The 122,774-nt window shown below is 42.7% G+C and overlaps 16 protein-coding genes and 1 long non-coding RNA gene across 23 annotated transcripts in view; 12 read left to right on the top strand and 5 right to left on the bottom strand.

Moving 5' to 3' along the window:
* Nucleotides 1-10,732: 10,732 nt before the first annotated feature.
* Nucleotides 10,733-11,209, top strand: LOC102718057 (FCS-Like Zinc finger 3-like). The gene is made up of 2 exons (XM_006647640.2): nucleotides 10,733-10,875; nucleotides 11,035-11,209. Exons 1-2 carry the CDS (start codon nucleotides 10,733-10,735, stop codon nucleotides 11,207-11,209), a joined length of 318 nt encoding a protein of 105 aa, XP_006647703.1.
* Nucleotides 11,210-15,261: 4,052 nt separating this feature from the next.
* Nucleotides 15,262-16,230, top strand: LOC107303546 (FCS-Like Zinc finger 1-like). The gene is made up of 2 exons (XM_040520846.1): nucleotides 15,262-15,517; nucleotides 15,626-16,230. The coding sequence occupies exons 1-2, from the start codon at nucleotides 15,318-15,320 to the stop codon at nucleotides 15,792-15,794; spliced, it is 369 nt and encodes a 122-aa protein (XP_040376780.1). The 5' UTR covers nucleotides 15,262-15,317; the 3' UTR covers nucleotides 15,795-16,230.
* Nucleotides 16,231-20,641: 4,411 nt separating this feature from the next.
* LOC102717771 lies at nucleotides 20,642-21,743 on the top strand. The gene is made up of 2 exons (XM_006647639.3): nucleotides 20,642-21,063; nucleotides 21,156-21,743. Exons 1-2 carry the CDS (start codon nucleotides 20,804-20,806, stop codon nucleotides 21,319-21,321), a joined length of 426 nt encoding a protein of 141 aa, XP_006647702.1. The 5' UTR covers nucleotides 20,642-20,803; the 3' UTR covers nucleotides 21,322-21,743.
* A 2,320-nt stretch (nucleotides 21,744-24,063) lies between these two features.
* LOC102717495 (FCS-Like Zinc finger 2-like) lies at nucleotides 24,064-24,993 on the top strand. The gene is made up of 2 exons (XM_006647638.3): nucleotides 24,064-24,356; nucleotides 24,468-24,993. Exons 1-2 carry the CDS (start codon nucleotides 24,268-24,270, stop codon nucleotides 24,646-24,648), a joined length of 270 nt encoding a protein of 89 aa, XP_006647701.1. The 5' UTR covers nucleotides 24,064-24,267; the 3' UTR covers nucleotides 24,649-24,993.
* Nucleotides 24,994-29,027: 4,034 nt separating this feature from the next.
* Nucleotides 29,028-32,716, top strand: LOC102717216 (MYG1 protein C694.04c). Its single transcript, XM_006647637.3, has 7 exons — nucleotides 29,028-29,344; nucleotides 30,053-30,199; nucleotides 30,491-30,589; nucleotides 31,369-31,560; nucleotides 31,653-31,772; nucleotides 31,862-31,933; nucleotides 32,267-32,716. Exons 1-7 carry the CDS (start codon nucleotides 29,045-29,047, stop codon nucleotides 32,489-32,491), a joined length of 1,155 nt encoding a protein of 384 aa, XP_006647700.2. The 5' UTR covers nucleotides 29,028-29,044; the 3' UTR covers nucleotides 32,492-32,716.
* A 102-nt stretch (nucleotides 32,717-32,818) lies between these two features.
* On the bottom strand, nucleotides 32,819-34,081 carry LOC102720683. Its single transcript, XM_006648882.2, has 3 exons — nucleotides 33,829-34,081; nucleotides 33,438-33,603; nucleotides 32,819-33,259 (listed from the first exon to the last, which is right to left on the bottom strand). The coding sequence occupies exons 1-3, from the start codon at nucleotides 33,905-33,907 to the stop codon at nucleotides 33,034-33,036; spliced, it is 471 nt and encodes a 156-aa protein (XP_006648945.1). The 5' UTR covers nucleotides 33,908-34,081; the 3' UTR covers nucleotides 32,819-33,033.
* A 405-nt stretch (nucleotides 34,082-34,486) lies between these two features.
* LOC102716934 (uncharacterized protein At4g15970-like) lies at nucleotides 34,487-37,731 on the top strand. 3 transcript variants are annotated; one of them, XR_001549554.2, is made up of 6 exons: nucleotides 34,487-34,839; nucleotides 35,672-36,037; nucleotides 36,200-36,681; nucleotides 36,821-36,924; nucleotides 37,212-37,311; nucleotides 37,400-37,731. XR_001549554.2 is itself a non-coding variant. In XM_015833578.2 (4 exons), the coding sequence occupies exons 1-4, from the start codon at nucleotides 34,528-34,530 to the stop codon at nucleotides 36,840-36,842; spliced, it is 1,182 nt and encodes a 393-aa protein (XP_015689064.1). In that variant the 5' UTR covers nucleotides 34,487-34,527; the 3' UTR covers nucleotides 36,843-36,925. The 3 variants fall into 3 exon arrangements, 1 of the variants encoding a protein (XP_015689064.1); XR_001549555.2 differs by having other exon boundaries at nucleotides 34,658-34,839; nucleotides 35,677-36,037; XM_015833578.2 differs by lacking the exons at nucleotides 37,212-37,311; nucleotides 37,400-37,731 and having other exon boundaries at nucleotides 36,821-36,925.
* Nucleotides 37,732-47,736: 10,005 nt separating this feature from the next.
* On the top strand, nucleotides 47,737-48,720 carry LOC121053582 (RING-H2 finger protein ATL80-like). The gene has a single exon (XM_040521139.1). The coding sequence runs from the start codon at nucleotides 47,880-47,882 to the stop codon at nucleotides 48,426-48,428; it is 549 nt and encodes a 182-aa protein (XP_040377073.1). The 5' UTR covers nucleotides 47,737-47,879; the 3' UTR covers nucleotides 48,429-48,720.
* A 5,792-nt stretch (nucleotides 48,721-54,512) lies between these two features.
* LOC102716656 (calcium-dependent protein kinase 5) lies at nucleotides 54,513-59,917 on the bottom strand. The gene is made up of 7 exons (XM_006647635.3): nucleotides 58,929-59,917; nucleotides 57,921-58,064; nucleotides 57,671-57,823; nucleotides 57,351-57,466; nucleotides 56,902-57,069; nucleotides 56,052-56,276; nucleotides 54,513-54,997 (listed from the first exon to the last, which is right to left on the bottom strand). Exons 1-7 carry the CDS (start codon nucleotides 59,650-59,652, stop codon nucleotides 54,893-54,895), a joined length of 1,635 nt encoding a protein of 544 aa, XP_006647698.2. The 5' UTR covers nucleotides 59,653-59,917; the 3' UTR covers nucleotides 54,513-54,892.
* A 15,108-nt stretch (nucleotides 59,918-75,025) lies between these two features.
* On the top strand, nucleotides 75,026-78,368 carry LOC102716379 (protein CCA1-like). The gene is made up of 6 exons (XM_040520985.1): nucleotides 75,026-75,602; nucleotides 75,755-75,883; nucleotides 76,022-76,133; nucleotides 76,246-76,307; nucleotides 76,526-76,969; nucleotides 77,197-78,368. The coding sequence occupies exons 1-6, from the start codon at nucleotides 75,582-75,584 to the stop codon at nucleotides 77,917-77,919; spliced, it is 1,491 nt and encodes a 496-aa protein (XP_040376919.1). The 5' UTR covers nucleotides 75,026-75,581; the 3' UTR covers nucleotides 77,920-78,368.
* Nucleotides 78,369-87,224: 8,856 nt separating this feature from the next.
* Nucleotides 87,225-95,822, top strand: LOC107303715. 5 transcript variants are annotated; one of them, XR_001549730.2, is made up of 6 exons: nucleotides 87,225-87,370; nucleotides 92,470-92,662; nucleotides 93,037-93,111; nucleotides 93,312-93,876; nucleotides 94,809-94,888; nucleotides 95,429-95,822. It is a non-coding gene; the product is annotated as an uncharacterized LOC107303715 (long non-coding RNA). The 5 variants fall into 5 exon arrangements; XR_001549729.1 differs by lacking the exon at nucleotides 95,429-95,822 and having other exon boundaries at nucleotides 93,312-93,453; nucleotides 93,534-93,876; nucleotides 94,809-95,277; XR_005811160.1 differs by lacking the exon at nucleotides 95,429-95,822 and adding an exon at nucleotides 95,045-95,277.
* LOC102716098 (PH, RCC1 and FYVE domains-containing protein 1-like) lies at nucleotides 87,494-93,528 on the bottom strand. Its single transcript, XM_040521222.1, has 9 exons — nucleotides 93,478-93,528; nucleotides 92,983-93,069; nucleotides 91,688-91,777; nucleotides 91,503-91,589; nucleotides 91,210-91,404; nucleotides 88,759-90,798; nucleotides 88,487-88,633; nucleotides 87,981-88,393; nucleotides 87,494-87,878 (listed from the first exon to the last, which is right to left on the bottom strand). The coding sequence occupies exons 1-9, from the start codon at nucleotides 93,526-93,528 to the stop codon at nucleotides 87,779-87,781; spliced, it is 3,210 nt and encodes a 1,069-aa protein (XP_040377156.1). The 3' UTR covers nucleotides 87,494-87,778.
* A 3,333-nt stretch (nucleotides 95,823-99,155) lies between the features above and the next one.
* LOC102719840 lies at nucleotides 99,156-102,441 on the bottom strand. The gene is made up of 7 exons (XM_006648880.3): nucleotides 102,187-102,441; nucleotides 101,591-101,689; nucleotides 100,871-101,234; nucleotides 100,413-100,547; nucleotides 99,679-99,761; nucleotides 99,486-99,591; nucleotides 99,156-99,397 (listed from the first exon to the last, which is right to left on the bottom strand). Exons 1-7 carry the CDS (start codon nucleotides 102,339-102,341, stop codon nucleotides 99,293-99,295), a joined length of 1,047 nt encoding a protein of 348 aa, XP_006648943.1. The 5' UTR covers nucleotides 102,342-102,441; the 3' UTR covers nucleotides 99,156-99,292.
* Nucleotides 102,442-102,879: 438 nt separating this feature from the next.
* Nucleotides 102,880-103,446, top strand: LOC102719561 (histone H4). Its single transcript, XM_040520831.1, has one exon. The coding sequence runs from the start codon at nucleotides 102,923-102,925 to the stop codon at nucleotides 103,232-103,234; it is 312 nt and encodes a 103-aa protein (XP_040376765.1). The 5' UTR covers nucleotides 102,880-102,922; the 3' UTR covers nucleotides 103,235-103,446.
* A 6,341-nt stretch (nucleotides 103,447-109,787) lies between these two features.
* On the top strand, nucleotides 109,788-111,050 carry LOC102719275. The gene is made up of 2 exons (XM_040521061.1): nucleotides 109,788-110,340; nucleotides 110,454-111,050. The coding sequence occupies exons 1-2, from the start codon at nucleotides 110,129-110,131 to the stop codon at nucleotides 110,776-110,778; spliced, it is 537 nt and encodes a 178-aa protein (XP_040376995.1). The 5' UTR covers nucleotides 109,788-110,128; the 3' UTR covers nucleotides 110,779-111,050.
* A 445-nt stretch (nucleotides 111,051-111,495) lies between these two features.
* Nucleotides 111,496-115,978, bottom strand: LOC102715823. The gene is made up of 4 exons (XM_006647632.3): nucleotides 115,387-115,978; nucleotides 114,420-114,644; nucleotides 113,926-114,279; nucleotides 111,496-112,076 (listed from the first exon to the last, which is right to left on the bottom strand). Exons 1-4 carry the CDS (start codon nucleotides 115,849-115,851, stop codon nucleotides 111,603-111,605), a joined length of 1,518 nt encoding a protein of 505 aa, XP_006647695.3. The 5' UTR covers nucleotides 115,852-115,978; the 3' UTR covers nucleotides 111,496-111,602.
* A 6,163-nt stretch (nucleotides 115,979-122,141) lies between these two features.
* The window catches only part of LOC102718993 (helicase SEN1-like), a 3,482-nt gene continuing 2,849 nt past the window's right edge, over nucleotides 122,142-122,774 (top strand). The window contains 2 exon segments of the mRNA XM_040520638.1: nucleotides 122,142-122,315; nucleotides 122,528-122,774. The exon segment at nucleotides 122,528-122,774 is cut by the window's right edge and continues 287 nt beyond it. Of these exon segments, the coding sequence (XP_040376572.1) occupies nucleotides 122,142-122,315; nucleotides 122,528-122,774 (421 nt within the window).

Raw genomic sequence — 122,774 nt, 5'->3', positions numbered from 1 at the left:
GGGCTCCAGGCCGTAGACGATGCACAAATTCGTGCATACAGCCTAACCCCATGAAATAAGTTACTCCAGTCCGTCCAATGCACTAGTACCGTAGTAGTAGTACACCAGTAGCGCACCCCATCCCCATGCATGCTGCCAGGGAGTACGCATGCTTTCATAAAAGGTTGGTCCTTTTGGACTGCACCGCCCTCATGGAAGAGCAGCATTCAGTTATACTAGTGCCATTAAACAGCCGTGGTTGAGGCACGCGAAATCGCAGCGAACACGCAGTTCTCGTCGCGCTATACCTGCTACCACCGCCGTCACCAATGACCAACGCGATCGGGCCTGTCTCTGCGGCGTGACTGACCCATGCATCACGCATGCATGCGTAACCCGGCTATTAACCCGCCGTTCGGTAGCGTCATGTGCGACGCCAGTGGCATCACCCGCTGGGTTGGTTGCACGGCAGCGCGCGTCTGCAAAGTCTGCAGCTGCAAGCTACGGACGGCCTCCCCGGTCTCTTCTCCCCTCCGGTCACAGGGCGGCTAACTATCCATCCGGGAATCGGTCGTAGCTCTAGCAGTCACCCCCGAAGTCTGATCCGTTTCTTCACGGGCGTTTCTTCACGGTCGCTGTTGCAAGTTTCAGCTCGTTCTCATCTTAATTTCTTCCTTGTGTTTTTGGGATACCATCGTTCTCTTCCAGTGGGATGTTTAGGTTGGAGTCTGGTCTCATTCTTCACGGGGGTTGATAGGTATCGGCTGTGCGACCTATCCAGTTATTACCTAATTGAATTGATCGAATGGACGATTGATGCGGCGTGGTGCATGCGTGAATGCGTGATCGGCAAGTCTTATCGGGTGATTTGAAACTACCAAGGAAAAGCGTGCTTCCGGTAAATGGGATTTGGATTCGCGTATCCAGAATTAGCTTATGCACAGCCGATACTGATAGATCGCCGATATAATTTTTTGAATCCAATGCGTTTTGTCAACCCCACGCGCATCATCTGGCCAATCGAATCAATGATCTATTATATGGGGGCAGAAGAGCTTACGCTGCCATGCTTGTTGACCATCGAGATAAGCACTACATCATTTGCAACTAGAAGTCTAGAAGTAGAACATGCGGAATCAGTCGAAATGCAGCAACACGAGGAGCAACCCGCACTGTATTTATCGGTATGGTTTAGCAACAGATGGTCGTATGTTATCCCTACAAAATGTCGTAATGTTTCCATCTTGTCTGACAAAGTGGAACTTACATAGAGGAATCACCAAATGGACCGACTCTGGTAATATTGAACACATGAATTGAAGCGGAGGAAAGTGATTAGCACAAGCAAACTTAGAGCATCTACAAAAGAATGCTAATATTTTACTTTATAAAAACTTGCATGGGATTCATCTAAAAAATATTGAACATAAACATTACACGCTCTTCCAACAGAAATCTAAAAATGAATAACTTGTATTAGGAATACACATTTTTACCCCAAATTTAATATACAAGTGAGCTAATTTTAGTCATGTGTAAATATTAAAGATGTATTTGGTAACATGTTGAAGATATATTTTCTAGCTCAATTCCTAAAATTCAGTTTTAAGGATCAATTTTAAATGTCTACTGGAGATGCCCTTAAGGCCTAAATTTCATAGAAATAGAAAAGTCTGAGGAACATGAATGCAGGCATATATCAATCCACTTCAAGTGGTCTGAGTGGATGGATATTTTCCTATTTTTCTCTCTACGACTTATAGAAAAGAAAATCTTTCCTTAGTTTTCTTATACTATGTTCCTGCAAATCAAATAACTTTCATAAGAAATAATCCTTATAAATTCAAATTCTTTGTCTTTTACTCCCGTGTCCTAACTGAACAGGCCCTTTCCCAGGAATATGAAAGGCTGAGCCCATACGTGGAACGGCCCGTCTACCTGTGGACCCGCGGAACCTCTCTCCATTCCGACCCATGAATGTCACCTTGATTAGTGATTGGGCCTTGTCCTCTGTACGTCAAAACTACGGGCATTCAGAACTCAAATATTTCACATACGGTTCTCTTTCAGAAAAAGAAGCTACGTACTACCAAGCAACAAGAACGATCTCCGCCAAAAAGGACTACTCAAGATGAAGTCTTGGCAAAATGAAATTTCTGCACGCATGCCTTGTACATACACCCAGCCGGCTATTGTTCTGATGAACTGAACTGCAGCACCCAACGCATGTTCAGACTTCAGACCAGGTCATCAGCCACAAAACTCGTAGATCCACTCCCATGCACTGTGGAGTCGTGGACTATCTAACACGCAAACGTGCCCTGCACGTCCATGAATTTACTGACATACTTGAATTGAACCAGACGAATCTGTCTGTCTCTGAAGTCTTTTCCTCCGTTCAGGAAATGATGACAATGGGTCGTACGTCGTCTCGGACGGACACAGATGTACTATACACTTACAGTAGTCACCGTCAGCCTGGCATCCAACACGGTCAACACGGGTCAAGGGGACTTCCATTTCGGTGCCCAGAACCAATCGAACTAGACACGTTACTACTGTTGGACCCGGTCAAGGTCGTAGGCAGCAGCTAGCAAGTTTACAGCTCGTTGTCTTCCGATGAACAACAACTCCAGATTTATCAAGGCACGCCGACGACGCTGTCAAGGAGATTCACGCCCTCGCCGAGGTGCACGAGATGTACGGCGGCTCTCCTCCAAGATACAATGATCTCGTATCCTCGACCGTGCACTCGACCAAGGATGAACCAACGGGCTTGTGTGGAATGTAACTCTCTCTATGTAAAACTATCTTACTGAAAAGGAGATGGAAAACTCATGTGTTTCACTGCAGCACGGCAAGTCGCTTAAATAGCTTGGTATCTCAACAAGAAAATCCTATCTCCAAGCCAGTGAACAACTAATCAATTAGTTTCCGTTCGCCTGAAGACTCGCAACGATAAGAAACTTAGCTTCCACGTATAGATAACTATGCACAGCCAAAACTGAAAAACAAAAATAGAGGATAGACCAAAAGTTCAGAAAAGAACGTTCTGAACAAACTGAAGACTCGCAGCAAACAACAGAACGAGAAATAGAATCTGCACAAACTCTAACATCGTTTGTAACTTTCATTTAGTAGGAAGCAACAGAAAAATATCTAAACTCTAACAATCCCCCACAAAGTTACAAATGATGTTTTAGCTATAGAGAGTTTAATATATTGTGTCTTCGACACAGGTGCCTTTCAGGCTTGAACCTTATGTCTAGCTAGTACTAGACTCAATTTACACAGGAGAGTAGTGGAGATAACCTTGAACTTTACTCCTTGGTGTACAAATATCATCAAGTACGCCCACAATACATGGCTACAGCCACAACAGCCCTTCAGTTTTGTGCTTTTCGGTCATGCACAGGTATCTTGGATCTGAAGAGTGCTTTAGGAAGCGACCAGCAAGACTTCCATGGATTGCGACCAAACAATCACGCTCAAGTAGGTGGATTCTCCAAGGATATTCTGCAAGGAAAATATCCCATCACTTAGATTTGAATCCATTAAGAGACATATCTCAACCTCTTCCTTGCAAATTTAAAGTACTGATCAACGTCAAGGGGTATAATTCAGTTTAGTCAGTACTCACCACTACATATCAGCTTGTTTTTCCCATTGAACCTATATCATGGGATTTCTAATCAAATAGGTTGGGTTGCTGCTGTCTATAATTCATTAGCAGGCCTTAGTCCCATCCCTTTTGACAGCTCTAGTATTGGCTTTCTCGCTAAACCTTTTGTGAATGGATCAGCCAAATTCTTTTCAGTCTTGATGTAGTCAAAAGTGACTACACCAATATTTCTCAAGTCTCTTATAGACTTTAGCCTTCTCTTCACATGTCTTGAAGATTTCATATTTTTTCAGTACAAGAGCACTGCAGGAACATGTTTTTCTACTATTGGAATATCCATCAATAGTTCTCTTAGCCACTCAGCTTCACAGCAAGCTGATTCCAATGCTACTAGTTCAGCTTCCATGGTGGACCTCGTTAATATAGTCTGTTTTGCAGACTTCCAAGAGATGGCAGCTCCACCAAGGGTAAAAACAAAACCACTCGTTGACTTCATTTCATCAGAGTCAGTAATCCAATTTGCATCGCTATATCCCTCCAATACAACTGGGAAACCAGAATAAAATAAACCCTGATGCATGGTTCCTTTCAAATACCTTAGCACACGCTCTAGAGCATGCCAATGATTTGAATCTGGTCTGCTTGAGTACCTGCTTAATCTACTAACTGCATAGGAGATGTCAGGACGAGTGGTATTTGCAAGATACATTAAAGAGCCAATAATCTGAGCAAACCTAACCTAATCAAGGCCCTGACCTTGATTCTTACGCAATTTTAAACAGGGATCATAGGGAGTAGCTGCAGGTTTGCTATTAAAATGACCAAAACGGTGTAATAGCTTCTCTACATAGTGTGATTGATTTAGTTCAAAACCATTGTCCCTTTTCTGAATTTTAATATTCAGAATTACCTTGGCTTCACCTAAGTCTTTCATGTCAAATTTATTTGATAAAAAACTTTTAGTTTCATAGATGACTTCAAGAGTTGTACCAAGAATTAAAATGTCATCAACATAAAGACAAAGAATGACACCTGCACCTCTATCAAACCTGAAATATACACATTTGTCAGCATCATTAACGATGAAAGCATTAGAGATCAGTGTTTTGTCGAATTTTTCATGCCACTGCATCGGGGCCTGTTTCAGTCCATACAAGGACTTCTCAAGTTTACACACTTTGTCTTCTTGCCCAGAAATCACAAAACCATCTGGTTGCTGCATTAAATCTCTTCTTCTAACTCTCCATTGAGGAATGCCGTTTTAACATCTATTTGATGGACTTTGTAGCCATATGCAGCAGCAAGTGCTACTAGAGCACGAATTGTTGGCATACGAGCTACTGGAGAAAATGTATCAAAATAATCTTCTCCTTGTCTTTGTGTGTACCCCTTTGCAACTAACCTGGCTTTGAACTTGTCAATAGTTCCATCATCTTTTAGTTTCTTTTTAAAAATCCACTTGCAGCCTATAGCTTTGCTACCTTGAGGCAAATGAGTAATTTCCCAAGTGCCATTTGAAAGGATAGAATCCATTTCACTCTGCACTGCCTCCTTCCAGTATGCAGCTTCAGAGGATTCAAAAGCCTCTGATAGAGTACTGGGCACATCGTCAACAAGGTAAATGATAAAGTCATCACCAAATGTTTTCTCCGTTCGCAATCTCTTTCTCCTCCTCAAATCAAGGGAATTATCTGACGAAATGCTAATTCCAGATTCAATAGAAGTAGGTTCAGAAATGGCAGAGGTTACCTTTAGTGGAAACATATCTTCAAAAAAAGTTGCATCACGAGATTCCATCACTGTATTTTCACGTACCTCTGTAGTTTCAGATTTAACTACAAGGAAGCGATAAGCTGGACTATTTTGAGCATATCCTATGAACACACAATCAACAATTTTAGGTCCGAGCTTTCTCTTCTTGACTACAGGTATATTTACCTTAGCAAGGCACCCCCACACTTTCAGAAAATTCAGATTTGGTTTTCTGCCTTTCCATAACTCATATGGAGTAATCTCTGTTCCCTTTGCAGGAACACGGTTTAGCATAAAGCATGCTGTGTACAGAGCTTCACCCCACATATTATTTGGAAGATCAGAATTGCTCAGCATAGCATTCACTAAATCTGTGAGTGTACGATTCTTCCGTTCAGCTACCCCGTTTGATTGGGGTGAATATGGAGGGGTGGTCTCATGAATAACTCCATGCTCACGATGAAACTTAGAGAATTCATTTGACAGATATTCTCCTCTATCAGACCTCAAAATTTTAATTTTCAAATCAAGCTGATTCTCAGCTTCTACTTTGAAAATCTTAAAATGCTCAAAAGCCTCATCTTTTGTTTTTGAGAGATAAACATAGCAGTACTTAGAGCAATCATCAATGAAAGTAATAAAGTACCGTCTACCTCCCTTAGTCAAAATTCCATTCATCTCACATATATCAGAATGCACTAATTCAAGTATAGAACTGTCTCTATTAACAGATTTAAAAGGCTTACGAGGTTGTTTAGCTTGCACACATATTTCACATTTCACACCCCGTGTCATGCCTAGGAATTAAATCTAGTGACATCATGCGAGACATGGACTTGAAATTAACATGACAGAGACGATTATGCCACAAGAAATTATCACAAACAGTAGACGAAGCTGAAACAGTGAAAGCTTTATTATTATTGCTAAAAACTGAACTAGGAAGTGACAAAGACAATCTAACCAGGCCATTATCTAGATAGCCTTTCCCAACAAAAGAACCTCTAATGGTTATTACAACTTTATTACTCTCGAAGACAAGCTTATGGCCTGACTTCATTAGCAAACTTCCACTAATCAAATTTGCTTTCGCTGCTGGTACGAAGAGCACATTGTGTAGGGTCAAAATATTTCTTGAAGAAAGCTTCAGATCCACTCGACCACTACCCAGCACCCTGGACTTGTTTTCAAGACCAGTCACAGAACGGCATCCTCGCTGTTCCTCAAAAGTGGAGAACAAAGGTCGATCAGAACACACATGAACAGTTGCTCCAGTGTCAACCCACCAATCTGCAGATTGACAATTATCAGATTTTTGAGCCATGTTCGAAACACACCTTACAACTTCAGCTTCATCAATCACCATATTGACTTTGGCATCAGTCTGATCTTCAGGTTTGTCCTTCTGGACCTTCTCATTTCTTTTCTTGTAACGACAGTTCCTAGCGAAATGGGCAGGCTTGCCGCACTCGAAGCAACTCATCAGACCTTTGCTGTTTTTCTTGCCGTTGCCTTTGTCGATCTTTCCTTTTGGCCTCATGCCACTGTTGTGTTCTTTTGGGTTCCTTTTGTTCCTTCTCTGGTGAGTATCAGTGAGATTCACTCTAGAGTTATCATCATCATGAACCAATGGAGCATCTTTAGCACGTGCTTTCTCTTCAACATCGAGCGAAGCGACAAGATCATCCATTGTCATTTCCTCCCTCCGATGTTTGAGAGAAGTTGCAAAATCCCTCCACGAGGGTGGGAGTTTTGCAATCACCATTCCCACCTGATATTTGTCAGGGAGAGCAATCTTACTGTGGTTGAGCTCCCCCACTAGAAGTTGGAGTTCATGTGTTTGCTCCACCACATACTTCCCATTGGTCATCTTGAAGTCATGGTATTTTTCAACCAAGCACAGGTCCTTCCCAGCATCTGGAACACTGTACTTCTTCTCTAAAGTTTCCCACAGTACACGTGCAGAGGTAGGGATGGCAATGGGTAAATACCCATCGGGTATTGCCCTATACCTACACCCACCATTGAAATTTAGATCCACCAAAATTCCCATACCCGTCACGGGTATAAAAAATTCCCCATACCCGTACCCTCCTAGGTAAGCCTCACCCGCGGGTCACCCATTTACCCGCCAAATTTGACATGACAATAAAAATAACACAAAATGTTTTGATCCAATTATAGCAACGACAAGGCATCCGCATCAGTCACACAATACCATAAATCCCATCAAGTAGTACTTAAGTAGTAGTAGACAATACATAAATCCACGTAATTTCATATATGGATTAAAGATTAAATACCTAGGGTTTCATATTGAGCTAACCTAATTTCATATATAGGCCAGAATGTTCATTTGGGCTTTCAGATATTTATTACCCCGCGGGTAAACGGGTATGGATATCATAGGAACGTTCTCATACCCACGTACCCGTTGGGTGAAGGTATTTACCCATTTACTTACCCACGGGTAATGCATTTAGCCCATACCCGTACCCTAATAGAGTAAATACCCATCGGGTCTCGGGTCACGGGTCCCATTGCCATCTCTATGCAGAGGTATGATGCATGTATATATCATAAAATTTATCGGAAAACATGCTCAAAAGTCTACCAACATAATTAAAGTTCCTGGCCTGATAATCTTCAGCATGTGGCATAGCCCCAGGAAAATACTCGCCTTCTTGCGGCTCCTGGCCAGTAATGACCGAAAACAGGCCCAAAGTTGTGAGCCAATATTTCATCCGGGTTTGCCAGCGCTTGAAGTGATTGCCATTGAACTTCTCAGGCTTCATAGCATCATCGTAAGAGTTGGATGGTGCCATGGAAATTGTTACCTACGAGTCGACGGTGACGTTGAATCTCCTTGAAATTGTTGGACCCGGTCGAGGTCGTAGGCAGTAGCTAGCAAGTTTACAGCTCGTTGTCTTCCGATGAACAGTAACTCCAGATTGATCAAGGCACGCCGACGGCGCTGTCTTCAAGGAGATTCACGCCCTCGCCGAGGTGCACGAGATGAACGGCGGCTCTCCTCCAAGATACAATGATCTCGTATCCTCGGCCGTGCACTCGACCAAGGATGAACCAACGGGCTTGTGTGGAATGTAACTCTCTCTATGTAAAACTATCTTACTGAAAAGGAGATGGAAAACTCATGTGTTTCACTGCAACACGGCAAGTCGCTTAAATAGCTTGGTATCTCAACAAGAAAATCCTATCTCCAAGCTAGTGAACAACTAATCAACTAGTTTTATGTTCGCCTGAAGACTCACAACGATAAGAAACTTAGCTTCCACGTATAGATAACTATGCACAGCCAAAACTGAAAAACGAAAATGGAGGATAGACCAAAAGTTCAAAAAAGAACGTTCTGAACAAACTGAAGACTCACAGCAAACAACAGAACGAGAAATGGAATCTACACAAACTCAAACATCATTTGTAACTTTCATTTAGTAGGAAGCACCAGAAAAATATCTGAACTCTAACAACTCCTAGATCCTTGCAATCTGTTCCAGGATCCACCGATCCACCGTAGTTTGTCCGTCTTCACACCCACCGGTGACGTTTCCAAAGTTTTACACGGTGCTTTACAGAACTGGAGACGCGTGCGTCGCTATCGTACTACGGCCTCACTCCCCCTCCTGCAGCTTACTTGTCTTTCCTCCTCCATTTCGTTGCCAACTTCTAAAAAAAGGAGTGAGAAAAACATAAAGCCAGCAACATGCTTCACGTACAAACATGTCCCTTGACATTATTTCACTTTCTTGGTCCTAATAAATGACTTTTTATCAATAATTTTATCCCAAAGTAAATGACTATTTCATGACTTGGAAGAAAACACGCACAATTATTGCACTTCAGAAAATAATGTAGCTAAAGGGGTGTTAACGGATCGGATAATATCTGATCCAATCCGAATCCGTTTGAGTTGAGGATATCGTCAGTGTTTGCAACTATCCGGTGGATATGGAGTCAGGATTCAAATAGTGAATTACGGATCGGATACAAACGTGGTATCTTTAATACCTGGTGGATGCAGATTATCTGATTTTCTTACGGAACTATCCAATAGTCATTTTAGCGTATAATCCAAATTTTTTAGCCCATAAAGCACTCTATCAAAAGCTCATCAATAGCATAATTATTTTTCATCCAATATTGAATGGTGATGTATTGATTGCATATGCATATCACATCCGATCATAATAATCCGTTTCTGAGCCGACTCCACCCCATTTCCATCATCCGCAACAATCCGCGTCCGCATCTGCTCCACATCCGTTTAAAAATTATGGTTTAGGATATGGTATAATCATTATCCGTCCGAATCTGCTCCGTTAACACCCCTATGTAGGTACACCTTTCCATCATTAAAATGGTAAGGGAATAGTGACATAGAAGTCATTTATCTAAAATTAACCTAAGTAATAGTAATTTATTTTAGGATGGAAGGAGTAAGGCCAATTTTAATGGGGTTTCGTGGATGTGTCATGTACATTAATTAATTGACACATCAGCATAAAACAAAATATTTACATGAAACTATGAGGAGAGAGAGAGAGTGAATTTGTTTCATAGACATAAAACGTTTGGGCACCATTACCAAGTCCTCAGTAATGCAGTGAAATTCGTATTGAGGGGCTTGAGACGTTTAATGTGATCAAACAATGTCTACATTCAATCAAAATTTCAACAGTAATTTAATGTTTTATTTAGCTTTAAAAATGGTACGGTGAAACGTTGCCCTTTGAGTAGTTTTATGCATTGTTTTATAGTTAGCTGTCTTGAAAACTGTATAGTAAAACTAGGCAGTCAGACCGGCCTAATAAAATAAGAAAATGACTAAACTTTTCTCAATTCTGCATTAATTGTGTTGTTTAATGTGTGTTAGTCATGTGCACTCCTCAACACGTGGCGAGACCGGCGCAGTAAACAGCTAGCAAAAGCCCAACAAAGAGGCCCCCACAGAATCGAATTTGCGAATAAAGAAATGAGTCCCGGTTGTTGTTACAGATCTTCCGGTGGATTTTGCAGCATTGCAGTTCACAACACCGGCGCCACCAAGGCAGCCAGGGGAGACTAATCGCGAGTAACCAAACAAAACCGGTACAGGAGAAGGCTTCTCGTGTTGGCCCTTGCAGCGCCGGTACGGCCAATTTTAGCCGTGTGCAACAGATTCCGGGAAATCTAGCCGCGGTTTCTCGCGCATCCTGCACCAAACTCTATCAACCACTAGCCTTTCTCCTTTATAAGAGGAGAGCCTCACGAGCCTCCGTCTGTGAGTATAAGACTTGCGACTTGCTCAGTTCATCAGTCTGCTGCTCTCATCGAACCTTAGCTCGAAAGGTTAGCGAAGATTTGTGAGCTGTAATCAAGATGTCTTCAGCGTCATCGTCCACGTCGTTCTTTGACATTGAGCCCCTCGACGGCGGCGAGACCTGCCTCTCCGGCCACACCATGGATGCCTGCTCCCTCTGTCGGAAGCCGCTCACCAGGAACTGCGACATCTTCATGTACAGGTATGTCCCATGTTCAATTTTGCTCCTTTCAGATGATTCTCTCAGACAATTACTCAAGAGAATACAAAACGATCACAAGCGACCCGCTTCTCCGATCTCTGATTCTGTGAAAGATATTCTGGTCTCTAACTGAATTTTGTGTCTGTCGTGAACAAACAGAGGGAACACGCCATTCTGCAGCGAGGAGTGCCGGGATCACCAGATGGAGATGGACGAAGCGGCAGTGAGGATTGGCGCCACGAACGTGAGGGAGCGTGCCGCCAGAAACGAGCAGCGCCTCAGGCTCGACGCCGGCAATGTCGTAGTCGCGGCGAATGTGCCCGTCCTGAGCTAAGCCGTAGGCGCAAGGAAGCATCATGGTCCCCTCGAGAAAAAGTAAAGGGAACCGCACGATCGAGATGATGAACGGACAAGGAATCTGATGAGTCAGGCAGGCAAGCAGCAAACTCCGGAGTCGATCTAGCTTTCCGTCGATCACTCTTGGAGTTTTGACCTGTGCGTGTACCGGAGCAGGAGAACAGCGCGCTAGAGAAATGTGTGTAGACGACGGCGTTTTTCCCTTCTTTTGTGAGGATTTTTCATTTCGATATGTGCGAGAGAATTTTGATGTTGTGTAATTGTAACCAGTTCTTTCACCCTACGGCGCCCTAGATCCGACTTGGCAAATGTGTGCCTCAATTCTGAAAGTATTAGAGCTGTAGCTGCTCCCTTTGTGTAGGAAAGTACCAAACAGTGCAAGAAGGCGTCATACTGATCGGTTTGTACTACTGCCTTAATTCGTTTGTCCGTTCGTTAGGAAGCCGGCGGCACCCCCCTTCAGTTGTTCGTTTCTGCATTTTGGGGCCAAGGCCAACGGACCAGCATCATGTTGCCGGTTAGGATGGCCAAGATCATTACACAAAGGAGCTGTTTTAAGGTTCTCCAACTTACCACTGTAGAGGTAAGAGGGCAACTTTTGATCTTGCCAGTTGAATATTCGTGATTAATTATATTGAATAAAAAACCATGGGTTTTTTTTCCATCTATACATCATAGCCGAAAAGGAAAATACTGTTGGATATAATTATCTCACCGAAATTTAGTTTGCATGCGACTAACCTACCAAAGAGTAAACATCCATTAGAAAATGGGTCCTACATGTCAATGGAATAAATGAATATGTTGGTTTCAAATATTTGATTCAAAAATTGATTTTTTAATGGAATATATTCAAATTAAATAAAAGTAAACAAACAGTTTCTATACTTATGATGAAAAACACATGCATTTTTCAACCTCGAAATATCGTTATGATAAACACAAGTTCAAATATCAGTAAAAAATTCAAAATTATTTAAAAAAATTCCACTACATATAATTAAATGACTTTCAATTTCAGTGCTTGGCTGCAATAATTCAAAAGGAATAAAACCTTACCTGAATAAATTTTATTATGTATGAATTATCACTATTAAAAGATAAGAAATTATTGTTACATTCCTCATTACAATTGACTAATTATCATTAAATGAATTAAATGACAATTAATAATTGACTCTTGCCACCTATGAGGTAAGAGGGGACAGTGACCCTTAGATCAAATCACAATGGATGGTTCCCATAAATTTTGGTGCACCTTAAAATTTTCCTTGGTATTAAACAATATAAAAAATTGGGGAAAACTAATATCGCAACAGATTACATCGCACTGCAAATTACATTATCACCGTTTCATCACAATACGTTCATGAGGCTTATGACGTCCTTAAGCTCAAAATCGATCACTGTTTGCACGGCGTAACCTATGGCTAGTCACGCTCCGACCACTGAAACCGAACCGAAAAGGCAGCAGGCTTCTCTCTCGCAAAGCAGAATCATGGGCGTCCTTCCGCGAAAACAATCAAACGAATCCAGCTTGTGCGCGTGTCTTAAGCCCAGTACCTTGTCCGCGTCGTCATTCGGACGATTGACTTGACCGGCCACCCACTCGATCAACCGCACACATGCAAGCGTGGGACGCTAGCGGCAGCAAAATTCTTCGCGAGGACAGTTCAGATCGGTCGTAGCATGCATTCTCTATGCACGGTAAAGTGCCACATAGCTAGCGTCTGATAACTTCTTTTTTTCATTAAAAAAAGATAGTAATACTCACTCATTCAAAAAAAAAGATAGTAGTACTCGACTACTACCTCTCAATTGGCACACCTCCCCAGTTGTTTTAAAATATAAAACTATTCCTACTATTTGAATATTATTCGATAATATAATTATCTATGTTACTATTCAAAATGACTCTTCTTTTGTTCTTTTTTATTAGGTTCTTCCCTCCGTTCCATTTCTTATTTACTAAAAAAAGATGTTATATTATATTTGTCGTACTACAATTGGATGAGGACGACTTTCATCATATCCACGTGCACATGCATCGTGCGCTCCGCCCCATCCATTTAGTTGTATGAGTATAGTACAAAAATGTTCATACGCGTAGCTATTTCCTTTATTAAAGGATGTCATAATTTTTCTCTCAATCTTAATCTCTTTAAACAATCTGAAAATGTTTATATATTGTGATGGAGCTCGTTAAAGAAAGATTCGGGTGAAAAAAAAATTTTTACTTTAAAAGGTCAAAAGGAAAATAAGAGCATTGCTGTAAACTAGTGATGGTTGTGGTGGTGGTACTAGGGGATAGAATGGGACGATCAGTGTTGTGTGTCACTATTGTTTTCGCGACTAATCGTGCGATGTGGCATCCTCTCATGAGCGAGCAAAGACTGAAAGGCATGTACTTAAGGCTTGATAAAAACAGGCCCCTTAATCGATCATTTTATTAGAGGTGTGGTCTAAAGTCAAACTGTGTAGATGCTGTAGCTGTAGACGCCGACACATGGTTTGAACAAATCCAGAGACAGATGGCAAGCAAAAGAGCATTCAAGATATAACTAGTGATAGGAATAGGCAGGGGAGTAGGAGTATTACTCCTTTTTTTTGCTGGACAAAGCAGAGGCATGCAAAATAGAATAAGTTTCATGTGCATCACTGTCTCATTGAAACATTTTAGATGTCTCAAAAATCACTGACTCATTTCAATTCCATAAATAAATACAGTCACGGTCTCATTTTAAAGACTCAAGGAATTTTTGACCCCTAGAGCATTACGCCAAGGCTGACTATCTATCTGCTTTGACTAAACTATCTTAACTTAATTGTATCGCTTCAACAAAAGTTAAAACATGCAGTTTGCACACTAGCTGTGTACTGCTTAACACGAAACCACCCAAAAACCAGGAAGAAGTGACTTCCAGAAACAAAACTATTCTATCCATCAAATTGGACAGGGCCGTGTGTTATTGTAAAGCCTAAACTGGGGAGCTAGAAATGGAGAGGAGGAAACGCATAGAATATTAGGGATTCGTGAGCCCACGAGGTGTAGTTGCTCCTTAAAATATCGGAAGACGACCACGCCAATTGCCACCCTGTGCCCTGGTTTTGCTCTTGCCCGGCCACCTGATTCGCCACATAGCACTCAAAGGAGCCAGCTTTAGATTTGTTGCAACTTGGCCAGCTACACACCTATAACCTGGTTAATAACACAACAATTTTCTTCTCTTGCTTTCTTTGGAGGATCCCCTCATTGGAGGATATATGTATTGTTACCTTTTTACTCCGCGTGCTTCTAACAATGACTTCAATTGGGGCTATGATGGGCTTGTCGTTTCCTGCAACATATCTAATTCTCAGCTTTAGGGAGGGAAGATCATAACACCACATGCATACGAACGTGGTTGTTTTTAATATGGTAATAAAAGTTTGAGCTATGCTTTAGGCATGATTTTACTATTTCTGTAGTGATGCAAAGTCCAGACGGCTGCAATATTTTTTTATGACTCTCATATAAGGCCAGTCTCATGTTTTATAGGAGTATCATGCAGTTGACTTTTGGATCTACATTTGATATTCGTCTTATTAAAAAAATTAAATAACTATAAATTATTTTGTTATGATTTGATTTATTACTAAATTAACTTTAAGCATGATGTATAATCTTGCATATTTGCACAAAAATTTTGAATAAGACGAATGGTCAAACATAAATTTAAAAGTCAATAGTGTCAATTAAAAAACCCGATGGGGTATTCCCTATGTTTAACATGATAACACTTTCAGATTTATTTCTGTGCTAATAAATCTATACACATGTAAAATACATACATATCGATAATTGATTAATCTAGAAAATTTTAAAAAGTTTTATAATATAAAACAAATAGAGTGGTATGTACTGTAAAAATTGCTGGAGAGGTGAAAGCAGAGGGTCCAGACTGAAAAAACCATCCTTCCCCTCGGCCACTTCCCTTCCCTATATAACCACTGCCCTCCTCAGCCCGGAGACCTCAGCCGTCTCGGTCTCCTCCCTCGCAGCCACGAAGCAGCTGCAAGTTAAGAAGAACCCACGGATCCGAGACATGGAGGATTACTTCTACTTCCCTGCTGCCCTGGAGACAGTTTGCAACCTCGAGTCAGGCTCGCCGTCGGTGATTCTCCGACCCACAGTGTCCGGCCGTGACGTCGGCGGCGGCGGCGAGCTCCGGCGCCACCACTACCTCGACGCCTGCTTCCGTTGCAGGCGGATGCTTGCCGGGAACGAGGACATCTTCATGTACAGGTGAGCACCACCACCACACGCTGAAACGCATGCACCACAAAGCTAGCTAAAGCCGCGCCGCGCGTTCTGGTGTGTGACCGGGTTCCTGCTTTGTGCATGCTCATGCAGGGGCGACACCCCGTTCTGCAGCGAGGACTGCAGGCAGCGGCAGATCGATGCCGACGATGCGTCGGAGATGAAGAAGAAGAAGAGACCGAAGCAGCCGCCCGCCGCGAGGGGGGAGCAGCCCCGGCGGCAGCGGCGGAGCCCGCGCGGCGTCCCGGTATGGGCCCGGTAGATGATGCCTGGCACGGATTCATGGCAAAAAAAAGTGTAAAACAGTATAATCTTGATCAGAAGTTATACATGGAATTATGGAAACTCGTGCGATGCGCGACGCCAAAACTTTGAGGCATGTGTCGTCGAGGAGCTTTGGCAGCTGCTCTTACGTATTCTAACCGTGATCAACTCGACGACGGTGAAGAGTCCTGGCCGGAACGGGCGCGTCGTCCCCTGCCGGGTATCTGAGAGAATTTAAGATCGTTCGATCGAGTAGTAGCTTAGCTAGCTCGTGCCGTCGTGCGTGTTGAGTCATGCCTGTGAATTACAATAGCACTTTTGCTATTAATTAAACGTTTGATCTTTTGTTTTTCTGTTAAACACATGTGCAATGCATGGGCTTGAAGGAGAATATGTATGTGTCTTTTGACTTGCATGCACGTGTTCAAATTATCATTACGACTAGATTTAATTAATAAAATTAAATTTTTTAAACGTTTGATCACTGGCTGGACTTACTACAGGCTTCGTTTTTTCCGTTGCCCACCGCGGCAGCGCGTGTGTGCAACTGGTGTGTGTTGTATTGATCTTGTGTGCTGTACGTGTATATACGGCCTTGCCCAACTTTCTGATTCGGATGAAATAAGAGAAGTTGTTGTAATATTCGACGTAAAGAATTTGCATTTGCAATTGAGCTGTAGTACGGTAACGTATTTAACCAGTGGTGCTCGATCTAATTGTGCCTCGAAGCTTTCCGCTCCCTGAAAGATCGTGTTACCCGTGTACCCGTACTGCGCACCTTTATTTCCACTATAATATTATTACCCATTGACGAAATTCGTATCATCTTATATATCCTCCATGTATTCTACAAGACATTTGGTAAACATAACATTTATATATATAGGTGGCTAGCAACCCATTTCCAATATAATAGGGAAAATTCATTTATATAGTATTGAGTGCTAAACCTTCATAGCCTTAGATTCTATATGTGAATGAAAGTGAACACATTTCGCTCAAAATATCACAAATAGTAACAACTGCAACCGTTGGCACGTCGAACAAATTCGATCCCATGTTCCATTTGTACGGAGGGAACACCGTTGGAATCCTGACATTTAGCAAGGGATCATTCTTTTCTTTACTGCTGGGTTTTAGTAGAGCAAAAGGTCGTAAGAAAGCCAAAAGCAATGCGCTAAAGCGGACTTTGATGTTAGTTAAGAAAGCCAAAAGGCTTGCCAATGAAACTCTTCTCGGCCAGGGCGTGCACGCAAGTTGCGACCTCCGTATGCATGTGCCCACATTGCACGCTCCAAGAGAGAAAAAAGAATCGTTTTTAGGCGACCTAGGCCCCCTTCAATAACTAGGGCGCACTCGGCCGAGAGCCGCTCCCGGGCTCTCCCCGTGCGAGATTCTCGAGTCTTGACACGTTACGACATCTGAGCACACCAAATTATTTGCCGCCTTGTGCCAACAGCCCAGCAAGGATCCACTTGGCCAAAGGCAAATACACTATGCTATGCATTGTGCAGGCTGCGGCTGCTGGTTGTTCAGGGCGCACACGTGAGATCGAGCGATCGCCACGAGCACGCGCGTGTTCCCACGTGTCGCGCCGCACGGTTGGCACCAACTCAGAGTAGTGTCAGTGTAAGTGACGAGGCAAGTTCCTTTGCCCTTTCACTACCGTATAGAGATATAATTCTTATAGTTTTTAATAAGGCTCGCATTTTTTTATTTGAGAGATTTTACCGTGTTTACGAGGTACGAGGTGGGGCGCCATGAGCCATTGATATGCGAGGGGTAAGGTACGAAAAGAAATTATAATAGGTGGCATTAACGTAAATACGAGGGTATTAGAAGGGTATAAGTGTCTTCCATAAAAATGAAAATGTATGAGATGTATTTTCTTGTTACGTTGTATTATTTTAAAATTATTTTAGAGAGTTACGTTTAGTTCGTTCTGTTCATAGGTAGGGTTACGTATTAGTTTGTTCTATTCTTAGGTGGGTTTATGGGATCTTGGTTCGCATACGAGAGAGGTGGAGAGAAACAAGGGCTATCACGATGAGTGGCGAGAGTTAAGGGCACCGGAGGAAGAGCCGTTGGTGGAAGTGGTCCAGGATTGCCGTCGTTCGCCGGTGGAGGTAGTCCTATATTACATGTGTTCGCCGGTGTACATAAATCTACTCATATATTTTTTTCTTTTGATCAGTGATTTACCGATGATGTCTCGTGTGACTAGAGGCTTGACGGGAGGGGTGGGCCAGCGGAGGGAGGGGCGGCAGAGGACCCAGAGAAAGTGGTCCGGGACTGCCTTTGTTTGCTGAAGCGAGAGGCGGCCCTATGGTAGATCGATCTAGTTATATTTCGCAAATATGTACCACGTTGGTCCAAAATTTGGAAACTGAACCAGAACAGCCAAAGATTTGTAACAAAATAGAAGAGAATATAATTTTTGTGCCCACCATGTAAGTCATAAATAATCAGATGAAAAAATAGATGGTGGCGATTAAAACCATCCTGAAGGTTTATTTCTCCCTTTTTTTTAACTGACAAGATTAAACAATAGAGCCGTAGAATATGGTTTTAATCGTAGGTAAATATTACCTTTTTTAGCCGACAAAAAGGTAAATAAACTAGCAACAAGGATAAATGGATGATTACCTTTTTTTCAAGAAAAAATTAATGTTTTTGTTAGAGCCAGTGACGTTAGGAAAAAATGTAATGATTTTGTTATGTACCATGTTGGGCCAAAATTTGACAACAGATTGACACGGAATGATCGAAGATTTCTAATAGAATAGAAGATAATGTAATTTTTATCCCCAGTACGTAAATCATATTTTATTTTACCTTTTCATAATACTGACGTGGTATCTCTCGGTATCTTTGATTCCACTTATGTCGTACCTACCGATACCTTCATTATTTGTTAGACATAATTGCCCCTGTGGTCAATTAACTTTTAACACTTAACACTTTTGTACCTCTAGTACCTTTTATTAGGTACCTTTCATCGTGAGCTGTCAAATCTTTTGCCATTTTAGAAATGCAACCACTGTAAAAGATCTCCTCCTTTTATTATGGTTCTTAGATTTCTCTTCTTCATATACTCTGTAAGTTGCACGGGAAGGATACGGTGACCAGTTGTATTTTCCTACGTCGTAATCATTTTCTTAGAGTATTTATTGTTGGTTGACGCACGTGGTTTTTTAAAATGATCTTCACGTAAAATTCTATCTATTTTCCGCACCGTACTTAATCTTTTAAAAAATAGATTAAAATCTATAAAGTTTTAGTTCATCTTGTTTTGAATCATACAATTTAGGGCCCCTTTGAATAGTAGGAATGAAAAAAATTGAGAAATAGAAAATACATAGGATTCTGACAGAAATGTAGGTGTAAAACAGAGGATTACAAAATACAGGAAAAACGTAGGAATGACCGTTTGATTGGACCACAGGAAAACCACAGGAATTTAAGGAGAGATATAGACTCAAATGATTTTTTTTCCATGTGCTTCAACCTCTTATTAAATTTCCTGTAAAACTTGTATAGGAAGATACATTCTATAGGAATTTCATAGGATTCATTCCTTTGATTCAAAGGGCTTTGTAGGAAAAAATACTATAGAAATGAAATTTTCTAAAATTCCTTTGAATCAAAGAGGGCCTTAAATTTTATTATGAAAAAAAACTTAAACCCATTTCCACACCTTACCTGCGGTGCACTGCTATCTGCCCCGCGGGCCATGTTACGGCTGCTGCTGTCCCCCTCTCTGCTCGCGACAACGAAGTCCACGTCCAAACTCCAAACCAAACCATGTGAGAACCCCTCGGGTGTACACGCTGATCTGAGCGTGCGTGCATCTCCTGTAGAACGCAAGGGCATTGCGTTGTTGGTGTACGTTGATCTCGAGAAGCTGCGTGCACGGAACCATCAGGTGCGCGGTTCCGTTGGTTTTTAGTGCCCGGAGAGTGCCCATTTTTCCTGTCCTCACTTGTCATCATGTGGCTACAAAAATTGGTTTTGGTTCCAGCTGATCTCACGCGCGTACCTCGTCACAACGAAACGACGCACGACGGACCGCGGTTCTGTGTTGTCTTGGCTCGCTGGTCGACGTGACGGGAATGCCTTCTTTGTTATACTACCTCCCTCAGTCGCTAAACGTTTGACGCAGTTGATTTCATGACACAGGTTTAACTGTTCATTTTATTTAAATTATTTTATAAAATATGTAAAGTTATATGTATACATAAAAGTATATTTAACAATAAATAAAATGATATAAAATATATAAATTTTTTAAATAAGACAAATAGTTAAACATATATTAAAAAGTCAATGACGTCAAACATTTAAGGTATATATATATATATATATATATATATATATATATATATATATATATATATGTATGTATGTATGTATATATGTATGTATGTATGTATGTATGTATATGTGTGGAACCTTAGTATCACGAATGTTTGTGGTGTCGAACCTTGATTGGCCGGAATTAACCTCGACTTGCAACAAAGATCGACCGGCCAAACCATGATGCAATCTCGTAATGTACATCATAGATCAACGCTGCTACTACCTGTCACGCAGATTACTCATGCATCGCTGGCAAATCCAGGCAGTAAAAAATAGGTGCTACACGGTAGTGGTAACAATCTATCTTTAGGTGCATGCAACTGAATCAACACAATGCACCTTTTTGCTGTGTTTTGCAACCTATTTCCGTTCCCAAATTAGACATCACGTATTTATCGAGTGGTTCCCCTGAAAACGAAGAAAATTAAGCTAGAGATTAGCTGGTTAAGCAGTTACTCTCTTTGCCCTGCAGGGTATTAAGCCTGCCTTGGTACGGCCTCTCACCTCTGCCCGACCTCTGCCCCTCCCCCGAGGTCGACCGCCGTCGCTCGCTCGTTCGCTCGCCTGCCACACCGGTCCAGCCACCTCTTCGTCGACCCGGCCGGCCGGATTGCGCAGGTGCCAGCGGACGCACGGCGGCACCGACCGATGGACTTCACCTCGTCCTACTTCCACGCCTTCGGCAACCCCGACTTCGCAGCGGTTTTCTCCGGCGGCAGCGCGCAGGCCGTCCGGCCGGGCACCAGCGGCGTGAAGGCGGTGAATGTTAGCAAGGGCTCGGCGACGGCGAGGCAGGCCGCCCCGTCGGTGTTCTCCGTCCAGGACGCGGAGGTGGAGGAGGCGCACCACTTCCTCGACGAATGCACCCTATGTCGCAAGGTCCTCGCCGGCGACATCTTCATGTACAGGTCCGTCAGCTCAGCTGTATTATCTATACGCGTCGCACGTCCCCCTGGCTGCATACACCATGAAACTGAGCTAAAACCGTGTGCGCGAGCAGAGGGGACACGCCGTTCTGCAGCGAGGAGTGCAGGAGGGAGCAGATCGAGATGGACAGGACCAGGCACCGGAGGAAGAAGCAGCAGCACTCCCCCACGGCGCAGGCGCAGGCGGCGGCGCACCGATCAGAGCGCGCGCCCCAGCGTCAGCTGCAGCCACAGAGGTAGAGCTCTCCACCAAGCTGCCTTGCCGCCTTGCCGGAGTGGATGGAGAACCCACAGCGTGCATGCTACTACATATACATGTACCTAGACATTTCGAAGAGTCCACGAGAGTATCCACGACCCGTGTTACCACATTCCTTTTTAGGGGAAACGATGGAGTAATTAGCGAAACCGCATGCATTATGCTTGCTGAGCATACGGGTTAGAAGCCGCGCATGCTCGTCGTAGCGTCCTGCTCTCCTTGCTGGGCTATTTTACTTCTAATTCCTGGTTCAGATCACGGCCGTCAAAAGAAGCATACGAGCTCTTTTGTAATGTATACTGTACGCCTCTATTCCATCTCATCTTCGTTTTCCTTTGTCGATATCTTGCTCTATGGAGTACTTGAAACATTCGCGTTTGGTTTACACAATACTCCCCAAAACTACCGCGGAGTATATTGGCTTCGGACCCTGGTTAAGACCTTGTTTAGTTTCCAATTTTTTTAAAAAACATCACATCAAATTTTAGGACACCTAAATAAAGCATTAAACATAGATAGACAAAAAAACTAATTACACAGTTATATAAAAATCTTAAGACGAATCTTTTGAGCCTAATTAATACATGATTAACCATAAGTGCTACAGTAAACAACATGTGCTAATGACGGATTAATTATGCTCAAAAGATTCGTCTCGCGGTTTCTAGGCTAGCCGTGAAATTCGTTTTTTCATTCGTGTCCGAAATCCCCTTCCGACATCCGGTCAAACATTTAATGTGACACTTCCCCCAAAATTTTTTCAATCTAAACACCACCTAAATCTGAAGCGACTGAAAGACTTGTACTGTTATTAAAAAAAATCAGGTGACATACTCGCCCATAAAATTAATCTGTTAATAAAAAAATTATGAGTAACTTTTACAATACTATACTATAGATAGTTTGATCAAACTATCACAAAACTACATACCGAAGGACATATATAATAAGACTATAGATTTATCATCATTTTTTTCACAAAACTATAGATTTAAGACATTGTATCGCAAAACTACATATCTAAAATTAATTTTATCCCAAACTTACAACTTGCTTAACTTAAAAAAGATAATTGTAGAACTCTAAAACGGGTAGCTCTTTGGTAATTTCACAACTAATTTTGTAGTTTTGGGATATAAGATTTTAAATATGTAGTTTTATTAGAAATTTGCTGCTAAATCTGTAATTTCGTGATACATACCTTTAAATTTGTAATTTTGTGATAATTTGATCAAAGTACATGTAGTTTTATGAAATTTACTCAAAATTTATATACGTCCCTTATATGATTTAAAAGAAAACTTAAAAATACATTACGATAAGAAACCATAAAATTAACTTTAAATTTAAGATTGAAAATTTTAAGTTTTGATTTATAAACATAAACATAAGTGAAAAGATGGTGTCTACAGTGATTTATGTAATCAAACCATACAATTCTGTTCATTACGAGAAGCATGGTTTGAGCTCGACGGAATCCAGGAGGCCGGCATTCGGAGTCAATCTTTGTCCTGTTACGCTTTCTTTTTTGACTGCCACCTGCAACTCTGCGACCTCAGCCCGAGTGCCCGACGACCACATTTTGATGGATTCCTTTGGGACGAAGTTTAAGCGGCTGATGCAGTTGATACCTTCAGCCACTGAAACTGGTACATGTATGATTAAATAATCGAGCATTCGAAGGCCGTCACATAGGAATGGCACCAAAACTTCAGAAAATTGCCATAGAAGAAACACCCATGAGATGGACCGATGGTCCAGTATGAGGGACTCGGCTCTTCTGTCACGCCACGAGGCAGCCTTGCAGGTCGTTGATGTGAGTAGCCCAACTACTTAGGGGTGATTCATTCTCTAATTGTTTCAAAAAAAACAAACGATATATTCGTAAACAAGAAATAATTTATAAATAAAAAATTTATATACGTAATTTTAGTGATTAAAAAACAATGCTGAAAAACAAACATCATTGATAAATTTAAAATCAACTTCGAATTTAATATTAAAAATTTAAATTTTAACTTTAATATAAACATGAGAGAAAAAAAAAGGTGTAAGTGCATGTCTCGCCTCGCCTAGGTTAGTACTTAAACTTACGGACCACTGTGGTCACCGGCGAAACTAGTAAGCTACAGCTAGCCTCTCTTCTTGTTCAAAGAATCAAAGGTACCGTGTGGCTATCTTGAATACTTGACCAGGGCTAATAATTCCCAACCCTATTAGTAGAATCATCAAAAATAAATGGAGAAACTTTAGTTCGTAAAATCTTTTGTGTTTATTAGCATGTGCATGGGCTGTAAAGAGCGGCATTCTTTATTTCTTTAGACTGAAAGCTGTGCAGGGCTGTTCTGATCCGGCGGTGATCTCCCAGAAGATCCCCCTGTTCCAGAAGCCCAATCGCCCAAAGTTCCCAACCCTACGCTACGTAACGCCACGCTGACTTGTGGGACCACAAACCCAAGATGGCCCACTTCCCAGTGTAAAACTAGTATCACTGCCCGGAAAGCTGGAAGGCATCAAGTGGACGAACGGGCGGGCGACTCGTGGGGTCCGCCACCGAGGCCGCAACCGGCGCGTCGGTCTCCACGCGGAATCCTACTATCGCCTACAGACAGGTGGGACCCGCGCGATCTCCACCCCGGTCCCACCCCCTGACACCTCTCTACCGCTGCCACTATATAATAGCCCGCGCATCCTCCGCTTGCCTCCCCGCTAAGCATCGCGGCAATTGAGCCACGAATTGGACAGGGACGCGCCGATACGCAAACACAGAATCCAGGAGGACACGGGTGATCTCGCCGGAGTCAGCCGGCACGGGGTGTTCTACGGCGCCGGATCTCGCCGGAGTAAAGGTCGCACTTGGCACGGGCTTGTTCTACGGCGTGTCGAGGGCGGCGGCGAGCTCGTTTTGCCTGCGGTGACCCGAGGAGATGGGGAGAGGAGGACACGCCCATTTCCTGGACGCGTGCTTCCTCTGCCGGAAGCGCCTCGCCGGCAACCGCGACATCTTCATGTACAGGTGCCGCCCGCCCCGCTCTCTCGCGACTCTCTCCTTCCTTATTCTTTTTTCCTCCCCTCTGCCTTCCTTCGCCAAGCGCCATGGAATCTCACTCGTGTGCGGATCGAGCAGAGGGGACACGCCGTTCTGCAGCGAGGAGTGCAGGCAGGAGCAGATGGAGGCGGACGCGGCGGCGGAGAGGAGGGAGAAAGCCGGCGCCGGGAAGCTGACACGTGGGGCCTCCTCACGCAGGGAGGTGGAGGGCCCGCAGGAGCGGAGCAACGTCCGGGCCGGGTCTATTCTAGCCCTATGATGCCTCTACCGTAGTGCTAAATTTGTCTCGAATATCATCATTTTTCTTTTTCTTTTTTCATAAAACTCCACCAAAGAAAGATCGCTTTTTACGTAAAAAAACGGGTTTGTATTTTTTTGGTTAAACCCCTTGGGTAGTTTGGTGGTGTATTAGCGTGTTTCCCGCTGTATCAATCCCGTGTGTGTATAGATGTCTGCATTAGTCTAAATTTAGAGATGATAATAAAAAGCTCTAAAGGGTTGTTTTTGCCCCTGTAAACAAATTGTTCAGAAATGCATGCTGATGAGCTGATCTATCGATGGATTTTGAAAATCAAGTATATTACTAGTGTCCGTTCAGTTAACCGGTTGCTTTTCTCTGTTTGTGTAGTACTCCATCCGTTCCAAAATAAACTAATTTTTCACTTTTTATCTTTAATTTTTGACTTTTCGTCTTATTTAATTTTTTTACGATTGATATTTTTGTTTTTATTAGATGCGTTTTATTTTAATTTTCTAAAAAACTTTTAAATAAAACGAATGATCAAACGATGGACATAGGAACCGGAGAATTTGTTTTTTTTACGAAGCGAGTATGAGAGGTTGCAATCTGTTGTACCGTGGTGAACTGGTGAGCTACGTGGTGATGCGCGCGATCGGTGTCCTAACGCCATTTGATGGCGCGGGACAGGTGGCCGAGCATACGTCCCCAGAATTGACCAGTCCCGTCGCTGATGTACCCAAGCGTTTGGCCGGACGACATGTTAATTCTGACCATGTGCGTTGTGTATATATGCCTCTCTCACGAGTCACAACTACACGAAATTAATTCTTGTTGTCGGATGCCTCCGAAGAGAGACTGCTACTGCACACTTAAATTTTTTTTTCCCAGAGCTATTGGGGTGATTCTTCGGTTTTTCTATGAAAAATGACCAAACAAAGTATTTCAAACGAAAAATAAATTATAAATAGAACTTATATGCACATGTCTTTAGCGATCGATCTAAAAGTCAAGACTGGAAAATAAGCTAGAATAAAAATCATCAAATTAACTCTAAATTTAAAGTTAAAAGTTTAAATTTCGACTTATAACCATAAGCAAAAACGAAAATACGAGTGACTTGCTGCACAACAATTTGGAACCGTATAATTATTTTCTGTCAACTGTAGATTGATGAACTGCTTCACATAGTATCGTGTATACCTCCTACCACTACCCAAAATTCCAATAACTATATTACTCCCTCCGATTTCAAATAATTGACACCATTACTATTCATTTGGTAACTTTGATCATTCCGTTTTTTTGAAAAATTATTGTGTATATAGAAAAATATGCTATATTAGTAATGTATGATGTATAAATGTAGAACCGTACCACTTTCACTAATCATCAACTGATTATTTAAATGTTATTAATGGTCGAAGTTAAAATAGTAATAATCAACGGCGACAAGTAAATAAAGACGAAGAGAGTATTTTTAATCATACTTATCCTAATGATTTGGGTACGGATATATGAATGGTTAATCAATAATCAGTAGCATCTCTGCATCGTAACATATGCACGAATATATGAATGAGTAATGGGTGACCAGCTATACGTGGGTGTGGTGAAGTTACCTATGACTATGAGGCCACTGCCTGGGTTCCATGCTCTTTTGGTACGTCACGCTCACGCGCAAATCAAGCACAAAAGACGAAACTTTGACATGGATGAAATCTGCCAAGACCAAGAGCTAACCCTGATGACGAGACCATTCAGGCCGGTGATATATGGAGCTAGTTAGCTCGGTACAGCGCACTAGCTCCGGAGCTACTCCACTAAAGAAAAAAAAGGAGGTGATGGATGGTAGCAACCAAAATCACAGTGGTCGGTCACGCTGGGTCACCCATCATTGATCACGTTGGTTGTGCTTGGCATGGTCGGCAATGTCGGAGCAATAGACAAATCTCCGTGATGTGCACGTCCAAATGAAAAAGAACTGAACGTTTCGGGGCCTACGGATCTCGGGCTATAGAGTCATACACAAGGCTCACTTGACTTTTTTTCAACAGGCCCGTTTACATGGAGGCAAGTCATGCGATGTTTGGGCCACACAATACTGGCCCGTTATTACAGTGTTTCTTCTCATGAAAGGGTGAGTAATCTACCACTAATCTATCACTGATTGTGCAAAGCTTGGAGGTAGTTTACTAGTTTATGTTTTGTTTGGTTAGATCCACTCATTTCTTATTCTAGATCTGGTGTTATCCGAAGTTCCGAAAGTCTGATCGGAACTTTCAAAAGTTTCAGTTTCCACTTTTTAGATTTATTTGTTAATCGTCTATTCATCCCCTCTAAGCCTTGATCTACTCTTTCAATTAGCCTGCACGAGAGAAAATATGGAGGAGGGAAAGAGAGAGTTGTGCAAAACATGCGTGGTACACTGATAGTCATGAGGCTTTTGCGAGAGATGAGCAATCGAGCTTTCTGCTACTGCAGCGGCGAGGAAGGCGAGAGAATGCTTGGCGAGCCGTCGCGGCGTCGGTGTGCGAGAAGATGTGGTAGAGGTGGGGATGTTTTTAATGATCCATCAGACGGAATGTCATACGCTCTATTTTCACTTAATTTAAGGGAGTATATATTTCTGTTCTGGAGTTATGAGAATGCGAGGGCGTGTATGCAGGTAGCTGTTTAGTTGTGGAAACGGTAAGTATTAGGGCAACAACAATGTATATGGTAAAAGTAGTCCATATTAATGAGGTCCACATATATAAACTTTAACTATTGTAACCTTCCCAATGTATATGGATAACAAATAGTATTAGGAGGAGAGAAGAGATAGAAACATATTATATATTTTATTCTCTATAGGCAGCCCATAAGATTATGGGTAGCTTTTATTATTTTTTTTTTGCGATGGACTAGTTCCACAGTGTTACTAGATGGTTTGAATCATATATTTTATTGCTTATGGACACTTTTGAACCATATTGTGGATGCAAGTAATAACAAACGGTTCCATCACGCATATGTGGTGTGAAAATTGGACCATCAGAGCATCTCCAATAGGAGGTTAAAAATTAGCTCCTAAAAATCTTGGATTGAGGGCTGGCCAATAAATTTTGAGGTAAAAAAAACATCCCCATCTCCAAGAGGTGCCTAAAAATATAGTCCCAAAAATTTTAAATATGCCAACTCATGATTATGGCCCTTTGCGACAACCATTTTAGCATATGCATGAGTCAAACATAACAATACTAACAACTCATTCTGAATTCAACAATATATATTACATCTAAGGATAATTTGAGAAGATAAATTGGTATATGACATGAGATACCAGAAGGAAATGTTGGACACTTTTGGACAGTAAATAATTTAATGTATAAATGGACAAAAGTGATTGGCAAATGCTCTTTTCATGAACTTCTGCAACTTCCCATGCACTGCGTGTGCATTGGAGCATCTCAACTCAACTCACAAGGACCTGAAAATCCAGAAACTAAATCAATTTAAGATAATGAGCCTACAATCTATTTATGCATATTGCAAATACTAAAGCTAACAGATCACCCAATTAGCACTGCATAGCAATTGTCACAAGGATTTGTTTAGATCAATTAGACAAGTCTGTTTCTAACTATAGTTATTATATTGTGTAGACTCATAGTAATTGAAATTTTCTAAGCCAAAGATTCAAATTTGTAGAATGGATAACATTTGTAGCTAAGTTCTCATTCTTTACTAATTTTGGTTGCATAATGTTTCTGGGATTGATTTTTTGGTATTAGCATATTTATATTGTAGTCAAGGACATTGGATTATGCAACTAATAAACAAACTTTACTTTTATATGCAAAAATAGAGAGAGAAAGACTTACTACTGCAACGGTGGCTGGAGCTGGCCTGAGGGTGACGACGCCGTGGAACAGCCCAGCTGAAAATGTTGGATTGGCAACCCCAATAGAAGACCAAAATTTGGGTCAAAATAGGTTGGTGTTTGGGGCTACTAAAAATTTGAGAGTTAATTTGAGAAGCTGTTGGAGCAACATTTTTAGCCTCTAATACTAATATTTATTTTTGAGACTTATATTAGGCATCTCTTGGATATGCTCTCACGCGTTTGCGCCAATACTGCGATCATGCGGCCCGGTCCTTAACTATCGTGGCCCGTACGTCGGTGGCAGTACTGTTACAGCCCATCTACTTTTCGTTGCCCTCGTACAAAAGGACCCAGCTAACTTTTACGGCCTTTTGTACGCGGCCCAACGATTAGGCCCGGTTGCCATTTGCGACCGGAGGCGGCTCACATCTCCGAAGTCCACACCCAGGTGAAAAACCCACGGACCTAGCCGCAACCATTGACGGCAAATACTCTCTTTGAGCCACCGTCCCATCCCTTCGGCCATCGCCCGCACGCGACGCGACTAGTATGCTTGCCGCCTGGAGGCTGTCGCAGCGAGCCGTCAACTTCGTTCCCCCCCGCGTGCGATCCCAAACCCTAAACCCTCTCCCCATGGCCGCCGCCGCCGCCGCCGCGTCGCCCAAGCGCTTGAGGGTCTACTCGTCCGTCGCCGGCGATGGTGTCGACTCCGCCAACGGCGCGGGGAGCGGCAGGCGCGTGGGGACGCACAACGGCAGCTTCCACTGCGACGAGGCGCTCGGCTGCTACCTCATCCGCCTCACCTCTCAGTTCGCCGGCGCCGACGTCGTCCGCACCCGCGACCCTCAGGTCTCTCGTCTCGGTCACTGGCTCGAGCTTGTCGTCTGCTCGCAAATTTTTTGGGCAAATCTTGTGGAGTTCCGTAAAATGATTATGGTTCGATGAATTTCCCCGGTCTGCAGGGAGCCAGTGATTTCGTTGCGGTTTTGCCTCTTATAGTCCGTAAAATATGTAGCTATGCTCGATTTCAATACTTACTAGTTACTAATGCAACTCGCTGCTAAATATAATTATTTTAGCTGAATTGGGTTTTCCCAGGAATTTCGTAAGTTTAATGGATACAGGATTCAGCGGTTGTTTTTAACATATCATCGTTCCTTTGTGCGGTTGTTTTAGCAGCATGTCAAACTGTGGACAGAAACCGTAGATATTTGACGGGTTTGTGATCTACAATATTGCAATGTTTATCATCTGGTACCATGAGTTCTACCTTCTTGCATCCGTGCTGGATATGCTCATAGTTTAAGGTGCTGATATTTATTCTTATCCATGACAGAAGTCACAGAACGATTTTGTGTCATAGTGTCTGTGTGATAATTAATATAGCTGCCTTACTTCCTTTGGTAGATATTATAGTGTGGACGTGTGGTATATGTAAGAAATGCTACTTGTAGTGGTATACCATATGACAAACATACACCTTTTCATTTGCTGTAATGTGCTCTTTAATATTTAACTTATCTGGGTTTCCATTTTTCATGTTGAACATCACTGTAGATCCTTGATACTCTGGATGCTGTGCTTGATGTTGGTGGTGTCTATGATCCCAGCCGACATCACTATGATCATCACCAAAAGGGCTTTAATGAGGTCTTTGGTCATGGCTTTAACACAAAACTTAGCAGTGCTGGGCTTGTTTACAAGGTACTTCCCATGGATAATTCAGATTCTGAATCCAGAATTCTTTTCCAGATAACTCCTGAGCAAGGTCCTCTACGTTATTAACCTTTGTAAGCTTTGGTGAATCTGCTACATAAGGGCCTCCAACTGCATTAGTGGATGTTCATGACTGCTGAGTCTGTTTGTAATGTATTAGTCCATTGAAATACCAGTTGCTTTTTGAGGACCATGACTGGCACTCAGTTGTTTTAAACTGTATTTAAATTTGGCAAAAGGGCAGCTTACTTATCATTTAATGTTGACTTGGTATTACAGCACTTTGGAAAAGAGATAATTGCAAAGGAGCTTGAAGTTAGTGAAGACCATGAAGATGTTCACCGGCTGTATCTTGCAATATATAAAAGCTTCGTTGAGGTGTGAATCTGTACAAATTATCAACCTTTGAATGTTTATTGTCTTGCTTTTGATAAAGTAAATGGCTATGTTGAACCTTGTTTTAACTTTTTTTGTTTAATTTCTGTACGTTTTTTTCCATTTTGTTCAATTCCACTTCTTTGTTTTGCTTATCAAAATTGGCTGGGGTTTAGTTAAATACATGCTTACAATGAAATATCCTTTCGATACCTGTCTCATTCATTCTCTTTTGTCCATAAGAAGTGTCAATATTACTGTTTACTATGTATGCTGCGCTAGTGTCTCAGTAATAAAGTTGTGTATTGGCAATATTTGAGTACCAATAGTGAACACTCTTCAAGGGGGAAGATAAGATCTGACAAATTACACCTCAGTTGTACAGAGATCCTTTGTTTTTATTTTTGGAACATGGAACCAACTAACAAATCTAAGAGTTTAGTGTCTAGTAAACATGGTTAGTACTTCAATTTTTCAAGTATTGCCAGCTATTGTCCTTATAATGTTGTAAGTTGCTTACATGGCATAAGTGGGTCTGGTATAGGAGCATGCATTTTATGTGGTAAAATGTGATAATTATCCAGTCTACTGCTTAGCAGAGGTACCAGATATACTTGAATGCATGGCATACTTTTACTTTAAGGTTCACAATTCACCAGTTACTAAGGAGTGCAAAGCTTCAACCCCCTAAAACATCATTTTACATCGTTCTTTGAGACTATTTTTTATGTTCTGTTATTCATTGATGTTTCAGAGAAGCAATAATTGTTGCCATGTAACAGGCACTTGATGCAATCGACAATGGAATCAATCAATATGACACAGACCAACCCCCAAAGTATGTGAACAATACACACTTGTCCTCACGTGTTGGGCGTCTTAATCCAGATTGGACCGATCCAGACCAGTCACCTGAGAAGGAGAATGCAGCGTTTCAACAGGCAATGATGCTTGCTGGAAGTGAATTTATGGAGGTATAAGTTATTCTCTGTACAGTATCCATGTTAGATTATGTGTTGCGATCCATCTTTTTGTATGTGATAATATATTTCACCTTCACTTCCAGAGTGTTCGCTTTCATGTTAAGTCATGGTTACCTGCAAGATCTATTGTCTTGGAGTGTTTGTTGTCAAGAGGAAAGGTTGATCCAAGTGAAGAAATCATGGTTTTGGATAGATTCTGCCCTGTAAGATCTTTTTTCAGTAATGTTCTGCTGAATTGACTAATCAAACCATTACAAGCATGTAACTTGAGAATCTCTTAATATCATGGCAGTGGAAACTCCATCTGTTTGAGCTTGAAGAGGAGATGAAGATTGATCCCCTCACGAAGTATGTACTGTATCAGGTAAGAACTGTTGCCTTTCTCAGCCTATGGTATGGATTTCCTGATGCAGTCCTAGTTACATAAGCTCAAATTGATAGGTAACATGTCGCTTGAAGCTCAGCTTTCTTCTGAATTGTTGTTTCACAGCCTTGAAAGTAAAATTTACTTATACTATGATGCACTTTTCACCATGTTTTTAGAACTTATAGAGTGGTCTTGCTGATTTTCACCCTATTTTATTGTACTCTTATCAAAAATCATTATATTCAATCTAAGCAAAGAAGGAAAATGACCCTTGTTTATGTGCTTAAAGTCGAAGTTCTGAGCATGCTGATTTGTGTGACGTAATTGCAGGATGAGAGGAGCAAAGGTTGGAGAGTACAAGCTGTTTCCGTTGCTCCGGATAGATTCGAGAGCCGAAAGCCTCTGCCAGAAAAATGGAGGGGCTTGAGAGATGATGAGCTGTCGAACGATATTGGCATTCCTGGATGTGTTTTTGTTCATATGAGCGGCTTCATTGGTGGCAACAAGACGTATGAGGGAGCGTTGGAAATGGCAAGAGCTGCTCTCAAATGTTGACTCGGCGCTCGGCGGAGGCTTCAAGCAGCAACACACTGTCACCCAATTTATCATTGAGTTGTAGTAACACAGTTAACCAGCTGAATTTCATGTTACCGGCTCGTAATTGGCATTTGAGTACGCATGCTCCTTGCGTAAAACATCCTTAGCTGACACGAGAGAGGTCTGTTACCATTTATTTAATATTTATTTAATCTCGAATGACGAGTTTATGATTGCATTTACAAAAGATGATGGAACATATTGATTTGTCGTAGTAAGTACAATATACGCATTTGCAGCTGAATCACAGTACTGCATTTGCGTACGGCGGAAAAAAAATAGCACTTGATGTCAATTTTGCTTTATTAAAAGCCTAAAAAAGGCGCAAGGGTGATTTGGGAACTTACTCTTGAAGTGAAGAAATACATGCGACGAATGTGAATCGCTATGGATAATGGATTGAAGATTTTACTTACAACCCTATGTGCACGAGATATGTGCAAAAATAACTAGAATTGCAACGGAATACAACGCTGTTCCTGTCCTGGATATCGCAGTCATCACACCTTCACACGTTTGGCATCTGCGCACGCAGCCTCCAAGTCTCCAACGAAGAACAAGATCCGATCGGATATCTGCCGCTGCTCGTCCTCGGCACTCTGCGCACGAGCATCCGCGTCCTTCTTGCTATCGCAGCTTACATGCTGCCTGGACCCCAGGTACCTCTGAATCTCGCCCTGGTATATCAGGTAATAGTCGCTTCCTTCTCTGACGATCTTGACACCCCTGAAAAGAACATAGAGCCGTAACTTTCAGAGTTCACTGCTTCAGAAATGACGCATTCTCTGCAATATACAGTATGCATGCCACGTCGGTCTGTATATGAGATATCGAGATGACGGTGCCAAGGTAAGAAGAGGGTATATAGATCAACAGCGATGGGTCACTGAATATGGCAACTTACAGTCCATATCGGTCGCATCGGTTCTGCACAATGAAGACGTCCTTCCATGTCTTGGAGCCCTCCGGCTCCGGACCGTAGAACGCTGCAGCATCCGCTCCCCATCTGTCCTTGAACAGCCTGCGCCACAGCTCGTCATCGGAGGCCAACGTGTTCCACTTCCTGCAAACTGAATTTTTGCAACAGCACCGGCGTCGTCAAGGCCATCATATATTCATTGCACCGAACAACTCAAAAGTTATTCAGACCCGATCAATCAACCGTTCAGTTCAGAGATGTGTAGCTTGTGACAATTCAAGCCGCCGCGAGTGCAGCAATTGTGACTTGCTGCTCTGGACAAGAACCGCAAAAGGATGCAACACGAATTGCGAAAAAGAAGGGCAGGAAGCAGCACCTCGGGGAGCAGAGGCGAGAGACCGGTGATCCAGAAGGTGGAAGATCTTGAGGCACAGCTCCGCAGGCAGACCATCCATCTCGCCTCCCAATTCTCCGACCGAAACCCCGAAATCCTCTGGAGCTCAGCAAGAACCAGCGCCAGGAAAGTCTTCAGGATCCGAGGCTCCTCAGATCCGGAGCCGCGGGGTGCTCAGCGGAGGGCACGATGATGAGCGGAGGAGGAGAGGATGATGCGGGAAGGAGAGGCAAAGCGAAGTTCGTTGGCCCCCCGCGGTGGTTAGAACCGAAACGGTTTGCGGTCCTGTCCCTGCCTTGCGATGCGTACCACGAGTGGATGACATGTGGGGCCATCCTCACCGGCCGTGCGTGGGCCCGTTCAGTCATGGGGACTTGGCGCTCGAGCCGTAGAGCGGTGGTGGTGCCGTGGTGTGGTGTGCACCGTGCGCGCGATTCGCCAAGTGACACCTCGCATGCGGTGGCGCATCTGGCAGTGGGTGTTCCGCTTCACGTGAGATGTGTCCGCCTCTCTTCTCCATAAGCGGTATCTGCCTTTGCGGTTTAGTCTCCGCTTTAAGGGCGGGATTACGGAAAGATGAATTTACGCCTTCACCGACCGTTACACTAAGGCTTGCCCTCCTTTCCCCGTGTGTCCGCCGCCTCGGTGTGGTGGTCATCTGCCGCCGCCGCCGCTCTCGCGATGGCGAGGCCGTTGCCGAACCAAGCACGGGGACAGCCGTCCGCCACCTCCCTCCGTCACCTCCCCGGGCACTCGAAGCCGTCGCCGAGGCTGTCCGCGCCGGCTCTCCGGAAGGCCGCGGCGGTGCTCCTCCTCGCTGCGGCCGTGGCGCTGCCCTGTGCCATGCTGTACCGCGCCGCGGTGTTGAATGCGGTTCAGACGGTGCAGGTGGGCTGGGATCGCAGTCCGTGGTGGGAGCGGGACCAGCCGCCCCCTGCCGTTATGGTTCCCGAGGAGGACGGCGACGGCGATCCCGTTGCTGCCGACGATCTGGTGCGCTTTACTTCCATTTCCTCCTCTTCGTTCCTGCTGTTTAATCATGTGCCCTTTGTAGTTTTCTGTAGCAGTTCAAGTTATCTGATGTGGGAACTGTCCTGTGCTTAGCATATAGATTTCCTATGTGTCGTTATTACTGAATCGCGTGCTTATACTCTCGCTATTTACTCATTTTGATTTTAGGTTATTTTTAGTCATCGATCCTGTTTGGTTATTACTGTTGTTATGGATCATGATATTCCATTAATCAATTCGATCGCCTATTAGTTACATATACGTTAAGTTCAGCAGGCATTGCAGCAATAAACAATAACCAAATTCCTACCACCATGGGCATCTTCACTTTGTCGTCACTTTCAACCCTACCAATTTTTTGGTGCATTTTGGTGTTACCAAATTTTGGTAGCATTGGATGCATTTGGTGTAAAGTTTATCAAATTTTGGTAGAGTCTTAAGAGCGTAAACTTCTGAAATTACCAAAATCTGGTAGGTAGCAATGGTAATAATGTGTTTGGTCTGTTGCCTTATCAAGATTTTGGTAATCCAAAATTTAGTAGGCTGAAAGTAGCAACAAAGGGAACATGCACTATGATTTATAGTGGAACCTGTGAAAAATCCTTGTATTCTTATTCCATGCAACAAAGGGAACATGCACTATTTTCTTTCCCATTAAAATCTGAAAACTAATATAGTTGTGAAAATAAGCTTGATTAGTTTCTTACTACTTTCCTGAGTGGATGCATTTTCACTGCTGTCTTATATGTCATTAATTCGAGACATCAAGCATCGCTAATAGATCTGCATTTTTGTTATTGCATTTATTCTTTAGGACAGTGGCGACCTCAAACTTGAGCAAGTTCTGCAGGAGGCCTCTATGGATAATAAGACCATTATATTGACCACGCTTAATGCTGCATGGGCTTATCCAGGCTCAGTCATTGATCTTTTTATCAACAGTTTTCGCCGTGGTGTTAGGACTAGTTCACTTTTGAGACATCTTGTGATAATAACATTTGATGGGAAGGCTTACAAAAGATGTATGAAGATCCACACATACTGCTTCGCTCTTCCAACTGAGGATGTGGATTTTTCTCAGGAGAAGAGGTTTCAGACTTCTGGGTATCTGGAGATGATGTGGAAAAGGTTGGATTTCTTGCGGCTAGTTCTCGAAAAAGGTTACAGCTTCATTTTCTCGGTAAAGTTACTTGCATGTTCATTCATTCTGTCTATATTGAATAAGTACTCAGCTTTTATATCCACATAGAGATGTACTGTTTTCCAAAGAAAAAGCAGATGTGAAACTGAAATAGACTTGCTTATCTGTCTCACCTGATATACCTTTTTATCTGCATTTCAGGATGCAGACGTCATGTGGTTCCGCAATCCTTTTCCACATTTCTACCCTGATGGAGATTTTCAGATTGCATGTGATCACTATGTAGGCAATGCAACTGACTTGGGAAACATAGCTAACGGAGGATTTAACTATGTGAGGTCGAACAATCAAAGCATAGAGTTCTACAAGTTTTGGTATTCTTCACGACTGAGATATCCTGGCTATCATGATCAGGATGTGTTTAACTTTATAAAGCACGATCCTTATATTACAGATATTGGACTGAAAATTAAGTTCCTAAGCACTACATACTTTGGTGGCATTTGTGAACCTAGCAGAGATTTAAACAACGTTTGCACTATGCATGTAAACTGTTGTATTGGGTTACAGAGCAAACTTCATGATCTAAGAATCATGATGGAAGACTGGAGCAATTATATGTCTATGCCACCAAGCTTAAAAAGATTTGCGGCATTCTCATGGAGGGTACCACAAAATTGCAGGTGCAATGCTACCTTGGAATTTAATTTGGCATGCGTCTTTTCCCCCCCAAAATTTTGTGTGATAAGTACAGCTGGTATTCATGTCCTGAGTTTTCTCTCTCCTGATGATGTGTCTGATAATTTTGTCTCCTCTTTGCAGTCTTTCATTACTTAACCAGTGAGACATACTTTTGGGGTTGCTAACTGTTGGACATGCCAATTTTCTGAGCACATAACTGCCGGAAAGAAAAAAATACTTTGAAGGTTGGTTTCTTGCATTTTTTGTGTTATCTGTTTTACCAACTTCAGCTATTGTAATATTATGTTGTCAGTTTGTTACTAGTAGCTAGATGGAGCTTGTGCCTGACACCAGTGTGAATGAAGTCATACTCAGGGGGTTTCTCTCTCTTAAAAAAAAGTCTTACACAGGAGCTCTGTTAAAAGTAGCAAACTAAATTAGATATCTAGTCTGAATTGATGGGGAGACACAGCCACCCACTGGAATAATGCCATTGGATAGTGAACTCACATTCAATTCTGTCATGTTTCAGGAGAAAAGGACTGCTGCATCATGAACTTTGCCAAAATTTGATGCCTTCAGTAATGTTGTGCATCTATCTTTGGGAACATAGTGTCAGCAAAGCTGCAAAGGTGCTTTCTGATCTCCCTTTGATTATGCATGGTTCTCTTTTTTCATTTCTTTTTTAGTTATAACATGTTTGTTGATCTGGAACTGTAGCCATGCAAATATGCAATTTTAAATTGCGTAAAACTGGTAGAAGTTTCATCTATGTGAAAAGTACCGCAAAATACACAGCTGCATGACCTTGGCAAGGGCTTTTGGGACCCGGACATTGGTACGTAAATACCAGCTTTTGCAAGTTTTTTAGAAAACACAGTGCAGCACAATGTTTAGGCATCCATTTTTTTCTCTCATTTTAGCAGATTGAAATTAATTTGTTAATAGATACGGGGAATTCCCCCAATGCTCTAATGCAAAGGATTGCCTGAATCTGTCCCATATGTATAGGGCCAGTCTACTTCTCTGTCTTTCTTACGTACTCCTTCCGTCCCAAAATAAATTAATCTTTCACTTTTTACCTACATTGTTTGACTCTTCGTCTTATTTGAAAAAAATTATGATTAATATTTTTGTTTTTTAGATGATAAATCATGAATAGTACTTTAAATGTGACTAATTTTTTTAAAATTTCTTGAAATTTTTTTTTAAAACGCTGGACACGAAGACCAAAGAATTGGTTTTTTGTGGGATAGAGGGAGTAGTATCTACCTTCTTCTCTCGCTCTGTCATTCACATTATTAAAATCAAGTGCAATGAGCCGTCTTATTTGTTGGTTGGCGCTGTACACATTACATCCCCTGTCTATAGTCTCTTCCCATTCTCTTGTAGAAATTCGGCCATTATTATAGGTTTCACATTTTTCTTCACACTGAAGCTATGCCCGCCGCCGTTATTATAGGTAGCTGTGCACGATATCCGCCCAACAGGATGGATACATGGTGAAGTAGCGAATGCATTTTCTCTTTGGTCTTTACCCACCATCCACTAGATCCATTCCATTTTCTTTGCTGCTTCCCATCGCCTTCTTTGATGCATCTAGGAAGAACTGCTCGTCCCTCCTAAAGTCGACACTGGCAAGCCCCATCATTCCTTCTCCCAGCGGAAAATGTCAGTGAGCTTAGGGTCCATAATTTCCCATTGTTGCTTTTCTTCCTCATCCCAGGCTCATTTTAGCCCTTCTCCTACTTGCTTTCCTCTTCCCAATGAGGAACCGGCAAGCCGATAACCTTCGTCGTCCTCAACAAGGCATCGGCGTCCTCTTCATCGTCATCACCAACGAGCCCCGTGTCTCATTACTAGGACGCTAATGATGCACCACGCCCTCTACTTCATCAGATTATATGGGTGAGCTCCATGCATATTATGGGTAGAAAGATTTTGAAAATTTTCAGTTGGAGAACTCTGAAGTCAAGGATGCTTATAGAGTTGTCTAGTTTTGAGTTGAAAGATTTAGATTTTGAATCAAAAGTTTTGCTAACTTTCATTTGAAATCACATGGGTTCTGGTGCAAAGGTACAACGTTTTTGAGTTTGTAATTGAATGTTTCTGATTTTGAATCAAAAGGTTTCCATTTTACAGATTTTTTTTTCATATTTTCCTCTCCCATTTCTTTATTTTCCCTTTTCGGTTGGGCTGGGCCACGGGCCATTTTCGTGCCTAGGATAGCCCCGCCCCCTGCATGGCATGCCTCAGCCATGGGCTGTGGTTGGGCTCCTGCACAGCATGTGGGTTGACACGGTACGGCCCGGTTGTATCTACTCTAGCTATGATGAGGGACACAAGCGCTTTATCGGCTGTACGGCAGACCGAGAGTTGGAAACTGGTCATGGAATTGGCGTGCAAAGCCACAATAGACCGAGAGTTGGAAACTGGTTAGTTCGGTTGGACGGCTCTGCTAGCGGACTGGTTGATTAGTTCAAAAGAAAACTGGAAATCCATGCTCGAACACGAGTCCTGATCGCCCTTGGTGCGATTACATAGGCTGGGTTTTCGTCGATGCCTTAGTCCTTAGACTCAGGTCAGGCCCATTCTGTCCTGTCCGCTGTGGACTTTCTATTTTCTTAAATATAGTTAAGGGTTCTTTTGGAATGCATGAAGCCTGAGGTCCTTATGCAATGGTTCAGTGACTTTTATCCCCGATTATTGTTGTAAGAATAAATTTCACCAAACTACATATTTTGCTCATTATATCACAAAATTACGGGTTTAAAAATTTCTCATAGAATCATAAAATTAGCACACCTATTGTCACAAAACTACATGTAAATAACTTTGCCGGTTATATTCACAGTTTACCTAAAGCATATGGGACCCACCTATAATCTATAGATTGTTCACTGCCACATTTGAATGTGCAGATTCAGATACTTGATTACAGAAACATTGAAATGCATAATCCACTACTTAATTACTGATCACCATCACCTATTAATGACTCATCTTGAACTACAGGTGGGCCCCATATGTTAGGTAACGGTGAATGGTAAAACATGTCGTTTTGTGATAACTTGTATCACTAAATCTGTAGTTTTGTGATATCATCCTTAAATCTGTAGTTTTACATATAATGGACAAAGTACTTATAGTTTTATGATAATAGATACACTAAACCTATAGCTTTGTGAGACAAATCCTTAGATATGTAGTTCTGTAAATGGATGGGCAACATACACGTGGTTTTATGAAGTTTACCCTTTTTGCTATAATTGCCTTGCGCTGATATGCATGTACTCCTTTGTTGGCAAATTGGTATACCGAGGCCAAGTTTGATGATTCCCCTAATATCAAGCATAAATTAAGCTTCTCGTTGATTCATTCACTTATTTAGGTAGTAGTCACTCGTATTTGGAGAAAGCCGAAACAAAAATCGCCGTCGGTACCAGTCACTCAATAGACTGATCCTATCTTATCAGAAAAAACAGGGTCTTATCCTATATACTTTTGTCATGTATGATTCTGGCGCCCTTTTTTCAAGTCATAATCACCTTCGATCCACTTATTAGTATCTTCTTTTTCAAAAGCTCGTTTAGCACATATTTCGATTCTATATGCACCCTGAAAAGACATGGACACATGGTCGTCCCATGCTCGGGACCTTGCTAGCTGGAGCTGCACCATGACAAGTGTTCCTTCAGCTTTGATTCTCCATCCATGCTGAATGTGTCAAGCTTTGGTCAGTGCAATCTGTGAGATGTATGTGTTAAGCTGAACGCACAGACCATTTCACCAAAAGCTTCAGTTTATATATATTTTTCTTCTTCTCCAGTATATCTCTTGTTCTTCCGGCGGGTCTCGAACGTGAAAATAGGCGGGCTCCGAAAAAATAGGAGTTACGTAGTAACTGTTTGTGTCCCAAGAGCAACCACGTGAGATGGTATCTTCTCGGCCGTCTTTTCACTTGGGATCAGGAAAGACTTGACTGTTTGTTTGTGCCCTAAGAGCAACTGCGAGTCCCTGTCGCGCTTTAAGCTCACTCAAAGCTCTTTTTCCGGCGGCTGGTGTGCCATCCCGTGATGTGCCTATCAAGCGGAATCTGACCTGAAATCAGTGGATCCTGCCTGCAATGTGAAAGATGATAGATTTCGTTGAATAAATCCTGGTGGGTATTGATAACAATTTGTGTACGGTGTGCACGACTCTAATTGGCGGCAGAGAAGAATGCGACCCAACCATCAGGGTGAAGCACAAGGTGTTGGAAGTAGAGGCCATGCCAGCATTTCTAGGCACGTACAATAACAAGGCATCAGCTATCTATAGGATATTAGGATCTACTATCTATTATATTATAGACGCAACAAAAAAAAACTTACCACTTTTGCTTTGGAGGTTGGAAATTACCACGTTAATCACGAAAAAGAAGAATATGATTTGTTAGATCTCGGTATACAAAATACAACTTTACCTATGAAAATATATGTAAAGAGTTATATAAAAAATCCAAAATTATGGAAATAGAATGTAAGAGTTGTATGTGAAATCCAAACATTATATCTATAAACCAATAGTTGTATATTAAATCCAGATATACTTTTATATGCACTAGTATCTATAAAAACATGATTAGAGAGTAGTATATTAAATCTAATTCCACGTGAATTATTTAGATCCACCCAAACTATTCTGGATATTATAAACACACCTTGAAAAGGATGCACCAATGGTTGCTCTAGATGCTAGAAATTCCCATGTTAGTCAGATAAAGAAAATAAATTTTTGAACTCTAAATCATGATGTATTTAGATTATAATGGTGTAGATTGATCGATACAGATACAGTTGTATTAAGTACAACTGCATTTGTAGAAATAGAAGCTATGAATTGTATACAAAATTTAAATATGTAGAAATAGAAAGTAAGAGTTGTACATGAAATCAAAATCAACATGAATAGAGGTTTAGAAGTTAAGTGTTGGATATGAAATCCAAATCGACTTTTAAAATAAAGACAATTATATATAAGAAACAATTTATTTGTTGAGTAGTATATCAAAAATAATTTAACTCTCCCGTGCAAAATTATGCATGAAAATCCCCTAGTTTAAGATGGTGTAGGTAATAAGAGAGGACATGCCAAAAGAAGAGGTGATATTTAAGGATTTGCCACTTTTCAATTTGATGTTTAACAACTTGTCATTCTACGTCTCTGACACACGAGTCCTAGATTGTTAAACGCCAAATTGTTAAACGCCACTTAATGCCCCTAAGAAGAAATACCATGATGGTCTTGGCACGAGAAATGTCTTTCATTTTTCAAAATAAAGTACAAACACATACACACACTTTCACCCATATGAACATGCACATGCATATTTCGTACTATGAGCACTTTCGAAGACTGGCTTCGTCACATGTTACCACTATTAGCACCTTCGAAGAGGCTGGTCACATATATGTTGAGCTTGATAAAGTCACCACATACGCTAGGGGTGTAAACAGTAATAGAAAAAAATATGGAAGTGAAAAATGAAATGATTTTGTTGTTTTACTTTCAATTTCCCTATTTTGATGAAACTACTATTTTATGATGCAGTGATTATTGTATTTCTAAATACACCAATATCTATGGTATTTCTCTTTATTTGGCCCATGCCCCATAGTATATCGGATCATCAACTTTTCAACCAAACCCTCTTGAGTACATGGCCAAAGAATGAATTTAAGTGATTATATTAAGTAATTATGTTATGTTAAATGTGCGATTTTGTAGTTCAATGTTTCTAACAGCGATTATCAACCTCTAATCAATACCGGCTTGTTTCTGTTTGTATAATTCTGTTTTTGATTTTTTTTTTGATATTTATGATATATTTTTTGAGAAAAAATGGTCATGGAAAAGGTTGAAGGTGTTTTGCAACTGTTTCCATCCCTAACAGACGCTTCGTTGTCAACAGTTCTGTTGCCTGCCATTGGAAGAATAATTAATCGTAAATATGAGTGCGTGCGCCCAATCTAAGATTTGAACCCAAGTACATATGGCAAACATAAGATTTAAACTCGTGTGGACAAGTTTCACCACTAGCAACCTTACCAGTTGAGCTAAGGTCCACCTTGCAAAAAATATGTCTACTGCTAATGTTGTTTTCTTAAAAAAAAACATTTTGCCGTTTGTGTTCAACTCGTTTTTGGCTCCAAATGGATATGCTCCATGCAACAATTCAAATTGTATTTACGGGCAAAAGTAATCAGCCATTGTTTCGCTGATAGGCTGATAGCCAGTGCATCGTGCGTATGTCGTTGTGAATTAAAGATATCCACATGCAGAGCCCTAATTTATGTTAATAAATTTTAGTTTATAGATATTTAACTAAATCTACGTGATATCTATGAACTGTTCTGTCCATTCGTTTGATCTATGCCGCTAGTTCTATTGGACTTTCACCTTAACTTGGAACCTGCATAGTTAAAATCCTGGCTCCACTGAACCAAAGTGGTTTCTGGTCTCTAGGAGAAAAGTGAATTATTTTGGATACTGGAGGTTTCATTATGTGTAAGTTTGTAGCTAATAGCTAATAGTTTGGTCTCCCTCTCTTGAGCTGCACAGAAAAAGGAAAATGCAAACAAAACAAAAGGATTGACCTTACTAAGGATATACCCGACTAACCAGTTTGCTCTGTCTAAAGGCGTGATTAGGCGTGACTGGTGCTTCAGGTGAAAAATCTTTCTTTTGTGTCGCACTTGTATAGTTTCGTGGTTGTGTTCCTTGGCCAAGCCACAACAACCTTGACGCCGATCCGAGCGAAAGGTGCCACTATGCTTTTGCTCGCACTGCAAAAGCCAAACTTAGGCGGCTAAGCATCGTGTGGCTCGGTGGCTAGCTATGGCCAGATACAATAGCAAAGTCACTACAGCTAACTTACTACTGGTTAAAAAAATAATATCAATTATAGCTGATTTGGAGCATGTGCAATAGTAGGTTATAAGCCAGCTATAAATATATTTTAAAGAGATAACAGAGAAGAGAGAAGAGTAGTGAACTACTAATTTTGTAGCCAACTGTAGCACGTGTAGCACGTGCTTCAAGACGCAGTGTGGGTATGATATGTGGGACCATATATTAATGCTTTGTAGGTAACTATTATATAAATTAACTATTAGATTAACTATAGATGAATTGGAGCTAGTAATTGACTACTATCGAACTTGCTCTTAGTAGTCGATTTATATAATACTCTCTTTTGTTTTTTATTTGATGCCGTTGACTTTTAAATTTATATTTGATCGTTCATCTTATTCAAAATTTTACGCAAATATTTTAAACTATAAATTATTCTTAAAGTTCTTTTCATAATAAATCAAATCATATCAAAATAATTAATATATATATATACACATTTATTGAATAAGACTAACGATAAAACATATATAAAAAAGTTAACCACGTCAAATAAAAAAAACTAAAGGGAGCATTTGGCTAAATTTCCGCTACATGATCTACATCTCTCGCACCAATTTTTTATAACTCCTGCTATAACTAACTATAAATATGTGCCAATTTTTTTCTCTGTCATTGTCTCTTCTTCCATATAAGCACAAATATAATACACTAATTTATAGTCAAATTGTATTACTCTATTATATTTGCTCTAAACAGCTAAACCGGCTTATCCACCCCTCAATATCCACTAGCATATTTTTCAAACTACTAAACAATATATTCTATATGGAAAATTTCCACATAAGAGTTGTTCTAAAAATCAAACAAATATATTTTTAAAGTCTTTTAATAATTAACACTTATATCTCATTTTACATGCGACTAATCAGCCAAATCCGGCCTCTCGAAAGAACAGGTTCTTAGGCTTGAAAAGTGGCATCCATCCCAAGGTCACCCATCCGCTATTACCTCGACACATCTAGAGATGGCAATGGGGACCCGTGACCCAAGACCCGATGGGTATTTACTCTATTAGGAATAGATACGGGTATGAGCTAAATGCATTACCAGTGGGTAAATAAATGGGTAAATACCTTTACCCAACGGGTACGCGGGTATAAGAACGTTCCTATGATATCCATACCCGTTTACTCGCGGGATAATAAATACCCGGAAGCCCAAATGAACATTCTGGCCTATATATGAAATTAGGTTAGCCCAATATGAAACCCTAGATATTTAAGTCTTAACCCATATATGAAATTATGTGGATTTATGTATTGTCTATTACTACTTAAGTACTACTTGATGGGATTTATGGTATTGTGTGACTGATGCGGATGTCTTGTCGTTGCTATAATTGGATCAAAATATTTTGTGTTATTTTTATTGTCATGTCAAATTTGGCGGGTAAATGGGTGACCCGCGGGTGAGGCTTACCCAAGAGGTTCTTGGGTACGAGTATGGGGAATTTTTTATACCTGTGACGGGTATGGAGATTTTGGTGAGTGTAAATTTTAATGGTGGGTATGGGGTACCAAGGGGCTGTTTGGATGGTATACTCAATTTGTCTAAGGTTGCCACAATATTTTAGCTAACTTGCCTAAGGTTTGGCTAACAAAAATAGAGCCACACTTTAGCTAGCATGTGACAAGTGTGCCACACTTTCCTGTGTCATTGACATGTGGGCCATGTATATTACAAATAGAATCTTGTCACAAGTGTGGCACAAACCAAACATACATCTAACTTGATCAAATTTGACTAACTTGAGGTGTGGTAAACTTAGGCAAGTTGCGATAATCAACCAAACAACCTCCAATACCCGATGGGTATTTATCCATTGCCATCCCTAGACACATCACACGTGAAACACACTTCCATCGTGCGTGCATATACAGCCTGCAACCTGTGGTCTGTGAAACCTGTACGTCGAGCAGCAGCAGCCGTGCGTGGTATGAGCTACGTGCTGCTGGTGTCGTAGTCGTATATCTCGCAACCTACCCGTCAGTTTACGCTTGTTGGCTCGACCCCCCATGTGATTCGTGCTGCGGAAAGGCGCCGCTGCCATGTGCGAAGTGCCCTCCCCTCCCTGCTTTTGGGCTTGCACCACTACTACAACAACAAAAGGAGCCCCAGGAGGAGATCACATGTACATCCGCAGCGGTGGAGGCTTACTGAAAGGTGAAATTCTCGGCAAGCCAAGCCAGCCGCATATCGTCTTTCGGAACCGGCTCGAATATCTCACGGGCTCACCGATGGTCGCTGCTCGTACCGGTGTTTTTTTTCGCGTCTCACGTCGCAAAACGGGGCTTGTTTTTGCGACCCGGCAGGCGTTTCTGCGCGCTTTTCCGAGAGCATTTCCAGTCTCGGCTCGCGGCGGCCATGCACACGCCATGTCGAAAAGAACGGTGGTGAGGGGTGGGCTAGAAGCGTGACCACCACTGGGCAACGGGGGCAAAAAAAAGGCTGGGAACATGCACGCAGGAGAGAACATGTAGGCCGTGGCAGAGTGACATGTAGCAGGAGACGCCGAAAGTATCTGTACCCGGCTTGTTCGTGTGGCTCCTGCCTCGGACATCTGTCCCTTCCCCGCGACCTTTTGTGAGCCAAAAAAGCGTGTCCACTCTGGTTGTGCGCGGTAAGGATTAGAGTTGCCAATTGTATAGATCTTCCGTGAATGTTGATCTGTGCTATTATGCTCACGCACAGGACAAGTGAAATATTTAGAATTTTGTTTCCTCTAATCGAGCTACAAGTGTTAGGATGGATATGGGCATCCCGAGAATAATATAGGATCAGACATAATTCAATTAAATAAACTATATTTTATTTTATAGTGAGAATTAGTTTATTTAGTTGAACCAAAATTGATCCTAAGTTAACCATAAGCTGACCTACTGGTGCCATTCCTATGCTTGCCTTAGTACTTACTAGAAAATAAGTTTTTCTAGCAGTAAGCGTTCATTAAAGTCTTGCTTGAAACCGCATAATATAAACTTTTAAATCTTCGCTACACATCCACTTGAGATGTACAGGCCAGTTTAATTCATCTTATAAAAAAAGATTAACGCCAAAAGACTCTTCGTTTCAACCTCTGGGCCTAAGTTTAGATTTGAGTGGCTTTGAATGATACGTCACTAAAATGTGGCTATGTGGTCCGCTTGTACCAATTAAAGTAGGGTATGCAGGTTATAGATCTGTCTTGTGCAAATGATTCTTTTATAACAATTTTAAATCATTTACTGGTTTTTAAATTACACTGAATATTGAATTGTTTAAAAGTAGAAAGTGGATAGGAGTATATGGCTTTAAAGTTAAAGCTTAACCCTTAAACTTCATGAAATTTCAAGTTGCAAAATATACTCTCTTTTTTTGCTTTGTTCAGTCGAGCACATTGTAAAAATGCAATTACACTATGGAGGGTTCCTTGCGCGATTGCACAGTGCTATTGAGAAATATGGAGCTGCTAGTTTTACTGCTTTGCTTAATCTATTTCTTGTGCAGCTATTATATGATGTATTTACTCATACTCTTCTATCTACATTATAAGATTTTTTTTAAGTCGTACCATAAATTTACGTACATGGATGGTAATAAATCTAGATACGTATATGAAATATACATATTACTACCTCCATTTTATAACCTAAGATATTTGATTTTTTCGGTTGCAATATTTGACCATTCGTCTCATTTAAAAATTTAGTATAAATATAAAAAATAACAAGTCGTGCTTAAAGTTCTTTTGATAATAAAGCAAGTCACAAGCAAAATAAATAATATTTTCATAATTTTTGAATAAGACAAATGGTCAAACATTACAAGAAAAAAATCAAACATCTTACGTTATAAAACGGAGTGATAATTAATAAATATCTTACGATGTAAAACTGATAGAGTATTATTTCATAAACAAGAAATGGTCTATTTGAGACTTTATCAAAAGAGAGCATTATCAGTCCCACTCTAAACCTGCTTCAGCCATAGCGTGGGAGCCCAAAGGAGAGGCCCTACCGCCTAACCTGAGTTCTCTCTTCTTCTTTTTTTTTCCTTCGTTCATATTAAGAACCAAAGTCGCCGAGCAACTGCCCCGCGCGAGCTCTATATAAAGCAAGCAAACCAACCCCTTCCTACACTACCACACACGCCTCTCGCGCTGCCCAAATCGCCTATATCTCTCTCTCCCACACTGCTCAAGCAGCTAGCACAGCACACTCGATCGATCACGCCATTTCTTCGATCCTACCAGGCGTCGGCTGCCATGGCGAGAATGCTCCTTGAGGCGGCCTCCGGCTCGGTGGAGGACTCCCTCAACTCGGACCTGATCGTCATCCTCGCCGGCTTGCTCTGCGCGCTCGTCTGCGTCCTCGGCCTCGGCCTCGTCGCCCGGTGCGCGTGCTCGCGGCGCTGGGCACGGGGCGCCGGGACAGCGCCCGGCTCCGCCGCCGCCAACGCCGCCGCGGCGAACAAGGGCGTCAAGAAGGAGGTGCTCCGCTCGCTGCCGACCATCACCTACATCACCGACGGGGAGGCGGAGGAGTGCGCCATCTGCCTCGTGGAGTTCGAGGACGGCGAGACCGTGCGCGTGCTGCCGCAGTGCGACCACCGCTTCCACGCCGCCTGCATCGACACGTGGCTGCGCGCGCACTCGTCGTGCCCGTCGTGCCGCCGCGTGCTGGTCGCCACCGAGATGCCCCCCGGCGAGCGGTGCGGCCGCTGCGGCGCGCGCTCCGGCGGCATCAGGGCGCTCTGGAGCTGGAAGGCGCCGGCGGCCTGCGACGCCGAGGGGCCAGCGTCGTTCTTGGCGTAGTGGCTTGCGCACTAACTCTGGCCTGAACCAAGAGACAGAGAGCGAGAAAAAAAGAATTCATTATTAGACATTAACCAATGTGCAAACTTATATTGGTTAAGCTCTATTGATTTCTTTTCTTCCCCTTTTCCTGGTTTTCATCTAGCCATAGGCTTAATTATTTTTTAGATTTGGCCTGTGAGTACCAATCAGTAGAGTAGTAACTTAGCTAGCAATAGTGAGCATTTGGTAGGGTCAGTTACCAGGATGTAAGCACCGATTTGATGGGGAAATGTGTGGTCATTGTAACTTATTTGCACATATATTCATATTTGCACGTAATTATCTTTAATTGCAATACAAAATCCAAATTTTGTACTACTACTAGCTAGTAGCAATTTTTATTGTCTGCAGGGGGATCCTTTGGAACAAAAGAATTTTGAGGGAACTTTTAGTGAAATTTTAAAGGATTAGATTCCTACGGAAAAAAAATTCTATATGGCATTTTGGAATAAATGAATGCCTCTACTAAATTCCTTTGAAATTACTTCGGAACGTCTCAATACATAAGAATTTTGGAGGGTTCCACATGAGTTCTAGTCTCAGAAAAAAATACTTTGTCGGTTTGTCTCTTCTAATATTCTTGTTTTCTCCCGCCCTTGATGGAAACGATCATTACAGTTTTTATGTGTTTTTTCAATCCATAGTATTTTGGTTCATAGAGCACTTCAATCATGTAATTTTCCTATTACTATGCTTTAAGAATCTTGCATTCCAAATGAGCTCTTTATGTGCAATTTTCATTTTGAAAAATATGTCAATAACAATGGGCACATGCAGGGACCATGAGATAACTTAGCAATTATTTGCAGATACGTGCTTTTCGCTTTTAGAAAAGCCTTTGAAAGATCCTTCCTTATTTTGATTTCTCAAGTGTGTGTTTGTTTGAAATTAGTTTTTTAAGTTAAACTCACGTTGAGATGACCTACAAGAAGAAAATAATTAATACTCCCTATATTTCATATTATAAGTTATTTTTAGTTTTGCCCTAAGTCAATTTTTTTTAAGTTTGATCAAGTTTATAAAAAAAGTGTGTCCACATCTATGGCACAAAATTAGTTTAATTAAATCCACTATTGATTATATTTATGTATGTATATTTCTTTTGTTTAAAAGTATTACTATATTTTTCTATAATATTTGGTCAAATTCAAAGAGGTTTGACTTGTGATAAATTTGAAGTAACTTATAAAATGAAATGGAGGAAGCATGTGTTTCTCAGCTGAACTTAATGAAATGTGTCCAATTATCATGATTTGTTTCGTTTTTTGAACCTTTTTTATATTAAATTTCGAAAATAAACCATACAAATTGTTTTAGAAGTAAACCTTTTGGAAACGCCATATGGTGTTGCACAGTTACACTACAAAGCACTACTATTTATGTACTAAGTCCATCCCAAAATGAAGCTATTCGTACAACTCATCCTTAATCCTAGATTGAAGTTGTTTATACACCTATCTCATTATTTCAACAAATTACAGTCATTTTTCATTTAATTTTTGACACCTACATTCTCTTATTAACCAATCACAATATTTCTCTATTCATTCCACTTTCTTAATCCTTGTAATCAGCTTTAGAAAGGGCTATATTTTAGGACAGGGGGAATATGCCGTGGCAACAATAGCTTGCCATGCCACCATGAGTGGCATGTCAAAATACTTGCTACGTCACACTGTTTCATTGGAATGACAACATCAACACACCAATTAAAATGGCATAGTAAAAAAAATACTCGGATATAGAAATAAGTTTTAGATGATTTATTTTAAAAAAATTAAAATTAAAGTGGACATGTTATGGCCCGCTAGGATACCATTATATCTTTTTCGAATAACTATGTTTCTGAAGTTTTCCGCTTGTAGGAATTTGAATTATTTTGATAAAGTGTAAACACATGCACTCACTTTTTAAGTGCAATAAGAAAAAAACAATTTCAGAGGGGGCAGAGACAATGAAGACTTGAAGAGTCATGTTGCCACTCCTGCACTGTTGTTAGCACCTTTTGGACGATCTTAAGGCTAAGTATATGCCTTGACATGGGAATGGGATGATTAGTTAATAACGTGCAAGAGTGTTTTACATGCAATGTAGGGAGTAAGATTATTCCTAAGTGGAGAGTGATGCACTGGATGAGTACGCGTAGTCCAGTGAGTCCAGTGCAACCTGTATCCACCTCTGAGACCCTGTCAGCTCTTGTATCAGAAAGAGAGCCAGTAACCGCACTCACAACCTCACCGAGATTCATGATTGGTTGAAGGAGCGACCGGCTGAAACAAATGCATTATGTAAACTAATGGATGCATTGCAATGCCTTGATGTCTTAATGCACATTTCAGTAGTTTAGTTATTGAAATTAATAAAAAGTAAAGTGCCCAGCAAGCAGAAAACAAAATAGCCCACACAATGACACAAACTCATGCACTTGCTGCAGTAGTTGTTGGGTCAACCAATATCCGAGCACCTTCCTGTGATTGTAAGTCAAATCCGTAGTATTGTTTAATGCAAAAGATAAGATGAGTGTGTGCTCATCGCTAGCATGGTGGCACCTTTTTTGTATCTATAGATGGATATATTTTACTGTGTACAAATAAGTGGCGTTGGGTATGTAGGTGAGGTGGGCTTGCCTGGCGGCTGGCACCGAGGCCAACCACAAGCGAGGAATTCAAGCTATTTTGCCTCTTCCAATAAAATAGATGAAATCTGTGGTTTGATTGCCTCTTCTCTGCACACTGCTCTTTTCAGCTAACCTCTAGTATCTGATATGAACATAAAATACATCTCGGAAAATTGTAGTAGGTCTGTCTGATGGCATTAACAATGAAATCTTGTTGCCTCCCCCAATATGGGCGGATGCTTCGTTGCAGACGGGTAAAGTTCATCCTGATAACGATCGAAACTGACAGGTGGAAATGAAAGGAAAGATCAAAGTGGAAATTTAGGCCTTGTTTAGTTCCTAAATCTTTTTTTCAAAAACATCACATCGAATTTTTGGACACCTAAATAAAGCATTAAACATAGATGAACCAAAAAACTAATTACACGGTTATGGAAGAAATCGTGAGACCAATCTTTTGAGCCTAATTAGCCTATGATTAGCCATAAGTGCTACAGTAACCAATATGTGCTAATGACGGATTAATTAGGCTTAAAAGATTCGTCTCGCGGTTTCTAGACTAGCCGTGAAATTCATTTTTTTATTCGTGTTTAAAAATCCCTTCCGACGTCTGGCCAAACATTTGATGTGATACTCCTTCCAAAGATGACAACGGGATCGGAATGGAAGCTTCACCGGCAGAGATGATTCGTGCACATGCTTGCTAGGATTCTTCCTATGGTCAGTGCTGGCGCATTAAAAAGTCAAGCTAGCCACTCCTACTAGCTAGCTAACCCTGCACCACTCGACCGACCGGCTGATGAGCGTTGAGATGCTTTTGACCTGAGCACTTGAATCACTCACTGATAACTTGTTAACGATATCTCCTCGCCCCCGATCCTGACGGAGATGGATCAGCGCGGATACTATTATTGAGGCCATGGAGGGAGACAAGTGCAGATGCGGCCGCGCTGGCCCCGTTCGTTTACGAGCTGCCAGCTGCATCATGTGGAGTCAACGCGCGATCCGTCGAGCCGCACCGCGTATTTTCCAACCAAAAAGCGCTGGGAAGTGGGCGTTGCGCTCGCACGAGTGAGCACAAGTCCAAGGCCAAGTTGGCCGCCGGATAGATGGGTGGGTGTCAACGCCGCGGCCCGCGGGCGCCATTTGCGTGTGGATGGATGGATGCGTGGGCGGGACGCGCTCGTGTGGAACAGTGGAAGAGAGCGCGACGGCGCACGCACGCTCTCGTGGCGGTTGGCGCGCGCGCCTCACTGGAGAGGAGGGGCGCATTACCGGTACGGTGTTCGTTGGCGATTGAAACCGAGAGGGAGAGTGGTGGAGTTTGTTCGGTTTGCCCACGGATTTGTGGATGTGGTGGGGGCATTATATGAGGGCGGGGAAGCACGGGCGGGCGACGGTGCGTCGCGTTGGGCCCTGACCCCGCCCGCCGCGGCCATGGTTTAGGAAGGGAAGGGCCCGGCCATGATTTTGCAATGGGGAAATCGGGCCAAGGTGGAGATGGGGGCAGCAGACGCGCAGCTGCCCATGCCCATGCGCCGGACCGGAGCTAGGCGCGTTACGGCATGGGGGCTCAGGCACGCGTCCGTTGACCGTTGGCGTAATTGGCGTTGATCGTGCCAGCATCCTGATCTCTCTCGTCTGCCTCGCCTCGCCTCGCCCCTCTCGGCCGTCCGACTGAACTCCACGTCGTAAAACATCCGGTAATCCTTTGACCCCTTCTTTCTGATCTCGGGCTTTTATAAGTCCAACCGTCCGACTGGGATGCCTTCCGTGGGAGCGGTCTGCATTCTGAAAGGGAAATTACTATACGTACGACTCAACCATTTAACTTACGTATAATCTAATTGATCAACAAATATAGTGACTCACTTGATCTTCTTTTATCTAATCTACAGTTATATAGTTTTAGTCATACGTATGTAGTACAATTGGGTCGTAGGTATAGCGGGACTCTTCTGAAAGGTGTGCGCTTGCATGGTGCATAGCAACAACTTTAGCAGGTCCTTCCTGACTCCGTACGTAGTTATGTTGCATAGAGAGATCGTTCGTAGAAAATATTTTTTATACTTAGCGTTAGGGATAAAAATGGTTTATATGGCTCTTCTGTTTTCATATTATTTTATCCGAAATGGGTGAGTCGAAAATGATAAAGATATTGGTAGTATTGGAATTTCGGAAACGGAATCTTTGGAACATAATTATATCGATATAAGTCGAAAGCAATAAACTATTATAGTGCATATTCGACCATGCTTATGTAGAAGTTCATGATCATATACCGCTTCATACAATCATACTCGTGTCAATACATCACGGTCATTCACAATCAATTAAGCGCACAAGGATATACCATAAATAATTTATGTTCGACGGTCGATAAAAGCTCGACGATATGACATGTGGTAATATGTTTGGCAACCGATATGATCAAAAGATATACCATAAATAATAAGGGAGCGAGGTATACACGAGTGGCCCAAGCAAGTTGCGACCGATGGGGACTCGAGGATGGATTGGGGTCGGCCATCAGTGTCGACTGGGACGGACCACGGTATATGCAGGCTGTGTTCGCAATTGACAATGCACTAAAATATTTTCATCGTTTTTCGTACGTACGCTTCCCGAACTGTTATATATGATATTTTTTAAAAAAAGTATATGAAAGTTGTTTAAAAAAATTAAATTAATCTATTTTTCAAGTTTACAAAAGTTAATACTTAATTAATCATATACTAATGGATTTTCTCGTTTTACGTGCTTTGATTTGACTAATGGCCGGCCGGTGTCAACTTCGAACGCAGTCGCGGTTGGGTGCTAGCTGCTAGGCGGCTTGTAGCTATGCCTACTTGGGTTAGGGCCTTAGAGGGTTAGGGTTAGCCATAGCAAAACTGATGGGCCATGACCATTTTGGACCTTTGGTCATTTTTCGAAAGAAAAAAAAAATGCTACTCTAGGTTGCTCTATTGGAGGCATTTTGGGCATTCAAAAATTTCCCGAAAAACTGTTTGAAAAAGTATGCCGTTTCCTTTTTATTGCTGGAAATATCTGATACCGAATGAACGATCGGGAATAAACTGAAACGGTCAGGATTTCTCATGCCATTTCCATCTCCGGACTGTTGAGGGGTTCATCTCCTGAGCGTGCGTGAGAGGGTTCACGTTGGCATCTGTGCTTGTAACGTGCGGGCGTGGTGTACTGTTGTCTGCGTTTGTTATGTAGCGAGAGACTTCTCAGGCGTGTACAGGCTGCAAAACGTGTCCCAAATTTTTGGGCAACTTTAATATATTTTTCAGTTGTTTGGAATCAAGCCATTGGTTAGCAACCCTTAGAAAAATTTCATATTATAAGATGTTTTAATTCTTTAGATTTATATGGATAGTAATAGACACATATAAAATATATTATAGATAAATTTTGTCATGACTAAAATATTTTATAATATGGAACAGAACGAGTATTTGATGTACTATGAAAACATTGGTAGGGTATTGAACCAAAATGAATCCACACCCTAGGACGAAGAGTACTCTTTTTCTTTCTTTTGCGGGGACCAAGGGCAACGACTTGTATGAACAATGCAGCCTAGTTCGCGCGTGGCATGGGCACTTTTCCGCCCCGTGCATTTCGTAGAACAACAGGAGTTGAATTAGATGAACAATTAAAATCCCCTGAACCTGAAACACATACCCACACCTACAAGGCTACAGCTGACAGCATTAAAAAAATTGCAGGCAGTGTCCGTAGAGATGGAGACTGAAGAAGCTTCAAAGGTGTACTGGATGTTCAGACTTCATAGTGCGACTCATCTCATGCTTATATTCAAGCTGTTTCTCATCGTTCTCCTCCCAACACCCATATTGCCCTTTGTCATCATGGCAACGAATTCCCCATAGTCAATGCGACCATCCTGGTGAAAAAAGTGCAAAATTAGTGTAATTAGATCACTGCTACATAAAGATACTCTTGAGAAATTATATATGTGGCATCATACTAAATACCATCATACTAAATAATAATAAATGCCATCATACTAAATACCCAGACTACCTTTACAAATCCATCATAAATAACTGAATGACAAAAACATTTGCATATTTTCATTTGCAAATTCTGCAAAATGGTCTTAGTTGAGGCCTTTTTTTTAGGGGCAAAACGATCATTTTAGCAGACTTAGTGTAGGTCCATGGATGGAAACCTCAAACCTAACAGCTATGGCAAAAAAGGGACAAAAAGTTTGTATAATGGCGTTTTGTAGAAGTCACATTCTCTGATGGTAATTTTTAGCAGAACATAGAATTTTTCATAATTTTTATGTGTAGTACTAAACCATATCAATGGAGCAACGCATACAGCCACAAACATGTTGACAATATGTATTGAAGTAAAAACACCGGTCTAGCAATTAACACGTTCTACAAAATGAATCTTCATGTTTTCATACACCACAGTGTATCAATAGGAAAGTATAAGTTGATATGAAAAAATTGCAAGTCTATGCAGTGTTAGTACTTCCATTTCACAATATATATATCCAATTTGTTGGGAAAATCAAGAGGATATGAATTTCAATATTTCCACACTACTTCAATTTTAATGCTGTCGAAGAGGCCAATTGGCTGTAATGTTCAGTTAATATATGAGGTATGCCATATTTCTTTAACTTTTTCTTGAATCTTTTGTCTGTGTGTATGGTGGGCTTGGACAATTTCCGTGGAACAGAAGTAATATATTGTTGCTCTATGACAAGCAATAACAAGTGACTACTTAAAGTTCCTTAAACAGATTATTAATAAATACAACATATCCTTCCTGCACGTATTAGATAAAAAAACTAATAGGCCTAGATACATGCTAGCACAATATTTTTCGCGGGGGCGGTAAATGCCGACCAAAATTTATTAAGATTTTGGAAAAGAAGTTACACTATATTAACAGTATCATACATGTATCAGCATACTTACATTATCCTGATCAGCTTCTTTAATGACGTCGTCAAGAAAAGCATCTGGCATGTTATGCTCTTTGCAAGCTTGCTGAAGCTCATCCACTGTAATATAACCACTGCCATCTTTGTCGAAATAAGAAAATGCTGCCACTAGATGTTCCTCTCTCTCTAGTTTATTGAGATGCAAAGTAGCCGCAATGAACTCTATATAATCAATGGTTCCACTATTGTCCACATCCGCCTAAAGTTATTCAAACAAAAATAGATAAATATGTAAGCCCGTAGTTCAGTTTCCAAGGAATAAATGTATAAACTCTACACCATAAAGCATTCACCCGTTATGGGGAGCAGTAAACTGAAACTACAGGAGCACACAAAAACCGATATGAAGTTGAATAGGCATTCACTGCCTATGTTCGTTGAAATAAAATGTCAGGTGTTTCCAAGGAAAATAAGCTAGCTGTAGAACGCCTAAGATATGTCTTTTCTTGTGTTTTGGAATATCACATTGCAGATAGAGATTGTTTCTTTTAGATAATGAAATACACTAGATTGGCTAATACAGATAATTTGCTTCATTTAATTCACACCAACAACAATTCTGCCTAAGATGAAAACCGTCCAAACACCAAGGAGGCACATCCATGGCATTCAGAGTTTTCAATCAAGTGAAGTGTTCATTCAAATGAAAAAAGACCATAGGTCCAGGAATACTGATCATAGTGAAACAGTGCAAGGAATCAGGTGGCAGACTTTCAAGGCTCTTCACAGAAGCTAAAGCTAGATATTAGAATATCTAAAAACACGCAAGAAAGATCCTTAAGTCAGCAAGGTTAAACATGAACCTTGGATTTTGATCAACTTACCGCGTCCATAAGATCACGAATTTCAGTATCCTTTAGTGTTGAGCCGTATTTCCTCATGCCTTCTTTGAGTTCATCATATGTAATTGCACCACTATTATCTGTGTCCATTGCCTTGAACATTTCCTTCAGTCCTGCAATCTCTTCCTCTGAAAGGCTTTCAGCAATTACCTGACAGAACAAATGCAAACCCTCCATCAGCACAAAGCTTTATGATTGTGCCCCATAAGTACTGGTCATGAAATGGAATAGAAAAACTAGTTTACAAAAGAAAATTATAATAACAAACACAGGAAACAGTTCTAAAACACAAAGTAAGGAAATAAGAAAAGGCAATGGACACTCTAGCAAGCAAACATCAGTGGAGGTGACTTCAAACTGCTTGTGTAGGCTGAGTACTATGACTGCTATGACTAACTCTATAATTGCCTAACGGAAAAGAATACACTCACTCGTAAAGCCATCTTCTTTAACTTATTCATTGCTGAAAACTGCTTAATGCGAGAAAGTATGGCAGGATCAAGAGGTCGATCAGGAGCGACTCCATGGTCACAAATCCACGGATGACCTGGCCAAGTATGAAAATAATGTTTCAGCATCTTTGTCAAACAGTTATGCAGATCTTTGTTTAAAAAAAACAGTACACATAGTTATCGTATACTATTACAAGACGTATATTTGCACCATAGAAGACACACACCAGAACAATACATACAACTAAACAACTGAATTATTGAAGAAAGGAAATAAAGTACTGGTGAAAATAACTAACATAGGACTTCATGAGCTGTTAGTCGCTCCTTGGGGCGAGGATTCAACATTCTTCTTATAAGATCCTTAGCACTATCAGAAATCACAGGCCAGGGATCAGATTCAAAATCAATTACACCTTTTAACACTGCATCAAATATCCCTTGCTGTGTCTCTGCATTAAATACAGTATAAGTCAGGCTAGAAGAGTGAAAACATAAGGTTTGAATTTCCAAATGAATTTAAGATAACAATAAAAATGTCATGCATACCTGCCCAAAACGGTGGTACACCACTTAATAGTATGTAAAGAATCACACCAGCTGTCCAAACATCAGCTTCTGGTCCGTAAGATTTACGCAGCACTTCTGGTGCGACGTAATATGGGCTTCCAACAACATCAGTAAAAATTTGACCTATGGATGAGTCAAATAACAAAAGGAATTGCTTATAAGATAACTAATTACTGAAAAAACAATACAATAAATGCTCCATAAGATGCACATCAAATTCCAAATACTCTTGAGGAAGTGGATTTCCCAATTGATGATACTTTGAATTATACGTAAAGCAGCTTTTATTAGTTGAAATGAAACCATCACTTTTAGCCTTTTACAGCAGGTCAAATCAGTATACATGCAAATGGAATATATTTCGATGGAAATAAGTGTATGAAACTTGATTTGATTTTGATTGCTCCTATTGCTGCAGCATGTATGACAATGCAACTCAATATCTTCTATCTCTATATTGTTCATCCAACAGGCAGCAGCAAACAATGCAGAAATCGTCCTTTACATATTTGTCCCCTAATTACTTTTATCTTTTTAGGGACGGTAATTTTATATGTTTTCTTTAGTATTCATAAACTTTTTTAATAAGTGCAAATACCCACATTTTACTGGAATCTCATTTATGAACAAGAAATGCAACAAAAAAGACACAGAGCAAGGGCTTTATTTACCATCTTAACAGGGAGAAAAACTCTACAAAAATAATGTGTAAATGTATGTAATGATCAGAGTGCATCATAGTATATTCCTGAGCCCCAATGACATGATTTTAAAGGACTAAACTTGGAATGTTACAGTTGAACATTTCTTTCAATTCCTGTTCTTGTTCAGTTCCCAAATCTAATTTCCTATACAATATCTTGTCAGCTTCGGTGAAGCAACTACGCGTAGCATTGATTCAACCAACCAAACTATTTCATCTATTACCATCACCGATTGCTCAGCAAGTGACAAAGCAAGCACGGCATTCACAGGTTTGAGACTCACCAGGCTTGAAGAACACAGATAAACCGAAATCGATGGCCTTGAGTGACAAATCATCGTCTTTATTCGCCAGCAAGAAGTTCTCAGGTTTGAGATCCCTATGAATAACCCCGAGCGAGTGGCACGCCTCGATAACACCAACAATGATTCGCGTAAGCTCGGCTGCTTTGCGCTCGCTGAACTGCCCGCGCTGTATGATGCGGTCGAACAGCTCGCCCCCGGCGCAGAGCTCCATCACAATGTGGACGTATTGCTGGTCCTCGTAGGCGCCCTTGATGGCGACGACGTTCCGGTGGCCCGCGAGGTGGTGCATGATCTGGATCTCGCGGCGGACGTCCTCGACGTCCTCCTTGGTGATGAGCTTGCGCTTGGCTATGGACTTGCAGGCGTAGTCCACCCCGGTGGCGAGGTCGGTGCAGAGGTAGGTGGTGCCGAACTGCCCCTGCCCGAGCTTGCGCCCGAGCGCGTAGTGCTCGCTGAGGCTCGGGGTCGGGTGGCCGAGCACGTTGGCCGTCAGCTCTGCGGGGGCGGGCACCCCGCGCTTCATCGACGCTGCGCGCGGCGGCCCCGCCGCGCCGCCCGGGGCCTTCTTCCCGTGCGGGGAGTCGTGGTCCGCGGCGGCGGCGTTGGTGGCGACGGGCGCGTACTCCGCCTCATGCCGGTGCGACGCGCCGCGGAAGCTGGCGAAGTACTTGGATCTAAGCGTGATGCCGCACGTGTTCCCCATCACGTCACGCGCTGGGCGCCGTCGACGCGGCCGCGACCGGTGCCGCCCCCCTCCTCTCGCATCTACCTAAAAGCCTCGCCGCGGGGTTTAGCGGGAGCGACACCGCCGCGGGTTCGCCTGTGCCAGCGGTTGGCGTTGGAATCGGGAGCGGCAGCGGCAGCGGAGGCGTTCGAGCAGCGGCTTGGGAAAGACAGGTGGATGAGGAGGGAGGAGGAGGAGGAGGAGGCTTCACGACGGCTTCGCGTCCACGTTTGCGGAAAGCGAGGCGAAGGCCGCTGCCGTCGCGGACATACAACCAGAGCGGACGCTGCGACTCCGCTTCTTCTGCTGCTTCGAAGGCAAAGGTTTCTTGCCGCTGCCACTGCCTCTCTGTCACCCTGTCGTCGATCAGCGTGTGTGCAACCGGCGAGGCGAGCAATGAATGCAAACATTGCAATATGCCCCAATTGCAATGGTCCTACCGACGATTCTTCGGGTCCTGCTTGCCCCTTCGTTGATTGCTCCATTTAATCAGAGCAATCTGCACCGTTTTATGGTGGTAGTACTACCATTTTGCTGCCTTGTGCAGCATACCCATAGTGAGGCCCGTTTAGTTCCTAAAAACTTTTCGTAAAAAAATCACATCGAATCTTTAAACACCTAAATAAAGCATTAAATATGCATGAACATTAAAACTAATTACGCAGTTATGCGGGAAATCGCGAGACGAATCTTTTAAGCCTAATTAAAATATAATTAGTCATAAGTGCTACGGTAACCAACATGTACTAATGATGAATTAATTAGACTCAAAAGATTCGTCTCGCGGTTTCCAGGTGGAATCTGAAATTTGTTTTGTAATTAGAGTATGTTTAATACTTCAATGGGTGTTTGCAGAAACTTTTTGTAAACTAAACAAGCCCTGAAATACGTAGTAGCACTCGAACAGAGGACGTTGAAAATACAGGCCTCTTTGTTGCGCGTCATGACTAGGGATGAATAACGAACCAGCTCGACTCGGTCTAGCTCTTTAAAATAACGAGTTGGTTCGGCTCGACTTGTTATCGTAACGAACTAAAAGTGTGCTCGTTACAGAGCTCGAGCTGACTCGTGAGCTATGCATGAAAAGTAAATCTAAACAATTTTTCAATAGATTATACAAATAAATTTTCAGTTCAAACATACACAAATCATATGAAGTTGTATCTAAATATTAAAGTTTAAACCAACAAATCACATGATGAACCTATGAAGTACTGAACATATGCATTCCGGGGTGAAATCAATAAACGCCGGTAAATCGCGTGTCTTTGGTCTAGCTCGTTAGCAGCTCACGAGCTAGCTCGTGCTGGCTCGTTATCTCTAACGAGCTAAAATGTTAGCTCGGCTCGTTAGAAAAATAAAACGAGCCAAGTCAAACCGAGCGAGTTTATTACGAGTCGAGCGAGCTAACTAAACATGCGTTTTCCGTCCACCCATAGTCACGACGTGGGGTGAGATTGAGAAGGAAAGAAAAAAAAATGAAAAAAGGGGACCACAGAATGGTCCGCGGGCAACGTGCGGCGGCGGGGGATCAGGGGCGCTCGTGTGGGTGTGGCGCCCAAGTTGCAGTAGAAATGAAGGACGGTCCAGGCTTGATGCTTCCCTTCCCCCCAGGTGGTCTCTTTTGTGTGACCAATCGTTCGAGGTCTCCGGGAGGTTACAGCTAAGATAGCCGTGCCTATCCGCAAGGGCAAAGTGGAGAGTGCAAATGACTCTACGCGGGTAGGGTATACAACTCGAGTGAGTGCTCGCTTTGTAGTGCTCAAAAGAATTTACGTTTACCTACCCGCTACAAATCAATACAAAACCACAAAATCTAATGTCTTTTTATTTTCTTCAAGTCACAATGGATTTGTTTCGTACTTTTTAAAATTTCAATACATTTTTCATCCATTTAACTAAACTTTAATACAATAGTTTCTTAAAAAATATAATTTTACTAGAACAAACGAGAGACTGAAAAAATAAAGTTAATTTGAGACGGACGTAGGGTCAGACAAGATGAAAAGAAGAAAACAATGCTTCTGGCTAGGATTGATGTCATATCATTGGATCGAATGCAAATTCAGTCGACAAATTCGTATGCAAAATTATGTGATTTGGACCTAATCATCCGGTTCAAGACTCCTGTGCAATCACTACATGATATCTCCTGTTGCAAAAGGAAGAAAATAGTTAACGGGCCAACTCGTGTTCTTGTTGTATCCGTAGTCTGTTTACTGGGCCTGGCCCATACGGGAGGATGGGCCTCCTACTTGCACTTTTGAAAGCTTCATCCAATTACTACGAATCTCCGTACTGTCAAGATTAGTTGGCCCTAAACTAATTTTCTGCCAAACCTACATTCATTATCTCCATATATGTTTCCTCAGCAATATTGTAGATCATACCTATTACATCATCGATATCACATCTAACTATATTTTGTTAATATATATCAACTACATGTTTTCTCTTAAACATATACTAAATAAATAAAGTCTTGCATCCTTTTGGAGTAAGGAGAGAAATTTTAAGTCTTGTGTTTCTCTCCCCATAAGAATCATGACTAAAAATAGAGAAAATGTTGGATAAACTACTAGATCACGTCTCTTACCTTTCGTTCTCTATTTTATATAAAATTAGTATAAAATGAATGAGCTCATGAGAATGCTCTCACGCGAGCTAATCACCGAGAAGCTGCCGCTGAAGCAGTGGACGAGGGCAGGGTTCACCTTACCACCGAAAATACCTCCCGTGCCGCACGCTTACCGCACGGTAACCGGATACCGCAAAAACCGTGATTAATTTAAAAATTAAAAATTTGAATTCAAACCTTACCGCTAAATTTGGTAACCGCGCGGTTTCTCGCGGTACTGCGGTTTTTACAGCCGAAACTAACCGCGGCTAATACGTGTCGAAACAATTCATGAGAACAACGAAAACCGTGCAAAACCACGCGGTTTCGGCTGCGAAATCCGCGGTTACCGCGAGAAACCACGTAGAGAAGAATATTTAAAACCAAGAAAATTTGCGAGATGTCAAATACAAAAAAAACTTTAAAAAATCTGAAAAAATACAGAAAAATAAGAAAAATATTTTATGACTATATTTGTTACATTTTTATGTTATAGGAAAACAAGAAAATTTTAACATGGCATTTTCTAAATTTTTGACATTGCGTCACAAATTTATTTTAACGAGTAACAACAACTTCATTTTAATTGTTATGTCACAAATATACCTAATACCCATTATTACGAACAAAATTATTATATATGTACTAACATGCACATATAATTTTCCTCCATGCATATTTTTCCTATATCCATCATTGTATATTTGTATTTCAACATTATATACAACTGTGTTGTGTCTAGTGTAAATTAATAATGACTCAACAACAAGATATTATTAACCATCTTCTTACGAAATATTATTTGCAATAGGCTATTTTTTATTTTTTTCCTCCGAAATTTTTTGTTATGATTTTTAATTACACCGAAAATACAACTTTTTCATGAATTTTTTTGACAAAACTATATTATATATCAACCTATACAACATATACTTTTTCTATTAAATTTTCTCAAAAATTTTAAATTCTTGTTAAATTTAAACTCAAAACCAACCCAAAACCGCGGTACGGCCGGTTACGAGAACCCTGGACGAGGGTGGCCATGGCCTGATTACATGAGCAGCCGTGCTTTTCGATCTCCGGGGACGCGGCCGTGGAGGCCACCGCGTCGCGCGCGCTCGTGTACTCGTGTATCTTGTCGCGGCGGGCGTCCCGTCTCCCGTGCTGCTTCCTTTTTTGCCTTCAAGATCTCTCATGTTTACATGTTCAACGGTACCATCACCGTGTGCTGTTACGTTCGGACACTGCCATCTATATAGATCGATTCTCCCTTGCTAAAAAAAAAAAAACACTACTCCTAGTGTGTGTATAAGAGAATTTTGCTAAACTAAATCAGGACTCACGAACTGCTTATGAGTTAGGATCTCGGTCGCCGGATCTGCGATGAAATAATTAATCTGAACCGTTCAATATGATCTCTGTATCAAAATATCCTAGGAGACAATGGTTTAGCATTATCAATATTTCGGTAAGATAAAAGTTAGTATTATTGCAAACGAGCATATAACAAATTGCTAAACATGTCACGTAGCATTGATAAATAATTAAATGTCCATTTTTTTATAAAAAAATCCGGAATGAGTGCAGGCCATCAGTACGTGACGCTGCAACTGTGGATCGTATTCATGTCATACCCGTGGTGAATGTGATTGGCCAGGAGGGAAAATGACGGTATGACACGCGCAGCTTGATCTGTGCGTCGCCTAGTCTTGGTCGCAGGACTTGATCATTTCCTTTTTCTTTTGTCGGGAAGGCCTAAACGGCCATCCAATTTCATCAAGTAAATGAAGCGAAATTTACAGAGAAGATTACAATCTCAGGACTGGATCATTTCATTTCTTATTCACATTGTATTACAGTTTAGTTAATCTGGTCGTTGTCAGCTTTGAAATTAACAAATATCAATTTGTATCTAGCATAGATTTTTTTTCTTTTACCCTAGTTTGGTTGGCAACTCGTCAGCTTATAAAGCACAACTAAACTTTAGTTTTAATTATTTTTTAAGTGCCTTAACAAAGGCTTGACCAAGCGAATGCTCTTTTCTCTTGGCTACATATTTTCTCTCTTCGTCCTAAAATATAAATATTTCTAATTTAGTATATATTAACACCAAGATAAAAAAGACTTTATTGTCTCTCAATAAATATGAAATAAATTGACGTGGGAGAGTATATGGGGTATGATAAAAAAAATTAAATATAGAGTAATTGACGAGACAAGCAGTAATCATGTAAATAATATGAATCACTTGTATTGTGGAATAAAATTTAATTATAGAAATGATTATATTTTATTGTGGAATAAAATTTAATTATAGAAATGATTATATTTTACAGCAGATGGAATAAAAGATCGTAACTTGTATTTGGCCTGGTGTCTCACATTATATCTTTTTCTGAATTTATACCCCCAAGTTGCAGCCCTTACGAAACCCTATGTTTGGATTTCTTTTTTATCTCACCGTTTCAAAATTGAAGTCCTAATATCAGTACCGTCTATTACTTATACCCTAAGCCAGTTACACCACAAAATCTTGACAAAATAGAGGACAAAGCCAAAATTATGAAAAATATATATTAGCTCAGCTCTAGATTGGAGAAAGTTCTAGTTCTGTCTATGATAGTTACTTCTTTGGCCATTTTATATAATGGATTATGTATTGCTTTAGAGAAATTAAAGATATAGAAACATTATAGTGACTCTTATTGATGTAAGGGGTAGATTGTGGTTAGGGACAAAATAAAGAGAAATTTCGATGAGGGTGATTAATGGGACAAATGGTAGTATAATTTGTATCATTGGACAAAATTTTAAGTATATAATCACGTATATAAAAAGAACGAGGGAGTATCATGCTGTTGTTAGAAATATGCATATTACTCTAAGTCCAGATTTCAAATTAAGACAAATTTCATAGATATTCAAAAGCATGATTCAAACTAGTTCTAGCCACATGCAGATAAACACATCAAAACTTAAAGGTGACATTGACTTACATTGGGTTTTTCAGTGCTCGAATTGCACAAATAGTAGATTAAGCATACCGTCAATTAATATAGATGAAGACGATCGTTTGTCCTTTGTGGCGGCGTGGATTGTAGTCGAACTGCTTTGATTGGTCACATAGATACGCTGCCCAAAAACCTTATAACCGCCTCTCGTGCAGGCTTCATGACGGCAACGGTTCAGACATACTGTCGCGCCTAAAAATTTCTCATACGAATTACTAAACTTAATTATGTATTAAAATCCCTGTCCAGGACCAGTCAGGATACACAAAAAGATAATATTGATTACATAACCATCGTTCTTAGAAACAACTGAAAGTAAGACTTATTCTAACGAAAAATGCAATGAAAAGAAAAGTAAACTAGCTCCAGCGGGTACGGCTCCAGTCCACAGGCAAAGCTTCGACGGCAGACCAGCTCACTCCTGAGAGTCACCTCCATCGGACTCAACTTCTAGCTCTGAAGGGGGAAAAAGTTGGGCAAGGCTGAGTACAAACCACCGTACTCAACAAGTAAAGATGGTAATAAATGATGCATAGGGATCATCAAGGGCATGCTAGGGTTAGTTGCAATAAAGCAGCAGTTAAACAAATAACAGAGATTAAAATGATTAAAGGTAATTGAATACGTTAAATGATAAGTAAATAACAGTTGTAAAATACCACAACACTGTCCAACGTTACACCACGTTGCAACAGGCCCAACCATTACTCAACGTTACACTACGTTGCAGTAGTCCCGAGTGAAAACCAGTTTACTCAAGTTATTAAAGGTTCACTAATCACAGTGAAGCTGGGAGTTCGCCCGTAACCATGGGCACGACTATTCGAATAGTTTTACTCTGATCAGAGGTGTACTACTGTACCCACATAACACAACTCCACTACACTTAAACGTGCGCCGACATACCACCATGGTATACCGGAAAGGATACCGTGATAGGACCCGTCACATAACCCTCCATATTTAATCGCACCGCACTTCAGGTTTCACCCCCTCCTTTACACCAAGTCGGGCAGTCCCCTCTTATGCCTTGGTAGATCCGGAAGCAGCAGAGGCTTTCGTTACACCACGATTGTCCGTCCATACTCCATCACGCCTACCCTTGCCTTGGTACGTCAAATAGTTCGAAGTCATGCTTCAAATCCCACCTTACCCATTTCGGCATGTGGTTAGCACTTAATTACTTTCAGGGTTTCCCGTGAACCGATCCTTAATTGCCATGGGTGCGACTCTCAAAACCATGCACCCACAGCCCACCATTATCAATATTTTAGTTGACATTAACCCGAACCGGGTGATGAATCAAAATTACAGCTATTCAGAACTAAGCATGGTTAAATGTGATCCCATGAGCTACTTGTTCTAAGCACGGCTAAGCACTAACCAAGGCCTAACTCTAATCAAGTTACCTGTCACGCCCAGAAATTCCTCACACGAATTTCTGAACTTAATTGTGTATTAAATCGCTGTCCAGGACCAGCCAGGGTACACAAAAAGACAATGTTGATTACATAACCATCGTTCTTAGAAACAACTGAAAATTACACTTATTCTAGCGGAAATGCAGCGGAAAGAAAAACAAAGGGTAGACTAGCTCCAGCGGGTACGGCTCCAGTTCACAGGCAACACTTCGACGGCGGAACAGCTCACTCCTGAGAGGAACCTCCATCGGACTCTGCTTCAAGCTCTGGGTTGGGAAAGTTAAGCAAGGCTGAGTACAAACCACCGTACTCAACAAGTAACACGGACAAGGGGAGAATAAATGATGCAACGGAATTTACAAGGACAGGCTAGGGGTAGTTGCGATAAAGCAGCAGTTTAAATAAATAACAGAGATTGAAAGAATAAAGGTAATTTAAATACAGTAAAGCATAAATAAAAATTAAGCAGTTGTAAAGTACCACAACACTGTTCAACGTTACACCACGTTGCAACAGGCCCAACCACTACTCAACGTTACACCACGTTGCAGTAGTCCCGAGTGAAAACCAATTACTCAAGTTATTAGGGTTCACTAATCACAGTGAAGCTGGGAGTTCGCCCGTAACCGTGGGCACGGCTATTCGAATAGTTTATACTCTGATCAGAGGTGTACTACTGTACCCACAAGACACGACTCCACTACACTTGAACGTGCGCCGACATACCACCACGGCATACCGGAAAGAAGACCGTGATAGGACCCGTTACACAACCCTCCCTATTTGATCGCACCACACTTCAGGTTTCACCCCCTCCTTTACACCAAGTCGGGCAGTCCCCTCTTGTGCCTTGGTAGATCCGGAAGCAGGAGAAGCTTTCGTTACACCACGATTGCCCGTCCATACTCCATCACGCCTACCCTTGCCTGGGTACGTCAAATAGTTCGAAGCCATGCTCCAAATCCCACCTTACCCATTTCGGCATGTGGTTAGCACTTAATTACTTTTAGGGTTTCCCGTGAACCGGTCCTTAATTACCATGGGTGCGACTCTCAAAACCATGCACCCACAGCCCACCATTATCAATATTTTAGTTGACATTAACCCGAACCGGGTAGTGAATCATTATCTCAGCTAAACAGGTCTAAGCATAATTATATGTGATCCCATGAGCTATTTGTTCTAAGCATGGCTAAGCATTAAGCTAGGCCTGACTCTAATCAAGTTACCCCTGGTCCAGCAATGAATAAAGTTGGATAAACAACGGCATAATAATAAGGTTTACCCGAAAATAGCACAAAGTAAGTACTTTAATTAAGACAATGCATATTTGAAATAAATAAGCGGGGAATTTGCAATAATGGGTTCAATATGTTCAAGGATGAGTGTCACTTGCCTTGCTCTGGCCCTTGGGGAACTTCGGCGACGATCTCGAAGTAAACCGGCTCTTCGGCGGGGTCCGAATCTAAGCGACAAAGCACAAAAATAAATAAAACAGGCACAAACTCTACTGAAACAGCAAAAGAAACTATTTTTAATAGATTCTTGATAATTTTATGAATTTAATGAAATTTGAATGGACCTAAACGGAGACTAGATGAATTACTTATGAATTTTAGAAGTTTTCTGGGTTTTTAACTAAACAGAAAAGTCCTAAATCAATTATTGCGCAATTAATGGGGCTGCTGACGTCAGCGAGGAGAGAGGAAGCTGACGGCTGACAGGTGGGGACCACCTGTCGGTGAGAGAGAGGGAGAGGGAGAGACTGACACGTGGGCCCGGGGAGGAGAGAGAGAGGAGGCGGGCGCGGGGACGACTGACGGGTGGGGCCCACTCGTCAGCGAGAGAGGAACAGAGCAGAGCGCGGCTCGGGCGGATGGCGGCGACCAGCGGGAGCGGCGGGCGACGCGACGGCGGCGCGCGACGGCGACGGCGCGACGGCGACGACCGGCGAGCGGCGACGGCGCGACGGCGACGACGGCCGGGGCGGCGACGCACGGGCGCAACCCGGCAGACCAGCGGCGACGGCGGCTGGCGAGCAGCGACGGCGCGACACGCGCGGGTGCAAGCGACGGCGGCCAGACGTCGGCGACGCGGAGGCGACGACGACCACGGCGGCCGGCGGGAGGGGCGAGTTTCGGTCTCGTCCGGCGACGGCGCGCGACTCGGCGGCGGTCGGCCGGAAAGGGGGAGAAAGAGGGGAGGAGGGTGCGGGTGCTCACCGGCGGCGGCGAGGGCGCGGGCGGGTCGGCGAGACCGAGGCGGAGGTGGCGACGCGGGCGGGTGCGGGAGATCGGCGGTGGCGGCGGAGATCGATTGGCGGCGGCGAGGCGACCGGGCGCGACGGCGACGATGCGACGGAGGAATGCGCGACGCAGGGGACGCTCACCGGCGACGACGAGGACGGCGACTGGTCGGCGACAGCGGCGCGGAAGTGATGACGCGGCTGGACAGCGGCGAAGGCGTCCGACGGCGAAGTTGCGCGGCGGCGGCGAGAGGCAGCAGCGCGGCGGCGACACGAGCGACGGCGGAAAGTGAGCGACGGCGCGCGGCGGCTCGGGATTTATAGGGTGGCGGCACCGACTAGGGCGGGCGGAGGTTGGAGACCGAGTCGGCGACGACGCGGTCTCGGCGGCGGCGGATGCGGCGGCGGCGGTTGCGGCGATGGCGCGGAGTCCGGCTCGAACGCGGCGCGGCGCGGGCGCGGCGGGCGAAGCAGTCACTGACAGGTGGGCCCCACCTGTCAGTGGCGTGAGAGAGAGGAGGGAGGCGGCGCGGACTCGCGGGCGCGGGCGACGCGGCGAGCTGGGCCGAGCGGCGGCCCAGGCGCGCGCTGGCGGGCGGAGGGAGGCCGGCTCGGCTGGGCCGGCCGAGGAGGAGTGGGCCGGCTCGGCTGGGCCGGCCCGGGAAGGAAAAGAAAAGAAAAAGAAAAGGAAAAAGAGAGAGGGAGGAAAATTGGACTTCGGCCCAATTTGAGAAGGAAGGGAAAAAGAAAGGAAAAAGGAGGGAAAAAGGAAAACCCCACTTTTGCCGAGTTTTAAATTAATTTGTTTGGCCAAATTTTATACTTCTGCAGTTTAAATTTAAATCCTGTTAGTCGATTTGCGAGCCTCGATTTAATTGAATTAATTCCTTTTAGAGGGATTTTTCCTGAGTTAATTAAGCCAATTGTTATTTACGGATTTTTTTTTACGATTTAGGCTTAGGACGAAACTCCGGGTGTGACATTACCCCTGGTTCATCATGATTAAATTTGGATAATCAACGGCATAATAATAAGGATTACCCGAAGAAAATAAATACAGTAAATACTTTAATTAAGACGATGCATATTTGAATAAAGAAAGCGGGGAATTTACAATAATGGGTTCAACATGATCAAAGATGAGTGCTACTTGCCTTGCTCTAGCCCCTGGGGTACTTCGGCGACGATCTCGAAGTAAACCGGCTCTTCGGCGGGGTCCGAATCTAAGCGACAAAGCACAAAAATAAATAAAACAGGCACAAACTCTACTGAAACAGTAAAAGAAAGTATTTTTAATGGATTCTTGACAATTTTATGAATTTAATGAAATTTGAATGGACCTAAACGGAGACTAGATGAATTACTTATGAATTTTAGAAGTTTTCTGGGTTTTTAACTAAACAGAAAAGTCCTAAATCAATTATTGCGTAATTAATGGGGCTGCTGACATCAGCGAGGAGAGAGGAGACGCTGACGGGTGGGGGCCACCTGTCTGTGGGAGAGAGGGGAGAGGAGAGGTTGACGGCTGGGCCCCACGGGAGGAGAGAGGGAGGAGGGCCGGCGGGCGACTGACAACCCGGGCCCGCCCGGCAGTGGCCTAGCACAAAGCAGCGGGGAGGGAGCTCGGCCGGGAGAGAGAGAGGAGCGGCAGCGCTCGGGCGCGACGGACGGCGACCGGCGGAGGGCGGCGTCCGGCGACAAGCGACGCGAACCGACGGGCAGCGTCGAACGTTGACGACCCGACGGGCGGCGACGGCGGGGGTCGGCGGCAACGCTAGGAGCGCGACGTTGAAGAGGGAGGAAGGCGGCGGCTCGGGGAGGACGACGTCGACGCGCGACAGGAGGACGGCGGCGCTCCGGCGACGACGGGGTTGCGTCAGTGACGGCGAGGCGGGGGCGACGACAAGCGGAGGGGCGATGGCAATGCCCAAGGTGCACACGCGCGCGGCGGCGACGGTGGCCTCAGCGACATCCTGCGGAGAGGAGAAGAGCAGGAGAGGGGAGTGGCGGCAGCTCACCGGCGATGGGGACGACGGCGGCGGGTCGGCGAGGTGGCAGGACAAGTGGCGACGTCCGTCGGCGCGGACGACGACGACCGAGAGATGGGATCGGCGGTGGCGGCGAACGGGTGGCGAGAGGGAGCGAGGGCGCCGGGGATGCCCGCCGGCGACGACAAGGCCGGCAGCAAGTCGGCGACGGCGAGGCGGAGGTGGTGACACGGTTGGACGGCGACGAAGGGCGTCCGGCAGCGAGATCGAACGGCGACGACGACGGGGCAGCGCGGTGGCGGCTCGGGCGGGTGGAGGAAAAGGGTGAGCGGCGGCGCGAGGCGGCGGGGATTTTATAGGGGAGGATGGCTGGCTAGGGTGGGCGGCGGTAGTTGGAGACCGAGTCGGCGACGCGGCGGACTCGGCGGCGGCCGTTGCGGCGGCGGCGGTTGCGGGCACGGGCCGGTGACACGGCGGACTCGGACTCGGCCGGCGCGGCGCAGGCGTGGTCGCTGACAGGTGGGCCCCGCCTGTCAGCGACGCAAAGGCGGAGGGAGGCGACGACGGACTTTGCGGGCGAAGGGCGCGGCGCGCTGGGCCGAGGCGGCCCGGCTGGAGGAAAGGAGGGCATGCGCGGGCGCAAAGGCAGGCTCGACTGGGCCGGCCTAGAGGGAGAGGTGGGCCGGCTAGACTGGGCCGGCCCGGGAAGGAGGAGGGGAAAAAGAAAAAAGAAAAAAGAAAAGGAGAGAGGAGGAAAATTGGACTTCGGCCTAATTTGAGAAGGAAGGAAAAAAGAAAGGAAAAAGGAGGGAAAAAGGAAAGCCCCACTTTTGCCGAGTTTTAAATTAATTTGTTTGGCCAAATTTTATACTTCTTCAATTCGAGTTTAAATCTAGTTAATCGATTTGCGAACCTCGATTTAATTAAATTAAGTTCTTTTAGAGGGATTTTTCCTGAGTTAATTAAGTCAATTGTTATTTACGGATTTCTTTTACGAACTTAGGCTTGGGATAAATTCCGGGTGTGACACATACCGCTCACCCTTCTCCTTAGTACACGCCACGAAAGAGGGCCAACGAGATCTAGTAGCTCAACACCACCACACAACTTTCCAATTTGGAGGAAGAAGAAGAAACAAAGGGATTTTTGGGCTGATAAACCTGGACGTCTCTAGAGGCCTAATATAGGCACGACTGCTCTCAAGGAGTCATTTTCTCTCTAATGGCGCCCACTAATTCGTAGTCAATTAATTAGACGGCCAATTAATCATGATATTATAATAATTAACCATGTATTAATTCTTTTGATTAGTACAAATCGATTCAAATTTTGTGAGAGACTAAAGTGGTAAAAATACACTCTGATTTGCAACCACGGCACGGTCACAAGGAACAAGTTAGGTGAAAAATCACAGATATGCGCGAACATGTGTGCGTGTGTGTATATATAGCCTGACTTACTCTCTTTGGCCTTGTTCGGTAGGCATGATAAGATATCTTATCTTTCTCGAAAACACGCACGTTTTCCGAACTGCTAAACGATATTTTTTAAAAAAGTTTTTATAAGAAAGTTGCTTTAAAAAATCATATTAGTCTATTTCATATTTTGTATAATTAATAATTAATTAATCAGGTCCTAATCTATTGCTATGTTTTTTCACGCCAGATAAGTTAACTTATCCTCCTCCCTACCAAACACGGCATTTCTCATTTTAGACATTGACATAAGCTTACCTATTTATATTGGTGTGTCCATCGTGAACTAGCGAGGTGGGATTAAACCAACCGTCACTATTTGCAGAATTTCTCCAGAATGGGGCATGAAAATGTTGCCAAATTCCTACGGTTGTGTCTAAAATTAATCACTCTCATTTCAATCTCAACTGTTATAGCATGAAAATGTTATAATCTCCCTTTCTAAATGGAAGGCAAAAATTTATTCACCTTTCTTCAGCTAACATGTTGATTTAGGTATACACAGTTCGTGTTCCAAACAGCAAATTTGAGACGCTGCTGTTAATTTGTTAAAGCCGCACTCCTCTAGCAACTTGGGCAGAACAAAAGCTCTCCCTCACATATGCCCCCAACACCCTTTTTCCCCCCTCCAACTATGCGAAACAGCGAAATGACTAAAGGCGGCGTTTGGTCTCATCCAGGAAGCAGAGGAGAACGTGATATGAGCTTTCATTTGCCAAATTTGCCACCATCAACTGCACAGTAGATTTTTCGTTAGGCCCTAGTAAACAGAACGACAGGGTCGGCAGCTCAAATCTCCCGTTGGTAACATCAATCTCGCCGGCATCCTTTACGTAGTCTACATGGCAACAGCCCAAACCGCGGGATACGCAAGTAGCAGTGGCGCCGGCCGCACAACTAGTACGTGTGCGTGCTTTTGTTTCCCGTTTTGTGTGTGCGTGCGTGCCGGTGCGAGAAAAGGCAACGGGAGTAGATATGAGATATGTGAAATATCTTGGATGGCACTACCATTTTTAGACTGCATTACGAGTTGCTTTTGCATCTTTTCTCGACGGTGCAGGTGCAAATGGGCGAGATATTCTCGACGACACGTCTTTGCTTTCGGAGCGATCCGAACTCCGCAGAGGGAGAAGATACACGGGCAAAGCTTTGATGGGAGATCACCATTTTTAGAGCTAGGGTTTATCATAGTTGCGTAATTGCGTTGCTCTTCGGACTCCCCGCTGTCATGAACCTGCATCCTTTTCTTTTTCACAATACACATACATACAGCCATAAAGGAAACGACGGCTGCCTCTTTCTGTTACTAGATATAGTCGTTGATTTTTTTTACACGTTTAACTATTTATTACATGTAAATATGTATATAATTATAATATATTTTTGATGTAATTAAAATTTATAACTAAATATATTTTAATTATATCTTAATTTTTTATATAATTATATAAATTTTTTAATAAGACGAATTTTTAAAAGCTAAATAAAAGAATTTAATTTATTATCCATTAAAATATGGAAAAAGACTGTGAAGAAATACAGTGGTTATCCACTGAAGCCAACAAGTCTGATGACATGGACCGAATTAGGTCCCCGTCAGAGGACCCAGAGCCCACGAAGCACGACGACTGCACGACGCTGTTCAATTCCTTAACTCCCCGCCACGTCACCGCCTCCCCCTCCGTGCGAGGCGACCAGACAAAACCAGCGCCACATGTTAACCGGTTAACCCCCTTGCAACGAGCCCCGCGGGGGACCCCGCATGTCATACTCGACGACGACGAGACCACTGGCCGGGAGAAAGAAACAAACACATGGCCAGCGATTTTCCGGAATCTCCCCCTCCCCCCTGTGGCCACGAGGCTCCCATTTGTAGCAAATCTGGGTTTTACCCGTCTATCTGCTCGCGTCGCTCGCGTGGGCGGGGCGGGGCCGCGGGCTTCCGGAGGAGACGCGACGCGCGTCTTGCGCGGAGGCCACTCTCGGTGGTGGTGGTGAATTGTGGCTTGGCGCGGAGCGGTCGGTCGCTAGCGTTACTAGAGTATCTAAGTTCATCTGTCTCATTCTCTATCTTAAAAATTCTATTCTAAAAATAAAGAACAAAAAATACAAATTAAATTTTAATAGAACAGATATCATATCATCTATTTTTAGATGTCATATGATCTAGTGGAATACATAGAGATATAAAGGATAAAATTAATTTAGATGATCATCTGAAGACTAAATTTAGATGAGCTGCTAGGATGCTCTTAGCCGTGGTGGATTCGTGGCTTGACGTGTAAAAAAAAAAGCGCATGGGGAAAGTCCTCGGCTCTGGCGATCTTCGCGACCCATCCACATGGCTAACGCATGCGGCTGCTGCATGCGGCTCCAAATCTAGAGGCTGAGATATTTCCTCGGATTTTTCCAATCTCCCAAATGGATATTGAGAAAAAAAAAGTTTTTTTTTTCTGTGCATGATAGGGTAGCATAGCGACCCTGCTTGTGTTGCCATACATCTGACGTGGCATCACGATAAGGTGGTTCTTTTTTTAGTACGGGGATAAATAAGCTAGCTGGCCCTGGGGTGATTTAGGGATGTTCATAAGATGCTCGTCATCGGAAACGAATACTCTTTTCCATCGCTGATACCACAAGTTATCTTCACGGGGGCATTTACTAATGGCGCATTAGCAACACATGACAGCGAGACGGCCGGAGGAGCAGCCACAGCCACAAGAACGAGCGGCTTCCCGATTTCTCCCACCGGATTAGTATTATTTTTCCGCGCGACGACGGTCGAGGAACAAAAAGAAGAAAAAAAGAGCAAAAGAGCCGAGGAAAAAAAAGCAGCCAAAAGAAAAGAGGAGGGGCAAAAAAAAAACGAGGGAAAAAAGCGCATAGGGAAAAAAAATCGAGTCCTACGTGGCGCGCCTCGCCATGCTCTTTTTCTCCCGTCCCCTCCCTTCTCCTAGTGCGACGGGGCCTACGTAACGTTCGCTTCTTTGCCTCCTCCCCTTCTCCTCCTCCTCCTCCCCCCATATCTCGTCGTACAACGGCGAGAACAATTCGCAAAGATTGGGGGTTTGGGAGGCGCTGGTTTTGATTTTTGTGCGGCAATCCTGTGCAGTGTGGTTTGGTTTTGGGGAAAAGTTTGAAAATTTGCAGAATGGAGATGGCCTGTTTGCAGGTAATTAATTATGATCTTTCGGTTTCTGTTCTTGGCCGTGAGGCCGTTTTTGGATGATCTTGATTGTTCTGCGGATTAAATGATGTTTTTACTGAAAACTGACCGTGAGGCTGTTTCTTTCTCTTTTTGTTCCGTTATACTCTTATAAACAGGGAAACGCCATGGCAACCGACGAGAACGGTGCCGACGATCGCGCCGGCGGCGAAAGCACCGTGGATAATCTCAGGAGCCATCTGAACTACGGCGACATGGATTTGTCAGGGGAAGAGCACGTGCCAAAGGTAATTTGTCAGGGGGAAGAGGAAGGCAGTACCGCAAAATCCGTGCAGTTTTTTTTTTTTTTTTTTTTTTTTTGTGTTTGCGTTGCCTGCTCGATCCCTTGATCCTAAAGCTGCTTCCTTGCACGCTTGCCCGACCAGGCGCGCAAGCCGTACACGATCACGAAGCAGCGGGAGAAGTGGACGGACGAGGAGCACAGGCGGTTCTTGGAAGCCCTGCAGCTACACGGCCGCGCATGGCGCCGTATACAAGGTATGCACACGTACACGCGCTTCTCATTGAGCAGCTCGCGTTCATGGCGATCGCAGTTTATCTGTTCACCTCGATCGATCAATTAACGCTCTGTTCGTCTGTGTGGATGCAGAGCACATAGGCACCAAGACTGCCGTGCAAATCCGTAGCCACGCGCAGAAGTTCTTCTCCAAGGTCATACAGCCTTTCACTCTCGTGTAAACAAACTGTGATCTCTTCCATGAAAGAAGCGAAAAAAAGGAGAGAAAAAAAACCATTGGTTGTGTTTACTTGATTGCCAAAGTAGGTCGCCAATTGTTCGTGGGAGAGAGAAGATGATCTCATGTTTTTTTTACTGTCGGGTTGTTTGGCAGCGTTTCCTGACGGCAGTTTTGCGCGGTGCTGCTCTGTAGGTCGTCAGAGAATCTTCGGGCGGTAGCAGCGGTCCGGGCGGCGGCGCGGCGGCGGCGGCGGCGGCAGCGATCCAGATCCCGCCGCCGCGGCCGAAGAGGAAACCTGCTCACCCGTACCCTCGCAAGGTGGACGGCGCGGCCAAGAAGCATGCCCTGGCGCTCAGGCAGCTGGAGAAGCCTCCGTCGCGGATGCAGTCCCTGTCCGAGCACGAGGACGGCTCACCGACGTCGGTGCTCACGGCGGCGCATATAGGTACCGAGGGCTTGGGTGGTGGTCCCTCGAATAACTCGAGCGGCAGCGGATCGCCGGCTCCGTCAGCCGCCGGGTCGGATGCGCATGTCGGCGGTGGCGGCTCGCGGGCCTCGTCGGTGGACAGAGAGGACGGGTGCCTCTCACCGAGCATTCCGACGGCTGAGTTGGCTATGCAGGCGCCAAATACTAAGGTATATTCTTTCGTAGGCAGCACATGTTAGACAAACTTTTTAAGGCATTGATTCTTCCAATTCAGTAAGAATACAAGATATTCCACATCAGAAAAGCAACAAGGTCAATAATTTCAGTCAACAAATTTCGACATCACTTTCAAAGCAGCACAGATTTTAGGTATGTCTGAATCAAATTGTGCTGTGTAATCAAATTCTTGTTTTGTTTTTTTAAATGTAAATTTCAGATGTCCATTGCAACGGATGCCAAAAAAGCGTCATCAGTGGCTTCAGTCTTCAGGCTATTCGGAAAGAGCGTAGCGGTGAAGGATTCAGAAAAGGAGCCAAATACCCATTCCGGACACCAGCAGAGTGGCCGAAACATTGCAGCGTGTGCTTCAGCTGAGAGAGCAGCCAGAAGCACGCTACCTTGTTTTGCTGCTGCAGAAGGGAGCTCATCCAATCCATGGCCGAGCAGCATGCAGCAGTTTCTCTACTTCCTTCCTCGATCGGATGGTTTCGCCGCGCAACCTGTCATGCCATGGTTCAGCTACAACGGGAGCCTTCCCTGCGCGCTGTTCTACCCTCAGGCGGCGGCGCCGAACCTGCTGTGCCACCGTGATTCGGAGGAAGGCGCAGAATTCAGAGCCTCGCAGAGGGAAGGATCGCTTACGGGCTCGAACACGGCCTCCAGCGTCGTTCTTGGCTCGGCGCCGGCGCCGGCGGCGGCGGCTCAGAATTCGGACGGCGCGGAGTCCCGTGGCCAAGGGAACAGCAGGGACAGCGACGCGGCGGCCGTGGCCTCGCCACGGCTAGCCAAGTGCGAGAGCTCGGCGTCCGTCACCGTGCTTCAGAGAGGCTTCGTGCCGTACAAGAGGTGCGCGGCGGAGAGCGAGCTGCTACCGCGATCGGAGGCGCCCGGAGGAGAGGAGGCCGTCGCCGACTGTGAACTGACAAGGCTGTGCTTGTGACCTTGACGCCTCACGCACAAACTGCAAAGCTACTACTATACATTTTTTAGATGTTTTGCCAGTTTTGCTCCGGGTTCTTGAGCCGCTGACAGATGACGATCTGACACGAGGCTAACGCGGGAGGAAGATGCCTGCACTGCTACTAGCATGTTTTGCTAGAGGCCACCTCAGATTTCCAGAAATGGAAGAGCGATTCTGGCTTTTACTTGTCGATTTATAGTATTGTAATATGTAAGATAACAACTTTGTACTTTACTTTGCCTGTAATTTTATCCCCCACTCGAGTAGGGTCAGAGTTGAGTGGCTGCCAATGTTGCCTTCATCAACCTGAATCTCGGAGGGGGTTGCCATAGGCTAACAACTTGTTTTAAGCTTAGGCTTGCATCTCCACAAAATGCAATGGACGGCCAAAGAAATGTCTGATGCTCTGTACTCCGTAGCCGGTCACCCTCGTAATTTTTGTTTACAAGTTAAATTTAAATTTATAATTTTTTATCGTAATTTATTTCTTACTTTCATATTGCTAAAAATATTTATCTAAAAAATATCTTTTATTTATAAATATATTATTTGACTTTTTCTAATAAAATTAAACATAAACCCATATGCTTTTCTACGTTGGATCCATATAGATTTGGGAACAAAATTCACCTTACCTCCGTGGATCTTGGTAGAAATAAATTGTATGGGCTGCTATACTATGGTGTACCGTTAGACAACGGAATAAGCTCTAGTCATGTTATCTTATCTAAGTAACATGGTATTTCGTAGGTAGCGTGGTACCTCACATATATCGTATATGAAACCTCAAATATATCAGATATGGTATCATGTCTAGGTAACATAGTAACTCACATATATCGTTCATGATACTTAAGGTAGCATGCCCAGGTAACATGATACCTATCAAGTAACATAATACCTCACATGTACTATGTACAGATCATATCTGGTACTAATGGTATCATAAATAGTAAATAACATGAGGGTTCTATCACCCGTCGTGCACATCTGCTGTAGTGAAACAGGGGCTGTTTGGGTCGGACGACCCGCTAGAGCTCGGCATGGTGTACTTCCTCCTATCGTAGTCCTTTGCCGTCGACCTCGCCTACCTCATGAACCGCCTCACCTCGCTCGCCTGCAAGGGCGGCAGCGACGCCCCGGCCCTAGCCCCGTCGAGACGCTCTTCGTCAGCGGCCGACAGTGACGTCGCAGCCAGAACGCTACTACGGCGACCGACAGTGATGTCGCAGCCAAAACGCTGCTAGGGCGTCGCGGCGAGGCTGGACGTTGTTAACCGCCGTAACATCCCGCCACTCCCAGGTTGGTAGACCGTAATATAATATTTTTGTTTTTATTTAAGTTATAAAGAAAAACATAAAAATAGAAACTAAAACATGGTCATATGATGGTGGTTACATGGTTGACTAATTAAATTGTTTGCCATAATAAGAAGGCAAGGGTCTTACCGAAGAACACCATAACATTGGTTTGTTGGTTCTGGAGGAGCCACGCCATACACTCGATTTAGCTGTGACAGTACCGTACCGACGATACACCGTTATACGGCAATTCCCATAAATTGCTGGGTTGGTTAATTTGAGCTTAATATGAAGAGTTCAGTTAGCGTCTCACGGTGATTAAAGAAGGATCACGCAAAAACGAAGAAGCTCGTTAGTAAATTATTATTTGAGTGTTAACTATTGTAAACTTAAAAATACTATATTAATATAATATTTTATTGCGACTTGTATAAAAAATATTTTGAAAAAATAAACCGTTTAATAGGCTAGGGAGATAGAAACCAACAGAATTTTCATCCTAACATTTGCTGCCGACCGTAGCCTCAACAATGACAACACGGTGACTTTTTGGACTCTTTACCGGTATAAAATTTATACACATAAATATTCTACACAAGGACTTTATATTTCCAAGCTTCGTATACATATTTGTTCTAGAGAAAGACTTTGTATGTATAAATTATCTGCAGAGATTTTATACACAATTTGTATGCACATTTGTTCTATGGAAATACTTTATATCTAGAATATAAACTATCTATATAGGTAGATTTTATACGTGCGAACATTGTAGGCACAAATTTTATACATATAAATATTCTATAATTTAAAAAGAATTTATAAAAAAATTTGTCATGCCTACGTGTAGCGTAGCTGGATATAGCCCGACAACACCTAATGAGAACCACCGTTATTTTTGAATTCGTGTGATCCTGCGTATATGCCTATATGCAGTTATCTTCGTTTTTTCGGTTATCATTCTAATCTTTTCACTTATGTTTATACTTATTACCTAAAATTTAATTTTTTTTTTGTGGGGCAGCTCAGACTGGGCTTAGCCGATTTTCATTAAGGAAAGAAGCATGTACATGGTGTGTTTTACAAACTCAGCGGAGATTGCTGAGTTCGGCCGAAGCCGGTGAAAAACAAAAGAGAAAGGAAAAACGAGGCTACTCCTCACAACCTTTGAAATAGCCCGCCTCCGTCCAAATGACGATCTCGTCTCTGATTTCGTTGAACAACTGCGTCGCCGATTTCATCTTATGGTCAAAAATCCTGGCGTTCCGCTCTTTCCAAATGAGCCAACAGAACACACAAGCTGAGTCAAAGGATTTTCTGTATCTTTTCTTAAAACATTTCCTTGCCGCCAGCCACCATCCGTCCAGCTGCAGCCCAGCTTCACGAGGAACTTGAAAAGGGACCGACGCCCAACATCTCCAACGTTCCCAAACCTGATTAGTGAAGTGGCAATCGACGAACAGGTGGGAGCAGGATTCCTGCGGCCACTGGCATAAGGGGCAGAAGCCCTGGGTTGGCCATCCTCTCTTCAAAAGATTATCTGCCGTTAAACATCTCTCTTTTAATGCCAGCCAAAGGAAGAACCGAGCGTTTGTTGGCGCTTTCGTCTTCCATAGTAGGGGACCCCAATTGCAGTGTTCTTTGGCCATAAAAAACAATTCATAAGCCGAGGAGGCCGTGTAATTTCCATGGCTCTCCCGGCTCCAGATTAGCGTATCCTCCACATCTGCCTGTAGGTCAAAGGAATTTAGCTCATCCCACAATTGGAGATACTCAGCCAGAGCTCTGGAGGATGGCGCTCCTCTTATTGTTCTGATCCAATGCCCGGTTGGACAGGCCTTGCTGCACCGTCATGTTGGGTTTAGAAGTGTGAGAGAAGAGAGTTGGGAAGACCTGCCGAAGTGGTCCACAATGCAGCCAGCTCGCTTTCCAGAAGTCTGTATCCTTGCCATTCCCAACCTGGAATTTTGTTGCCGCGTATAACATACTGTCCAGGTGGCGGTTATGTTGGAATTTCCAGAAAGCTGCCCAGGGCTTGTCTTTCTGCAATCTCGCAAGCACCGCCCATTTTAACCTCAGTGCCCTACCGAAGCAGCCGATGTCTTTGATACCCAGCCCACCAAATTTGCTTCGGCATACATACCGCCCCCCAAGCAACGAGGCAGTGACCTCCATTAACCGTTTCTTGGCCCTTCCACAAGAACCCTCTGCACTTTCTATTAATTTCCTTGATCGTCCACTGTGGCAGCTCGAGTACTGACAGGATATGGACCGGTAATGCCATGAGTACCGAGTTGATAAGCGTTAGGCGATCGCCTGGAGACAAGAGCTTAGGCTTCCATCCACTGACTTTTTTAGCGAAGCGATCCAATGTTGGCTGCAGGTCACTCTTTGTTAGTCTTCTTAGGGACAGAGGCAATCCCAAATAGGTGACAGGAAATTCTTGAATTTTGCATTGCAAATAGTTTGCCACCATAGCTGCTTCTTCTTGGCATCGAATCGGAGAGATGGAACTCTTAGTCAGGTTTGGTGTGAGGCCGGTGGCCTCTCCAAAAGCTAAAAGGATGCCCCTGATTGCTGCTGCGTCCTCCTCGGTTGGTGGAAAGAAAATCACGGCATCGTTCGCATACAGAGAAATTGCCGGTCCTTGTAAGCTTCTGTCAATCATCGATAAAATGCCACGATCCGTAGCCTTGGCTATCATATCATGCAGGACGTCCATGACAAGGACAAACATCAGTGGGGATAGGGGGTCACCCTGCCTTAGGCCTCTTGATGGCTTGAAAGGGAGGCATTCGGAGCCGTTTATATTGACTGTCGTTTCTGCTGTCAATAAAAGTGCTGCTACCCAAGCCTGCCATTTATGCCCAAACCCCCGGTGTCTCATCATTTCTGCTAGGAAGCTCTAGGAAACAGAATCGAACGCCTTCGATATGTCCAACTTGAGAAGAACCATCTTTCTACGCCCTTTGTGCAGTTTCAGTGTCAATCCTCTAACAAAAATGAAATTCTCATGAATGGATCTCCCTCGAATGAAAGCTGTTTGTGACCAAGAGGTTAACTCTTCCATACGCTTTGCTAATCTTATTGCCATTATTTTGGATGCCAACTTGGAAAAACTATGAACCAGGCTTATCGGTCTGTAATCGCTGAGTAGAGTTGGTGTCTCCTTTTTGGGCAGCAGGGTTATCATAGCTGTATTCAGCTTATTCAGATTCTGTGTGTTGCCTTGGTAGAACTTGATAAGTGCAGCCATCACCTCTTTCTTGATTAACCCCCAACAGGATTGGTAGAAACCTCCGGTGAATCCATCTGGTCCTGGGGATTTCTCATTGGGTAGTGCTTTAATTATTGACCATACTTCCTCTTCCGTGAAGTCGGCATCTAGTTCTTCTAGGTTTGCTGCTCTTGTGCGAAGTTCATACAAGTTCAGAGATCTTCCTTGACTTGGCGTGATCCCGAGGGCCTGCTGGAAAAAATTCCTCGCCATCTCCTCCATGTCCCCTTGTGTGGTAGCCACTTCGTCATTAAAATGAAGCCTTGGGATGAAAAGTTTCCGTCTTCTCGACAATGACTTGATTCGGAGGAAATTTTGCCCCGCATTACGCAGAGCTGTTACCTTAGCCCGTTGACGCCATCTGATTCTCTCCAAAGATGCTAGGGCCAAGCAACGTCCTTTGCAGGCTACGCGCAGACGGCGCTCTAGAAATGTGAGCTGACGAGATTCCTGGGCAACATCTAGCTGAAAAATGATCTCATGAGCGATCTGCAGTTGTAACCTTATCAAGCTTATCTTTCTTTGCCCCCAAGCACGCAGAGACTTCGCGAGTCTAGCCATTTTCACATGCAGAATGATATAAGGATCTTCGCTGTTCACCTCCTTTGACCAAACTTCACTGACGGTCTGCTGAAAACCTTCCATTTTAATCCAGAAATTCTCGAAAAGGAAACGACGGGACCCTGAGTACCCTTGGCCACAGGTCAGTAAAAGTGGGCAATGGTCTGACGCTGAGGAGCTTAGTGCTTGCAAGTTTGCATCTGCGAAGGAGTCTTCCCATTCTGTGCTGACAAAAATTCTGTCCAATCTGACCAGCGTCGGCGCGGCCTGTTCATTGCTCCACGTATACCGCCTGCCGACCAGGTATAGCTCTTTTACCTCCAAACCGTTCAGACAATTCCTAAAGGCCCGCATCATCCGTTTATTCAACCTTGTGTTGTTCTTGTCTGCAGCTGTGGCGATCATGTTGAAATCCCCTGCAATCAGCCAGCTACCGGGGCACATCCCCTTTATGTCCTGCAATTCTTGCAAAAACAACAATTTTTCCTCATCTGTTTGTGGCCCATAAACAATCGTGGCAAACCAGGATCTTGATCCTTGTTTCTCTTGTAGGTGGACTGTGATCGACCACTGACCAGTGTACACGATGTTTCCCAAAAAATTCTCGCGTTGCCAGGCGACAAGAATTCCTCCGCGCGTTCCAGACGCCGGAAGTGTGACTTTGCAATCAAAACCCGACCCGCAAATCTGAGACAACAGAGGCTGATCAAAGGAACTTAGCTTGGTTTCTTGCAAACATACTAGGGAGACTTTGGCAGAGCGCACCATCTCCATTACAACCGCTCTCTTTGCCGCATTATTCAACCCGCGTACATTCCACACTAAGACAGAATAAGCTAACATTGGGGATACAAGTTCTTCGGTTTTGGCGGTAAACGCTGAACCTATGCGCTGATGGCCAAGCCCCTCTGGAACGGGGGTCGTTCATTATCTTCGTCCTCATCTTGCAGCGGCATTGGGGGGTCCTCCACCTGGAGGCCCAGGAGCTCCCCCAGCGCCTTGACATGGTCGGAGGAGAGGGATCGGCAGAACAGCTCGGTGTATTGATCTTTCAGGCTGGCGTTGGCGTCGGTGCTTGAGTCGTCGGCTTCTAGGCCTAGCTTTTTCATCATCACTTGTTGCGCCTTGGAGATGGAATGTTGACGAGCGCCTGTCCTCTGACCGCCGAGGCGAGCACTACGGCGTGGGGCAAAGTCATGGGGAATGACTCTCCTCCTTGGAATCTTAGCCATCGGCACCGAGGCTGGCGGCGGCCGGCCGAGCACCGACGGTGTCGGCGAGGAGGTAATGGAGTCGAGAAAACGCGTGACGAGCGCAGGCAGCTCAGGATGAACTGCGTGGGCCTCGTTGTTGTCGTAATCGCCCGGCGTCGGCCCATCTTCTGAAGAGGCAGCTTGAACCATCGACCCGGCCCCCTCAGCAGCCAAGTGGGCCTCCATGGGCCGGCCCGTCAGGCGCGGCCTACGCCGACTGTAGGTGAAGAGCGGCTTGCTTCCCGCCTCCTGTTCCTCTTCCACGGATAGGCGTTCAAAGCTTCCCGCCTCGGCCCTCCGCTCGTTGCCGGGGGAGGCAATCTCCGTCATTAATGCGGCATCTGACAGCATTAATGCCTCTCCTTCTCCGGCTGGTCGGTCCTTGGTCGCCCCGCCGTCTGCCAGCTCGGCGAGCAGCTCACTGAGCCCGGGATTTGGCAATCCTGCCTCGGCCTCCGCGTGTTGGGATTCGCGTTCATGCTGTGGCCCCTGCGGGGTCCACCGGGACGATGACGTGGTCACCGGCTGTGTGACAGGTGGCCGCTCCACCGCCGCTTGAACAGCGTCATGCAGCATGGACTCCTTTGGCGCCCAACCGGACGGCTTGACGAGGATTGTTGTCGGGACGATCCGCTCCATCGGCGCCGGAGGGAGCAGATCATCTGGTACGGTGACGATCAGCTCGGCCGTCTCGGGGGCAAGTGGCTCCACCGCGGCGAGCGGCTCGGCATAGACGGTCGTCGCCGGAAATGTCGCATGCAGCGGCGGTTGCTCGAGCGGCTCGTCCAGCTCGACCATCGACAGAACGGCTGACTCTCGCAGATCATCTGCCACGACCGTCTCTGGGGCGGTCAGCTCCGCCCTCATGCACGCCGACACCGCGTCGACCATGGAGTTGGGTCCATGATCGTCGGTGAGCTTGAAGTAGTCGTCGCCATTCACGGTACCGTTCCCGCCGGTTGTCGCCTGCTCGACCGTAGTCCTCCTCGAGCGGGACCACGAGCGCCTGGTCGTCGACATGCGACGCTGGAAACCGCCGGCCGTCCCGGCCGAGCCACCTCCGAAGGACTGGCTACCCCCGTCTGGGAGCGATGTGGTCCCGTGCCGTCAACTCGTCCAGGGAAACACTGGAACGTGATGCAACGCGGTTGGCGCGTCCTTCTCTCCTTATCACTATCATCATCCCGGCGAAGGTCGTAGAAAGGCATCGAACTCGTGCGAGGCAGGAGACGGATCGAGCACCTCCATGATGTGGACTAGGAGGGTGTAGTCAAGGCAGTTCTTCTTCTTCGGCGGCGAAGGAGGGTGTGTTGGTGAAGCAGCATTAGCCATTTCCATGGCTAACTCGTCCTCCGTCTCTGGGGGCGTCGTCGCTCCCTGTGGAGGCGAGTCCGGCACTTGAAGTCGAACTTCCTTGGGGATCAGGTTCGGCTGCGCCACGATCTCTAGAATTCGCGCATCGGTCGGCGGAAGCAACTCCACCAGGTGACATCGCCACCCCGCCAGCAAAGAGCGGACCGCCTCTTCTTCCCAGGCGTGTGCTGGCAGGCCCTCCACGCCGAGCTTGGCGAGGTACTTCAGCTCCGAGCTCCCGGCCGCCGCTCGTCGGCTCCAGCGGCAGAAATCGATCCGACAGCCCCTCACCCAGAGGTTGCCGGAGAGATACATGACCGTCCTGTTGCAGTCAGTGGGGTTTGCAAAAGTAACCAGGAAGTCGTGGGGAGCGCAAACCTCAACGCGCACCTCCTGTCTGCGAACTGCGCCCTCTCGGACGAGAGCGGCGACCAACATCTCCGGCGAGATGGCCTGCCGGTTCCCTCTGACCGAAGCAAGCAAGGCATGTGAGCCCAGATGGAACTCCCGCTCCTGCATCCCCGCCGTCCAGGGGATTGAGCAGACGTGAATACCCGACGGGCGTAGGCTGGGATCACCGTACAGCTCCATCTTGGCCCGGGACGATGGTTCGTTGGGGAAAGACAGCGCCGGAGGAGGAGGCTTCAAAACCGGCGGTGGTGGGGCCGACTGAGAAGCCGCCGAGTTCACTTGACGTGGTGTTGCTGGTCTACGCGATGGGTGAGTTTGAGCTTTGTCCGGGCAGTCTCGCTCGATGTGGCCAGCGAACCAGCAGTTATAGCAACGCCGCTCCCCCTCGCAAGCAGTCTTCCGGTGACCTAACCCTAGGCATTTAAAACAGCGCCCCAGCAACCAACGAGGCACTGGCTTCAGCGGCTTCAATGCAACTCTGCGGTCGCCGGTGGTTGTTGGCTTGTCTCCCCGCCATGAATGCCTTCTTCCCTTGCCTCTGACCTCTGTCCAGCCTTCTTGAACATTCTTGTCGTCGTCGTGCCATGCTTCCGGACGGGCGTCCGAATGGCTGGTCGCTGCCACGATGTCTCTCCACGCGGGCATCTTGGTGCCAGGAGGGAGGTGGTGGGCGCCGGTGCCGGAGTGGCCGCTGGTGCCGGCTGAGGTGGACGCCGGGGCCGGAGTGGCCGTCGGCGGCGCTCTCGCGCTCTCACGTTAAGCTATACCTGCTTTCTCCGTGTTCCAAGAAAAATTTTAAATTTTTAACCTTAAATTTAAAGTTGATTTTAAATTTTTTATCATATTTTATTTCTCCGTCTTTTGACTTTTAGATGGTTAAAAACACTTATTAATAAAACAAGTAAAAAGATGTGCATCTCTATATCAGTTGCAAGCAAGATCAATTGTTTATGTTGACACTTATAAGTATAACATGTAAAACCATATCAGTGAATAATATTTGGTCAGGATATCAAATAATCGAATCTCAGTATTTAATGTTAAAAGAAAAAAATCAAATCTCTCGTTAGGAGTACTATCTACCGCTTTAAGATGCGTGCAGGCCAAAACACCAGAGAAAAACCCGCAGCAAGATCCCTGAATCCGCCTTTGCCTTCAGCTTTGCCCGAATCGCAAAATCCGGCGGGCTGCGGCTCGGCGCGGCCGGCGGCGGGTCACGCCACGGAAGGGAGGCGCGCAGGCGGCTGCGGCGATCAGGCCACGGCGCCGCTCAGGTACGTCTCGTCGTCTCTATCCTTGCACTCGTTAATATCTCCGATCAGGGAAGGGCGGACAAGTCTACGAATTTACCCTCGCGTAATCGAAACCAAATGCAAAGAGGCGGTCAATTCCTAATCCAACTCAAACGCGCATGCACAAACGATGGAGAGGTTAAACACTCGAACCCCAGATCCTACTCCAAAATTCCGGAATCCAACTGCACCCGGATGCAGCTTACAATTGATTTCTCAACCTCCCTTTTATGATTTTGTCCATGATCCCCATCCAATCTACGGCTTCACCGAGCAGCAGCATCCTTCGGGCTACTTCTAGTGTGTCCTATGAACAATTTGGCGGCAGAGCTGACTATTCCGGTGTATTCTTCTTCGTTTGGTTTCGGCTGCTTGGAGTTGGAGGAGAGATTACCCCAACGTCTGCTCCATGCTGCTGTACTTTGCAAAAATCATGCTCTCATTGGCTTCCCACCATTTCTGCGCCTGCTCCTCCCCGAAGTGCTTCCGACTGCGAGATTGAAAGAGTTAGTTATTGCAAAAAGTAAAACATGATGCCGTTGTTGGCAACTGATGAGTATCATCTGGGCTCTTGGGGTTGGGGAGAGTTCACCTGAACCGGATGCGCTTGATGCACTTCTTCCCACCGGGGGATGTAACCACGGTTGCATAAACCCCGCGCTCGATCTGCTCGATCACACCGTTGGAGTCGGTAGGAGCAGTGGTGGCATCTGTTCCCTCGGTGCATCCTGTGCTGCCAGTGGAAGTTCTTCTGAAATTCTGATGCGTAACCCAGTCACCTGCCGTGGAAGCATTTGAAGGCTGTGTACATCCCCTATCCACTTGCCTGCTGTTGTGGTGATCCTTGTTGCTCTTCGACTGTTGAAGTTCTCTGGTGACTACATTTTTGTCAGGTGGATCCGGTAATTCTGCTTTTACTGATTTTGCAATGGATGTGTGTCTAGGCATGGTTCTGGAGTTGTCTAATTTCTCACCAGCCGAAAGCTTCTTTGATAAAAAATCACGCTGCACAATTGGGCAACCCACAACTTTTTTTTACAAAAAGGCCTATAAATATGTCAAAAATGGAGATAGCCAGATATGTCATTGAATTTATACCTGATCGGTCAAAACCTTAATTATGTCTTTAGCAGCTTTGCACTTTGCAGCCTCATCTTTGGCAATCAGCCAAGTCTCCTCAACTTTTCGTTTGTACAGCTGAACTTTCAGGCTCCTATGGCGGCATTGTTTTGCAAGAGTGGTTACCTGCTTATGTCATCTTCATGTCACTAATCATGTGTTCGCACTTGGAACAAACATTCAGTGAAAACAAATGATTTAAACAGATCCACAAAAGGTTGTTATTGCAGAGAATATGTTATGTGAGTTACCTGCTCTTGAAGTTGTTTCACTTCTTCCAATAATATATTTTCCATCAAATCTAATTCCTCTTTTGAATCATTAGCAGATTTGAGGAAAGAGCTGGTAGGTTTTGGTGCCATTCTCTCATTGATTGCCCATACATCAGAACCAGCGACTGTGTGTTTGTTCGATGTTGAACAATAAGGAATGCTTCGCACACATCTGAATTGACTGGGGCACTCTACTAGGCCCCATCTTAGTGTCCTCCCTTGATCTGCCGCAGCAAAGTTCTGACTTCTCTGATGGGGACTTTGTGCTGATGCCATTTTCTCCATAATGGCATTTGCTTCCTTGAATATGCGTGCCAGTTTTGGTGTATATGATCTTATTTCTATCGGACATACCTCATCCTTTTGGATCTTCAATTGCGGACCTAATTTGCTAAGCTGCTCAACTTTCTGCAGTTGACTGAAACATGGATCACAAACACGGTACCTTTTGCTCTTATCTGGTGCAAGAGCTGCTCTGGAAACCCTGTTATTGCTGCAGGAATTGCAGAATATGGAACCACAGTTGTAACAGTTGCGCTTCTTCCTTGTAAAGCCAAATGCTAGCTGGCAGTTGCTGCATACGGATTGGTCCTTGCTTGAGAGTGGCCTATGTAAACAAATTGCAGTAGTGAAGTTGATACCACAAGCTATACTGTGCACCTGCTTATCTTCCAAGGCCTCCACTAGAGTTGGGGAGCTCCTGTCAACATAGTCACCTAAACCGAGTTGCCCCTCTGTTCCTTTGCCCCATGTAAACACCTTTCCATTCATTGTCAAAACTGCTACATGTGAAGAGCCTGCTGATATCTCTCTGACAAACTCTGTCTTAAGTGGCCCCTCAACCAACCAAATAGATGTGTCCTCAGACAGAGGGTTCCCTAATTGTCTGTGTTCCTTGCTTCCAATGGTAAAAACAACACCAGTTATTGTAAGCGCGATGGTCTGCGCCTTTGCGCAGGATACCTGAGCAAAATCAAAATCATTGAGTGGCTCAACACAAACTGGTACAAGTTTCATCTTTTTGTCAGCATGACCCAACTTCCCTCTATCCGCATCACCCCATGTGAACAGCTTCCCACTAGGAGCATTGCTCTTGACAGTGCCTATTCTTTCTACAATAGCAGCCGTGTGCCATGGTCCACATGCGATGGCCTTGGCTCTTAGCCCTTGCAGGGACTCCACTTGTTTGGGCCGAGCAACAGTTAGCGTGTCACCATGTCCAAGAACACCAAATGTTCCATCTCCATATGTGAAGAGCTGGCCAGCAGAGGATATGATAGCTGTGTGCCAATAACCACATGCAATCTTCAAGATAGAGATGCCATCCACTGGACCTAACAATTTATGTGGGAACCATTGGCTTCTTTGATACTGATCACCCCACAAACCCAAGCAGTGAGTCCCTTCACCCCATTCATAAAGTTCTCCTGAAACTGAAACTGCACAAGTGTGCTTTGCTCCAAATGCGATAGCCTTCACTCGTGTAGAGGCGAGAGAATCGATAATTTTAGGATTTGATATAGTGACACTCATTTTGTGCCCCAATCTCCCACCATTATCCACTCCCCAGGAGAAGACCTCTCCTTGCTTAGTAACTATAGCTGCATGTTTCTCCCCACAAGCAACGTTCTGTACATCAAGAATATGGGTCGTGTTGAATAACCTTGGAAGTGAGACATTGGCTTTTGATACATCTCCGTAGTCTAAAACATTGCCAGGAACATCTCCCCAGACAAAGATGTCCTTTAGAGAATTTGTTCCATATGCCACATGTAACCCCTCAAATGATTTTTGTTTAGGCAATTGGGCAATTATTCGCTCGTTAAGCTTGTCAACAACTTTTATATCCCTGCAACTGTTTTTTACTCTATTAACCACTTCAGGAGTGATCTTTTCCATATAGGGGTCTAGGTCTGACCATGTCCTTTGCCTTGGAGAGAAGAATGGTTCTGAATAATCCAAATTGCTTTGCAAAACATTTTTCTGCATCAGCCTGGGACTGCCATATATTGAGTGTACCTTTGATGAAGAAATCATGTAGAAAAATATGTCATCTCAACTAAAAAGGTAAGACGCACTTAGTAACTGAGAACATATGGTAATTTATGGCCAATCATAGATCATGTCGCTCTACTTAGTTTCATGAGTTGCAAAGAAATTCTTATAATGTATGCATTTGAAAAGTCTGTTGATTTGATTTGAATGAATGTCATTTGGCCTAAGCATTATTGCTATATGTGGATAGGAAGTAATTAATCAAAATGAACAATATTTCGACACACCCTAATGTGTCCATCATCAGAAATTACAAATTTACAAATTCCTGAGCCTATGGATCAAATTGTGTTACTTAGCATAACCTAGGCAAAAATGTGAGTGAAGTTGCAAAATTGCCACATGAACACAGCATGCATGAGTTATAGAGTGAACCTGTTTGTACTTTCTTGTGTCATGCACGGCAAATAGCTTACTCCTTTGCTGAATATAGCTAGGAGGGCTATTTGTGCAGCTGTTTATCCGACGGCTACTTGTTGAGTCAATCAAAAGTACTGGACTGCATGGAACTGATAGTAAGGTTGTTAGACCTAGATACCAATATTCAGCTTGATCCCTATCTTTGCAAATCTGCGAAAATGTGATTGAAAAAAATGTTATGGAGTGTAACAATACAAAGAATAAGATTGCCATGTCTAAACAACACCAGGCCTAGTGAGTAAAAATACCAAGTCAAGTGAACATTCACCATTCTTGTAGAAGACTGATAATGAGTGCGATTCCTTTTCTGGCCATTGCAGACGTAAAAGTTTTGCCTGTAAAATACTGGAATCCTCAGAAAATGGTCTTCTAGCCTTAATGATGTAACTATTGATAAAGAATAGTAGCATGTGTTTGAAATGAAATCACATACTGTCTTATGTCCAAGAACTACACTTGACACACAGCTCAAGCTCAAACTCTTTTCCCTCTCTTTGGAATACCATATCAGCATTTTCTCGTCCTGCCAAAATGCATACTAATGTTATTTAGGGAGGCAAAATCAACATGCTAATGTTATTTATGCATGCAAAATCCCGAATAGTAACATTTCAAAAGTATAAGACGGTAAGGTGCAGTTTACTCAACTTTATATACAAGCTCCAAAACCCTAGCAACACAACTGGTGAACTTACATTTTACTAATAAAGACAATAAGTACATAATAGCAGACCTAACCTCAGAATATTCAATATTAGAATGTCATACCTTGTTGTGTCCACGTTGTATTACAATTTTACATTATGAAAATTGAACTGTTATTCTAGATAAAAGATGGATGATGACCAGTGCAGAGAGCTAGATTTGGATTAATCTACTGGCATAGCTGTGTGTATGGCCATAAATGCTTGCAGTTTTATGAAATTTACTACTATCTCATCAAAACTATCAGTTTGCTACAATTTTAGCTACACATTTCATAAAACTGCAACTTTATCCGTTTTGTGTGTTTGACATGTGGGCTCAACTTACAACAGTGCAAGCCCAGCCTATCAGATAAATAAAGTCTGCAGTTCTCTGGTAAAATCACTAGCTACTGTTGCAGTTTGTGAAATACTCAGCTAAAATTGAAGCAAAATGATAATTTTTGACACAATAGTTGCAGTTTAATGAAATCTACTCTAATCTGATTGTTACGTGTGGTCTGTTTGTCAGTGGTGGGAAAACAAGGAACATGTACCGAAGGTCACAGAGGAACATGATGAGATGTTAATATGCAAATTGATTAAGAAGTGGATAGCTGAGCAGAAGCCATCAAAGAGTGCTGGCCATTGCTCTGCTCAGCAGGAACACGGTGAAGAACTTGGAAACCAAAACAAACTATCTTGCCCGATAGTAAATTTACTTGGTATGAGCTTCATGCGGACTTATTCTTGTACTTGTTTAATTCAAGTGGCTGAATAGTTATTATATTTCTTCTATCAAAGTTTCTTGGTATTATAAAGTATTGAGTAAATGATCCTGTAATAAAATCCTCAATGCTGAAGTGTTTAGAACACTCAGATTAACACAATTAAATTTCATATAGCACTGAACATACATTGTATCGCATTCATACATGCCTCTAGTCGTCACTGGGTTGCATGCCACAAGCTATGAAAACTAACGAATAAATATGTGAATCTCTAGCATTCCGGTGAGTATAATTACAGTGACGAAGCTACTCACTGAAGATAGCCTGAATGGGCATAACTTGGGCTTCCCTCTCTTCCCACATTTCAGGAGGTGTGCACCCTTCTTCAGAGCAACAAGCGCCTGAAGGAAAGAACCGGACAATTAAATCATGTTCCTTTTCAGGTTTGATTTATTCTGTTATAAGTGAACGCAAAAGGATGCAGACAAGAAATGAAATTACAAAATATATTAAGCACATTTGGGACTTGGGGCAGCCACAGAAGCAAATGTCATCCTCACTCAGCATTTTGGAAAAATGACGTGCATATGGCTATCCTGAATGAAATTATGCAGTCTAATGCTTCTATTTCACTAAAATGCAGTGTTTATTGGCTCCTTGAAGACAAACAAGAAGAGCAAATCCTTCCAAGTTAGCAATGCGGTGCTGGAATTGTAGGATGGCCAAAAGAAAGAGTCATTGGTATAAACATGAATATACCACAAAGCTTTAAAAGAAGATGCAGAGTAAGAACGCTTCATGCTGCATACCTGCTCGACTCCTCTAGTAGCAGAGCCCCTCGCCTCAAAGCCCCCAGCCATTGCAGCCAGGAAAGAGGCAGCAAAGGAAACGGAGAACGACGCCCTGAGCCGAGCTCAGGTTCAAACCTGCTTTGATCAATAGTCGGGGAAAGCAAAAGATGGCAGCAAAGTGACAGAAAGAACCACGCAAGGAAAGAAGCAAAGCAAGAGAGAGGACGGACGGGCAGTCAGGCAGGCAGAGCTTGAGGACGGAGGAGGAGGGAGAAGCAGCACCGTCCGGCCTGCGCAATTCAGGGGACCCGGAAAAGAAAACGGTGGCAAATTTTATTAACTGCGCGGCAGCGCGGGTTTAAAGAGGAGAGAGTAGGTGAGTCCCAGTCTTTGCTTCGCTCGACACAACCTGCAGAGGTAAATCCTGTTCCTCACTCTTTTGATTCTGTGCCCCTCGCTTTCCGTATATTTTCTCTTGGCTAGTGCTTCTAATCTGTAGTTTGTGACTTTGTGTACCAAGCAGCAGTGTCATTTAGCTTTCCTCTGTTAGCGTGAGTAGGCGCTTCAGAAATCTTGGATTTCATGTCAAATCTCAGGATTTGGCACAACTGCATGCCACAAGCCCCGGAAAACCTGGTCACTGCCTTCCTTTTCTCTAGCATATCTCTGCATCTGTCAGTACGCTAATCTAGTGCGTCATTTTTTGCTGAAAATCTTGCACAATTGGATCATCTGATTAGGATCAGCATTTCTCAAAGAATGCATTGAACACCTGAATTACCACCGTAATAACCTTGCGTTATTGCAAATCCGAAGGCATCCGATCTGTCTAGGGTGTCCAGTGAACCATCACAGTCCATCCTTGCCCTGCCGTGGTCCAAAAATGTGGTACTACAATACGTAGTAATGTGATCATGAGTTTGGACGTTTATAAGAGTACTATTGGGGTAGGATTTGCAGAGACAAGCACGCACATACTGTGCTGTTAGGATTCTGGGACAGCACATCATGGCCCGGAAGAAGAGATGAGGGGGAAGTGATGCAGCACGTGTGCAGCGTAGGCAGGCGTTGCTCCCGTTCTGGCCTGCAAAACTGTTTGGTCACTCCTGTCTGCAAATGATGCCGTCTCGGTCGCTTTTGCTGACTTGATCTTGGGACGGTTTTTTTGTTTCCTCCCTTTCTCTCCAACGAGCAAGCAGCAGCAGCAGCGAGTCGTATGTATCAGTAATTCAGTATCACTACCACTTCCTAGATATGTATGTCTACGACTACCGGTGCTACTCCTGTACATTTATAAGGTCACCTTTGCTCACGACATGTCTATTCATTACGCATTTATCCTGTTGCAGTCGTACTGTGATCAGTTGTACTGCTGGTGATGCTTTGGTCGTGTGCATCTCCAAGGATTTTCTGCGTGGCCACAGATCAGGTAAGAGTCGCTTCGTTACCTTTGTTGCCACAAAAGATACTGTATTACACAGTGTTACTAGTGTTTTTGCCGTAGTAGATTGCTTAACTCTTGATGGTTTGATATATTTATCGTTACTCGCGGTAACGAGTAACGACGTTGTTTTACAACTGAAAGTGAAAAGATGGAGAGCGAGGCAAGTAGGTAGCAGAGGGATTTCGGTAGGCATGTGAAGCACCAGCGAGACAAGCATGACAGACCAAGGGAAAAGATAAAACTTGTCCTGCCTATCAATAGCATTAGCAATAAATGTATTAATTTGTTACCCGTGCTTTTCCCGTGTAACGACATGGCAGTAACTCGTGGACAATTTCGGCTGCGATTTAGGAGTACCACTGTCCATGCACAAAGTGGCACCGTAATCTTGATCTGCAGCTATTTGCACTTGTCCTGCACCTCTTTCAGAAAAGAAGGCATATGCATGTCTCGTACACCAGTGAAAACAGGTGCAGCAAATAGTACCAGTAAGTCCAAATTCACCCTTTTGTTACTGTCGATCAGGAAAAATGTAGGAGCCGCTGGCATGTGGAATGACTGGGAGGCATGTGAAACTTGCGAAGCCATACATCGCGCCGTTGTACGAAGTTGGTGAAAGGCATACAAATCCCTCACTGTGCATAGAAGTATAAACATTTTATTTGATTCAGCCTAAATTGCGCCGGTGGTTGAGCACTTGAGCTACTCGTAGGCACGTACATACATCGGGCACGGTCCCAAATAATTGCGTCAAATCGGTCGCTGCTGATTGGCACGTACGTCCTTCATGTCATATGCCAACTCGGTGTTACTCTGCCTCAAGAATGGTAAAATTGTTTTTAATTTTTAATTTATCAGATGTCCGCTCTCTGCTCTTTGGAACATGTCATGCGATCGAACGATGGTTTCCGCTCTTTGGAACATGCCACGAGACCGAACAATGGTTTATTTAGTCGCTTCGTCTTTTTCACTTCCGCCTATGAGCCAATATTTTTTAATTTTAAATTTAGAGTTGGTTTTTAGGTTGTTTTTATCTTATTTTTTCAATCTTATTAGGAACACAGATATAAAATTTTTATTTATAACTTATTTTTCATTCGCAAATATGTCGTTTTGATGATCACGTCATGTGTTTTGGAACATGCGATTTAGTCGGTCCATAGAGTTAGTGGCAGAAGACGAGTGAAAAACTGAGGTCATAACCCGCACCAACTCTGTCCAGTGGAGCCACACCCAACTATCAAGGTGTATCTTCCGCTCAACTAATAAGAGCTCAATTAGTCGTATAGTTACGTAGGTGGATCTCTCATCTACATTCAACGAAATGATTTGGTCTACAACTGATTATAAGTTATAATGGTTTATCAACGATAATTAATAACTTATAGATAAATATTTACATATGGGATATTGGCAATTTAAAAGCCAATGTTAAAAGAAACTACAATAAAAGAATCCTAAATTCAACTCATAAATTGAGTTCTAAAAATCAAACTTTGTCAGCAATTTTTAAGTGAATATATATTCCATGTGTTCCATTCCATATTACAGGACCTTCTAGATTTACTTAGATTCGTCTAGGTATTAATTTATATATTTGGTATATGTGTCTAGATTCATTAGTATAGATATGAATCTAGGTAATATCAGAAAGTATTATAATATGAAAGAGATAGAATCTCTAACATCAAATATTAAGACGGGAATTAATTAATCACATTTCAACCCCAACCTAAAACTACCACTAATTAACAACATCCAATAATTAACAAGATAACTCACAGATGAAGTTGTGGACTCACATCCACCTACATTGCACAACACTTGCTTATCTTAACATGGTTTTCTCTGCTTACCAGCTACTAGCAACGTAGATAGTTTATTTGGCGCGAAAAAAAGCTAGTAATAGATTAGGACATAATTAATTAATTATTAGTTATAAAAAATATAAAATAGACTAATATGATTTTTTTAAACAACTTTTTATAGAAAACTTTTATAAAAAATATACCGTTTAACCGTTTGAAAAACGTGCGCACGAAAAACAAGAGGGTCTAGGTTATTAGAGTGGAGGAAAGAACACGGCCCTAATACTGCTACTAACTCATGGTTGATGCAAGGTATGGCAAATGCCATGCCTTACCACCGTGGTTAGAAGTGAGAATGGACCAAAATCCATGGGTTATTTCACAACCTTATTTAATTTTTAAAATTTTTTAGTTCAAAACTCTATACAATTTTATATTTAACTCGTTTTAAACATAACCCTTAAATTTTATAGGCAAAATAGTTAAACCCATTATCACCTCTAACCGTGGTCCCTCCGCCTAGAGTTCATTTGCATGTTCCTCCGTTCATCAACGGCTTAGCATATATGCGACGAGTTGCTAGATCTTCTCCACGACTCTCTTCTCGTGTTCCTTGCACATGGATATTGCAATTGTTCGTGTTGGATGCTGCATGCATGCGTTAGGGGCTAATCCGTGATCTTGGCACGCACGGAGTTGCCAAAGGCCCAAAGCCGTCCTTGGATTATACACTAGCTGTGTCGACGTCCAGGCATAACCACGGCCTACGCGCGCGCGCGGCTGTCCATGTCCATGTCCTACCGTCTTTGATCTGTATAGCCTGTAGGGAGTAGCTAGGGACCTTTCCCAGCTCATGCAATGCGTCCTTGCTTGCAGCGAGTCCCAGCGGTAATAATTCCATGTCAAAAGAAGCACCACTGGAGAGTGATCAGAGAAACTGCACGCTCGATCTCATGCTTTGAAGCACTGCATGCGTTCGGTGATGGGCCCTTCCTAACGAGTAACGATCCATGGTCTACCGGGCGGCAAGTGAAGCTAGCAACTCGCTCCAGCATAATCTTGATGGTCTCCTTTTCGTAGATATAAGATTAAAAGATGATTACATGTTTGATCTCTCCATCACGGCTGCGTGCAGATAGCCATAACTATTTACTGTCTCAGAGCATCTCCAAGAGAATTGCTAAATATTGCTCTCCAAATCAAAATTTAATTAATCATTCATTTTATTTTTGACAACTCGAATTCTGAGAGTATCTCCAAAAGACTCTTCATCCCCACTCTCCAAATCCTGGCATGGGGAGAATGGCAAGGGGTCCCATCCACGTGGAACCCACAGATAGCAATTTTGCTAGTGGAGAAATGGATTGTCAAATTTGGCCATTGAGAACTCAAGTTTAGCCATTCAAATGACATAACAAGTCAAATAGCCACTCTCTTAGAGGATATTTTTTTGTGCAAAATTGCTAAATTTAAGTATGACTAGTAAGATTGTCATTTTCTTGGAGACGCTTAAGTCTCGATGTGTAGCATCATCGGTTGATTCTACACAGCTGATTCTGATCCACATCTTAACGAATGACATTTGTGAGTTTAAGGATGGACCGCTGGGGAGTGATGGGGTTACAAGCAACAGTTCAGTGGTTAATTAATTGGTTAGAGCAAGTATAATAGCAGACTATAAGTCGACTAAATGCTAGAATAAATGAAACGTAAGAGAAGAGAGATAAGAAACGGGCTATAAGCTTCTAGCCAACTCTAGCACAAGAACCAAAAAACTTTGTGAGAATGATATGTGGACCTTGTATTAACTATAAACAACTAACTACTATATGAGTCGGCTAAAAAATACTATAAAAATTCTTATAGCCAACTTACTAACTATATTAGGAGACACGGACTATAAGCTTAACCAAAAAATTGTGTAAGAAAGACAGGTGAGTCTTGTATTCACTGTAAACAGTTAACTACTGTATAAATATGCTAAATATTAGTCTTCCTACTGCTATAGTTTGAGTAGCCTCTGCATGGGAAGGAGGCAAACAATGTAGCGGAAAAGGGGGGACACCGATGATGGCGGCGGTCTCCCGGAACGGGCACGGCCACGCGTGCCGGACGGAGCCGTAAACAGAAGCCGCCCGTGGTGCCGGGAAGGAACAGCCAGCCTGGCCCGGCGTCGGCCACAGATGGAGCAGCTGGGAGTACTTCGGCCGCATTCGTTATACCATATTATTCCTATATTTTTTATACCTTTGCTCGACTGAATCACTATAAAACAATTAATTGGGTGGCTGAGTTACCTTATGCTGCAAAAAGAGAATAGAAACACTGTACGCCTGGAAATATACCGCTGATCACACAATCATCCGATCAATCCAAAACTTGAGGATATTACCTTCAAGGAATTGGACTCTCCAACAAAAATGTTCAAGACGAGCCTGACCGAGTTTTTTTTTTTTCATACAGAAATAATGGGGGCTCTTGAAACTAGCTAGACACAGCTCCATGGTCATATCTTATTCCTAGACTAATACGTTCACTCCATTTTACGCAACATCCTGCATTTCCTTCTTTACGAAGTTCTTTACCTTTTGGTGTTGAAAGGTTCAGTTCCAGCCTTCCACCTGTCGAACTCAGTAACGCTCAACAAAAATGAGCTTGCATTCCGATGTCCCCCACCGCCATATTCCTAAAAAAAAAGACCAACAATTCAACAACATTAAACCTTTTCAGATGCTACAACATGACCATATAGATCCGATCCGGGGATAAAGTACCTTAGAGATAGAAGTAGTGTCTTCCTCGTTCAAACTTCTAAGACTTATTTTCAGCATACTGTCATTATTCAACTCAGGTACTTTGTACACCACAGCGCCAATACTTCTGGAAAAAGTACCATTGGTTTGTGTTAGAACGACATAATGCTGTGAAGAAACATAATGCTGTGAAGAACGGATATATATAACTTACCTCAGATTTGAATTACAACTCTTTTCAGCTAACTGATTCCCAAGTTCGCTCCTTAAATTTGAAATTGCATCAGCATTGACAGCCTAAGGGTCAATAAAGATATAATTCAGCAGAGCCAGTAATGTTGGTAAATGCAAACAAAGATAGTAAAAATATACTGAACACTGAGACATATTAGGCCATAGGAAATAGGAATGGCCGCATGCCTACATTAGCAAAGTATAAAGCTATAACGAGTGAACCTCAAATTGGATGACCATGAGCCATAAAGCTACCATAGTAGCACTCCTGAAATTCAGGTGGGAATGATTGCATGAATAAAAAGACATGCAGAACTAATGGCATTAAAGGAAAAATATAATTCCTGAATATGTAAGGACAGTGGAGTTTGCACACTCGATGGTTCCAGAATGCAGAACCTGGAACCGGAAGGCTACATATATCCAAAAACATATCGTTTTTTTTTCTTGAACATGTCAACCTTCGATCCACTGGTCAGGAAATATAGCTACTGATCAAGTTTACTGAAAATATGCTAATTTGGATCAAACACATAGCCCATAGACCATCATAAATTGCAACAACAGTTGTTAGTATCTACTTACAAAGGCAACTAGCCCCATCAAACAAGTATAACAGAAAGTTTACTGATAGATTGTTGACATAACATGAACAGAATGCTAATGAACATGGTACAAAAAATCAAGAGAAAAGGAATACTTGTAGGTATTTACCAGACAATTGCCAAACCTGCCACGTCCTAGTGCAATTTCATAGGATTTCTCCAGACAATCATCGATTTTTTTTTGCTTGTGTGACAGTGTTGCTTGTCCACGAGAAATGACTTCCTCAGGATCCAGTTCCAGCAACTGCAACAGCACCCCACAGAAAGTTATTGTAACAAAAAAATAGAAGCTTTGGACATATTGGTACGATGGCTAGCTGGATGGTTTTGATGTTTTGTAAGTTGTAACAGCAATCATGTAGTAGGAAAACTAACAATCACTTTGTCCAAGTTTAGAAGGCGCTAATGTATTTTAAGATCCAGACTTTGTAAGTTTTAGCCAACAATTATGCTAGCTATATATACAGGTTTAGTGATACAAAAGTGGTGGTGCTGGATTTGTATTTCGCATTTTTAACAAAAATATGTAGCAAAAGTGCAAAACACTTATAAGAAGTTAATACTTGCCTGATCAAACAACTTTCTGTTCATATTGACATCAAACTCGATATCCAAATCTTTGAGGCCACTGCTGAAGGCCTTGCTATTTGGAATGGTCCACCTCCACAAATCCCCATCCTCTATAAACTTGAAAAGCTTGTGTACCATTTCAAGCTTGTTATCAGGTAGATACTTCACCACATTTACAGTATTATCACTTCCATTATTCCATACATTACTACCTATCTTCAGGAGTTTGTCGCTAAAGAAGTCAAATGCAATAGTTGCTCCACTACGTTGCATGTCAATTACCTTCTTGACATTTTCTCCAAGTGTGGCATTCCCACATAAACTTTCAAAGGCAGTCTTATGATGATCCAAGATTGTGACACTGAACAAAATAAAAACATTAGAGTTGTCCCTAGCACTAGGGACGAAATATTCTACAAAACAACTCATAATGTATAGAAAGGTTGATGCATAATATCTGCAATCTACAGTTCAGCAATATCCAGAATAGTCAATGGCCAGAATGTGTTTCTCCAAAATATCATACATAATTTTAGAGCTGTTGTAATACTGAATCTATTAATGAAGTGTACGGAAATCAGATCTATACATTATAGGAACGACAGAATGAACATAGACAGAATTTTATTTCTAAGATTCATGAACAGCATAGTGCACATCAAACTAACACACAGAATAAAACTTAATGCAAACAACAGTAGATAAATGCTTACAAACCTCTCAACCTTTGGGGCAATATCATTGACAAAACCGGGAGGCCCTACGAAGTCTAGAAGGTAAACATCTTTGATTTCACCAAATGGAAGAGCATCACTCCTACAGAGAGGATAACAGTAAGAACAATGCTATACTAAAGAGAAACACTAGAGCATCACCGTTATCTGCTTTGCAGAGGCTCTCATCATGAGAAAATCACTGAACTACAGCTTCCTACAATTTTGACTCCTCATTCAACAATTTCATGCTTCATGAAGTATTGAAATCACACAAAACATGAAATCCAAGCTCAACTTTACCAAACGTCACTGACAAAATACAACTCCAAAAGCATAATCTTCTCCCGTAAGGCCGTAAAGAAATAAAATTTTCATAATGTCGAATAAATGCAATTTTCTCCTGAACAAATGCAATGGAAAAACTTAACACGGCTTCAATGAACTGAAACTACACCTAGACATTAACGAAGTGAAAAATCTTAAAATACACACTTGCAGCTTCCTACAGATTCGGTCTAGTTGAACCCAAAAAGCTACGGAGGTGAGAAAAATTTGGAAGTACTAAGAAGCAAGGCGAGTTAGAGAGTATAAGGCTACCTGATTGGGTCGTAGACGGTGTTGGGGAAGAAGCGGACGGGGAGGGCCGCGGCGGAGAAGTAGAGGTGTGCGGCGAGCGCGGCGAACGCGCCGTCTGGGCAAGGGTAGTGATACAGCACGGCCGAGACCCTCCTCACGGGGCGCGCGCATGCCATAGCTTATCACCGCAGCAACCCGCCGGCGGAGGATGCCGCGGACGGCGGCGAAACGAGAAGCCGCGGGTTTTTTTTTTTTTTTTTCTCGCCGGAGGGGGCCTCTCCGGTTCGCCCGCTCGGCCGGTGAGTCGACCGGGGCCGGAGGTTTCTATGCCGGGTGCCCGAGTAGGCCACGGGCCGCGTGGCGGATCAGGAGACCGAGCTACCCAGCCCACAGCCGGCCCATTACACTCCAGCAGCGACACGGCCAAGGCCACGTCACCGATCCGCTCCACTCCCAACAACGAGCTCTACACCGTCCGATTGGATCCAACGCCGCAGATTCTCTCACCCACGGATCTGCCACGTCACGGATCCACCGAAACAGCACTGAATCCATCCGGTCCGTCCACCACCAATCCAACGTCCCAAACCCACCCGCGCAGCAAAAGTTCAAAACCATCGCCGAAATTCTCCCGCCCAAACCCAACCCAAAAAACTTCCCCGCCTCTATAAAACCGAGCCCAAATCCGCCGCTCACCACCGAACTCCACGGCGATCCAAGATCTCCTCCCCGAGCAGGCCACTCATCTTCTCCGGCGATGTCTGGGCGCGGCAAGGGAGGCAAGGGGCTCGGCAAGGGCGGGGCGAAGCGCCACCGCAAGGTTCTCCGCGACAACATCCAGGGGATCACGAAGCCGGCGATCCGGAGGCTGGCGAGGAGGGGCGGCGTCAAGCGCATCTCCGGGCTCATCTACGAGGAGACCCGCGGCGTGCTCAAGATCTTCCTGGAGAACGTCATCCGCGACGCCGTCACCTACACGGAGCACGCCCGCCGCAAGACCGTCACCGCCATGGACGTCGTCTACGCGCTCAAGCGCCAGGGCCGCACCCTCTACGGCTTCGGCGGCTAAGCCTGTGCAGCGCCGCTCGCCGGGAGTCTCCGCCTCGAAAGCTGCACTCTTGCTGCCTTTGTTTAGATCTTTTTGCTGTAGCTTTGGCTCTGCGAGTGTAGAAACGTCCGGATATGCCATGTGTGTGCTAGTATTAGGATTAGCAGTGTCCCAACTCCTGGCTGTGATTTGTTGATTCCCATAGATGCAATGACAAGAAGATTTCAATCCAAGCAAATGTATTCTACTGCATTTCCGATTTCGGTGTGGTTTGGAATGTGAACGTTTGCTCTGGTATGTTGGGTGGGATTTGCCTCCAACAAATTGGGGCCTTGTCCGGAGCCATCATGTTGGAGACTTGAAATGTACTAACTGTGCTGCTCGGCCCAGCCTTATCAATCCTTTGTTTTGCTGCGCTTCGCTTGAATTTCATCCAAAAAAGCACAGAATTGTCAAATCGGCAATTCGTTCTATAGTTTCATTTGGTTTTGTTTCCGGAAAATGGCTTCCAAAATGTTGTTTCTTCTCGTGCTTCAGTTCTTTGGAGTACTACAGTTAGCTGAAGGCAAACAAGTTGCCACAGTCGTCAGTTTTGATGCTTATAAACTCTTGAGTTTATTAACCCGTCATGTTGTCAGTTGTGACTCATCAGTGCTGCTTACTCCCTAAAAAAATGAATCTAGTGTGATACATCTTAATACTATGAATATTTAGATTTATTGTACTAGAATATGTTACATTTAGTATTTAGATGCAACGACATCACGATTTCAATATTCAACCCTGTCGAAAATATAGTTTGTCTCCTGCATCTGTGATTGTTGCTAGAGTGATTTGGGCTCCCAGCCTAATATGTAGTATATGTCCTTGTCAAAATTTTGAATTTTAAATCTAATTTTGGAACCGTTCTTTATGTTTTTTTCATCCGTAGGTTCTTTTAGTATTAGCGTTTTAAGTATATAAGAACTCAACGGTAAACGTTTTAATCACATGTTATTTTTCTGCTAAATGCCGTTTATAGTATTTTCTGCATATGGTCATTTGTTGAGGCCCTTGACTTTTAAAATACTATCTAAATAGTCATTCCATTTCATAATATAAAATTTAAAGGTTTAGTCTCATATGGATATTAATGAATTAAAAATATATAAAAATTATATGCATTTGTCAATAAATAAATATAGATAAGATTAGAAAATCTTACAATATAAAAGTGACAGAGTACTCGTGTTTTGCTATGGATAAAAACCTGACAGTTAGCATAATTTAGAACAGTTTAATTATGAGATTATTGAAACAGTCTCATCCCTACAATGGCTTTACGTGGTAAAGTTGTGGAGTATATTTAAACAAGTAGAGATGAACATTGTTTTTTATGGAAATATTAGCGTTGTTTTTGCTGAATTCCTTATACCAGATTATTCCCATATTTTTCACTGTTTTTTACGGGTCCCCTTTCTGAACAGTTAAACAGGGTGTTTTTTTGCAAAAAAAAGTTTATATAAAAAAGTTTATTATCTCATCTTTATAAAGTAGATTTCTAATTTTTCATTAGTTAATTTTATTATTTATACTATTAAACAACTATTAAAAAAAGATAATCTTTCATCGTTCTTCCGCAAAAGAACATAGCCTTTGTTCTGAGATGTTGAGCTGAATTTGTTGCAACCAACCGTGGCCCCTGGGCGTCTTAAAGCCCAGAAGTAGGCTGTTTTTCTAACTCTCTCCCATTTGCATCCATGAAATGTTCACCACGGCCAGCCCAACAACAGCCTGGCTTGCTGCACCGTGCAGAAACCATCGAAAATACAGAAGAAATTCTCCAAAATGTTCCTTTTCCCCCCTGAAAACTGAAAAATGTTCTTTTTTTTTTTACAATACTACAGGTGAGTGGTGATCGGTGCTACTAACACTAGTTCATTAACCGAAGGGTCAAATAAACTGTCACCATCTCCAATCAGGTCGCTGCTTTTGCGTAGGAACTCTCGAGTTTATTACCTAATTAACCCGTCACGTTGTCGTCAGTTTTGTCCCCAGAATGATAGCCTTCCTGGCTTTGGGCCCGAAAGACTACAACCTTGTCGCTAAAAAGGACTTGCTTTTGTACTACTATCGTGTGTGAGTAGGACAACAAACGAATGGATTTATTATACCTTCGTGATCTATCACAGGCAAGTTCATTAGTGTTTAGGTTTCTGTTGACTTAGCGGCGGATAAGAGCAATCGATTAGCCGCACTAACTCTCCGGTGCATTTTAATTATAAGTATTATACTATCGGTAGAAAATGGGTATTTTTTTACTTTGTTAATTACTTAATTAGTATTATTTTGTAATTTTATTTTTTTCATAAAGATCATAATAAAAAGAACGATATTGTATCTTTAAATTTCTATTACACCTAATATTACCTAATATTGTTGGTAGTATAATTTAATCACAGCCGTCGGATAAAATTAGATCAACGATATAGATTAAATTCTATTACCAGTAAAATATACCGGAGTCCGCTCGGACTTTAATTAATCTCAGTGCCATAGACTCGCTGTAGAGACGATTCTCATATCGTATTCCTCTCACATCCAACGTAACCATCATCACATAGCTTATAAATTAACGTTATAGGAAGGATAAGCACTCCATTTTGTTGAAAGGATATGCAACGAAGACCAAAAAGTGAAGGCCACGGGTTGAGTTAGTGGTCACGGGGGGCATAACCCGGTCAGCTGAGTCAGCTTTGCACAATCGGCATCTCGTCAGGGAGCAGCGACAAGTACACAGGGCATCAATGTCATTAAGTTTTTTAATTAGAGATGGTGTAATCGGAAAAATGCCAAAAACGTATATTAAAACTTTTATATACGTGTGAACGATCTAAAAGCTAATATAAAAAATAAGCTATGATAGAAAGCATTGAAATTAACTCTTAAGTTAAAGTTAAACTTTGACTTATAAGTATAAATAGAACCGAAAAGATGAGGTTACGGGACATTTAAAATTAGTCTTAGAGAAAGTCTAATCTCAGTTGAAGCTTACTTGTGTGTTTCTTTATTTCACTGTCAGGAGGTGTAACATATGCAATGCGAAGGAGTAGCAAGTTGTTTGTTCCACACATATATTAGTCGTAGATTACCGGATCTTGCATATTCCATCGGACAATGACAAGGCATGCAATATTTCTTTTTGTTTCTTTACAGCGTCTGCAAATGTGCATTTGTTCTTTAGCAAAGGGGACATATTTTAGACAGAAAGAAGTGGAGCCACAATGGTTTGTCTTTGTCATATGCCGTTTGAGGGGATAAGTTAACTTATGTCTGACACCGAAAACGTAATAATAGATTAGTATATGATTAATTAATTATTAATTATTAAAAAATATAAAATAGATTAATATGATTTTTTAAAATAACTTTCCTATAATTTTTTTAAAAAAATACACCTTTTAGTAATTCGGAAAGTGTGTGCGAAGAAAACGAGTAACATAAGTACGGGTGGCAAGGAACCGGCCCTGCTAAGCTTACGTACCATCAACAGTACTACAATTGGATAATTATCACCATCTTGCTACTTTGACGCGGTTCTAGCAATCTAGTTTAAAGTAACTTAATGATTATTGAACATATGGCACTCTTCATGGGATGTTTAGTTTGTTTGATTAACTTTTTCACACCTATGCTGGACGAATTCGTCTTTCTTGGAAATCTTTTCTTTATGAAATAATGTTGAATACATTTTTTTGAGAAAGGAATGTTGAATACATTGGCTGACTTTCTCTAACAGTTGTTCAATCTAGAGCTTGCTGAAGAGTATATGTAATTATCCACACTCCTATTATGATTTAAATTAAGATTGACTTACTGTACTTTTCACACTCTCCCATTATGATTAAACTTTTAATCCACAACTTTTTTTGACAGGAATCCACTCAACTTGACAATATCAATAAGGATTAAGGGTGTTGCTAACTGCCCCGAATAAGGTTGCCACGTCTGAGGTTGTTTGGATTATATCCATACTTTGGCACAAAAATATTATTTACCAAAATATGGGTAACAATTACGGCAAATTTTAGCAAAAATATACTAACGACAGATGGACCGATTGGTTAAGGAAGTATGGCATTAACCGAATGGTAATCTTTGGTTGATCAAATAGTTCAAGCATCTATCATCACCACATATTGCTCCTTGGCTTACGCATCTGGCTTAGCCCAATGAATGACCCCCATTCTAGCGCTGTCAATAGCTATTTTGACCACTGCCGACATGAGGACCTATTAGATTCAATTCTGGATGGTGTCGGATCCTGCCCCTGGGTGGCATGACATTTTTTTTTCACAAAATTCAATTAAGTTTTGGTCAAATTTTATTGTTTCAATTTGGCATTCTCGGAACCATTTGAAATTTCACTTAGAATCTACTTTGACCCCACATCAAACCTCAAAATTTCACAGTTTCCATTTGGTTTTTGTCGATAACGTAAACCCTATAACATGCTATTTTTGCTCTAGTAGAATATAAGAATAGAACAGGGTATAGGTGTTAAGAAAGTTAGTGTAATTAAATGGAGAAACTTTTTGATTGGTTGAAAAAGAAGTAAATTGCATTTTGGATTGTATTTTATTACCTAAATTTTGTTTTTACTACCCTTACCTATTTTTTTAATTTGAATTTGGTAAATTTGACATTGTTACGGCTCGAACCACCCGAACGATTTTTTAAGTAATAATTACCAACATCAAACACATGTGCTCTGGCATATCGGTGATCTCCTATCTATATGCATTCAATACATTTATTAAATAGGAGGGTGGTATGATGAGAAACGTTATTTAGAGTGGTACAAACCATAATAATAATAAATTTATCTGGCCTAAAGTGAAATGATATGTTTAAAATGGTCTAAAGTCAAGCTTGATTAATAAAAAGCGATCCAAAGTGAAATTGGGTAGGGTCAAAGTGCATTTTTAAAGAACATAATGTATGTGATTGGTTAAATCAAAGTGATTATTTACCTCAATGTCAAGGACGGACAATATAAATACTGTTGTACAAATGGTTATCCTTGGTTGCGTTGTTGCTCTGTGGTTGTTGATCATAAGAAAGAAAGATGTTTATCCTATCAAGACTCTTACAGAGAGCTTAACTAGTACAGGTTAATAAAGCTCTAAAAACACTATTTACTCAGAAACAAACCATAATTTCAATCATCTTTTCATTTTCCATGTGGTGAAGTCATCTGATACGTCCGGGAACCTGGTAGATAGGGGTAAGCGGTACAAATTTGATTACTAGCTGTCTCACTTAGAGCCGGTTCTTTTCAGCTGTTTGGCTTAGCCATTCCTCCTTTCCTGTTAACTCGATTTTCAAAATAACAAACGGTTTTTCTGCGCGAAAACTTTTCATATAAAATTTATTTTAGAAATCATATATTTTATTTTAAAAATCGTATTAATTAATACTTAATTAATTACATGTTAACCATGTTTCTCGTTTCCGCGATGTTACTCGGTTAACCGAAACCATTATTTAGAACGTGGCCTTGTAGTACTAGTTTGCTCCAAAAAGAAATTGTACTCCTGCACAAGATAAGTAACCGCTCCACTGTCGAGCAAGAAAGAAGAACAAGATGGGGACGCCACGCGCGCGAGCTGAATCGAAATCGGAAGCGCGCGGCTCAAACGAAACACACGTACGTAAAACGTACACCCCCTGCTGCACACTCTCACAAACCCGGCACTGAAATCCGCAGCAGGCCGGGTGGACGGCGCGGCGCGGCGCGGCGCCGTGCAGTCTGGGAATTAAAAGCGTGTGGCCCTCCTCCGTTCACCCCCACTCATAACAATTATAATAGTATTATCTAAGTTAATACTAAGTTGGAAAAAAAATAGAAGGAGAAAAAAATTGGACTATAACCTAATCGTCGACTTGGAAAAAAAATCAGAAAACTACGAGTAGTTCATGTATTAATGATGAACAGCTAACTAGCTAAGAAAAAACTATCAATAATCTTTTAGAATTAGTTTGCTAGTTATATTATTAACCTTACTCTCACCATTAATGTTCCCTCGCTCCTAAGAGCGAGATCAAAGAGTTAACTACTAACTTTTTAATTTAAAAAGTCGTATTACTCAGAGTTAATATAGAATTAATCAAATAATACTTACACACAAACATATATTATAATATTAATGTATGATTCATCTCTCATATACAATACACACGCAGTGTTTTAGAATTTTAACTATAACTATAATATTTTCTCTCTGTTTTTCCATCTCCTCTTTACGTAAATAAATATAACAAGATAATTTTATATCACCTATTGACTATTGTACCCGCGCTCACCTCCGCTTAGACCGGCCGGCACAACTAACAAGCCGAAGCCTCAGCCGCACGGCGGCAGCAGCACCGCTCGCGTCGCGTGGCGTCCGACGCGCCCGCGAGAGCGGGAACACGCCGGGATGTGGAGACCTTCTTATCCACTCCTCTCCCGACTCTTCTCCCCCTCCCAACGGTCTCCGGGAAAACAATTTCCACTGGCCAAACCCAACCCCACACCCGCCCCCGCGGATAGAAAAAAGGGGGAGATAACACCGAATCTATTTTACTCCTTGCCCGCCGCGACGCGCATGGATAAACGTATATAAATAAACGAGCCGTGCTTTTTTTTCATTTTATATACGTACTCCAGTTTTTATCTCCTCCGCTCGCGCTCGCGCGCACGTCCTCCGCTACTCGTGCTCGTTCTTATCCTCGCCAGCTCACGCGCGGTCGCTGTCCTCCTCCTCCTCCTCCACCCTTTATATTGTAGCGGCTGCCTTCTTTCCGCCAGTCCACTGCGACGAGGTTAGGTTTGTTGCGTTTGCCTTTTGATCTGATCGATCGTCGGCGGCGTTCGTGGAGGGTTGGATACACATGGACGCGTACATGTGGTGCCGGCGCGGCGGCGGGGCGGCGCCGGCGTGCGAGGAGCAGGAGGAGGACATAGGGTCGCCGTCCACGTCGGCGAGCTCGGCGCGGTCGTCGGGGTCGTCGTCGGAGCTCGCCGACGACGCGAGCTCCTCGTCTTCCGGCTCGGCGGACCGCCACTTCGAGATGTCCGATCTCATGACGCAGCTCCCGTTCAAGTGCGTGCGGGGCCCTCCCTTGCTCGATCGTTCTCTCGATGGAAACCGTCGCGTTTTTTTCTTTTCTTGATCACCGAACTGACGCAGATCGGTGGGTATTTTTTGGTTTGCAGGAGGGGGTTGTCGAGGTTCTTCGACGGCAAGTCGCAGTCGTTCGCGTCGCTGGCGGCGGTCGCCTCCCTGGAGGTGGAGGACCTGGCCAAGCCGCCGAGGAAGCGCCTCAAGCCGTCGCAGAGCTGCGGCGGTGGCCTGGACGCGCACCGCGGACGCGTCCTGTCGCCGCGCCGGCATTGCCCCAAGGCCGCCGGCGCCAGGAAGGCAGCCGCCACCGCCAGGGCCGCGCTCTCGGTGCTCGCCGCTGCGCCGAGGCGGCCGCCGCTGGCAGCGCCGGCGGCGAGGCCGGAGGGAGTGGCCGCTAAGTTTCTCGTCGTTAACTAGGAGTTTGTCCTCCTAACACTAAAATGGGCACTGTTCGTGTTGTTTGTTGGGTGAGCTTGTAAATTGTAATATAAATACACGGTTGAGTTGGATAGTTAGAATGCTAAATTAGAAAGCATGTCTCTTCAGCATGTTCCGGTTGCAGGATCAAGTTCTAGCAACCGACCAAGCAAAGAAACTGTCATTAAGGGCAAATACTGAAATTCCCGTCGATTGCCAGGCATCAAACCCCACATTTTGACAACTATTCTAAAGAGGACGGCCTACTGGAAATTGAAATGGATCAAAGCCAACAAGTGATCCAGAATGGAAATGCAAAACTAGGTGACAGTTTAACATGAATGACTGAAAGTATTTGAATTTGACTAGAACCTCAAGGCTCAAGCTGCAAGCTCTGTAAGTGGGCATTACATTGTAAGTACTAAAATTTCAATAAGCCTATCAAGTAAATCACTACAGTTCTGGTTCCCTCCACCCATGATAAAATACAGATTACAACTCCAGCCCGAGAAAGTAAGCACAAGTATCATACAGGTCCACTGCATGAATTTCTGCCCAACAGTGGTAATTTCCCAGTGGAGAAATGTACGATCACTTGAAAACATCCTCCATAAGTACAACCCTAGTCCCTTCTTGACGTCCTAACGATTATGAACAGAAAATGCCAGCGTCCCAGTCGTCCTTGATATAAAATATTGGCCCCTGAACCTGAACAAGTAGCATAACCTGTTCCAAAGATTGATAGTCAAACAAACTCTCCCATCCAAAACAAAAGAACCTTCATCCAAGTATAGTTTAGGTCTACTTGGGACAGGATGCCAAGTTCAGACAGCACGGTATTCAATGAACAGGCTTAACTTCTGAACCAACACAGCATGTGAACCAAATACAGGTTTTCTTCCTTCACCAATCCAATTCTTCTCCAAACTTGATGCTTTTGCATTTGCCCGCATGTCATCCTCAAAGGCTGAAACCATCTGATAGATGGAAGTTCTAAGCACATCAGCCATGGAATAAGCTTTAGTGTGAAGACCACCTCTTTGCGTGCTTGCAATGGCAGTTACATTGCCTTTTCTCCCGGTGGAAAAGTTAGCCCACTTAATACTTGCTGGACCCAGTGAGTGCGTAGGTTGTGGATTAGTTTTCTTCCCCAAACATGCCTCAACTGCAACTAGCGCAGACAGCAAAGTAGACATCACAGCGGCATTGCAGCCTGTGAGTTGAGCAACTCCATACCGATCTTCTTGGCGTGAGCGTGCAGTTAAAGATGCCAATGTCCGAGCACACCAGGTGCATATCTACATGCAACAAGCCACACAAAATTAAGTTTTCATCAGGAATCATAAAACAAAGAAACACTAGAATAACTAGTCTGGAAGTTAGCATAATGACAATTCAACCATTCGGAATGCTACCAAAATCACAACTTGCAACCAATACTCCCTTCAATTACCAAAGGAAGATGTTCGGGGCTTGTTTGCGGCTACTAGGGCTGAGCATTCACAGGTTTTGACAGTTTTGTCTTGAAACCCAGACCAGCCCAAAAAAGATAGGTTGGTCAGTTTGGGCCCATGGTTTGAACTGGTAACCATTTGTATGGACACTCTGGAAATAACAATGCAAGTCAATGTGATTGCAAGCAAAAAGATACGATGGCTTCATCTTTGTATCTCCTTCGAAGCAAACAGACACATAACAGCCGTAACTTCTTTCGGAGATTTAATTGAAGCAGATGTCTCTGCCTGCCAGTGTTGGTGACAAAACGGCAACCACAATTTAAATTGTCTAGGTTGGCGAGGCCAGCATTGAAAGCAGGCATGACCTGTGTGCTAATCCTTGGTGACAGAAGCCGAAAGAAAAGGTCATGACAGCAGCGGAAATGAAAGGTTTCGACAGGCAGCATAAGGTTTCGTGCTTGACGAAGGCTGCCTGCGAAGCTGTGGAGTGCAAACAAGCTACGGCCATGGCCAATAAGTTCAGTGGGTTATAGCCAGTCAAATCAAACAAGCCACAAATCACATAAGCAGTTTGGTCTAGGTTGGATGAACAGGTCAACTGGTTTAGAACCAAACATTGCCCTAGCAGCTACCAAGGAATAATCAATCATTGAGACTTGTCATAATACTGCTCCCAATTAACTCTGGATATTTCACCGAAGAAAGAACTCAGGCAAAATTAATGGGCTGTGAATGCAAAAGGTTGTTTGACAGGGGCATAAGTGGCCAAATGACCCCACCCCCAAATATACTTCCAAATGACATGTTTTTGTGAACTTATTGGCAATCTCCAAACAGACTAATTTCTTGACAGGAGGGAGGAGTTTATAATCTTTATGCATGGCCATATGATGCTAAACTAAAAATATGGGTAACAACACAACATAATTGACCAAACATACAAAACAAGTTAGAGCTGCTATTAAATGGAACATGATTTTTGACGGTTACAGATTTTTCCAAACTCATCGCAATCCAACATGCCATCTAGCAGCCTCTATTCAGCCATAGTCAGGGTAGTATGCATTGTAACCTTAACAAACAAAATATGCAAGTATCCTGTAAATACGAAAGAATATTCACACTAAGTCTTCTAAGGGTACTGTTACAGTTTTGTCAAATAAAATGTTTTCTTTCTTCCACAATGCTAGCTAGTGGTTCTGAAGCAAAACGTGCCTCCTATGTTAATGGTCGCCTGCTAAAGACACATCCACCAAACCTGTGTTTGCTCAGTTGTAAAGCTACAATAAGAAGCATAAATGGATTATTCACTTCCACTATACCTATGAAACAGAACGCATGGCATCTAAATAAGACAAACAGAAGAATGTATGATACTAATGCCAGAACATCCCACGAACTCGTATGTCCAAAACTGCTGAAGGAGAGTACATATGATATTGTTTGTTGCAATGCATTCACAATTTTTGTTCCAGAGTCCACAATCTCACATTGATGACAAAACAAAAAAAGCAGTAAACACCAAACTGATTTTACGGTAAGATCCAACTTTTCTAAATCATAAACGACAAAACATGCCATGTTCTACATCAACAAAAATGCAAACAAGATTAATAATTGAGAAGGAAAAGGAAAAGCAACCTACCATAACATAAGTAAAATGGATAGAAGAAACTGACGGGTAAATTACCTGTGAATCATTAAATGCACTGGCTAGTTTGAATTGTTGTGACAACAACTCTGGTTTTTCACTAGAAAAACCTTCAAGAGCTTCAGCAATTTTTGATGTGAACTCCTCAAGCGGCTTCAAACAGGCTGTCACAATTCTTTTGTATGTCTCACCAGATTCCTCAAAGAAGGCCCCTCGACGCCATGGTTCTAAGTTACACTCAGATACAGCACATAAATCTTGGTATGCAAGATACTGCATTAATGATCTTGGATCACTCAGTTCCAATGCTTCTAGGATATACTCAGTAGGATTAGTCTCTGCAGCAGCAGTGCTCTGCGGTGGAGCGAAACTGCACCTTCTTGTATGCACAACCTGAAAATTGTTTAAAGAGTTGAATTATGGTTATGAACCATAGAGTTTCAGGAAAGTCATTCTCCATATTCCAGGCAATCTAAGGAATACATGATATAAGTATATAACAGTTGATGCAGGTTGGACCATGAAGAACAAACCTGCACAAAATGATGACTTAATTCCCAACAGAAGGAAACAGCAATACCCATTATAAAAATACCAATCTGGGTACTAATTTGGCTTCCAATGGATCCCTTGATTCTGAATTGCTGAGGCAGAACGAAAATCAGGATAAAGGAAAGGAAAAAGGCCTGAAGTGACACCTTCAGAGCCCTTTTTCCAGATGGCAGAAGCCCCATTTTCAAACCATAGAACGGAGGTCGCTGGATAAAAGAACAAAATAAGAAAGTAAATAAGACCATCGGCAAAATAATCAAGTGTTTGGTCAGTTGGTGGAAAGTGCATATGCAAGTCTAAGAAACTGTAAATATAAAAAAAAAAACAAACACAAACAGAGATGTACATATCAGAAGCTTGCACATTCTATGTTTGATCAATCTACACTATATGCCTCCCAAAAAATGATCTAGATGGATACAAACTTCTCTACAAATGATCATCAAAGGAAACTATAGCTCATGCATGTGGATTTGATCATTGCAGACAATATCTTGGTGAATTACAAAACAACGGTAAAGTGGCTTATCAAACATAATAATAGCATTTCTCATCTTAAATTGCCCATATACGCCCAATGTATATCTATCTGAATATTACAGAGGTGCTAGCAGCTATTCCCTCCATTTGATTAATGCATGAAGCTCTCTAGTGGGAACCAGTTGAACTCAGAACAAATCACACAACATTTTTGAGTAAAATACCAATAATCCAATCCAAAGTTAACAAAAACATCCATGCTTCGATTTAATAATAAAAAAAGTCACTCACACCATCGATCATCCCTAAGCAGGTAAACCTAAAATCGTAACAGGCTAACTTTAAACCTAAAGTCCCGATCTCTATTGTTGCAGTATCATTGTTGCGATTTACAGCCATTCGGCAGTTTTTTAAGACCTGAAACAGCATTCTAGATGAGAAACCCCTACTTTTCCCCACTTCACTCACCTGCACAACGGGGAACTGCAGCAACCACCTCCGACGCACAAAGTAGTGCGCGGCGAACACCGCTCCCAATACAGCACCGCGGAACCCTAGCCCAGCGACAGCCGCCCACCCAGATTCCTCGGGGACCAGCGACGCGGCGGCCCCCACGCAGAGCGCGCCGGCGGCGGCGAGGAGGGACCCCGCGAGGGCGCGGCGCGGCACCGGTGGAGGTCGCGGGTGCGGGGACGCGGAGACGAGGAAGGCGAGCGCGAGGAGCCCCGTGGCGGCGCACGAGAGGAACGGGTGGAGCGCCAGGAGGAGGCCGGGGGGCACGCCGAGGCGGGAGTGGCGGCCGCGGCGGCGCGGGGAGGCGGCGAGGTAGAGCGCGGAGGCCGCGGCCGAGAGCGCGGCCTGGAAGACGAAGGCGGCGAGCCACCGCTGGCCGACGGCGTCGCGGGGGGCGCCGCGCGGCGGTGCCCTGTCCATGGCGGCGGCGGGGAGGCGAGGGTTTGGGGAGGTTTTGAAAAAAAATTTCCTTTCCTCTTTTTATTCTCTCGGGGTTTCGACGACGCGTTTGAGTTGGGATTTGGGAGTAGAGGTGTGGTGTTTTTTGAGGAAGAGGTGAAGAGCAGAGGATGGGGAGTGGTTTTTCCTCGTTTGAATGCGCGTGTTTCCTGTCGTACGTTTAAAGACTTGATGAGTGTGACTTGAAGACCGAAGACTTGATGATGTTCTCAACGCCATGAGCCATCGATGGGTTCGAAGCTAAGGGGTTGTTTAGAGGCTGTTTGGGATGAGGGTTAAAGCTGAGCTCCTTGTCTGTCTCGGATGTTTAGACACTTGTTATAAATAGTAAACGTAGATTATTAATAAAACTTATCCATAATCTTGGATTAATTTACGAGACGAATCTATTGAGCCTAATTAATCCATGATTAGTCTATGTGATGCTACAGTAAACATGTTCTAGTTATAGATTAATTAGGCTTAAAAATTCGTCTCGTGGATTAGCACTCATTTATGGGGCTAAACACCCCTTAGATGGGGCTAAACTTTTTAGCCCCATATCACATCGGATGTTTAGATACTAATTTGAAGTATTAAACATAGACTAATAAAAAAACTAATTTCATAAATGAGTGGTAATCCGTGAGACGAATTTTTTAAGTCTAATTAATCCATAATTAGAGCATGTTTACTGTAGCATCACATAGGCTAATTATAGATTAATTAGTCTCAATAGAATCATCTCGCGAATTTGTCTAAGATTATGGATGGGTTTTATTAATAGTTCATGTTTACTATTTATAATAAATGTTTAAACATTCGATGGGACAAGAGACTAAAAATAAGTCTCTTGTCCCAAACATCACCTAAGCTTAGTGGTTAAGCTAGCTGTTTGTCTTCATCTCATAAGGGCATTTCCAACCATAACACTAGATATGGTTTCTATAAACTTCCCATCATCAAGAAACTAGTAGTAGACACTACTCTTTCGATGCAAACACCACTATTACACACTTAAATTTAATGCTACTTATCTTACATGATATCTTGGATGTTGTGTAGAAACCATGTCTCATGCAAGACATGGATTTATCTCTTTCCTTATTTATTCACTTGCCACATCATTTTTCATCCTATGTGACAACTTATTTAATACTATGGACACCATGCTAGTCATTGGGTTGGGAATGCTCTAATAGTGTAAGACTGGGCGGAGTTACATGAAGCAGGGTTCCCGGACCCGGTTTAGAAAAAAAGTTTAACTAAAATTTATCTATTTTCATCGTATATTCACCCTTTTCGATCCAAATTCAGGCACACTAATAAACTAAAACTGGTGAGTGAATCCATCTCTATTTCTAGTTTAAAGCAATAACAATAGGTGAGTAACATCCATCTCTATTTTGTTCTAACGAGCTATGCTCTATATTGACTGCGTCACTTTACAATTGTCGGCACATGTTAATACTAAATAGTAGTAGCACCATTATAGAAATTATATTTTCTATAATATATGACATCCAACAAAAGCCCACCTCTTAGTCTAGTCTCCCTCCTTTGGAAAACCTTTAAAACTAAATAGTACTTATAAATATATATTTGATAGTTGTAGAACTGTTTCTTTAAGTAGTTTAAAATATAACTTTTTTGTTCAAACACATTTCTAATGCATTGCATTACTGAGCATTAAAAATGATGGATGTCATCTGCGAGAATCGAGAAAGCATTTTACAACCACCATTTTTCAACCTTGTAATTTGCTTCATTGATTTCTTCTCTTACTAAGAAGAAATATAACTCACATAACCCAAAAATTAATACTACTGTGCTCCCATTTTCATATGTCGATAGCCCAGACACAAAGAGCAAGTAATAAGCCTATAATAGCATTCCAAGTAACTCATCTAAATTTAATCATCCATATTATTATTTGGATGATCATCTAAAATAGATTATTAATTCATATTTTAGTTACCACTCTAACACAAACATCCATATTACATCATTTGTATATATATATTATTAATATTTTACACTCTCCTCTTCTTATATTGTTATTATCCTCTCCTCTTGTGGTTGAATGTTGAGATAAGTATCTCTTTGTAATATGTAGGATACTCTATTTTTAGAAGATGGGATAAAATATCTGGTAAAACAACATATTTTCACTACATACTTTATTTTTAAGATAGAGAATAGAGAATGGGATAGAGTATATGCTGAAAATGTTTTAGGCGCTAATACTAAGATATCGCACAGGCTTAAATAATGAGATAAACGAGGGAGAGGAACATCAACCTCTCACACGAGGAACAACCTCCAGCTAAACTACATGGGAAAAAAGAAAGAGAAAAGGTAGTTAGAATGAGTGTATTAGAGTTATGAAGAGGTTGTGTGTTGTACATATCATATCTTATTTAATGACTTTATTACGTGGAAAAATAAAATGCATCATATATCTTTACTCCTATAAACATTCTTAATGGTGATGGCGGGTGTTAGCGAATCTACCGCCTAGCTGACAAACTCCCTAATTTCTAAAAGACAAAAGATAACAATAGACCTACATGTCAACCACTTCCACTAACTTTATTTTTTGTGGAATAAAAGAAACTAGCATCGTGGCCCGCGCAGATTGCGCGGTTAGTTTTGTTATGAAATTTTTATAATATCAAATATAGTTTCATATTATATTATAAAATATAAATATTAAAGTGGCAATATAGTTTTAAACTCGGACTTAACTTAGATCAAACTTTTACATTCACGTTTTTTTCTCCTTGTCCAATTCAAATTAAAAAATCCAATCCTTCCAAAAAAAATCGACGTTCTTTTTTATGCAAAAATCATGTTTTTTTCTCTTTTTTGATCCAGATTATAAAAAATGCAATCCCTCCAAAAAAATCCACGTTCTTTTCATCCAAAAAATCATGTTCTTTTTTATCCAAAAAATCATGTTTTTTGTCCTAAAAAAACTCCTTGTCCAATCCAGATTCTAAAAAAATCCACGTTCTTTTTTATATCCAAAAATCACGTTACTTTTCTCCAAAAATCAAGTTCTTTTTATTCTAAAAATCATGTTCTTTTTAATTAAAAATCATATTTTCCCCTTGTCCGATCCATGTCAAAAAGATCCAATCCTTCCAAAAAAAATCCACGCTCTTTTCTTATCCAAAAAATCACTTTTTTTCTCCTAAAAAACATTTTTATCTCCTTGTCCGATCCATGTTAAAAAAATCCACATTCTATTTTTATCCAAAAAAAATAATGTTCTTTTTTCTACCTAAAAAAATCATGTATGTTTCCTCCTTGTCCGATCCATATTAAAAGATCCAATCTTTCCAAAAAAAATCCACATTCTATTTTATCCAAAAAAAATCACGTTCTTTTTTCTCTAAAAAAACTCCTTCTTTTTTTATAATTTATCTACACCATTATAATCTGGACCCACCGTGATCTAACGGTTCATATTTTTTTCTTTTTCTCCGATTTATCTACACCGTTATAATCTGGACCCACCGTGATCTAATGGTTCATATTTTTTTCTTTTTCTCCGATTAACGTGGTAATTTCTAGCCCATGAGAGCAAACGTGGAGCCTTCTTTTCCTATCTATTATATATATATAAAGGAATAGAAAAAGAAGGCTCCACGTTGTCTCTCACGGGCTAGAAATTACCACGTTAATCGGAGAAAAAGAGAAAAATACACACCGTTAGATCACGGTGGGTCCAGATTATAACGGTGCAGATCGATAGCTAAATACACAGCGTTTCTAAAACTATATTCCCTTACAGCAAGTATTCTGAGTTTGAATTTTGAGGGTTTTCATCTATTTCTTTTCCCCCTACTAAAAAAATATTTCTTTTCCTTGGGAAGTTGTAAATATAGCTTGGATGGTGAAATTGGTGTTTCAAAAAAAAGTCAATTAGAAAAAAAAGAAACAAATCAATCGGGCAGATAAAGGAAACAGAAAAAAATCAATCGGCAAAGAATGAAAAAAGATTGATCAAGTCAATTTCATCGGACATAAATAGAAAAAAAATCAATCGAAACAACAGACTGCCACAATCATATACGTAGTTGTTGTCCGACTAAAAAAACTATTTTACTTTTCTCTTATGATACATGGATTTTTCATTGTATGACTAAAAAAACTGATATTAAGGAAAGAGTCCATCTATTAAAATCTAAAATTTTGGTTAAAAATTGGCAAAAATTAAGAGAAAAAAATCAATATATAAATAGAATTTAGAAGTATCTAAATTTGAGAATTATATAAAAGAAATTATGTATAAGTATAGTTTAGAATACAGGTAAATGAGGTTCCATGTAAAAATATAATTTGGAAAATTTTAAATTCAAATTAACAACTAAAAAGTAATTATTATCAGGAAAAGAGACCTTATATAGCTACAATTTATAATGAAGAAAAATAGAAAAGTTAATTTGACAATAGATTAGTAAATTTGGACTCTATACGTTGGAACAATAAGAGAATAAAAGGAGAGTCAATCGGATAATATAGGAACAAATCTGTTTTTGTTTTTTTTTAATCGGACAAGAGACGTGTGGTTTCGGTAGGAGAAGAAAAAAAAGAACGTTTTCTTATCAGGCAAGAGACATGAATAGAAAAGGAAGAAACGATCAGTTTTTTTATACTTGAGTTTGCTAAAGGGAAATATTAGTTGATTGTGTAAATAAAGATAAAATTTTATCAGGTAAGACTAAAAATATTTTATTTTAATATGAAAAAATATTATCAAAAGTTTTCACCTAGAAAATTTCACATTAATATCTCTGGCGGTCTAGATCAAATTATGAGATTAATTAAAGGAAATAAGAAAAAAAATAAAAGGTAATGTTTTTGAATCGGAGTAAAGAAAAGATAGGTTTCGGTAAGAGAAAAAAAGAACGTTTTTTAAATCGGACAAGAGACATGTGGTTTCGGTATGAGAAAAGAAAAAGAAAAGATAAAGAAAAGAACGTATTTTTTTAATCAGACAAGAGATGTGAACAGGAAAAGAAAAGAAAATATCAAGAAATTTTCATAATACTACCTTAAGTTTGCTAAAGGGAAATATTGGTTAAACGTCTAAATAAAGATAAAATTTTATCAGGTAAGTCTATAAAAATATTTTATTTTAATACTAAAAGAGTATTATCCTAAGTTCTCATGTGCTAGAAAATTCCGCATTGATCGAAAGAAAATAAAAAAAGACAAACGGATAAATATTTTTTTAACCAAAACAGGTACAGAGTTATTCGAAAGCGTGTGAGGCAACGATGAGAAATATACAACCATGGTTTATACCTTTCTATCCCATGGCAATAAAAACATAATAAAAAAAATAATTTATATTGAGATCAAAGTCGTACAATTAAAAAAACAAAATTCAGATTATTTTTTAAAAAAATTATTATTATTGGGAGAAGATTATGTCCATCCGAAAATACAAGAACATTTAAAATTTTATGGACAAAGGACTTATTATGATAATCTTATATCAAACATAAAAAAATATACTGGTCAAGTTATGTAGGAGTGTAAAATCATCGTTGTTTTTTATTTTTATAATAGAACGTAAAAGTGTGTATATGTAATTATGTAAAAACAATATACATCAATACTAGCCGCGCAATTTGCGCGCGTCACCGTGCTAGGTACTTTATATATATATATATATATATATATATATATATATATATATAATAGATAGATTATGTAATGAATAGACCCACACGCCAGTAACAAACATATGCAATAATTAAGAGATGATAAATGCAAAAAATAATATTAATAACATACTAAAGATTTTTTAATAAAATACCGTTGCAATGCAACGACAACAATATGTCCGTCTCTGTTATTAATCTTGCTATAAGAGTATGCTATCTAACATAAGTCTAAAATTCTACCCCTGAATTCTGTTTTCAGGATCTCTAATCAAATTCGTAGATATGAACCACCGCCGCTGAATTGCATGTTAGTAGTTGGCTCCTAGAAACCCAAGCATTTCGCTAGCGAGCGGCAACTGCAACCGCATGGCCTTCTCATAAAAAACGAGCGGTCACACCGAAAAATGGAACGGTGGATTGCAAACCCTCCACATCCCAACTCAACATTTAACTCGCAGATGGAATGCCACCAGTCTCTCACGGCCCTTAAAAATCCTCTACGCATTGCTGCATCCTAGAACCAGATCACGCACATTTGCAAAGCTCGCAGCCGCAGCAAGGACGCTCTCCCTCGCCGGAGGCGTGGCAACGATGAGCTACTACTACGACAGCGACGACGAGGTTGTGCTTGTGCAGCAAGGGGTAGAGCAATCTGGAAGGGCGAAGGATGGAAGGTACAGTACGTGGTCGCAGAGCGAGCTGGAGAAGAAGATGTTCTCTTGGTCCCTCCAAGACGTGCTAAATAAAAATCTCCTCAAGGAGAAGGTAATCAAGAACCTCTTTAGCGAGATTACCAGCCTATCTTTCTTTTGTTGTTGCACGATCAATAAGCCAGCAATCTCTTCCATTGTATTGATTAGTGTTCATTGTGTAGTAGTATCCAGTTAGTCATCTTGCTGTAGTCGATCTTGGTATTATCTTGTGGATGATCCAATCTGTTAGTAGCCCATCTTCTCATGAGCCAAGTCTTAATGCAGGTTAAAAAAATACCAACAACTTTCACTTCACTGAAAGAGTACATGGGATCATTCACTGTGCCACTGATCGAAGAGACCCGTGCTGATCTGTGCTCTGCCCTGGAAGGCATCAAGCATGCACCAGCAGCCGAAGTGATCGCGATGGAGAAGCATTGCTCAGAGCAGCTCATATACAATCTTCAGGTCAAGAAAGTTGATCCCAGGATGAACAATGCTCAGGAAGTCTACGGCCCAAAGGATGCGGATA

The sequence above is a fragment of the Oryza brachyantha genome, chromosome 2 (genome assembly GCF_000231095.2).
Source record: "Oryza brachyantha chromosome 2, ObraRS2, whole genome shotgun sequence".
Taxonomy (NCBI): domain Eukaryota; kingdom Viridiplantae; phylum Streptophyta; class Magnoliopsida; order Poales; family Poaceae; genus Oryza; species Oryza brachyantha.
This window is presented reverse-complemented; position numbering and strand designations above follow the sequence as displayed.

Bases quoted from the DNA above. Each gene is read 5' to 3' on its own strand.
- LOC107303546 (XM_040520846.1), top strand. From the start codon at position 15,318: ATGGAGGATTACTTCTACTTCCCTGCTGCCCTGGAGACAGTTTGCAAC. The intron at 15,518-15,625 runs GTGAGCACCACC...ATGCTCATGCAG, and splicing joins GAGGACATCTTCATGTACAG to GGGCGACACCCCGTTCTGCA.
- LOC102719840 (XM_006648880.3), bottom strand. From the start codon at position 102,341: ATGGCATGCGCGCGCCCCGTGAGGAGGGTCTCGGCCGTGCTGTATCAC. The intron at 100,548-100,870 runs GCAAGTATTAAC...GTGCTGTTGCAG, and splicing joins ACAGAAAGTTGTTTGATCAG to TTGCTGGAACTGGATCCTGA. The intron at 99,592-99,678 runs GTAAGTTATATA...TACTTTTTCCAG, and splicing joins AGTTGTAATTCAAATCTGAG to AAGTATTGGCGCTGTGGTGT.
- LOC102717495 (XM_006647638.3), top strand. From the start codon at position 24,268: ATGGGGAGAGGAGGACACGCCCATTTCCTGGACGCGTGCTTCCTCTGC. The intron at 24,357-24,467 runs GTGCCGCCCGCC...CGGATCGAGCAG, and splicing joins CGCGACATCTTCATGTACAG to AGGGGACACGCCGTTCTGCA.
- LOC102716934 (XM_015833578.2), top strand. From the start codon at position 34,528: ATGGCGAGGCCGTTGCCGAACCAAGCACGGGGACAGCCGTCCGCCACC. The intron at 34,840-35,671 runs GTGCGCTTTACT...TTTATTCTTTAG, and splicing joins CCGTTGCTGCCGACGATCTG to GACAGTGGCGACCTCAAACT. The intron at 36,038-36,199 runs GTAAAGTTACTT...TCTGCATTTCAG, and splicing joins GTTACAGCTTCATTTTCTCG to GATGCAGACGTCATGTGGTT.
- LOC102715823 (XM_006647632.3), bottom strand. From the start codon at position 115,851: ATGGACAGGGCACCGCCGCGCGGCGCCCCCCGCGACGCCGTCGGCCAG. The intron at 114,645-115,386 runs GTGAGTGAAGTG...TCTTTTATCCAG, and splicing joins TGCAGTTCCCCGTTGTGCAG to CGACCTCCGTTCTATGGTTT. The intron at 112,077-113,925 runs GTAATTTACCCG...TGTTGCATGTAG, and splicing joins GTGCATTTAATGATTCACAG to ATATGCACCTGGTGTGCTCG.
- LOC102720683 (XM_006648882.2), bottom strand. From the start codon at position 33,907: ATGGATGGTCTGCCTGCGGAGCTGTGCCTCAAGATCTTCCACCTTCTG. The intron at 33,604-33,828 runs GTGCTGCTTCCT...GCAAAAATTCAG, and splicing joins TCTCGCCTCTGCTCCCCGAG to TTTGCAGGAAGTGGAACACG. The intron at 33,260-33,437 runs GTAAGTTGCCAT...TGTTCTTTTCAG, and splicing joins CGATGCGACCGATATGGACT to GGGTGTCAAGATCGTCAGAG.
- LOC102717216 (XM_006647637.3), top strand. From the start codon at position 29,045: ATGCTTGCCGCCTGGAGGCTGTCGCAGCGAGCCGTCAACTTCGTTCCC. The intron at 31,561-31,652 runs GTATAAGTTATT...CTTCACTTCCAG, and splicing joins CTGGAAGTGAATTTATGGAG to AGTGTTCGCTTTCATGTTAA. The intron at 31,934-32,266 runs GTAAGAACTGTT...ACGTAATTGCAG, and splicing joins CGAAGTATGTACTGTATCAG to GATGAGAGGAGCAAAGGTTG.
- LOC102719275 (XM_040521061.1), top strand. From the start codon at position 110,129: ATGGACGCGTACATGTGGTGCCGGCGCGGCGGCGGGGCGGCGCCGGCG. The intron at 110,341-110,453 runs GTGCGTGCGGGG...TTTGGTTTGCAG, and splicing joins ATGACGCAGCTCCCGTTCAA to GAGGGGGTTGTCGAGGTTCT.
- LOC102716656 (XM_006647635.3), bottom strand. From the start codon at position 59,652: ATGGGGAACACGTGCGGCATCACGCTTAGATCCAAGTACTTCGCCAGC. The intron at 57,824-57,920 runs GTATGCATGACA...TATTTAATGCAG, and splicing joins TGTACCACCGTTTTGGGCAG to AGACACAGCAAGGGATATTT. The intron at 56,277-56,901 runs GTAAGTTGATCA...GAATAACTTTAG, and splicing joins TTCGTGATCTTATGGACGCG to GCGGATGTGGACAATAGTGG.
- LOC102716098 (XM_040521222.1), bottom strand. From the start codon at position 93,528: ATGGCTGGGGGCTTTGAGGCGAGGGGCTCTGCTACTAGAGGAGTCGAG. The intron at 90,799-91,209 runs GTTCACTCTATA...TCTTCATCAAAG, and splicing joins ACACAAGAAAGTACAAACAG to GTACACTCAATATATGGCAG. The intron at 88,634-88,758 runs GTAACTCACATA...TGACATAAGCAG, and splicing joins TGAAACAACTTCAAGAGCAG to GTAACCACTCTTGCAAAACA.
- LOC102718057 (XM_006647640.2), top strand. From the start codon at position 10,733: ATGTCTTCAGCGTCATCGTCCACGTCGTTCTTTGACATTGAGCCCCTC. The intron at 10,876-11,034 runs GTATGTCCCATG...GTGAACAAACAG, and splicing joins TGCGACATCTTCATGTACAG to AGGGAACACGCCATTCTGCA.
- LOC102719561 (XM_040520831.1), top strand. From the start codon at position 102,923: ATGTCTGGGCGCGGCAAGGGAGGCAAGGGGCTCGGCAAGGGCGGGGCG.
- LOC102716379 (XM_040520985.1), top strand. From the start codon at position 75,582: ATGGAGATGGCCTGTTTGCAG. The intron at 75,603-75,754 runs GTAATTAATTAT...TCTTATAAACAG, and splicing joins TGGAGATGGCCTGTTTGCAG to GGAAACGCCATGGCAACCGA. The intron at 76,308-76,525 runs GTCATACAGCCT...GCTGCTCTGTAG, and splicing joins CGCAGAAGTTCTTCTCCAAG to GTCGTCAGAGAATCTTCGGG.
- LOC121053582 (XM_040521139.1), top strand. From the start codon at position 47,880: ATGGCGAGAATGCTCCTTGAGGCGGCCTCCGGCTCGGTGGAGGACTCC.
- LOC102717771 (XM_006647639.3), top strand. From the start codon at position 20,804: ATGGACTTCACCTCGTCCTACTTCCACGCCTTCGGCAACCCCGACTTC. The intron at 21,064-21,155 runs GTCCGTCAGCTC...GTGCGCGAGCAG, and splicing joins GGCGACATCTTCATGTACAG to AGGGGACACGCCGTTCTGCA.